Consider the following 133,092-nt stretch of genomic DNA (forward strand, 5'->3'; position numbering starts at 1 on the left):
ACTTCGGACTTGATCCAAGTGCTCCAGATGGGAATCTGGGAGCTGGCAGTGGTTTCTCAAACAGCTTGTTCATGCACCCATCTGTGTATGTGCATCGAGGGAAGGAGCGATGCAAGGATCCAGTGGGCCCTGTGAATCTGGCTCATTTCCCCATTTCCCTGCGCCTGTTTTGTACATAGGAGAAACAGGATGCCGTAAGAAAATGGAAAGGAGAAGTTAAAGCCGCAGTTATACCTCTACAGTGACCCTTCTTCTGCCCATCCCTTTCCTTTTATCTCCTCCACCCTGCTCCCTCCCTGAATAAACACAGGGCTTCTGCATCTGCAGCTATTCACGGTTGCCCTTCAAGGTATACCGAGTATGTGGGTGTAGATTGCGTAACAAAACAAGCAATTCCAAGCTTTAACTGGGCAGGAAATACAATCCGACAGCACTAAACGCTATCCTTGATATATGCAGCTCAGCCACCCGCTCCGTCTTATCAGCAGAATATCGATTGTCACATCTTACTACCGCAACAACAACAAAATGGCCTTTGTCGATGAAAGCAATGCAGACACCACCACCACCTGGCCAGATGGAGGAATGGGAGGGAAAAGTTAGCTAGCTGTAACCACTGCTTCTGAAATAACAAGACTGGTGGGTTCGTGGTGTTGCTTACTGCCTTCCTCACACAGTGGTGATACACAGTGGAGCAGACACTGCGTCTTAAGGTTTTTCCATCAGGGGACTGGAGCCTGTGTGGCTAAAATGTATATTTACACTTTGGAAGGGGACTGCTTGAGATTCGCAGGCAAAAAGAAGCAAGAGAGACAGATAAAGAATCACCAATTCTCCAGAGAGGGCTTTAGGCAAACTACCCAGCACTATGTGGTCCAAGGGTTTGTTTTGCTGTATGTTTCAAAATCAGGGCAAATGCATGCTCGCATTCTGCTCCAAGAAAAAGCAGCATTTATAAGCTGATCGCCAGAGAATTGATGCTTTTGAATCGTGTGCTGGAGGAGGCTCTTGAGAGTGCCATGGACGACTGCTCCTTGGGAGAAAGGCGATGGCAAACCTAGACAGCATCTTAAAAAGCAGAGACATCACTTTGCCAACAAAGGTCCGTATAGTTAAAGCCATGATTTTCCCAGTAGTGATGTATGGAAGTGAGAGCTGGACCATAAAGAAGGCTGATCGCCAAAGAATTGATGCTTTTGAATTATGGTGCTGGAGGAGACTCTTGAGAATCCCATGGACTGCAAGAAGATCAAACGTATCCATTCTTAAGGAAATCAGCCCTGAGTGCTCACTGGAAGGACAGATCGTGAAGCTGAGGCTCCAATACTTTGGCCACCTCATGAGAAGAGAAGACTCCCTGGAAAATACCCTGATGTTGGGAAAGATGGAGGGCACAAGGAGAAGGGGACGACAGAGAACGAGATGGTTGGACAGTGTTCTCGATGCTACCAGCATGAGTTTGACCAAACTGCGGGAGGCAGTGGAAGACAGGAGTGCCTGGCGTGCTCTGGTCCATGGGGTTACGAAGAGTCGGACACGACTAATCGACTAAAGAACAACAACAACATATACATTCTGGAGATGACCACAGAAGGGACAAGAGAACTGGCACAGCCACCCACCCATTTGCTCTTCCTTAGAAATCTGCTAGGAACAAAGTCAGACCATCTACAGTGATACCTCGGGTTACATACGCTTCAGGTTACATACGCTTCAGGTTACAGACTCCGCTAACCCAGAAATAGTGCTTCAGGTTTAGAACTTTGCTTCAGGATGAGAACAGAAATCGTGCTCCGGCGGTGCGGCAGCAGCGGGAGGCCCCATTAGCTAAAGTGGTGCTTCAGGATAAGAACAGTTTCAGGTTAAGAACAGACCTCCAGAACGAATTAAGTACTTAACCCGAGGTACCACTGTACTTCAATACTGCTCACGTTGACCGGCAGCAGTGTTTCAGCTTTTCAGACAGAGGTCCGGTCCATCCCAGTCCTGAAGATTGAACTGGGACATTCTGTGTGCTGCTGGGCCACTGGCCTTCCATGAAACTTCAGAGGGCTAAGGGCTGAAATCCACAACTTCATAACCTGTTGGTTTCTACTATGCTCTAGCATTAAAGGCTCTCAGAGCCAGGAAATTCTGGTGCAGGATGGGAACATCTCAAGGTAGTCCTACCTTGAGCAATGGTTTACCCCATCAAAGGGACACACACACACACACAGAGAGAGAGAGAGAGAGAGAGAGAGAGAGAGAGAGGAGAGAGTTTTAAATATGTGACCATCCGAGTGTCCCTATTTTCCAGGGACAGTCTGGATTTACAGAAGCCATCCCAGTTTCTGATTTGATCCTGGAATGTCTTGCTTTTCCTTAGGACAGTTGTTGGACTACAACTCCCATCACCCCTGAGCTCTGGCCTTGCTAGCTAGGGGTGATGGGAGTTGTAGTTCAACAACATCTGGGGACCCACAGGTTGAGAAAGGCAGCCTTAGGACGTCCCTATTTTCATTGCAGAAATGTAGGAGGGTACGAAGTTATGCGACCCCTGAGCCAAGGAGATAAGTAACTATACAACCTTTAGAAGACATCTGAAGGCAGCCCTGTATAGGGAAGTTTAATGTTTTGTTATGATTTTTTAATATGTTGGAAGCCACCCAGATTGGCTAGGGAAACCCAGTCAGATGGGCAGGGTATAAATAAAATTATTATTATTATTATTATTATTATTATTATTATTATTATTATTGAATAAGACATCCATATTTTTATCAGAGAAATGTTGGAGCGTATGATTAGGAACATAAAAGTTTTCAGAATAGGAAAAGTTCACTGTTAATAATTTTTCAAAAATGGAACATGTATGGTTTCTTGTCTGCTTTTTTAATCGGTGGTGGGTGGTGACTCCCCCTTCCTAAAAAATGTAGCACTGTACTTTGGCAAGATTGTTACTTGTCCCAAAACAGAAAGAAGCAGAAGTCCCAGTGTAAAGGAAGAATGCATACAAAAACTTATGGAATATGCAGAAATGCCAAAACTTACCGGAAGAATAAGAAATCAAGTTAACAATTTTTTTAAATAAAATAATGGAAATGGTTCATTGAATATTCACAGATAAATTATAAACAGGTGAAAACATTGGCAGGATTATTGTAACAACCTACTGTTTTACAAGAGTATATATTTTAAGAAGATGAACAAATGAGCAAATTAATGCAGAAGAAGAAATTAAAAATAAAATTTAAGGAACTGCTGAAAGAGGGGGATGGAAGCCAAGTTTTGAAATGTCAAAATGAATGTAAAATTAGTGAAATGTATAAAACTAGTGAAATGTACAAACTTGAAAAGTATGTATGTATGAATGAATGAATGAATATTCTAGCACTGCAAAGGTTACTTTCACAGCCTTGTTCTCATCTTCCGTCTTCCCTCGTCGCATCCAGGTAAGTTGCCTCTCTGGAGGATGGCTCTGTGGCATTACTCCTGAGGGAGAAGCGTGTGGGCTCCAAGTCATCTACCTGAACGCCATTGACTCTAACATGTAAGACCTGTAGTCCTCCATTGGTGGTGGGGATGGAGAAGGCCCTGCTCATAGTCCCCCCCAATGAGCCTGGCTTATGGGATAGTCATACCTGCAGCAGGACTTTGTGATGATTCTCCAATTGTCGAATTGACAGAGATCCAACTATTTCCCATGCTTTTTTCCCTCAGGCAACAAAAAAGGAATTTTGAGGCCTTTTTAAGTCTAATCATTTGCCATCTGCTGTCTTGTTATTGTTGTTCATTACCGTACTGTATTTTTTGGTGTTATATTTTATTGTTATTTTGCATTCCTTTTATTGCTGGATAATTGCTTGATAGCATGCAATCTTGATATGTGGCTTTAGTGTTTTAGGGTTGCCATACATCTGGGAAAACCAGGACATGTCCAGACACTGCGTCTTAAGGTTTTTCCATCAGGGGACTGGAGCCTGTGTGGCTAAAATGTATATTTACACTTTGGAAGGGGACTGCTTGAGATTCGCAGGCAAAAAGAAGCAAGAGAGACAGATAAAGAATCACCAATTCTCCAGAGAGGGCTTTAGGCAAACTACCCAGCACTATGTGGTCCAAGGGTTTGTTTTGCTGTATGTTTCAAAATCAGGGCAAATGCATGCTCGCATTCTGCTCCAAGAAAAAGCAGCATTTATAAGCTGATCGCCAGAGAATTGATGCTTTTGAATCGTGTGCTGGAGGAGGCTCTTGAGAGTGCCATGGACGACTGCTCCTTGGGAGAAAGGCGATGGCAAACCTAGACAGCATCTTAAAAAGCAGAGACATCACTTTGCCAACAAAGGTCCGTATAGTTAAAGCCATGATTTTCCCAGTAGTGATGTATGGAAGTGAGAGCTGGACCATAAAGAAGGCTGATCGCCAAAGAATTGATGCTTTTGAATTATGGTGCTGGAGGAGACTCTTGAGAATCCCATGGACTGCAAGAAGATCAAACGTATCCATTCTTAAGGAAATCAGCCCTGAGTGCTCACTGGAAGGACAGATCGTGAAGCTGAGGCTCCAATACTTTGGCCACCTCATGAGAAGAGAAGACTCCCTGGAAAATACCCTGATGTTGGGAAAGATGGAGGGCACAAGGAGAAGGGGACGACAGAGAACGAGATGGTTGGACAGTGTTCTCGATGCTACCAGCATGAGTTTGACCAAACTGCGGGAGGCAGTGGAAGACAGGAGTGCCTGGCGTGCTCTGGTCCATGGGGTTACGAAGAGTCGGACACGACTAATCGACTAAAGAACAACAACAACATATACATTCTGGAGATGACCACAGAAGGGACAAGAGAACTGGCACAGCCACCCACCCATTTGCTCTTCCTTAGAAATCTGCTAGGAACAAAGTCAGACCATCTACAGTGATACCTCGGGTTACATACGCTTCAGGTTACATACGCTTCAGGTTACAGACTCCGCTAACCCAGAAATAGTGCTTCAGGTTTAGAACTTTGCTTCAGGATGAGAACAGAAATCGTGCTCCGGCGGTGCGGCAGCAGCGGGAGGCCCCATTAGCTAAAGTGGTGCTTCAGGATAAGAACAGTTTCAGGTTAAGAACAGACCTCCAGAACGAATTAAGTACTTAACCCGAGGTACCACTGTACTTCAATACTGCTCACGTTGACCGGCAGCAGTGTTTCAGCTTTTCAGACAGAGGTCCGGTCCATCCCAGTCCTGAAGATTGAACTGGGACATTCTGTGTGCTGCTGGGCCACTGGCCTTCCATGAAACTTCAGAGGGCTAAGGGCTGAAATCCACAACTTCATAACCTGTTGGTTTCTACTATGCTCTAGCATTAAAGGCTCTCAGAGCCAGGAAATTCTGGTGCAGGATGGGAACATCTCAAGGTAGTCCTACCTTGAGCAATGGTTTACCCCATCAAAGGGACACACACACACACAGAGAGAGAGAGAGAGAGAGAGAGAGAGAGAGAGAGAGAGAGAGGAGAGAGTTTTAAATATGTGACCATCCGAGTGTCCCTATTTTCCAGGGACAGTCTGGATTTACAGAAGCCATCCCAGTTTCTGATTTGATCCTGGAATGTCTTGCTTTTCCTTAGGACAGTTGTTGGACTACAACTCCCATCACCCCTGAGCTCTGGCCTTGCTAGCTAGGGGTGATGGGAGTTGTAGTTCAACAACATCTGGGGACCCACAGGTTGAGAAAGGCAGCCTTAGGACGTCCCTATTTTCATTGCAGAAATGTAGGAGGGTACGAAGTTATGCGACCCCTGAGCCAAGGAGATAAGTAACTATACAACCTTTAGAAGACATCTGAAGGCAGCCCTGTATAGGGAAGTTTAATGTTTTGTTATGATTTTTTAATATGTTGGAAGCCACCCAGATTGGCTAGGGAAACCCAGTCAGATGGGCAGGGTATAAATAAAATTATTATTATTATTATTATTATTATTATTATTATTATTATTGAATAAGACATCCATATTTTTATCAGAGAAATGTTGGAGCGTATGATTAGGAACATAAAAGTTTTCAGAATAGGAAAAGTTCACTGTTAATAATTTTTCAAAAATGGAACATGTATGGTTTCTTGTCTGCTTTTTTAATCGGTGGTGGGTGGTGACTCCCCCTTCCTAAAAAATGTAGCACTGTACTTTGGCAAGATTGTTACTTGTCCCAAAACAGAAAGAAGCAGAAGTCCCAGTGTAAAGGAAGAATGCATACAAAAACTTATGGAATATGCAGAAATGCCAAAACTTACCGGAAGAATAAGAAATCAAGTTAACAATTTTTTTAAATAAAATAATGGAAATGGTTCATTGAATATTCACAGATAAATTATAAACAGGTGAAAACATTGGCAGGATTATTGTAACAACCTACTGTTTTACAAGAGTATATATTTTAAGAAGATGAACAAATGAGCAAATTAATGCAGAAGAAGAAATTAAAAATAAAATTTAAGGAACTGCTGAAAGAGGGGGATGGAAGCCAAGTTTTGAAATGTCAAAATGAATGTAAAATTAGTGAAATGTATAAAACTAGTGAAATGTACAAACTTGAAAAGTATGTATGTATGAATGAATGAATGAATATTCTAGCACTGCAAAGGTTACTTTCACAGCCTTGTTCTCATCTTCCGTCTTCCCTCGTCGCATCCAGGTAAGTTGCCTCTCTGGAGGATGGCTCTGTGGCATTACTCCTGAGGGAGAAGCGTGTGGGCTCCAAGTCATCTACCTGAACGCCATTGACTCTAACATGTAAGACCTGTAGTCCTCCATTGGTGGTGGGGATGGAGAAGGCCCTGCTCATAGTCCCCCCCAATGAGCCTGGCTTATGGGATAGTCATACCTGCAGCAGGACTTTGTGATGATTCTCCAATTGTCGAATTGACAGAGATCCAACTATTTCCCATGCTTTTTTCCCTCAGGCAACAAAAAAGGAATTTTGAGGCCTTTTTAAGTCTAATCATTTGCCATCTGCTGTCTTGTTATTGTTGTTCATTACCGTACTGTATTTTTTGGTGTTATATTTTATTGTTATTTTGCATTCCTTTTATTGCTGGATAATTACTTGATAGCATGCAATCTTGATATGTGGCTTTAGTGTTTTAGGGTTGCCATACATCTGGGAAAACCAGGACATGTCCTCTTTTGGGGGGCCAACATGCCTCTCGGGGGAGGATTCTTACATTTTAAAGGAAATGTCCAGGGTTGGTTTTGGGGGGGAGGGGGTTGGGGCTCAAGCTCGGGTTTTCCTCTTTTTCACTCTTCAAGATATGGCAACCCTAAATTACTTTCCCCCAATGTAATTTGTTTCTAATCTTTGTTTTTTATTGGTATTTTAATGTCTGTCTATTGTAAACCATTTAGAGGCCTTTGTTCTAGTAAGCGGCATATAAATGTTGATTTAATAAACATGCTGCTGATTTTATCTATGTGTAAAGGTGGGGTTTAAGTGCTAATAATAGCAACTAAAAAATATCAACTGTGGGAAAGTAAAGCATTTTGCATATTCTCAGAGGCACTCTTATCTTTTCCTGTTTGGCTTCTTTGTAAAATCTGTGTCGTATGAATTACCAACAAGGCTTTTCTGCATCACAACTTCCGCACGCAAATCATCACTTGACCTCCAAACCGGCAATGCCTAGGAGCCATGTCCTGAAAGAAAAGGTGCTATGCAGCATGAAACCAGGGTCAGCGCTGGCAAATTCTCCCTGAGTCAGGATTTGGAGCTTCTGCTGAGTCAGAACAATTTTATCAAATTAGGGATGGAGGATTTATAGATTCTGCCCGGTCTCTGTCAGATTTGGAGCACCTGTACTGCTATGTTTGGCTTTCTTTCTTTCTTTTTTAACATTATGCATATTGGATACCTGCACACACGCATAGACCAATTTGAGCTGCACTGCATCATGGACTTCGTAGTATACAGCTGTTCTGCATGGGTACAATGTAGCTCTCATGTGGACTAAATTAACTTGTAAATTAAAAAAATATTTCTCTGCCATGTAAATGGAATTAATTGATCTAGTCTGGGGAGGATCAGACACAGCTGGATTCAAGAATTCATTTGGATGTTTGTTCAAACAATGTGGAATGTGACAACCAAAATCTCATTTGTAGTCTCAGCAGCACAATTGCATTCAAATGTGTATTGTCAGCTCTAACCACTCCAAAAGTGTAATATGGATACGATTCTCCTCCCCTCTAGAACTTGTAACACGAAACAGTGTTTAAGGGTTTTTTTTAAATCCTTGCCAAGTACTCATGCAAGCGCTGGTTACGACTTAATGAATTAAGGTAACCGAATGCATCCAGATGTGAATGGCACAGCTTAAACAAATAGATTTGAGAGTGTCCCTTCTAGTTTTTAATCATTACCCACCAACATACAAAAAGACAAGCAAACATTGGATGACAACTGTTCAAAGAACGCCTAGCAATCAGGAAATTGATTTTACAAGCAAAAACAATAGAGATCTTTTGACCAACTTTGCATTTCCAGTATGGAAGAATTACCGTATTTTTCGCTCTATAGGACGCACCCGACCATAGGACACACCTTGTTTTAGAGGGGGAGAACAATAAAAAAAAATCTCCCCCTCTCTGCGCAGCGCCCCTTCAGAGAAGCGGCAGGAGAAACGGAGCCCCTTCCATTTCTCCTCCCACTTAGCTGAAGGGGCACCTACCCTTCAGCGAAAGGAACCCGAAGCCTCCGGAGCGCAGCGGGAGCTCCCGCTGTGCTCCAGAGGCTTCAGGCGGCTATCTTTGAAGCCTGGAGAGCGAGAGGGGTCGGTGCACACCGACTCCTCTCGCTCTCCAGACTTCAGTGAAAGCAAAGCGAAGCCTCCGGAGCACGGTGGGAGCGCTCACACTGCGCTTCAGAGGCTTAGCGTTGCTATCGCTGAAGCCAAGGAGCCTGCATTCGCTCCATAAGATGCACACACATTTCCCCTTAATTTTTGGAGGGGGAAATGTGCGTCTTATAGAGCGAAAAATACGGTATGGCTTTCAAGTATCAGAGGTGGCATGCCAGTCGCTGGGGAACAAAAGTGGGGTGAGTGCTCATCTGCTCATGTCCTGCTGGTGAACTTCACGCCAGTATTTGGTAGGCCATTGTGAGAATGCTGGGCTAGATAAGCTTTTGGTCTGGGAAAGGAAACAGGTAACATACACCAGGTAAACAGATGCCCCTCTCCTCTCTGGTGTGCACACCAGTGTGCAAATACAACTTGAAACGCACCAGGGAGAAGCACCCTCACTGCGTTTTAAGATGGTAATCTGCACATAACCTTAGATCAGGTTTAATCTTATCGTAGGGCTGGGAGAGGCCTCTGTCAGAAATCCCAGAAAGTCACTGTGTAGAGTTTGCCCGTTCGTTTGAAAATGTCTGTACAGGGGGAGAGAAAGAGTTAATAAGTAGACCAATAGAAAAGCCAGAGGCGGAGCCTATCTGTTTATAAAAGGGCTTAGCCTGAAGTTTGGGTTGGTTGGTTTTAGTGGGTTGGTTCGTTGGGAAAGGCAGTTGGGAAAGCAGTTGGCAGACAGTTGGAATTAGAGAGACAGTTAGTGCAGTTGGTTCTTGTGTGAGGGGAGGTAGAAGAGTTAGAGACAAGATAAAAATAAGAGTAAGAAGGTAAAGAGTAACAACGTTTTGAATGCAGTTAAAGTTTATTTGTGTCTGCAATAAACTACCCTCTTCTTTGTTAACTTAAGAACCTGACTGAGACTAAGTGATTTACTGGGGAGGACCTGGTTGGTGGCAGCGGATTAGTGGTGTACAGGTCAATAGTCCATGAGGCGACCAGGGGCTCCGTATGAACGCCACACACTGAAACTTGAGTGTTCATGTCAGGGGGCTGTCAGGGGGAACAGGTTCCTCAACAGATCAGAAGGGAGACTCGAAGTAAAGTTAGCTGTTCTATTTAGGAAATTAGTATACAACAGAGATCGCACAGGCACGGCTGCCTCCATGAAGACGTTGCCAAGACTAGCTCTGGGCACTTCCTCTCCTTGCTACTGCTTCTCTTCCGGATGTCTTCCCAGCAGACGCAAACTATGACAGGAAGGAGGGGGCTCCCCGCTTGGGTTTTTCTAGCTTTCCATTCAGCTACATGTAAAGTTCTGCATGACATGGGAGTCAAAGGGGAAGGGGAGCTCAATGCAGAGGGACCGGACAACTGCTGTGAGTTGTCGCAGTGTCTGGCCCCTCCCTGTCCTGAGATCCTGAGCTTGAAACGGTTCCCATTGCACCCAAGTCCTGTTCTTGGAGGGCTCCCTGCCTCTGTCTCTTCGTGTTCATTCAAGCCTCCTGTGTCTCCCACCTCCCAGCTTCCTCCCTCCTCTGATCTGTGTCCTGTGACCCATAACCACTGCCCTGGGTCTGAGCCTTTTTCCTCTGTGGCTTCCCTAAGAGCTTCCTCAGCTGGAGCATCTTACTACTCTTGGTCATCCAGTCATCCCCCTGACCGTGCACAATGAGCTGGATGGACTACTCTCATCATCCCCAGCTGTTGACCACGCTCCCTGGGGCTGATGGGAATTGGAGTCCAGCAACATCCTGAGGGCCACAGGATCCATAGGTCTAAGCTGCCTGGACCCTGCCCATTGAATGCCCATTGCAGTGCTGTGGCTTGAGATGTTCTAGGTACATTGCATCCCATCCTATCTGTATATGACAAGCAGAAGATGACGAAAAAAGGGGAAAACTGAAGTTGGGGGGATAGGGATAGGGTTACATGGCCACCTGGCAGGCTACATTTTTATTTTGTCTTCTTACTGGCTTATGTGTCACAGAAAGATGTGCCTCCTCTCTGCTCCCCCCCCCCCCACCGTTCGGCTGAGGAGGAGCCTCCGAGACGGATGGATTTCTTCATTTCCTCACACACCATCTGCCTGTTGTTTATTCGATCTCCATCTGTTACCTGAGATTTTGCTTCTGCATGTTTCTAAAGGCTTATTACTAAACACAAGCACGCTACAAACAGCAAAAAAAGAGAGAGGTCCATTTAGCAATGAGGTTCTTTTAGTCTCATCTTTATAACCTCCCTTTCTTGGACAAATGTTGTTGTTGTTGTTGTTGTTGTTGTTGTTGTTGTTGTTGTTGTTGTTCCCCCTCCCAAGCCCACTATCACTCCTCTTCAGCCATGATTATTTAAAGTCTGCCATGCAGCGTTCATCTATAATTTATTTATTTGTTTGAATATTTATGACCCTCATAACATATATCAAGGTGGCTTACAGAATAAATACTCATCAACAGGTATCTGCAAATTCTGGTTTTAAAACATCAGTAAAACAGCAAGAGACGTGTGTTGGCTAAATGGCAGGGGGGAATCAAATTTCGAAGGCGTGTCTAAAAAGTACCGTTTTTTAAGAGACATCTGAAAAAAGGCAGGGACGGTTCCTGCTGAACCTCTACTGGCAGGGAGTTCCATCATCATCATCATCATCATCATTTTATTTGTATGCCGCCTTTCCATAGTTAAAACAGTGCTCAAGGCAGCTTACAACATGGCAAGATTTACATAATTACCAACATAACAAAAGTCATAAGCAATAAATAAAACACATCGAAAAGTACGCAACCAAATGGAAAACAATTTCCACATAAATCATAAGATCTAAAACTAAGAATATTAATTAATTAACTAATATCAATTACAATTTAAAATTACATAAATAAAAGCAATTAAAAAAATAAAAATCGGAGCCCTCTCTGCCCAGTGGCGGCAGCAGCAGCAGTCTTTTATGAAGCCTGTCAGCCCCCCCCCCCACCAAGCCAGGTGGAGAGAAGCAGGGCAGGGCCCTCAGGTTCCCGGCAGGTCAGTCCTCAAAGGAGGCTTCCTTGCAGAGTATGAAATTTCTGATTCAGAACCTTATCAAGAAAGTTGAAGACCAAGAACAAAGATGCAGCCACCTCCTGGAACAAAATGAAAACCTTGAAAGCATTCAGATTAAAGAGAGCGAGCATTTCCAGGAAAGAGAAGCAATGTATACACAAAATGTCCGACCTGCACCCCTTAGGCACCTGCCACTCGGGTCTCACCGAGGGGGCGGTGAGCGCGTCACTCCCTGCCTGACTCTCTTCCTTCCCTCAGGTGAGTGCACTTCCCAGCATCCTCTGAGACAGAGAGACCAAGGTTAGCGAACAGAAGCTTTCTGTCACAGGCCCCGCCCACTTTGGGTTCTGGAACTCTAGGGAGGGAGGACCGTTGAAGAGGAGTCCAAGACCGTTGGATTACTCAGAGAGAGATGGTTGCCTGTTTAGATCAGGGGTTGTCAACCTGGTCCCTACCGCTCACTATTGGGCGTTTCAGGATTCTGGGTGGGCGGCATAAGCTGAATCCGCCTTCCATCGAGCACTGGTGGGCAGTAAGGAAATTTTACCATCAAGAAAGATACGTTAGTGGGCAGTAGGTATAAAAAGGTTGACTACCCCTAGACTAGCTCCTTTTTGAAACAGGCTGTTTCTTGTTGAGAGACTGAGACAGTGAGCAACTCCCCATCACCACCAATCCTTTTCTGTAGCTCTTCATTTTGGGGGGCAATCTATTTTTCTAGTTCCTCAACTTCCTTTTTAAGTACCAATATTTTTCCACGACTTGCAGCTCTTTTTTGCTTAGATATTCCTTCTTGGATTTCATCTCCCGATAATTGCTTTTTGAGTTCCTCTAACTGTGCTGTTAAGGATACTAATTTGGCTTTGTTTTGCAGCTTTAATTTGGAAATCTTGGTTTTCAGTTGCTTCTTTTTCTTTCTTTAATTGTTGTTCTTTAAGGCATAACTCATTATCCTTTTCCCTGACAAGTTCTTTGAGTCCTGCTACCAGCTGTTCATTTTGTACCAGCTTTTCTGTCAAATCGGTCACTGACATGCTTGCTGCTTGAAATGGGCCATGAGCTCCAGATTTAGTAGCTGAAACATCACCGCTGGCCCATTTCAGCATAGTTTTAAAAGCATAGTTCCAGAGGGCATGGCCTGCCACAAGAAAAACTCAGTCCCTAGTGAAGGCCAGCTGAACCTCAGGGGTTGTGGAAACCACCAGAAGTGCCCTGTGAGAGGATCTTGGTGATCAAGGTGGGAAATACAGGATCAGACTGTCCTCAAGAGATTGCTCCAAAAGCAATTATTCTCTTGGGATTGCATGTGAAACGTGGGAAAGGCCTCAGACCAGAAGGCTGGACCTTGGGACACCCTCTAGGCCAGTGATGGCCAAACTTGGCCCTCCAGCTGTTTTGGGACTACAATTCCCATCATCCTTGACCACTGGTCCTGTTAGCTAAGGATGATGGGAGTTGTAGTCCCAAAACAGCTGGAAGGCCAAGTTTGGCCATCACTGTTCTAGGCCATACACACTCCCCCGTCATGCACCAGGAGAACAGCAGCATGAAGGTGAAGTGACCTCCACCTGCACCTAGTCAGCCTTCAAGGACACAGAGGAGAAGGTGCTGATGAGAACCAGCTGGCTTCAGCCTTCTTAAGCAGAGCTCCCAGCAGCAGTCAGATGCTGGAAACAATGCCTGTGGTTCCCGGTTCTACCTTGTTGCTTCCTGCTCGCCATCTGGACCTTTGGCTTCATGATCATCGGATTCCCTGACCGCTGGATGGTCTGACTATGTGGACTGTTGTTTGCCCAACCCTTGGAACAGACTTAACATTGCATGCCGACTCCGCCAAGCCTATATCAGAGACTCTTCTGTTTGTTTGGCCTCACACACTGCCGAGTTCTGCACGCTGTTGCTCAAGCATATCTGGCGCTGTGGTGCAAAGATCCCTCCGGCGCCCCCCCCCACTCCAAAACAAGGGAGGGGTGGTGGTTGGCACTTGTCGCAGCTTCCAAATCAGGCACAAGAATAGCCCCACATGGAATGCATTACAGTACTCCAGGTGTGAAGTTACTAGTGTGTGGGCTGCTGTGGGAAGGCTATTCCTGCCCTGGACTGGCCATAGCTGGTGAACCAACCCAAGCCACTGGCTGGGAGTAATGGGTGCTCCAAGCCACTGATGTCATCATGTGGTACAGAAGATGCCTTTCCTGAAGGAAGAGTTTGGATTTGATAACTCGCTTTATCACTACCCTAAGGAGTCTCAAAGTGGCTAACAATCTCCTTTCCCTTCCTCCCCCACAACAAACACACTGTGAGGTGAGTGAGGCTGAGAGACTTCAGAGGAGTGTGACTAGCCCAAGGTCACCCAGCAGCTGCATGTGGAGGAGCAGGGATGCAAACCCGGTTCACCAGATTACGAGTCTTCCGCTCTTCACCATTATACCACACTGGCTCCCAGGAAGATGTGTTCAAGTGGATGCCCCCATACCACTGCTTCCTGGCTGTGAAGAAGTCTTCAGTCTAAAAGTTGGCAACCCCTGTTGTAGATAATACTGAGTCTATAAGAATAAAAGGAAATTATTATAAATTAGCTTGGAGATGGTATTTAACACCAGTCAGATTAAATCAAATAAACAAGGAATATTCGATGTTATGTTGGAGGGGATGCCAGGAAACCGGGAATTATGCTCACATGTGGTGGGGGTGTAAATATGTACAATTTTTCTGGCAAAGGGTGTTTAAGGAGATAACAGAAATCACTGGGTTAAAGCTGACCAAAAGTCCAGAGGTAGCATTATTATCAATTTACGACGGGGTGGAAGGTTCACAGGCTATGAAGGACTCACTCACAAATTTATTGAAAGCTGCATGAATTATGATAGTGGAAGGGGCAAGCAGAATATAAAATGGCAGAATGGTATAAAGAGGTGCGGGATATAGCTATTAATGGTAAATTAACATGTGTTATTAAGGTAAGATGGGGAATATGCAGGAGAAATGGCTTTGAGGAGATACGGAGGGTGTTTATAGAATTTGTACTGTTAAAACGGAAAGGGGTCAAACAATCACAAGAGGTGTTGAAGTTTTGGGAGGCTGGGTAGTTACAATGGAATGGTCTTGGTGGTGGGATGCACGTTTTTGTTTTTATTTATTTATTAGTCCTTTGTCGAAATAAAAAATAAAAACAAAAAATTGGGAGGGGGGGAGATAATACTGAGCTACATAGACCTAGCCTGAGATTTGGTATAAGGCAGCTTCCTAAGCACTGGCAAAGATTGCACAAAACCATGAATTTTCAGGGAAATGGTAAAGGGACGGTATCCGCAATATACAAAATACTACTCCAAAACCCCGCAAATCCCCTAGACGCAATCAAAAAACAATGGGAGAATGACATAGGCTATGAGATTAACCCCACTCAATGGACCAGAATGTGGTCTAAACCCCCCTTTAAATCCATATCAACGAAAAGAAAAGAATTCACACTGAAACTCACCTACAGGTGGTACCTAACACCAAGGAAACTAGCGCTAATACACCCAGGAACCTCACCAAAATGCTGGAGAGGGTGCACCTCCACAGGCACATACCTCCACATGTGGTGGGAGTGTCCCAAAATTCAACTATTCTGGACAACAGCCATACAAGAAATATGTAAAATAACTAAGCAAGTAATAGACATCACCCCAGAATTGGCCCTACTAAACATCTTCCAAGACAACAATGCCCATTTACACCACAAAGAACTCATAACCCACCTGCTCTCAGCAGCCAGAAACACCATAACCAGACACTGGAGAGACCTGTCAGGAGTAAGCATGGACCAATGGTACCAAATAGTATGGGAAACAGCCCTACTAGAAAAATTAACTAATAAACTGAAACTGACACGGGGACAAACAGAAGAAGACACCTTCACCCCGGTATGGCTCCCCTTTATCACATACACAACCCAACAGGATAATGACAATAATCCACCAACAGCATACAAATCAATATGGCTAACCTGATCCAAAACACCCATCCACCTCACTCACACACGAAAACAAAGATCACCACAGCCAATCACAAGCAAACAATCACACCCTAGGCCAACCCCAACCTCTCTCACCACCAAAGGAACACAAGTGAACAACAGAAGCAACGCTGACACCAAACTACATACATTAAACATAATAGAAACACCACCACCCGACCCCACCACCATCCATCTTCCCTCTCTCCACCCCCCCCTTTCTTTTTTCTTTCTTTTTTCTTCTCCCCCTAATGGCTCAACAAATGAAACGGATTTGTAAAAATGTTACATGGAAGAAGGAAAAAAAAATACGAGGCACTACACTTCTGTAAAACAAGAAAATCCTTAATAAAAAATATTTTTAAAAAACCCATGAATTTGCAAAAGAAGCACAATGGCATTCCATCCTCGTTCTTTGCTGAGGTTTGGGTGTGTGTCTGTGTGTTTTTATTTAAGATAATGCCTCGCTGCTAAACAACAATGGGAGGTGATAAATAAAGAGGGGAATCCTCTCTCTGATCATTTTCTGTCCACCTCTAACAAATATTTAACTGTTAACATAGCTCTCAGATTATGCCTCACATCTTCAGGAAATGTCAGCTCGCTAGTCACACAGCTGACCTCTCCAGCATTCCTGACATTGCTTCCGTCAAGCTTTCCTGGCCGAGATCCATAAACAGTCAATTTAGCTGACATGAAGAGGGTTCCTCTTGACACCTCAGGTTAGAATTCAGGCAAGGTTTTGCTAATCTAGGTCATAAAACATTTTCTTAGCTTGTTGTTCTTAAAAAGGTGCCCAGAGCGAGCTCCACTTCCCTCCTGACCTAATGATATCAGTCTGTCAGAGCTAAATGGGAAGAGGAGCAGCCCGGCTTTTCCCTCAAATTGCCCTCTGGTTGGTTTGTTTTTACAAATCCTCTGTTGTGATTGTGACAGACCAGTTTTTATCTGAACATCCAAGTGTCCCTATTTTCCAACAACATCCCTGATTTAGAGAAGCTGCTCTGGTTTCTGATTTGATCCTGGAATGTCCCGCTTTTCCTTAGGATGTCCCTATGTAGGTTATCTGAAGGCAATTCTGTACAGGGAAGTTTTTTTAAAGGTTTTATGTTATTATATATGTTGGAAGCTGCCCAGAGTGGCTGGGGCAACCCGGTAAGATGTGTGGGGTATAACTTGTAAAATTATCATTATGGAATGGGGTGTCCCTATTTTCGTTGAATAAATGTTGGAGGGTATGAAAAAATATTTTATTATTTGTATCCTACCTGTCTGACTGGGTTGCCCCAACCACTCTGGGCAGCTTCCAATAAAATATAAAAACACAGCAAGAAACTTAAACATTTAAAAGTTCCCTATACAGGGTTGCCTTCAGATGTCTTCTAAAACCCTGTGATAAGAATTTTAAGGTCTTAGATATGTAATAAATGTTCATAAATTTACCAAGCAAACACGTACATAAATATATAAACCACATGTCTGAAAACCCCACAGAAAAAAAGTCCTGAACAAACTTACCTCAATTATTTCTCTGCAAGGTCAAAGTGGGAAATCTCCCCATTGTCTTTTTCCTTCACAAATCCTGTCTTAAGGGCACATTTAAGGTATGAATAGGGTGTGAGCCTGTGACCTGGCTCAGGAACTAAGTATTTATCAATACAAAAGACTGGCCAGGCTCCCCAGGCGATCCAATCAAGTGACCATTAAACAGGTAACCTGGCAGACAGGAGGTAAACAAAGCACTCAGATTTCTGCTGTAGACCTCCCTTTCTGTGATGTAGGTATGATGTATCTGGGGGGGGGGTGTCTTGAGCTACACCCCTTCTGTGATGTATGTATGATGTTTCTGGGGGTGGTCTTGATCTACAGGGTGTCAATTTCAAAAGTCTATATAAGGGCTTTTACACCATTGTTCGGGGTTCCTCCTCCCTCCTGCGTGGGGTGAGCAGGGGACCCTGTTGCAACTGATCAATAAAGATCAGGCTTACTAGCTGCTTTGCTTCTCAATATTTTCTGGTTGGCCTCTGTTATTTTCTCCTACCAATAGGGAACCTACGTAAGGACTCTATATGGGCTCTTGGATACCCCATAAGGGAAAAAGGGCAGATTTTTTGTTTACAAGAACCCCAAGAACACTTCATGCAAATTAACTTTAATGGAGCCCATCAAATGATTCACCACTGTCTACGGAACTGTTTTATGCATAAAACATTTTTTTACAAAGAAATCTTCACATGCAAGGTGCAAATTGAAAGATGAACTTCAGGAGCAACATAGGCAAGCTAATACACATGTGAACTTGTTTTTCAGATATTTGGCAAGGAATCCTTAGTGGTTGCATGGCAGGCTGAAATTCAACCAGTGAAGCTGTTCTCTGCATATACAACTCCCCTATCAATGTGTTGTGATGGACTTCTGACTGCTATGCATAAAGAGTATAGACTAGAGAGCCTTTTCCTGGGAAGCAGGTAGCAAGTAGACTGCTCCATTAAAGGTAAAGGGGCCCCTGACCATTAGGTCCAGTCGTGACTGACTCTGGGGTTGCAGCGCTCATCTCGCTTTATTGGCCAAGGGAGCCGGCGTACAGCTTCCGGGTCATGCGGTCAGCATGACTAAGCCGCTTCTGGCGAACCAGAGCAGCACAAAAAAATGCCATTTACCTTGCCGCCAGAGTGGTACCTATTTATCTACTTGCACTCTGACGTGCTTTCGAACTGCTAGGTTGGCAGGAGCAGGGACCGAGCAACGGGAGCTCACCCCGTCGCGGGGATTCAAACCGCCGACCTTCTGATCAGCAAGTCCTAGGCTCTGTGGTTTAACCCACAGCGCCACCCTCGTCCCTAGACTGCTCCATTATCCTGTGCAAAAAACAAACAAACCGCTTGTGGAAAGTAACTTGGTGGGAGACAAAGCAGCCAAGAGAATTGGCCAAGAAGGTGACAATAGAGATCAAGACCACCAAGGGAGTCTGTGGTTGAGCTGCAATTTACACCCAGGTCAAAAGCCAACAATCTCTCTCTTCGCCCATCCTGGCTTTCTATAAATCATGTTCAGCAGACAATTTCACCCTAAGCAGAAAAACATGGATTTATTATTATTTGGGGTAGGGGGTGTGTGTAAAATGAATGCTACAGTAAATGAAAAAGGTCCTTATACATCTGTGAATTGCACCTCTTGTGTACGAGGGTCTCTCTGCCCAGTGCAGGAGCTGAGGTGGATCGCTACTTCGCAAAGTGCTGCTATTATCAAGCTGTTTTAAGGAAAACTGATAACTGGAGAACAAAAGGATGAATAAGATCCATCTTTCCTGGGAGGCGGCAAACCTCATGGCTTTGCTCTGAAAATAGAATGGGTTGCTAGGCAGAGAATTCTGTAATCAGAAAAGCTTCTGATAACTGAAGGAAGGGGGATACTTGGTATAGTTTTCGTTTTTTTAAAGATCCCTGCAGTGATCCCCCTAAACCAGGGGTGGCTAAACAGTGGGCCTTCAGACATAGTTGGACTATAACTCCCATCATCCTTGCTCATTTGCCAGGCTTGCTGGGGGTGATGGGGGCTGGAGCCCAGTGGCATCTGAACGACCACTTACTCGAAGCTTGTGTTGTCACGCTCAAACAAGCTAGAGAGGCAGAGAATCCCATCTCCTTGGAACTGCATACCTTCAGGTGCCTCATCGCTTCCTGATTCTGTTTACTGGCCTTACAATTTACTGTGACAGAATCTCAGAACCTTAAAAAGGAAGACAAAACCTGTGTACACACCATACATTTAAAGCCACCACTACCCCAAGAATCCTGGGAAATGTGGTTTGTTAAGGATACTGTGAATTATAGTTCAGTGAGGAGTAAACTACAGTTCCCATGATTATTTCGGTGTACAGACGAGGGAATGTGCTTTAAACGTATCGCCTCCCCCAAGGATCCTGGGAAATGTAGTTTGAGGGTACCATGAATTATAGTTTGCTAAGGAATAAACTACAGTTCCCAGGATTATTTCAGTGTTCAGGCAAGGGAATGTGCTTTAAACGTATGGCATTTATGCAGCCAGAGGGGGTATGATGTTAGCAATCTAAAACATCCATGAAATGGTTGAGCATCTTCTTTTGAACAACTTAATGCTCAACAAACATAAGAAAAGCTGTGTTTGCTTTCGGATTGCATTGGTGAGCTAGTAAGCGACACATAACCTCACCACGCCGTCGCAAAACAGCAGGTAAGAAAGCTTTCAAAAATGAAATGAAATTGGTAGTTTGAGGCATACAGGATACAGCGTTGACCGTATTGGTCCCTCGGGCGGGGCAAGGAACGATGCGTGTCAGTTGCCGCTTAGGAAAAATCCTGGGTTAAAATAATACAGGTGAAGAGGAAAAAACTCCACGGGTCACGGAGCCTGAACATGGCTTATGTTTCCAAGCCATCTTGGCTCTGCGCTTAACGGCACCTTTTGCTGTGTGTGTCTCTGGAACTTCAGAGCTGCTCCCTGTAGCCTCTCAGGAAGTTGTGTGAGGTTCTTTCACAGTCCATCTTTTAAATGACCCCATTGCTCTGGGTGCAAGAGGAAGACACAGGGAGAGACCACATGCCCCCAGCTGCCCTGTTGCTGATGGGGAAGAGATTAAGCCGAGAAACTGAGCATCTCTGTCTCCTTCTCTCTCTCTCTCTTTTTACAAAATTGCAGCAGTTAAAAGGAATGTTTTCCTTGACAACCCCCCTACTAAACTGGGATTAACTTCAAGGCTGCAAAGTGGCAACAGCTCTAGAGTGACCAGTAATCAAGACAATAGACAATGCTGCTTTCTTTAATCTCAGGCCTGTTGAAACAGCCCCTTGACAGGTGATGGATTAGCAGAAATACACAACTTCCTAATGTCTTCATAGAAACACTGTATGGTTTATCTCCAGGCACACTGAGGCCATTATTTTGCCTCTTGCAGGGCCTTCCTTCCTTAATCCTACTCTTTTCCTTTTGCTGTGGATTCCTTCTCCTTGGTTTACCCCCCCTCTCTCTCCCTCTTTCCAAGGCCGCTAGAATCCCCTTAATCAGCATCTAGCCGGCTGCTGTCACAGCAGGAAAATGGATAGGATCTGCATTGCAGATGAATCGCCAGAGAGCCAGATTAAAGCTGTTTCGACTGACTGAGGCTGGGGCTGGGGCATCCTCCTTTGCGAATGTTGTCGCTGGAGGCACTTTCCTTTGTCTTCAGCTCTGTGTGTGCAGTCTCTCTCTCTGTGTGTGTATGCAGTTTGATGCTTTCAGCTGTTGGTGCCAGCCAGTTATACTGCAGCGGACAGATGGTGCAGCCTTATCCCCACAGAGCAGCCACACAGCACCACCAAGCTAGATATCAATAAAAAAGTGGATGTTACTCTGGATGGGCGATCAGCATGCCTGCTGGACAAAGGGAGTCGAAAAGGCGAAGCTGTTCTCACCCAAAGCCAAGACAAGCGGTATCTGGCTAATGCAGGCTGCCTATAGGAGGAGAACCTTGTTGTAAACAAAATCTGTCCTTCTTCCCTTATGGGGTATCCAAGAGCCCGTATAGAGTCCTTAAGTGGGTTCGCTATCGGTAGGAGAAAATAACAGAGGCCAACCAGAGAATATTGAGAAGCAAAGCAGTTAGTAAGTCTGATCTTTATTAAAGCTGTTGCAACAGGGTGCTCCCCTTACGCGCAGGAGGACGGAGGAGGACCCAGAACAAAGGTGTGCCTGCCCTTATATAGACATTTTAAATTCCCTGCCCTGGAGCTCAAGACCACCCCTCCATACATCATACCTACATCACAGAAGGGGTGTAAACCCAAGACCACCCCCCACAAACATCATACCTACATCACAAAAGGCGGTCTACAACAGAAATTTGAATGTTGATGTTTTTCCTGTCTGCCAGGTTATCTGATAATGCCTTATCTGATTGCCTTTCCTGGTAGTCTGCCCATTCCTTTGAGATGGTGATTACCCAATTCCTAAGATAATGGGAAGGTCCCCTCACCCCCCCCTCCTTGCAGAGAAAACATTTGGTCAGTTTGGGAGTCAAAATGGTTTCAGGGTGGGTCTTCCTGTGCTGCTCCAGACATGTGGTCCACATATCTATATATGTGCTTGGTTGGTACATTTATGAACATTTATTATATATATATAAGACCTTAAATTTTTTATTACAACCTCCACATCTGGGTCTCCTTCTTTGGCGATCACTCGTAGCCAAGTAAGATTGTCTTCCATGAACAGTGAGTCTGTAAGTGACTGCGGAGGTCAATTCTGGATCCACGCATCCTTCCAGAGTGGGGGACATAGGTTTCCGGGAGGGAATTGATCACAGTGAGGGTTTGCCAAGCATGCCTTCCTCTTAGCACGTTTCTCCCTTTCATCCTGAGTTCAAGCATCTTCAAAGCCCATGACACCTTTGGTAAAGGCTGTTCTCCAACTGGAGCGCTCGCAGGCCAGTGTTTCCCATTTGTCAGTGCTTATCCTACATTTTTAAAGATTTGCCTTGACAACGTCTATACGTCTTTTGTCGACCACCAGCATTATGCTTTCCATTCTTAAGCTGGGAAAAGAGTAGTTGCTTTTGGAAGACGATAATCAGGCATCCAAACAACACAAGCAGTCCAACGAAGTTGGTGTTATGTTACAATATTTTTAAGGTCTCAGATATAGAATAAATATTCATAAATGCACACATATCTAAATATATAAACCATGTGGCTGAAATAGTACAGGAGAGCAATCCTGAAGCCATTTTGACTCTCCCAATGACCTCATATATTCCTGTGTAGTAAGGGTTTCTATATAAAAACAACTCGACAATTTTGCAGGCGTCAGGTATTTTACTTTCTGAAATATGGCACCCTATGATTACAAGAATGAGAAACAAATTTTAAATACAAAAATACTCAACTTGGGAATCTTAGGAGCAATTATTCAGGTTTTGCATCCTATACTGCCATCCGTGGAAGGAGCATAGCACTGAAGGCATTTTGAGTTCAGTGGCCATGCTGTGGGTTGTATTCAACATGGTGCCAAGTTGAATGTGCCGTCAGTGCAAGGTTTTCTCTTTGTGCAATGGAACATTCTCCCCCTCTTCTTCCATCCCTTCCCACTCCGAATCTGTTCTGGGATCCCCCCCCCCAACCTTCTGGAAGAGATTCGGGGGCAGTGCAGAGCAGGCAGAGGGAGAGGAGAGGGGGAAATCTCCCTGCACTAGCACATAAGATTAGTTTAAGGGTACCAGGTTTTTTTCAGTGAATCCAGGGACACTTTAAATAAATAAATAATACACATTTGGGACGTTGATGCTGCAGCGATGGAGGGGGCAGAGGGATGGTTGCTGCCTTGACCTCAACTGCCTCATTTCCCCTTCCTCCGAGACTTATATCTCCTTTCTCCATGAGCCTGGGCAGCCCCTGAGTTGTTGTTGGTTCTTCGGCGGTGGTGGAGGTGAGGAAGCGGTACGCAGTGGGTCAGGCATGGAAGGCGGAGAAGGAGGGCCGAGAGCGGTTGCGGCGGCAAGGCTCGGGGAGCGCTATGCCTTCCTTCCCATCGGAGCAGTCCCAATCCCATTCCTACTAGCATGCAAGCAGGAGGGTGTGGTGATCCCTCAGCTGGGAAGGGAGGCTTCCATTGCCTAACTGAGAGACCCCTGCCCCCTGCTGCTTGCACGCAAGCTCTGATAGGCAGCGTGAAGCCTCCCTTCACAGCTGAGAGATCCCCACCCCGTTCCTGCTTACACGCAAGTAGGAGTTGGGAGGTTGCTCAATAGGCAGCGTGAAGCCTCCCTTCACAGCTGAGAGATCCCCACCCCGTTCCTGCTTACACGCAAGTAGGAGTTGGGAGGTTGCTCAATAGGCAGCATGAAGCCTCCCTTCACAGCTGAGAGATCCCCACCCCGTTCCTGCTTACACGCAAGTAGGAGTTGGGAGGTTGCTCAATAGGCAGCATGAAGCCTCCCTTCACAGCTTAGTTGCTTGGGTCAGGGAAGGTGGAGGCAGCCCGGAAGCTGCATCTTGGAGCCCTTGCACCACCATCATATGGGGACTTCTGAGCAGCTCCTGAAGCCAGCCAGAGCCAACTGCTCTGGGCTGCTGAGACTGCTGCTGCTGTGTTTCCCAAGGACATTAGATGAAATCCAGGGACATTCCAGGGATAGAATTTGCCCGGGGACTTATTTGCAAATCTGGGGACTGTCCCCAGGAAACGGGGACATCTGGTAACCCTAGCTTAGTTGAATGCTACAACATACTTCCAGAAAATCAAAGTGGGATACCTTATGCTTTCAGAAGCATAGTAGTAGGGTTACTCATGCAGCCTTACTTCAAATTATATATTAGATAATATTAGTAGTACAGGAAGCTTGCAACTTAAGTGCACTTAACTTGTACACATTCAGCGCTTGGCAAAAAAAAGGGGGGGTGGAAAGGGGGCAGGTGTCCAGGGAAAAGGATTTTGGCACAATTCAAACAGGAAAGGGTTTAGGTGATTGCAAACAAGCCAGGTACTTACATGAGTATAAAGAGTAAGAGTAAAACAGGAATGAGACATTAAAATATTTGTACATTTATTTGTTATTAAAATTTAGCTACTGTTATTTTCCACGTCACTTTCAACTGGTTTTTTTAGCTGATTTTATTGCATTCTGCCCTGAGACATGTGTGATTGAATTAATTAATAATGCAAGATATTTTTAGGGATCTAGATCGATACTCTTGCAAGGAACTGGATAATGTACCACAAAAAGTGTCTCTCAGTATGAGCTAATCAGCTTTTATTACATCCCTCATATGCAGCTGAAAACTGAAAGCTTTATAGAACTTCATAGGCCGAAACAAACCACTTTTATTAATTTGCGTCTCATCCTATTTTTAACATTTTATGAGCGCTCTGGCCACGTTACAACCCGGAGAACTTTCCGAGCCTCGTTTCCTGCCACAAAGGAGAATGTGACCACACCCTCACCCCTACGCTTGCCCTTCTCACATTATTCTGGGAGTGGTGAGCTTTTCAGATGGGCCCATTAGGAATGTTGAGAAAGTGCTGCACGCACGAGTCAGAAAACGGGAGCTGTGGAAAAAAGGCATAACACTGTTATGGGAATTCTAAGCTTTACCTTCCTGCCGGAGCGATACCTATTTATCTACTTGCACTTTGATGTGCTTTCGAACTGCTAGGTTGGCAGGAGCAGGGACTGAGCAACAGGAGCTCACCCGGTCTCAGGGATTCGAACTGCAGACCTTCTGATCGGCAAGTCCTGGGCTCTGTGGTTTAACCAACAGCACCACCCGCGTCCTTGTAGGGGCTTATACCTCTCTGTAAATACAGTCTGGCAAGTATCTGTTGAGCTGAGGACACTATCTATAGGAGTAAGAGATTCAGAAACTATTTACCATCTCAAAGGAATGGCCAGGCTACCCAGAAAAGGCAAAGAGATAAGGTATTATCAGGTATCCTGGCAGACAGGAGAGAAGCAACACACTCAAATTTCTGCTGGGGACCACCTTTCTGTGATGTATGTTTGATGTTTTGGGGGGTGGTCTTCAGCTACAGGGAGACAATTTCAAAAGTTTATATAAAAGTTTGCACACCAATGTTCTGGGTTGTCCCCCTCCTCCCTGCGTGGGGTGAGCAGGGGACCCTGTTGCAACAGTTTAATAAAGATCAGGCTTACTAGCTGCTTTGCATCTCTCTCTCTTTTTTTAAACATTTTTATTGATTTTAACATACAAATTATAAAACATACCACACAATTTATCACTGATACAATCCTATTGGACTTCCAACAGCGCCTCTGATGATCCTCCGTCTTAACCACTTCTAATGCATTTCTTAACTTTATATTGCCTTTACATGTCTTAACGTATCATCCCCCCCTTTCCATTTTTACAATACTTCCAATAATACTCCTCACAAAACTTCTTGTAAACCTAAAAATGTCGTCTGGTCATCACATATACTTTTCAAATAGTCCATACATTTACTCCAGTCTTCGGTAAACTTCTGGTCCCGCCAGTTTCGAATCCTTCCTGTTAGTTTGTCTAATTCTGCGTAGTCCATTAACATCATCCTCCATTCTTCCATCGTCGGTAATTCTTCTTGCTTACATTTTTCGGCCAATAGTATTCTTGCTGCTGTTACCACATATAAAAAAAGCTTACATTCCTTTCTATTTATATCGCTTCCAACAATGCCTAGAATAAATGCTTCTGGTTTCTTTATGAATGTATATTTCAACATTTTTTTCAACTCATTATATACCATCTCACAGAAGCATTTCACCTTTTTACATTCCCACCACATGTGATAAAATGTTCCCTCTTTTTCTTTACATTTCCAACGTTTATTGCTAGTTTTGTACATTTTCGCCAAATTAACAGGAGTAATATACCATCTATACATCATTTTCATCACATTTTCTTTTAATGCATTACATGCAGTAAATTTTAAACCTTTCCATAATTTTACCCAGTCATTCAGCTATATATTATACCCAAAATCTTTGGCCCAATGAATCATAAAGCTGCTTTGCTTCTCAATACAGTGGTACCTCGGGTTAAGAACTTAATTCGTTCTGGAGGTGGGTTCTTAACCTGAAACTGTTCTTAACCTGAAGCACCACTTTAGATAATGGGGCCTCCTGCTGCCTCTGCTCTGCTGCTGCACAATTTCTGTTCTCATCCTGAAGCAAAGTTATTAACCCGAGGTACTATTTCTGGGTTAGCAGAGTCTGTAACCTGAAGCGTCTGTAACCTGAAGCGTCTGTAACCTGAGGTACCACTATACTCTCTGTTTGGCTCCTGTTATTTTCTCCTACTGATAGAGAACCTACATAAGGACTCTATACAGGCTCTTGGATACCCCATAAGGGATAAAGGAGCAGTTTTTTTATTATAACAAACAACATGGCTGCCACAGAAAAAGAGACAGGGCCACAAAAAAGTGGGGGGTGACCCCTATCTGCTCTCTCATCAATGAGAAAAGACTCCTATTTTAGTTACCAACCCACAAAGCTTTTTACACCTCTGTGTTGTTCAGAACAGAAGGGAGGGCGGGTGGGGTTTTTTGGCAGTTTTTCTTTTTTAAAAAGGTAGAAACTTTTATTTGTGTGTCCCCCCCCCAAATAGCTCAACAACTTTTGTGTCCGGATTTTCACTTTTTGAAATATGGCAACCCTGGTTTAAGGGGCACACTTAATGTAGACAAGGCTGAGCCCAGAGAAACAGGAACTGAGCATGAAGAACAAACAGTATCTCACATAAACTATATTTTTCAGGGGACATTTGTTAGTGTTTGCAACGTAATTTTGTTGGGAATATATTTCTCAAAGAATAGATGGTGTCGGGGAAAGGAGCTGACAGTTGGGAGTTGCTAGGATATTTCTGTGAGTTCTTTCTTAATACTTGTTCTTCAAGTAAAAAGATATTATTATTATTATTATTATTTACTATTATTATTATTCCACTCATATGACTGGGTTTCCCCAGCCACTCTGGGCAGCTCCCAACAGAATATTAAAAGCACCAAATGTGAAAAAACTTCCCTAAACAGGGTTGCCTTCTAAACAGTGCAATGACTTTTGTGATGCAAGAGCTGAAGTACCTGTGGGTGTTTTTTTCCAGCTCAGTGTGTTAGACACAGCAATGGATGAGTGGTACTCACAAATAATTCCCTCGAGTGCTTTTTAGAGCAGGAGTGTTAACACTTAAAACATGGCCGGAGTCCAAGCTCGGTAACTGTACCACATACACGCCCAAGTATAATTTCAGCTGCCATGAGAAATCGCCTTTGTATCCGCCAGAATTAAACCAGCAAGGCTTCGCTCAGGAGCAATACTGTGGCCATCAATCAAAGCACATCAAAATTAAATGATAGTAAGCTTACTTCTGATAAGGCAATGTTGTTGTTGTTTAGTCGTTTAGTCGTGTCCGACTCTTCGTGACCCCATGGACCAGAGAACGCCAGACAATAGCTCTTCATAAATAGGGTTGCCAGAATCTTATCAGGAAGGAGGCTCTATGCGCCTTTTAACTGATGACAAACACTTTCCCTCCAGTTTTGTGGTGGGGAAAGTTTCACCTGTCATTATTTCTGCCTGTTATGTCAATCTGGATTCTTTGACCATTTCTGCATTGTCTTTATCCTGAAGAGTGCTCTCGTTATTAAACAAGCCCTTGTAACATGGGAGGAACCGTGAACATGGAAGCTAGTGCTGGATTTAAAAGTGTAGAATTGGCTGGTTAAGGGAAATAGTTGACACAAACATTGAGATTTGAATTATCACTTCAAACATTCAGGGCTGCTGTTTTCATTCATATTAGAAGTGGGGAACTGATGACCCTCCTCATGTTGCTATTCAGCTGTTGTTGGACTACAACTCCCATCATCCCTAGCAAGGGATGATGGGAGTTGTAGTCCAACAACAGCTGGAGACCCAAGGTGGAGAAACACTGCTATACTACAGCTCCCATCATCCCTGACCATTGGCCATACAAGCTTGGGGCTGATGGGGTTTGAAGTCCAAAAGATATCTGGAGGGCCTGGGGTTGTCCTCTCTTGCTATCCAGATAAGCTTCATGTAGGGAAATTTGGAGGCTGCCATGGGTGGTTGCAGTTTCCAAACATATATCATTATGAAGAAGCAGAGCTGTGTGTGATTTTTTGGACTTATGGGTCTTCTTGGTAGTGGCACCTGCCCTGTGGAATGCCCTCCCACCAGATGTCAAAGAGAAAAATCACTACCAAACTTTTAGAAGACATATAAAGGCAGCCCTGTTTAGGGAAGCTTTTAATGTTTAATAGGTTATTGTATTTTAGTGTTTTGTTGGAAGCCACCCAGAGTGGCTGGGGGGAACCAGCCAGATGGGCAGGGTATAAATAATAAATTATTATTATTATTATCTAGACATCTAGGTCTAGACTTCAGGTCTATGCAGGTGAAGCGGATCTTCTTTGCTAAGGCAAGACACCAAGTGTTTTCATTCTTCTCCCTGTATTACAATATCGCCAACATGGATGTCAGCTTTCGCTGGGTGCCTTGGACAAAGAGAATGGGTCACACTGAACGTCCTCCAGAGAAGCCAGAAGCAACAAGTACCAGTCATTTAAACCATTGCTCTCATTTTCCAGTCAAATGTCGACAGCTGCAAGGACAGGTGAAGAGCATATCTGGTTTGCCAGCTAGCAGCTGATGCCGTTGGGCGGGAGCCAGACGATTACATTTTATGTGTGTGTTGGTCCATGCTTTCTTGGGCTCTCTGGGCCATTCCTATGCTAAGAGTGAGCAAGCTGACAGAATGCCTTTATTCTATTTGCATCTGTGAGTGCCCACACATTTTTTTCCCCCAGCGGGCAGAGGAGATGATCCCAAACAGCTGAAACTGCTAGCCTCAAAGAAGCTCAGTTTTGCTTAAGAGCTGTAAAATAGCCAGGGACAAGTACTGAATATACCACAGGCGGGCGGGGTGGGTGGGGGTGAGCAGAAAGTAGATTGGGATCTACCAGCAAATTTTGGGTGGTTTGCAGAAGATTGGCAACAGCCTCTGACTCCTCAGTTGTTCAGTGATGGCAACAACAACAATTAGGTATTGAAATTAGGTATTAGGTACAGTGGTACCTCTGGTTACGTACTTAATTCGTTCTGGAGGTCTGTTCTTAACCTGAAACTGTTCTTAACCTGAGGTACCACTTTAGTTAATGGGGTGCTGCCGCAGCACAATTTCTGTTCTCATCCTGAAGCAAAGTTCTTAACCCAAGGTAATATTTCTGGGTTAGCAGAGTCTGTAACCAGAAGCGTATGTAACCTGAAGCGTATGTAATCCGAGGTACCACTGTATTAGGTATTACAATTAGGTATTGAAATGAAGAAAGCTTGGCTTAACCAGAAGTGGAGTGTGTGACTTCACAAACAGCATTCTGGTATTGAGAACCAATCATAGTTAATTTTCCTGGCTTGGAGGGTACTCAGAGGCACTCTCTTTTTCCAGTTCTACCTGTGTCTTTTGCAACATGCCTTGGATGGTAGATCTTTGGGTTCCAGCAGTGTAATTTTTCTAGAAGAAGAGGTGCCGGAACTCACCATGAACACCTCCCTCGTTTTCTTAGAATGTCAATGGCACCTACCTGAGAGGTGCTGGAACTGAGTTCCAGTGAGTTCCGGCTTTAAAAAAGCCCTGGTTTCTAGTAAGAAAAAGCTCCCAATTAGATCCGCCAAGCCTGAAATTTGTCCACCCCTTCTCCATACCAAAAGCATTGCTTGTGGTATCCGACATCGGGGACTGTGAAATCCGTAGCGCGTAGGTGCCATTTGGTCAGAACAGTCTGGAATGCAAATTTGCTTCATTTACCTCCAAGCGTCCAAATCAGGTACATTTCCCGCTGCTGAAACTGCTGTTCCCGTTTCCCCATTCATCAAAGTAGCGGCAGATGGTGTCAGCGTTTATGAATTAAGCAGCCTTTCAAGCACAGCCAGACATTAAGGTGGAATATTTCCTGGACTGTCAAGCTTGCTATAAAATTTGTCACCTTCTTTGCCCTGTAGCTGTTAGCCGGGTTGTTTTGTTTTATGATAAAATCCCTGAACTCCTAAGTGAAAGCAGATTTGCTACAAAGGCCAGTAATTAAGCACATTAAAGCTAGCTACTGAGAGATACAAAATATGAGCACACCAATTCTGTTCTGAAAATGTGCTTCTGTGAAATGCAGCTCTTTGATTCTGCATAGTCCTGTTTTGTTATTTGTAGAAGGCTTAAAAGAGGGGGTTCGACACTGAGTACCACATCTATCAATTAGACATCACATGTGGGGCCTTCAACAAAATGTTGCAGTATATTCACACCCCCTGAGTGCTCCTGTTCAGGGTTCTAGCCAGGCAGGCCTTCCTCTGGGATACCTTTAAGCCCAGCATGGGTCCCCCACTGTTGTTGAACTAGAAATCCCACCATCCCTAGCTAGCAGGACCAGTGGTCAGGGATGAAGTGAGTTGTAGTTAAACAACAGCTAGGGACCCAAGTTTGAGAAATATTGTCGTAAGCTGTCAAAAGCTCAAGCAAGCAAATTTATTCTCTTTCCATTTCCCCCTTGGTGGTTTGTTTGGTTTTGTGTGTGTGTGTTTGGTACTTTTGCAAAACTGATACTCTGCTTCATTAGTGGTTCCATTTTGTTGCCATGTTTGTTGGTGCTTACTACCTGAACTTGCTATTGGTGGGAACAAGGAGCTGTGTGTAAGCTATCCAGAATTGGCCTCCACAGTTGCCTACAGACACATTATTGAGACGGTATTTGTGGAAGACAATATTACTCGGCTGCGAGTGATAGAAGAAGAAGAAGAAGAAGAAGAAGAAGAAGAAGAAGAAGAAGAAGAATCCACAGGAAGGCACTCGCAGTTTAGGCCACAAGCAATGAGCATCTCTCAAGAAATCCTTTGCATGTGCTCGTGCTGCTTCTGAGCATCAGTTGAGGGGGGGGGAACCCAAGGGATTTTGCACCAGGTCTTTGCCTCCAAGTCCTCCAAGTCTTTGGTTTTAGTACAGAGACCTGTAAAAGTAACCCTGTAAATATGCAGTGTCAATATATTTATCATTCACATAGCCTCAGCATGCAAAGCCGTGAACATGAAAGAACAGACAAGGTAGAGATAAGAGGTCAGGGACTGATTAATGAGTAGCCAAGAAAGGCTACGAAGAGAGAGAGAGAGAGGTGTAAACATTGGAGAAAGGAGCTAAGATAGGGCTAAGGTTCTTCAGGGAAGGTGTGATCTAGGAATTGAACAATGAGACGGCACAGAATGGACTTTTGAAGCAATGCAATAGCCGATCAGGTGACAAAATAAATTTTGTCAGCAGCATTATCCAAGCAGACAACTAGGGTGCAATAACGTCCACAAACCACAAGCAGTTTTGTTCCATTGTTGTTGCTAAAAAAAGAAGGGTGCACCAAGGGGTGAAGCAGGTGTAGCAACAGCAATGGGATCTCAGGAGAGATGATCAGAGGATTACAGTGTTCTGCCTACTGAAAACGATTCTAAGGGCTCTAATAATAAGAATAATAGTAATAATAATAATAATAGTTTATATGCCGCCCATCTGACTGGGTTGCCCCAGCCACTCTGGGCGGCTCCCAACAAAATATTAAAAACACAATAAAACATTAACCCTTAAAAACTTCCCTGAACAGGGCTGCCTTCAAGTGTCTTTTAGAAGTCAACCTTGACATTTCCTTGACAGTGCGGGCACCACTACCAAGAAGGCCCTCTGCCTGGTTCCCTGTAATTTCACTTCTTGCAGTGAGGGAACCGCCAGAAGGCCCTCAGAGGAGGACCTCAGTGTCCGGGCTGAACAATGAGGGTGGAGATGCTCCTTCAGGTATACTGGGCCAAGGCCATTTAGGGCTTTAAAAGGTCAGCACCAATACTTTGAATTGTGCTTGGAAAAGTACTGGGAGCCAGTGTAGATCCTTTAGGACCGGTGGCCAGATCTATTGTCTTTACCTTATGTGAAAGGGCGCCACAGAACATAGCCATTGCAACTCTCTGGAGTTGGTATTTTTTAAGAGGAGGTTGACTATAGCAGGCAGACTTGCTTTCTAGGGGAGCCCCCTGACTGCTACGACTGACCATCTTGTCAAGATTCCCATGTCTGCTTTCCCAAAACAGGTTCCAAAACACTTTTGACACAGCAATGTGTCCCAGCTGCATCAGACCCTAGAGGAATGAAAGATGGCTGTGACATCAAGGGAGAAGCATGTGGCTGTTCCAGACCTGCTCAAAGTTATGTAGGGAGAACTCGAGATAAATTCACTCCTGTATTTTCAGCAAAACCTTGAAAATAGTCCTGACGTACTTACCGGGGAAAATAAGAAATCAAGATAACAAACTTTTTATGAAAGAATGGAAATGGTTTCTTGAATATTTTACAAACAAACTGCAAACAGATAAGAACATTGGCAGGATTATTGTAATAACCCACAGCTTTATTTTTCTGAAATAATTTTTAATTTGATTTTACAAGTGTAGAGTTATAACAATACAAAACGCATATCCAAATTTAGAGATTTCTCCTAATCTCTAGACTTCCCATCTTCCCCTTCATTGGTCTCATTATAAACCTTTTCAACAGCATATTATTTCATCATCCAAATTTTATGTCTCTCCATTTTGTCCATAATATCTTCTATATTACAGGTATCTGAAGAAGTGTGCATGCACATGAAAGCTCATACCAATAACAAATTTAGTTGGTCTCTAAAGTGCTACTGGAAGGAATTTTTTATTTTGTTTTTTACAAGTTTTATTGTAATCCTGCAAATGTTCTCTTCTGCTTACAGTGGTCTCTCAAGTAAATTATAAATTTCCCCCCTTCTTTATTGAAGTTTTGGTCTTCTTGGTTCCTGAACTTTCTGGTTAGTTTTGCCATTTCGGCATTGTCCAACAGGTTAGATTGCCATTCTTCTCTGCTAGGGACTGTGTCTTCTTTCCATCTCTGATCTAGTGTAACCTGCAGCTTTATAAGAGTACACATTTAAAGTAGATCAACAAATGATTAAATTAATTTGGAATATGCAGGGTAGGGACTTTGTCTTCTTTCCATCTCTGGGCTAGTGTAACCTGCAGCTTTATAACAGTATACATTTAAAGTAGATCAATAAATGATTAAGTTAAGTTAATTTGGGATATGCAGAAAATATAAAAAAATAAATTTAAGGAACCACAGAAAGAGAGGGAAGGATGTTGAGTTTCGAAATGTTAAAATGATTGTAAAATTATTAAAACGTATAAAATTGAAAATCATAAATATTTTTTTTAATAAATAAATAAAATAGCCCTGACTTTCTTTTATTTCCTGTAAGTTGTCACCTTGTCCAAGGGTGGACTTTGGTAATCTTTCATAGTATGGCACCCTGTACAAGGCCAAAATTTGGTGCCCCAAAATGGTCTTCAATCAAGGATCTTCTCAATTTTGCACCCCCTTGGCTCAGCACCCTGTGCAGAGGAACCATCTGTGCCACCCTAAACCCGACACTAACTTGTCTCCTTCTTTACTGGAACAGCACCCTTTTTTGTCATTATTTGAACTTTTGATAATAGCTTACTCCCTGGTGCTACAGAACAGGGATGCAGAAGCTTTTTGCCCTCTAGATGTTGCTGGATTCAAAGTCCCATCAACCCCAGCCAGCACGGCCAATGGTCAGGGATGATGACAGGGGATGGAGTCCAAAAACATCTGGAGGCTCTAGAATGGCTACATTAAAAATAAAAAGGCACTGATGTAGACTTTAGCAAGAGCTGAAAATAGAAGACCCTTTATTTCTACACAGCACATAATACACTAAATTATTATGTCAAAGCAATATCACAGCAGCATGCCAGACAGTTTTGTTGGAACTCACAAAATAATGTTCCGTTGCTTTCCTTTCCTAGGTCACTCGTATTCCCATTTCACAGCCTGATTTTGCTGCATAAAGGGCAAGGAAGTTTGCCGAACAGAGAGACCTTAAGAGTCTACAATATCAAACAGAGAGATGACCTTAAAGGAAAACATATTCTTTCTTGGTTGGGGCAGCGGTGGGGCTGAGGGACGCACACAGGGAAAACTATCCCAAACAGAAGTATGGTTTCTTTGCCACCCTTGGTTATTTTACTCACCTATCTCTGCTTCTGCGGCAACACATGTTTCACATGAATCTATATTGAGATGAATTTTAACCTACAAATAACTAGATACAGCTACGCAGGAGGGAATTCCTCCAGGATGATGTCAAGTTTCTTAAGCAGTCAAATTAAAAATAGCACATAAAACCTGACCGGTCATCTTGGCTCTGAATCCAACCAACACATTTGGGAAACATTATCGGGCTTATCAGGGGGAAACATATCACAGTAAATCTGCTTCTGTTTAAACACCATTTTATTATTCATTTTTGACATTTTCCTTTTTTCTTCAACCAGTTCCTCCTTCGCCCCCAGCAGATAAACATTAAGCCTCAGTTGAAATGCAAAACAACAGTGAAAGATTTCCTCCATGATGCCCATACGCCCTCCCTCCCCCAAAAAAGTTCCACTTTGAAGTATATATGAATTGAAAAAGTTACCATTTAGATAGAAGCTCTAAGCTTCTAGGAAATGCAAAGCTGAAATGTTTTGAGGTGGACTACTACTCAACCGCTCCCCGATGTTTGATGGGAAATGGATAAAAGGGATTAAAAGTAACCCATGTTATGCATACAGTAAATTATGGAGTACAAATCGCTATAGCACGAGACAAGGATCCAATAGGATCTCGTGCTCTTCTGCGTCAACAGCAGATTTTTCTTAAAAGCGTGTATACTGCAAACTCTCAACCTACATGATAAAAGTGCATCAAGCCAACTACACAGACCAGACAAAATATTTATCGTAGCTACTATAGAAGGCTTACATTGTAAGAATTTTTCTGCAGGCAAATGTGGGCTGGTGAGAATGCAGCCATTTTCAGGGTAAACAGCCTTCCGTCCCCTATATTAAAAACCACTGATCTGTGCTAATTTCATGACAGCTGAAAATGTCCGTGCCTTGACACATGCCAGTTAGATAGTTAAGATAGTTTTACTGGGTCAAAATTTGTAGCTAGCAGCAAAAAATCCTAACTGGGTGTGTATGTTCAGGGGGTGGGAAAGCTGATAAAAATTGATGGGGAAATGAGACCACTGCATCAATATCTTACCACATCCTTTCACGATGCATGTCATGTGAAACCAGGACTGAATCTACACCTATATTTTTAAAAAACCGCTGTGAAAATGCTTTTTAAAAAAAGTTTTAATATATATATATAGAATTTGCCTTTAGCTCACCGTCACCATCTAGTGTCACATTTGTATAATGCACTTAAAGCACACTTAAAGGTAAAGGGACCCCTGACCATTAGGTCCAGCCGCGGACAACTCTGGGGTTGCGGCGCTCATCTTGCTTTATTGGCCGAGGGAGCCGGCGTACAGCTTCCTGGTCTAAGCCACTTCTGGCAAACCAGAGCAGCACACGGAAACACCGTTTACCTTCCCACCGGAGCAGTACCTATTTATCTACTTGCACTTAGATGTGCTTTTGAACTGATAGGTTGGCAGGAGCTGGGACCGAGCAACAGGAGCTCACCCCGTCACGGCGATTCGAACCGCCTACCTTCTGATCGGCAAGTCCTAGGCTCTGTGGTTTAACCTACAACGCTACCGATGTCCCTTAAAAACGCACTTAAAACGTTCTATTTGCAGCTGTATATCTGAGTCCCTGCTCCCAGATTATCTTCCTGTGCGGAGAGCCTTGCACTATGTAGTAAGGATCACACACCTAGACACTTCTGATATTGCGCACAATGAAAACAGGGTCTAGGTGTGCAGGAATCCCACACACCTACTGCCGAGAACCTTGCACTTCAGCACAGATTCTCTACCTTGGTGTTGCTCCCTGTTCACACTTCCCCGCTCTGAGTGTGCCAGTATTGCCAAGAGCAAGAAAACACAACAACAGTTGCTTCCACTCGCTTTGCCCTCGCGGGCAGTCTCAGCCTGAAGGCACAAGGCAAATGAACCTGCAATGGTGGCAGTGACAAGATGGTAGACCCCACAAAAGATCTGGAGCTTGCAGTGTGTGTGAAGGCCTATTCCAGAGGTTTGGGGGTCCACGGCTCCCTTGACCAACTGCATTCTTTCTGCGGCACTCCTGTGGGGCTCAGGAGCCCAGTTCTGTCATCCCTTGCCTGCAGACCTGGCAGCCTCTCACCCTTTTTCAGACTCCCTCCCTTGTGGAGTGTTCCCTCAACCTCCTCTCCTTTCCTTGGGAGTCCTCTGGGCAGCAGCTGCTGCTGCTGCCCCTGGTCTCTGAGCTGCCTTCCATGCCCCAAAGAGAGGTGCCTCAAGGGCCTGGGACTTGTCTGTCCATTCCCAACAGCAAGGGCTGGCTGGCTGGGCTCCCTTGTCCGCTTACTTGCTTATTCCGAGGCCACCTCAGCTCCTGGCAACCAGCACCCCCTGACCAGCCCCAGAGGTACCATTCGCTTGGAGCCAGGGCTGCTGCAACAAACAGCCACACAAGCCTTTGGGAGGCAGAGACGCAAGAGGGCATCAGAGGAGGGAGGGAAGAGGGGCAGAGGCCAGTGTTTCCTGCAGCACCCCTGACCATCATTCAAGGAACCCCAGGGTGCTGCGGCACTGTTGAAAACCACTGGCTTAATCTATGTAATCATTACCCCAAGAAAGTGGGGTCAATGGTCACCTGAAACAGACCTTTATGACTAGGTTCCTATTCCAATATGGCCTCTAACATGTCAATTATACACAAGCCAATCATAGGACACGTTTTGTAACACCACCATCGCAAATTCTATGCATGTATAGCTACAGATAAATAAGCAACACCACTGGATTTTAGTCATTGTATTTGAATTTGATCCAGAACAAATATGGATAACTTTGTGATGATTTCAGACCATTGGTTTACCTCTTAAAAATGTGGGGTTTTCCCCCACGCTCAGCCCAAAGCAGCAATTCACATGTGATCAAATCATGGAAAAAGCTTGATGTTACCATCTTGTATGAGAACCAATTCAACAGACCTTGATAATGCATTTCTTGAAGTTCTGAAATTTGAAAATAAACTTGCAGTGGCACAGCCAAGTGGGTACTTGATACCAACAAGCTTTAGATGAAAGTTCTTTTTTTCTCGGTACGTCATTTGTGTTTTATCCATCCATCGAATTATATATTATAAAGTAACATTCCAAATAGATAACTCTTCGTTAAGAAGCAATATAAGAGTCAGCTCAAACCTCTGAAATAAAATTGCAACCATCACACAATAGCTTTTTGAACTTTTTTTTTTATTACACAGAAGGCAAATAACTCTTCTTTTGGCTTTTATAAACAGAACTCCATTGTTAAAACATTAATTCCAAATACAGTTAAAATCAGTCCTCAACCATGAATAAAATTAAGGAAATCTGTCACATCTACTGCATGTGTCTAGAGCTGTGCACTGTCAATTTCCCCCCTGATAGGGAATATGTTACTTTGGGCATGTATGTACATTTGTATGTAATTTGAACAATGAACCTGCTTAGGATGTGCGCTGACCACATCTTGTCCTGGGTTGAGCAAAGGAAAAGAACAGGGATACACATTTGCAGCAGAGCCTGGCTGTGCACAAATGTGATTGGCTGGAACCAGTGATGACCCTTCGCCGCCTCAGAGCCATTTTCAACTTTTTAAAAATAGAAAGTTGGATGGTCTGCCTAAAATATAGGAAAAGGGGCAAGAGATTTGGTGACTTGAGTTTCCAGTTCACTGAGTGGTGCAACAGTTGCCTTTGAACGAGGCAGGAATTTGCCCTATAGGGGAGCAATGTGCCGCAATTTCTGTTTGTCTGTCTGTTTGTGTATGCACAAACTGTCTGTCTTTTATTATTATTATTATTATTATTAGTCTACTCTCACATATAAAATCAATCAAGAGGATTGGTTCCAAAACATTAGAGGTTGGATCAATGGGCATGAAGAACAGCCAAGACTTTTGAGTTCTGCACCCAAGCATTACCTGCACCCTACAGCATCAAATACGGACAGTAATTATTATTTAAAACAAACTTCAGATTCAAGCTGCATAGTGCTAAATCCTATCAAAGATATAAAAATAGAAAGCTATTCTTGCCCCTAAGCACCTAAAAAGGCCAGATCCCAAATAACTTAATGTGGTCAAACCAACTCCAGAAGATTTAGTTTCTGGATTTGTAGGAAGTAACTTATTATCCCAGAACATTTTCTGAACCCTTCCGGGCCAAAAATTTCCCTAAACTCATACACACTCTAGCCAGCATGCACAAACCTTGTCTAATTCAGACAAATAAAATACAAAACAATCGAACGAAAACAGAGACTCATTGCGGCACAAGCGGCACAGGGTCTAAATATATGAATACCATATTCCATATACACAAGCAAGGGATGTTATTTTTGAAATCTTATAAGCTAACCACCTCACAGCTGTTGCAGATCACTCAGAAGATGCAGTCAAAAGAGGAACTGGCAAAAGGTTTTCAGTATTCCTTGAGTTGGGACTCCAGTGGGAAATAAAACAAATGCAGCTCACAGTGAAGAATCTTTGTTTCTTGCAAGTGTCACACTGGGGAACTCTGGACAGCCAAGAAAAAATAACGTAAACTCTCAGGTTTCACACAGTGGCTAACAGCCGTAAAAGGAATTCAGTGGCATTTGTGTAAGCAACTGGGCTCTTTGCTTACAATGAAATCCTTGCTTTCTTCCCCTCTATTAATGTCTACGCACCTTCCACTTCAATGTGGTGAAACAGCACACAACAATGTGCAAACCCCAAGAAAGACAATGCTGTGCGATGAGTTTGGCTTACATAAGCTGGCCCTCATTTCCAAGTGTAAGAAAAACTGTATTTTGTCTGTAGTAAGTAGGTTCTCATGTCATTATAAATAGGTAATATGAAACATCCCCCAAAGATCCGGAATTATTAGCAACTAGACCCCACTTGCAACTGCTTTCTAAACTGTATACAACTTTGGGATTTGTAGAGTATGGCTTTTCACATGTGCAATCTGGGAGTATTTCCTTCCAGTCGGTTTCCCCCATCATGCAGAGTGTTGGCATGTGTGAATGGTAATCCCGTGTTTGTTAGGCACATACATACAATGGCAGGAAAGAGGCCTTCCTTGTTTGTTTAATAATATGTTTGAGTGTCAAATTCGTATTATGTTATCTCTGTGACACAGTTTCTGCCGGGAAAGGGATTCAAGTGAACATTATTTTCCCCCAAATTAGCTTTTTGTTGACAATGAGCTTTATGCCAAGGATTTAACCACAGCAGTTCAGGCTATGACAAAAAAGACCTCTGCTGATGTGGTCAATGCTTATTTTTCTAAAAATATGTTTATGGGTACTCTCATTTTGACTCAAGAAAAGATAGTTCAAATTGGGAAAAATAAATACAGTAAATGGACCAAAGTACAAAGATTCACAAAACGTTTAGGGGTATGCGTATCCCTGCGTACCCCCAGAAAAAAAGCACCGGATGTGGTCAGTACATCCTGCAAATTATATGGAGAACCAGTTCCTTGCAAGCTTCCTATGTGGTTCTACAACCATCCAGTTCCCTTTCTCGGCCAGCCATAAATTTACGCCATAAATATAAGTGGGACTTTACCTGCCAAATCCAAATGTTGTAGCGGAGAAAACAGAAAGCTGCTTATTATTTATTTTGCATTTATTTTCAGAAACTTTCCACATGGCTCAAACTGAACTGTAAGGGCAGCTGTGCAGCATTCAAAATGTACAAAACGATAACAAAGAGATTACTGATCTGGACTCATTCAAGTAGCTCAAAGTGAGCCTGAAATAATGTGACGTTCATGCAAGATAAATCCAAGAAACAGTGTCCAAAATAATAGCACCTAGCCGATCTCTTCCACTGGGGGTTATATCCCAGATGAGCAAACCCTTAACTTGTGCATATTTGTGGGGTGGGAGGGGGAAAGGACACAAATGCAAACCGCAACATTGGTGTGTTGCATTGTTAAAAGTGAGAGGCATCCCCCCATCACATGCATGATTCTCTGAGCAGCGGAGCAAATCCCTAAGAGAAAAGCAGGGAACCCTAAACACAACAAAGCCACTCTCAGTGCCATCGGTATGATACAGAGCATATAAAACTAGGCAAAGATATATATACAACAGCATTGCCTGTCTCTCATTGGTCCTGATTCCAGTGTACATCTCAGGTTATTAACCCGAGGGAAGCACAAGCTTTGTGCCCGAGCATTCCCATGTTTGCACTGGCCCTTCTTGCTTCTTGTGTGAAGTCGGTTTAAGATCCTAGCTTGTTCTGGTCCTGGTTTCGATGTAACAGGAAGCTAAAAATCCACGCAGGAAAAGTGTCGACAACTCTGGCATGCCAAGGAGGTGGGAGCGAAGAGGCCGGAGCACGCCAACATCCTTGTTCGATAAATTGAGATAAGTACACCCAAACGGCACCGTATAATTTACATTCCAACTATCTGCCCAAAGGCACACTGCAGACGCAACGCTACGTAAATTTTAAAACAGCTTAAAAAAATATTAAAAATTAAACGTGCATGCACAGGTTTCAGTGCAAACCCAGCGAAAACTCTGTCAGGAGTCTTTCTCTGCAAGAGGAAAGTGTCCATGGTTGGAACGTGTTAACCACTCCACAGTGCCTGCAATCAATTGCCCTGAAGATCTGGTTTGAAGGGAGAGCAGAAGAGCCTCCCAGAATCCTTGGCTATTGGCCATGGTGGCTGAGGATTCTGGGAGCTGGAGTCCAGTGGCATTCGCAGAGCCGCAGGTTCCTCAGCCCTGTTCTAGAAGCTTCCACAGCGAGATCTTCACTGGCACGTTTCCATGTGTGGAACGGTTCGAAGACGACAATACAGAATTACTGCATACATCCACAGACAAAAGCCAACCAATAAACACATAAAAAGCAAGGCACATAGACCCCTTTTTTGTCATTTATATATTCAAATTAAGGTACCTCTTTAAACTGCCAAGTGGTAAGACTAGCATATAAACGGGACGCTGTACCATATGGAGTCAGTCGGTCAGGTTATCGATACAAGTCCACAGACTGCATCAAGGAGAATAAAACCAGCCATTATGTTATGCAAAGTAGGCAGATGTATTAACACCACACACTATTAAATTATGTAAACAAACATATTTTCTTTCTAAATAATACAAAAGTCCATTTGTCAAAAGGAGGGGGCTACTGAAGCATAGCTCGAACTTGTTTCGAAGTAGACTCGTCGTTCAGATGTTTCGTGGTGAACCTGGAAGTTACAAAGACAGAGTCAAAAGACTATCCTGTGAATTTCAGGCTCCGTCATGCGCCTTGATAAAGCAGCAACTTTACAGAGCAATGCTTATGCACATAAACACACACACACACACACACAACCCCCCCCCCCCAGTCCCGTCGTATTCAGGATTGCAGCTCTGAACACGCAAAGTGCTTTAGATTATTCAAATTAATGCTCTCTGTGGTTGTCTTAGCAAGTTTGGTCCCAGAAGCTATGAAAGGCCCAACGACATTAAATAAAGGCAAGCGAAGTTAAATGAGTGCATTGATTAACAGCAACAATGAGGGAAACAGCATCCATCAAATTAAATGAATAAGGTAAATAGTATTAAATAAACAAATACAGGAAGACCCATGTATGAACATACCTGCATAAAAATACATAATATAAAATGGAATAATGGTATAAAAAGGTGTGGGATATAGCTATTAATGATAAATTGACACGTGCTATTAAGGTAAGATGGGGAATATGCCAGAGAAGTGATTTTGAGGAGATATCCAGTCCAGCAACTTTTATTATTTTGTTACACTTCCGGTGTGGTAAATCAAACACGATGGACAATCAGATGGTCAAATGAAGATAGGCAAACATAATGGGTACCTGAGAGCATTCAAAAGGCCTTCAACTGTGTCTGCTGGCTCTTCCCTTAAAACCTTTATGCAGCCTTTCATCTGCGAAGAAGAGAAGACATGGAAGAATAAGGGCTACTATTTGGATGCATGCATGAAATACCAAAAAAAGCGTAAGAGAACTGAACGGACCACTTTTAATCTACAGGTCAGAACGTGTGGACCTTCCTTGAATGTTGTTCCCCAAAAATGTGCTAGGTCACAGCAACACCTCCCCTGCTGGGAAAGAACAGATGGGAAAGTCCTACCCATAATATGCATAGAACCTGAACCTGGTGCCTTCAGAAGTCAAGATTTACCAGCCACTGTATTGTGCAAAGCCACTAAGTACACACAGTCATCCTTGAGATTTGGGAAGGGGAGGAACATTCAAGTTCTCCCAAGCCTGCTGATACCTTGCTCATGTGTGCAAATGACACTGTTTGGGTTACAACAAAATTCACGCTCACAGAATGAATTTGCTATTAGTATGCCTGATGGGACGGCACAGTCTTTCTCAAGGAGTGCATTTCAGCAGTTTCCAGGACAGGGACAACTTGATTGCCATTGTTCATGCATTGGTAATCGTGAGACTTAATTACTGCAGTGCGCTGCCTGCAGGGCTTGTTTTAGAAGATGAAGATGCAGAACGCAGCAGTTAGACTGATGGGATGGCTCCGTTGGCAGAGCACGAGACTCTTAATTTCAGAGTTGAAAGCCCCACACTGGGCAAAAGATTCCTGCATTGTAAGGGGTTGAGCTAGATGACCCTGATGGTCCCTTCCAAGGATTCAAACTGGAGTAACATGTTCACATCTGCAAGTTAACACCTGCACCAAGGGATCTGTGCTGGCTGTCAGTAACTACCTGGACAAACTGGACATTACGTTAGCTATGTAGCTATACCTTGAAGTGTAGTCACTCTTCGGTTTATCTAAGTTGTCAGTGTGGGCTCCCTGATCTGGATCAGGACCTTCCTTGGGGAAGCTGTGGGTGGAGCTTTAATCCTCTACTCTCAACTGCAGTCCTGATTCTGGTCAGCCCCCTGGGCCTGCAATTTGCACTGGGGGGGAAACCCTGTTTACTTCAATGGTTGTTTCCACCACCCAAGTGAAAATCATAAGCCCGAGACCCTCAATTTGAAACAGAAAAAAAGTTTATAGTCTTCCTATCCCTACACTAGCATCCTATCTGGATCAGGGGCAAATTGTGGGTGGTGGGGAGTATAGTTGAGCCTTTGGTGGAGACATGTATTCTATAGAAGTCATTTGTGGAAGAAGGCTGATGTTTTTAATTATTTGCGTGTTTGTGTGTTGGATTTCAATGCCACATTGGTACCTCTGGTTGTGCAGGTGCGCGGCGCAATTTGGCGCTTTTGTGCATGAACGAAGCGCAATTTAGCGCTTGTGCGCATGCGCGAGCGGCAAAACTCGGAAGTAACTCTTTCCAGTACTTCCAGGTCGCCGCGGGACACAACCTGAAAAAACGTAACATGAAGCAAACGTAACATGAGGTATGACTGTATTACGCTTTTATTCAATGTCGCAGGCTACATTGAAATTTGTGCGGGACCACGTGCCAAGCTCTCCATTGCAAGTTAAATTTGCATCCTGAAAAGCAAACGCGCAAAAAAAGTCATTTTCCAAAGGCTACAAGTATGGCTCATGTGACTGATGCCTCAAACCGCTAGCGAAGAAGACAACATGAATTGAAGTGCTTCCTTCAGAACACCCCACGAAGTTTTGCAGGGGATTGCAACACCTTGCCATTCATTATTCTTACATCAATCTTTGAGGCTTTGGAGAATGCTCCCACGGGATGGACGTGGTCGTAGAGAATGATGACGCCAACCATCACTCTCATGCAGAACATGAGGGTTTCTTCACTGGTGAACCTACTTCTGTATTCTCTGCGGAAGGGGAGAAAACACTGTTATTCTGCCTATATTCAAATTAAAACCTTCACTTTCAAAGCAGCACAGGAACCTCGAGACACAATCTAATAGAGTTAAAAGAAAACTGCCAATAAACACGGCTGACAGGGCAGACCATGGGCAAATCGACACGTCTACTGCCCCTGACCCCATGGTACGCTGGCACAGTTGTCCCACCAGCAGGGATGAGGGGTAGCTGTTGGAAGGGGGTGGGGGGTCTGGCCTTTCCATTCTAATACTTGCACCCCACCCCGTGGCTGTACAGAGACTTCCTCCATTGCTGGACCCTGGGTCCAACTGGCCGAGTCAGAGGTCTCAGCTTGCATGGTGGGCTTCCATCACCTTGTCCATCACTGTGCCTCTCAGAAACAGCCACTGCCAGCATAGAGGTGCCTGGAAGGGAGACAGGCCCATTGCCTCAGGGGATGCCAACATCAGGCTCCAGACTTGGCCAGCTTTTTTGGGACTGGGAACAGGGTAGCAGAAATCAGTGCCTTCCCTTTATTTCCCAACTGATAATGATGTCTCTGTTGTTCCACAGGTAATGACAAAGGGCGCCCGAGGATGCAATAAAAAGTCCACCTCTTAGGTGACCTTTTAAAGAAGAGATTCAAAGCATGGCTGAATCTCCAAAGATGGAGGTGGGGGAATCTATGTGTGCCTCTCTGAGTTTTCTTGTGCTCCCCACGTCCGGTGATTCCTGACAACTGGCCATGTTGGAAGCGGCAAATGGGAATTAAGAGTCCGGCAACCTCTAGATGGCCACAGGCTCCCCACCCCTCTGTCCTAAGATCAAAGGACTGTCCAAAAAATTACTTCTGCCACACATTCCAACTGAGGAGGCAGCAAAAGGCGCAATTAAAAATAAATTAAGAAAAAGATGATGATTGAATATGTTTGCATTGTCTATGTGTAACCATGTCAGCCTGGGTGATGAGTGCAAGGTTCATTAGGTTTCCCTGACAGAATGACCAATCTTCAAACATCAAAGCTTGTAAAAATACACAATTGACCAAAAGGGTAAGTCATGTGGAAAGTGACCTGTTTTAAAGATATTTGACCCCTCCCTTTTTTTTTTGGTCCTGCCATAACTTTTTTTCTTTTTTCTTTCCCTCTCCAACTTTAAATATTTATCAGAAGGACAAAGCCCTCAGAGAAAGCGGGGAAAAGAAAGACTTTCTTCTTCTTTTTCCAACAGTGCAAAAGCTTGTCTAAACCGGGATGGATTTGTATTTTAAAAAATAAACCATGACACATCATGGCACTATGACTATCCCTAGATATTACAAGGGAGAGAGAAGATGATGACCCGGAGCTGCTGCTTTTGGTTTAGCTCTACCACATATGCAACAGACATCATTACCAGCAGCGTGTAAAGATACACTCATTTCTTTTGTTCCACCATAGTCTCTGCTCAAACATGATACTAAAGTCGCGCAAAACCAGTTTACCGGAAACGACAATGGAGTAAAAGTACATGGAATGGTCTTTTTCATAATCTCCGAAATAATGGCTACCTGTCTCCAGCTTCCCCAAAGGTTATAAAAGTAGTATTCAATTACAAGCTTTCGTTGGATTTCTTTGAACTATTAAAACAAACAAACAAACAAACAAACAAAGCGACATTTATTTTCCCTGCTCATATCTAACTTACGGCGTTTCCAGCATGACTTTACATACACTGGCCATCGTACTTAGACAATCTGTCGTATTCTCGATTGGTAGGGTTTTGTTCTGCAGAGGTTAAACCAAACCAACAACAATAACAAACAAAAAAATTAGGTCAGTTATTCAATATTTCTCTGTAATATGCTATTGGTTTTTGGTTTTTTAAAGAAATATTAGATCGTCACTCACTTCTGCAACAAACTGTGTTGTGGCATTGCTCAGTGTTTTCAGCACTGGTGTAGCTTCTGCATAAAACAGGGACATTCTGTTAGCCATCTCGTTGTTCACTTCGCTCTCAATGCCGAGCTGATGAAAACACAAGGGAACACTGATTTTTTTAAGAAGAAGTTGCTGTGTGCGTTTGCACATAACGCTAAGCCCCAGCTTAGTAAACAAACCACGAGTTGTCTCCTTGATGAGCAAACAAGGCCCTCCTCTTTCTCAAAAGCTTTGGTTTGTTTTCCAGCTCCTCTTCTCTCTGTAGCTTGGAGGGGCCACACAAACCATGGGTCGTGCAAGACTGTTGGGTTCAGACGTGACACCAAATGATAGTTCAAACAAGCCACGGTTTCATGTCAACAACAAACCCATGGCTTCAAACTGTGGCTTGCTGCCAGAAAGCAAACAAACCATGCTTTGTCTGCTGGGCTAGGTTCAGAGGTTGACACCACTTTGCCTCAACCAACTGTGGCTTCGCCTTATGTGCAAACCACATGTGCCCAACCTGTTGCCCGAAACAAGGGATGTGCTGTTACCAAGTTCTTGTGCAAAAAAATGAAATCTGCCTTGATTGCAGATACAGCAAGTGAACAGGAAAACACATGGCATTGCAAAGTAAAATACATCATCATCATCCCTTCTATCTCCAGACAGAACAGAGAAAGACTCCTGTTGAAACCCTGGTGGGCCACTCATGCACCTGGTGGTGCAGAAAAACTGAGGTAGATGGACTGTATTTAGTATAAACCAGCTTCCCACATTGCCAGATTGTCTTCTAGTGAAGCAGCAGCCCCAAATGGAAACCAGGTTTTTGGCCATTAAATAATCTATGGCCTGCTGAATGTGGGGTGGGGTGGGGACTGTTATTATGATTGTTTTATTATTATGCTTTTGTGCAGTGCTTTTTATTACTATACTCCGTAAATTATGTACTGGGATCTTTGAATAAAGGGCGGTATAAAAACTGAATTAACAACAGCAAAGACGACGTTTCACTTACGTGCATATTGTTTATTCTGTTGCGATTCAACGTCCTCCTATAATAGCTGAAGTCATTCTGTATTGCGGGGTTTCTCATCTTGGTACGAAAATAAAAGGGGAAAATAAAATTTAAAAATCAAGAAAAATAAGCTTCCGGCGCTCTTAACCCAAAAAAGCCCCTTAAACATTTTATGTGTTAGCTGGCCATCCCGCCCTCGTCCTTACCTTGAGTTCGTCAAAGCGGAGAGTGAAATGCAAGATCTCTGCAAACTGCTTTGCTAGGGCTTGCTCTCGCTCTAAGTGCTGAGTTGGTGCATAGGGAGGGCAGGTCAAAGATTCCAGTAAACTCTGCAGCGCTTTCTCTGAAGACGAAGAAGGGAGGAAAGCAAAAACAAGTGAAATTGCAGATATATGTCTCGCATTTCTTTAAAAAGAGAGCATTTCAAACAAACATGCAAACCTATTTTTCTACTAGCACAAGACTCATGGATAAATATTTTTTACAAACGGAACTGTTTGGCCTTCCCTAAACTACGTAAATGTGCAAAATATCTTTTACACATGGGAAAACTTAATAAAAGTTACTTCTGGGTGAAGAAAGCCAATCATCTTAATTGAGGTGGATTGCTTGGATAGCTCAGTTGGCAGAGCACAATACTCTGAATTTCAGGGTTGTGGGTTTGAGCCCCACGGTGGGCACAGAAGGGGGTTAGGCTAGATGTCCCTCGGGGTCCCTTCCAACTCTACAATATGGAGACGTAACGAATAATTTTTTTTTTAAAAAAGTATGATATTGTTAGTGGAATGGGCATCTTTAATTGCTTTTTCTTCACCAAACGATGATTGAGAGGTATCAGTCTCTTGCTTACGGACGTCTGGCAATACAGCTCCATTACAAACAATATCAAAGGGGTTTTTAAGGTTAAAAATAAGCCTCTAAGGTCAGAGTTTCCCAAACTTGTTTTTGGACTACAATACCCATGATCCCCAACTCCTGGTCCTGCTAGCTAAGGATGATGGGAATTGTAGTCCAAAAGCAGCTGGAGACCAAGGTTTGGGAAACATTGCTTTAAATGAAGGGCAGGGGAATGCACAATTGCTTCGTTCTAAGTGCAAGACATACACCAAAGGGCGGAGGGAACCAAATACCACCATCGAAACAGCAGAGCAGAGGGTTGTTCAGCAACACACTAAACCAGGTTTTCTGACCTGTGGTCCCTCCAGAGATGTTGCTGGGACTACAGCTCCCATAATCCTTGGCCACTGGCCATCATCCTGGCTGGGGGCAGCATGTTGGGAAAGGCTGCACCCAAAACATCAGAGGTGAACAAATTCTATGGAAACAATAGGCAGATCCTCACCTAGCCGGAGAGAAAACTCATAGAACCGCTTCAACCTCACAACCAAAGGACACACAGAGTTCCAGGCTCTCTCCTGAAGTTGGATATCATTGGGGTTTTGTATTGCCTGGAAAACAACGATACCTTGATCAACATCAGGTGGCTGGCAAAGTACAAAAAAGAGGACTTGCTGCTTGCCTCTATATTTAAATATAAAATATCTCAAATTGATGTTTGTATAACAAGAGCGGAAAGTTAGGGGCAGGTGGGGCTTGTCAACTTCCTTCTAGCAGAAGGAAAACTCGGATCTGCTGTCTCGCAAGATATCTTTGCAAGAAGAAAAGGCTAAGGAGTGAACCCTACACAAATCCAGAGTCGAGGCCCTAAGACAGTTGGATGGTGCCTTGTACGTCTCATTCCGGCAACTCCTGCAGCCAAGATGGTGCCAAACGTATTGTTCTGCTTTCCTTTGGACCACATCAGGCCAAGAGGGGGGTCTTGTCAGTCTGGGAAGCACATGTCCCCTGTGCTCCAGGGAGGTCCCTTCGGGGTTTGACTTCAATCCCAGAGGTGCACTCTTATTCTCTCGAGACAGACAGATGTCAACAACTAAGTTAGAGGGACATAGTTCTGTGGAAGAGCATCAGTGTTGCATGCTTGATTCCTGACATTACCAGGTAGGGTTGGGAATGTCCCCTGCCTGAAATTCTCAAGAGCCATTGCTAGTTAGTATAGTCAAGATGGATCAATCACCCAACAGCTTCCTATGTTCCTGTAAGATATTCCAACCATTTCATCTGATTCAGCCCCATTTCTCCTTCCTTCCCCTCACCTCGATTGGGTCTACTGCCCCCAAAGAAGCTTGCAAGCTTGCTGGGGCAGGAACCTACTTAGAGGTTTATTTTCTGCACATGTTACTCCGTAACACTTCATGCACGGATGGCGTCGTATAAATTAAGAACAAAACTGTTCAAGAGGTTTTGTAAACGCGACACACAGACCAAAAGCCGAGCCGCTTTTAAGTCCATCTTTGACGTCGCACCATTTAGCACTGGAAAGCTTTCAGCCAACGTGTAGTCCTCAGACTCCATCATTCATCTTCGGGGTCATTAATAAAGAACAGCCTTCGCAAAAGCTCTTTGCAATCTTGTCTCGCCCGCATGCAGGGGTAAACATAATCCACACCACATGCATGCGGAGATACACATAATCGTGTGTTCTGTGTGCAGATATATGTGTGCACGGCACATCTAGAAAATCTGTTTTTAATTTGGAATCCTAAGGAGTGTTGCTACAAGTTTCAATGAGGTTCTTGACTTTGTTCAGTAGCCTGATTGCATTGATAACCGTTTGTCTCCAGAAGAGATTTGTTCAGTAGACAGGAAAATTCTTGTCATTTTTAGTTTTAATTTCACATAATTATAACCATTTAAAAAAAAGAGAGAAATATTGTATGTACAGTGATATCTCTGGTTGCGAATGGGAACCATTCAGGAGCCCTGTTTGCAATCTGAAAGGAACGCAACCTGCGTCTGCGCATGTGCATGACGTCATTTTGCGCGTCTGTGCATGTGCAAGTGGCAAAACCCGGAAGTAACACTTTCCTGTATTTCCAGGTCACTGCGGGACACAACCTGAAAAAACATATCTTGAAGCAAACGTAACAAGAGGTATGACTGTATTTGCTTGGGTATGAAAATAAATATTGCAGACTAGTGTTTAATTTTTCCTTCCTCAGTTTTTTTTTTGGTGGGGGTGCCATAGTATGGTTTAACGCACATCTCTAATTTCCTGTCCCGCTCCTTTGTAGGACTGCAGGTCTGAAAGCATGCTCTCCGAATCCTGTAAGACAGCATTGACTTGGTTCCATACTTCCCTCTCTCCATCTGTAGGCTGAGCATCTAGGTGAGATAAAAAGCAAATATTATTTTAAGAAATGTTGGCTGCAAATAGAGCTAGCATACACACTCCTGTGGTTTGCAGTACAACAGCCCTTTGATTCATATTTTATTATGTTGCAGACAATTCAGGCGGTGCTTCATTGATTTCCATATCTATGCCTTAGTATTTAGCTCCAATGTAACTAGGATTAAAACTGCTGCTCCCCACCCCCCATCAAAAATGCCTCATGCAAAATTTACTTACATTAAAATAAAACAACAAACCCCCAAACCAACTATATTGACTTCAGCAAATTCCATGTCAAAACGTATCATGGACTCCACTGAGACAAGATGAGTTGGATACATTTTTTAAAAAACCTGTGAAAAAAAAATCTTGCTGCAATCCTTCCCAGTTGGAATTTCTGAGTAAGAAAAAAATGAGGACAGCAATCCACAAAAGAGTTAGTCCTCTGTGCAGAAGAATAGCTTAGCAGAATGAAAAGCTGTTTTCATCCTCACCTGCTATATTAAAACCCATGAATGATCATGACTCTTTCCCCCTCTTTTCCAGTTTTAAAACACACCATAATTCTGTGTTTCTTCCCCCTTGGTCTATCTTAGACTTATATGTGAATCACTAGGAAAAGTTATCGCGGAAGATGGACCATTGCTAGAGACACTCAACCCCCTCTGTCTTTGACCTGCCGATGGACTCATCATTTCAGTTAAACGTTACAGCCACTTTTGCTTGGGTCCTCTTCAAAACCCTGTTCACAAGTGTCCAACTTAACAAAAGCACACACATTCTGCGCTTTATCGCTGCCCTGCCTTTCTTCGGGGAGATGTTAGACCCAGATCTGTTCCAACGATTCCACAAATATTCATGGATTCAGGGGGTCGTGTTCTAGCCTCTCAGTGAATAATATTGAAATCACTTTAAGTCGGTCTAGTCCAGTTATCTTCAACCTGCTGCAGTCTATCTTACCCAAGCCAGTGATGGAAGAAATGACAGCGTGTTTCAAAGCCTTTGAAATGACACTCACTATAACTGATGCTGACGCACTTCAGAAGTTTGTCGGAGCATCGTTCACTTGGGTTTGGATAAGAGGGGCTCCCTCTCCCTGCATGGGCCCAGGTCCCCCCCACACACACTATTTCCTATTTGTTTGCCTTTCACTCTGGGCCTAATCCAGGCATAGGCAAACTCAGCCCTCCAAATATTTTGGGACTACAAGTCCCATCATTCCTGACAACTGGTCCTGTTAGCTAGGGATGATGGGAGTTGTAGTCCCAAAACATCTGGAGGGCTGAGTTTGTCTATGCCTGGCCTAATCCATCTCTCCCCAGAAGAAAACAAAAAGGTATGTATATGTTGCTCCTCCTGACTCCTCTTACTGATCTCTTACTTCAAGGGGGAAGGTAAACTGGTAGAAAAAGTAAAGCAGGAAGTCCTGCTGGATAGCTCAGCTGGTTAGAGCGTGGTGCTGATAACGCCAGGGTTGCAGGTTCAATTCCCACAAGGGACAGCTGCATGTTCCTGCATTGCAGGGGGTTGGACTAGATGATCCTCAGGGTCGCTTCCAACTCTACAATTCTATGATATGACCTGAAGGGCCAGGAAGTTCCAGGGATTGGCAGCGGAGCATGGGGCCAACTGGAATAGATGTCTCAGGCGGTTATCTGGCAATGCCCGTCCCTGATGCTGTCCTGGTTATCCTACCAGCTGTTGGACTACTGCAATGCGCTCTACGTGGGGCTACCTTTGAAGGTGACTCAGAAACTACAACTAATCCAGAATGCGGCAGCTAGACTGGTGACTGGGAGTGGCCGTCAAAGGTCCAGCTCTGAGGGCCTTCTGGCAGTTCTCTCACTGTGAGAAGTGAGGTTACAAGGAACCAGGCAGAGGGGCCTTCTCAGTAGCGGTGCCCACCCTGTGGAACACCCTCCCATCAGATGTCAAGGAAATAAACAACTATCTGACTTTTAGAAGACATCTGAAGGCAACCCTGTATCTGGAAATTTTTCAGGTCTAATGTTTTACATTTTTTAATGTGCTGTAAGCCACCCAGAGTGGCTGGGAAAACCCAGCCAGATGGGCGGGGTATAAATAATAATATTATTTGTATTATGATTATGATTATAATTATTAAATTGTTCCAAGACATATTTATTTTGAGCAAGAGATGCATGGTCCAGAGAGGTATAGGAAGAGGTCAAAGTCCTGAGCGTGCTGCTGTGTAATGCTGCATTGACTTTTTAAGTCTCTACAGGAAGGCCTACCATATTATTAAAAGTCAGTAGAACAAATAACTGAGGAGACTGTGGGCAACATTCTGTTGAAGCTAAACAGAACTGGACAAAAGTGGGACTATTCTTAGAAACTGCAAGTTGTATGAGGAGAGGAAGGGTGGAATATTATCACCTATTATGAAAGGAAACCAAAGTTTTCAGTATGTTTCAGTATGTTGGCTGGTTCCACCAGCTGTACAAAAGACAGCCACCTTTCCTCTGTGTGTGCATGCGTGTGTGCATCAGGTGTTTTGAGGGTGTGTGCACACTATGCTCAGTCTGGGTACCCCCTTCCCTTTTAAACAGGAGATTAGTAGATCGGCATTGTTGTCCTCTGAAAGCAGTGACCACATCAGGCGTTTTTGAGCATGCACTCCCTGACAACATCCATCATTCTGTTACACTCTGGGTTCTCTAAATCAGGAATTAGAGGGCCTGTTAGCATTATAGACTAGAAGGGCTTCTCTTGCATACGATTTTCCTCTTGCTTCATACACATCAAATAAAAAGCGTCTAGTGCAGCCGTAAAATCTAGCAGGACACATTTTATGAGAAAAATGCCTGCTGTAAATGGCCCGAAGTGTTCAAAATTCAGCTCACTGGTTATTAATTTAGGCAGGTACAAGGCCTTAAAAAAGAAAGAAAGAAAGAAAGCCTACAGAGATCCTTAGTTTTAATAAGATGCATTGTGGTGAAATTCACTGCAGGTGCAAAGAAAAGCCTTCCTGCGAGAGGTGGGGGGGAGGGCAGGGAAACTGAGGCCTGCAGCACCCAAACTGAGCGAAGGTTTTGAACTCTCCTCATTTTAGCAACCCTGGATATCAGGATTTGTCTGGCAGAATGATGTGGCTTCTTAAATCTATTTTAAATATGCAGCCAGTGCTCAGATGCACAGCCTCTGCTTGCCACACATTCACATGTGATGTGTGTAAAATCCTCCCTGATATTTGTCACGATGAGAGAAATGGTCAAGCTACTCAGTGAGTCATCTGTTTGGGTGGAGAAGGAGGCCAAGAAACAGAAGCCACAGCTGACTTATGCAGAAGGGCACCGCTTGAACCTCAATGGCTGGGATCACCATGGACTGGGGAGTGTGCTTAGCTTCCCCCTGAACACTGTCCAAAAGTGGATCCCTTCTCTCCCCCACGTATAAAATCATACAGCTGCTGCTCATCCCTGCAGGGAAAGTTTGAGTGTGGCGCTTGGGAATTGCTGCTGCGGGAGAAAAACCTGGCCACTGCTCCTGACAACATGTGGGCCAGCCATTAGAGAGAAAAACGCCTTGTGGGAGGAACTATGGTGCTCCGCTTCCTTTGATTGGTGGGAAATTCAGCAACCCTCTTCCAACGCCTCAAGTTTGACAGGCCTTTAACACTATCGAATTAATGCAAAGCTTTAGTGCACAGTAATCCCAGAACGACTAATGTCTGAACTCTCAAGGCTATACATTCAATATAGCCTATGTAATTTTTCCCCCCATGGGGGAGGAGTTTCTGGTGTGAAGGGTGCTTTCAAAAAAATCCCCTTCACTCTAGTGGTACAGCAATAAATACTGCGGGCACATTTGCAAAGCTAAGCAGAATGTGGAATGGTTTCAAATTGGATGTGTTGAGATTCCTGTACTGAGCGGGTGGGGTTGGGCAAGATGGACCTTGTGTTGTTCCCTTGCAGCTCTACAATTCTATTATTCTCATGCGCATTCTGTAATGGGATCCTGCTTTGAGAGGACTCCACCATACGAGGCCTTGCACGCTTGGAAGTCATTCTACAACTTGTTTCCAGGGATGCAAAACTTCTTGCTCAATACGCAACTCTCCAGTTCCTCCCCATCTCTCCCTGCTAACTCTTTGGAGCAATGGTTGTGGGGGTTGTGGGGGGGGGGGAGTCCCTCAGCCAGAAGTATTCTATTAACTCATTCTGAGGTTATGCTTTTGCCTCACCTCCCAGCCACCTTTGTGGACCCTGCCATTTTCTTATCAACTTGAACGGTGCCCCTCAACATAAATGCTAATATGCAACATTTCACAGTTCTGCTGGCAATAGCGGTGTCTCTGCAGGTACGGTCCCTTGTGAAATGCTCTTCACCAGAACTTCTCAAGCCTTCTACCTCCAGGGCCCACTTGAAAGCGTTGTAAGTTACTGGGGCCCGCTAGTCACAAAATTATGCTGCGGGGCAGGACCAGTTTGTCGGTTTGGGAAATGCTGCTCTTCAACAATGTGCAGAAAAAGGGTTGTGCTCTTGAGAGATGCAACCAGAGTCTCTCACGCACCTTTTAAACACAAAATCATTCTAGAATGTGGCATAGATTGCGCAACTTCAGGAAATGCCTATTTCCATAATGACTCCCTCTTGATGCATGTTGTCCATGAACTTCAGGGAAATGCAGTTTTTGCTTACTGGGCCATTTTTCTTGCCTGCGATTCTGGTTGCAGGTTCGATTCCCATATGGGTCAGCTGCATTTTCCTGCACTGCAAGGGGTTGGGCCACATGATCCTCAGGTCCCTTCCAATTTTACAATTCTACGATTCTACCTCTTCAATTTCTTGACAGCTACCCCACTTTTTTTTGCAATGAAGTTAAGACATTCAGCAACAAACCTGGCTGACACAGAAAGGCCCTGAATGTTGAGCTAAATACCTGGAATCTAATGTAGGCATTCTTATGCATAATTATCAGGTAGCTTTGAGAAAATACAGATATTAAGAAAGACTTATAAAAGGAAGTAGAGGGACTGGGTTGAAATTGACACAGTGGCTTTCGGAACGTTTTCCCCATGGCGTATTAGTTATGAAACACAGCAAGCTGTGCCGAACAACAACATACACCTGTCTTGTCCGTGTTTAAAGTGCTATTATGAAGCAAGCAGAGCAGAAATGTATCTTTAGTGGATGAAGGGAGTTTTAATGCATTTTCTGATCACTTTTCAAAGAAATGCTCAGACAACATGCATTTAGCCTGTAAGCAGAAGGATTATATTAGCTGTAAGATGTGGTTAGAAAATTAATGTGTGAAGTAGATTACATTTCACCAGATGATAGATCCAAGGCTAAGGGGAATGCAATCGAGCGTTTACTTCAATTGCCATATTTTGTTTCTGCAATTAATGGAGGTAATCACATTAATTCAACAGTGAACAAAGGCAATTCCACACAGAACAAAGGCAAGAAAAGTGTCGTATTCACTATGAATTAGTGCTTTCCTTTAGAGTACAGATATATTCAAAATGTTTTAAGTCCTTCAGAAAGTTTTGAAGGGTCAATGGGTGCGTATCAGAAAACTTTAAATTTGCTTGTGCCCTTTGGAAACTACAATGGTACCTTGGTTCTCAAATGCCTTCCAAACGATTTGGAATCCAAACACCGCAAACCTGGAAGTGTTCTGATTCGCGAACATTTTTTTGGAAGCTGAAAGTGCTCTGTTTTGAGTGTTGTGCTTCCGATTTGAGTGCCACACTTTCGTATTGAGCATTACCCTGACGTCTGTCTCTTTTTGCTATTTATTTTGCATGTCTTTTTTTTTTTGGTGTGACTGTGTGGAACCCAGTTCAGCTACTGATTGATTGATTGACTGATTGATTGTGTGGCTGCAGTAAGTACATTGTTTATTGCTTTCATTTAATGGATCAATGGTCTCGTTAGATAGCAAAATTCATGTTCAATTGCTGTTTTAGGGGTTGTTTTTAAAAGTCTGGAATGGATTAATCCATTTTGCATTACTTTCTGTGGGAAAGCGCGCCTTGGTTTCGGAACAGATTTCTGAAATGGATTAAGTTTGAGAATCAAGGTACCACTATATAGGGAGAAAGAGATGTTTACTCCCATATGCAATGCTGAGACACTTTTCTGCCCAGTGGGCTTTTAAGAGTTTCACAGTGCTATGCTCCTACACATTTCTTTGAATACAGCACAAGCCACTTATAATGACCAACTTGTACAAAGCATGCAACCTTGAGGCTCACTCCTGCACTCTCCATAAGTATAACTCAAGGAAGAAATTTACGTCTGAACAGTGCCATGCTAGGATTCACTAAAACCTCTCTCAACGGGCCCTGTCCTTTGTCAATAAAATAAGCATACCTTCTAAAATGAAGGTTGTTTGACAGAGACTGTTTGACAGAAGGCATGGCAGTTCTTTTAGCCGAGCAATGCTAACATTTGCAAAATATATATATATACTGTTGGTGTTTTGGTTGAACCGAGCATCTGATTTTCAGAATGAAGCAGGAAAAGTATAAGTGCCATACACTGTACTAGTTGTATGGTAGATCAATACATGCAATTGATTACGATTTTATATATTAGAAGGAGAAAAGAATGCAAGCCAGGCAAGGAGTTTTGCTCACTTTCAAAGTCAAGGAAAAAATTTGGCCCTTGATCAAAGTCTGTGCAAGTGAGAACTTTTAAAAGATTTCCCATTTGGTTCCTGAAAAATAGAGAAAAAAAGGAACAGGAAAGTGGCTCAGAGAACAAATCCTGAAAGCATCGAATCAGATCATTTGCACTGCTTGAACATGTTTATCTGTCAAAGCAAATCAGGCTTAAACATTCCTTCTCAACCAGTTCCTAAGTCAGGGGGAAAGGATGTTCCAATCTTGAACTTACTTTCAAAATCCAGGAAAAAATGTGGGTAGTTTTCAATTTCCCTGGTAAGGACTTTAAGAAGATTACCCATCCCAGCAAACCTAGTGAATGCAACAAAATCATAAAGAGTTATATATGCAAAATTAGAATGTTGAAAAAGTAAGGGTTTGACATGCTCTGCTATTCTTATTTCAAATCGAAACAATGAAAACACAGTCTGTTTTCTAACGCTACATTGAAAGTAAGCGCCAAAGGGGAAGACTCATTGGGAGCAGTTCACACAGCAACCAGCGGCCAAACAGAGAGAACCCAAATATACAAAAGGAGATGCCAAAATCAACCTTCATTGCTGAGATTGAGGACAGATAATATTTCCATGAGTTTGAAGTGGGGCAATAGAGGCAGACTTGCATTGTCTCTGGTCAGAAAGCTTTTGCAGGTTTTTAGTGCGGTGCGAAAACCTGGAAAGTGTGACTGACCAGAGGCGTGAATGAAAAATGTACGTACAACATTATGACATATTTTCCTCCCTTTTTGTTTTTTGTTTCAGTGTTACTGTGTTGCATTTCATCCAAGAAAAGCAGAACTGTAAAACTGTTCCAAATTGTCCATACAAAATATATCCAAGCAGAGTTTTGTTTCTTTCTTAACCACCTTTCTATTCGGTGACACAAAACAGTTTGCCTTATTTCTAAATTCACTTTTGATTACTTGGGAGTGCAAATAATCAATAGCTTATTTACAACCAAAGAGAGTTGGCTGGCTTGTTAGGAGTTTTTTGCCCCTTTCAGGCTACTGGTATGTCATAAATGGCTTACATTAAATACCGGGCAGTCGATCTAGTAAAATTATTTCTGTGTGAGAATCCAGATGGGTGGGGTATAAATAATAAAATGATGAGATGATGATTCTCATCTGTCCAACTGATTTAACTGAAAATTAATTTACATGTAAGAATTTGTTATATGGTCTCCTAAATAATCAGATTTCAGTAATGAAATAATGGCCGAGAAGAATTCAATGCAGCACATTATAAACAAATGCCGTTATAATACAGACATACGTTGGAGATTTTGAGGGGTTTGGTTCCACATCACCGAAATAAAGCGAGTCACACAAATTTTGTTGGTTTCCCAGTGTGCATAAAAGTTAAATTTACACTATACTGTAGTGGCTGTACAGGGGAAGGAGGGGGGAAAAACTGGTGGGAGCATGGGTGTAACCAGGATTTTTGTTAGGGGGCGTCAGGCTTTTGTTAGGGGGGCAAACCTCCAATTTGTATTGATTTGTATTGATTTTTCTTGATTTGGGGGGGGCAGCTACCCCCCAACCCCAACTCCTTGGCTAGGCCCATGTCCATCCCTAGCCTGCTCCACTCCCCATAGCTGTCAACTTTTCCCTTTTCTTCCAAGGAATCCTATTCGGAATAAGGGAATTTCCCTTTATAAAAGGGAAATGTTGACAGCTATGCCACTCCCATGGCCAGAAGAGGGGCAGTGGTGGGGATGGGGGGGCTTCCTTCTCATGGAAGCAGCTGCACCCGCATCCTTGTAAGAAGCAATATCTGCACAGTGCAGTAAAACAAGGTATTATGTTTACAGATAGAAGCACAATTTTCCTGTATTTGTAGCAGCTCTGTTCATTGCTGAAAGGGTTGGGAATGATATGGGGCTTGACCAAACCTGCGGGTGAATTTAGCAGTTGGTCCAGCGCCTTACTGAGTCTTCTTAAAAACCAATTTACCACTTTCAATGTGTTTTTAGCTCAGCACGGCTTAAAACCAGCACCTGAAAACCTTGCTGGACGTACCGCATATTCCCTCTCTAACAGCAGGTATGTCAAACCCTTTCAGTTAGTGACATTTTGCATACAATGTATTAAAACATGCAAGACCACCATCACTTTAGGAAAGCATAACCGGTTTATATGAAAGTAAAGGGTTGGGAGGCAACAGAATCACATCTGCTTCTCAAATCGAAGTTTGCAATACGTTGCAACTAGGTTAAAATAAATCAGGATAAAAAATTAACCTTAAAAACACAACTACACCTCATTCAGTAAAAATATTTATATACTTTCAATACCATCAAAAGTATTCCATTATCACCAACCTTGTCATGCATGAGGGTGAGTACACAGAACACAACATTCATGCTAAATAATTTTGAAGGACATTTACTCTCATATTATAATGTAATGAGGGATTACATGCTTCCGACTTCAGTTAAAAAACAACTTACCTCATCATAAAAATGAAATCAGATTACAATCTCAAAATGTATTTTAGTTCCAAATGTATTTTAGTCTCCAATGTACTTTAGTAACCACCCTAGTTACTCTCAAGGCATAAAATTAGAAAAGGCAAGCAAGCTGATCCCATAAATCAGCATTTCCCAAACTTGGGTCTCTGGCTGTTTTTGAACTACAACTCCCATCATTCCACGCGAACAGGACCAGTGGTCAGGGATGATGGGAACTGTAGTTCAAAATCAACCGGAGACCCAAGTTTGGGGAACCCTTTCATGCCATATACCTGCAGGGATTCCTGTTCTCTACACCAACCAAGACAAATGCATCAGAGCTGAATGGCCCATGTTTCAAACAAAACTTGTACCACGAGGAAAAGCTGTAGTTCTCTTTCAAGTGCGCGCTTGATAGCAAACCCTGGATTAACTGCCATGTAATGTGCAAAAGGGGTGGCGCTGTGGGTTAAACCACAGAGCCTAGGGCTTGCCGATCAGAAGGTCAGCGGTTCAAATCCCCGCGAGGGGGTGAGCTCCCGTTGCTCGGTCCCTGCTCCTGCCCACCTAGCAGTTCGAAAGCACGTCAAAGTGCAAGTAGATAAATAGGTACCGCTCTGGCGGGAAGGTAAACGGCGTTTCCGTGCGCTGCTCTGGCTCGCCAGAAGCGGCTTAGTCATGCTGGCCACATGACCCGGAAGCTGTACGCAGGCTCCCTCGGCCAGTAAAGCGAGATGAGCGCCGCAACCCCAGAGTCGGCCACGACTGGACCTAATGGCCAGGGGTCCCTTTACCTTTACCTAATGTGCAAAAGGGCCTCAAGTTGCTCTTGAGTACTTAAGAAATACAGAAACAGGAAATGGGGGTGCCTCACACTTCCAGTTCCCTACATTTCTCAGTAACCTCTGCCCCCCCAAAAAAGCATTTATTTTTACATTTTGAAGAAAGAAGAAGAAATGTGCCAATGTTTATGCCAGGTTTGATGTTTTCTCGGAAATCTGCTAACAGCCCAAGGCAGCCTCTCCAGAAGGTGGAGCCGTGTTTTTGTGAAATGTATGAGACAGATCCTTGTGCTTCCACTGGGAACATACATTCCTCGCCCCCATCCTCTAAATCTGTGTGTCATGCCCAATTTATTTTCTTCGGCATTTAACGCACCAAGATAGCTTTATGACTCAGGGATTCAGAGCTCCCTTTCTTATCAAAGAGATTTCAGAGAGCGGTTGGGCTGATTGTTCAGCCGGGTTTTGAAAGAACCTGTTTTCCATATTTCCCCCATCTGTACCTTGGAAGTCAAACGGAATCCGTTCCGGAAGTCCGTCCAACTTCCTAAACATTCGGAAACCAAAGCACGGCTTCCGATTGGCTGCAGGAAGTTCTTACAGCCAATTGGAAGCCACGGAAGCCCTGTTGGATGTTCCACTTCCAAAAATAGTTGGCAAACTGGAACAGTCACTTCAGGGCTTGTGGTGTTCAGGAGCCAAAACATTCAAGAACTAAGCTGTTCAAAAACCAAGGTACAACTGTACATGCATATATATTCTGCATATATCTTTCAGTGCTCCACTATGTGACCTTTTGCAGTTCTGCCTGTACTTGGCGAGTTTGCGAACTGGGAGCCTGCCTTGTGAATGTAGGTTCTCTTACTGCAACCCTTGCCCGCTGGGAACAAGTTCTCCCTTCCTTGCTGTTCAGCCACCATCATGCTTAACAGAGTTATTCCACCTGGCCTTTGGCTTGGAATCAACTTGATCCCCTCTCCCTCTTTCCTTTTTCCTTTCTCCTTCTGTGATGGAACTCCTATTTGGGGACTTCCCTGGCTTTTTTCTGGTCCACGTAGGACCAGTCTGGATAGTTGGCCTTGGTGAAGACTTGACATTTTCATTTCCGCCCCCCACCCAAAAAAAGTGTTTGATTTGAGTTCCTACTGAAATGAGGCTGCATTTTAATATTGTATTTTAATCTTGTTCTTAAGTTGTATTTCAATCAATTGTTTTATACCTGGTGTTAGCTGCCCTGAGCCTGGTCTTGGCCGGGGAGGGTGGGGTATAAATAAATTATTATTATTATTATTATTATTATTATTATTATTATTATTATTATTATTATTAACAACCAGGTTTTCATAAGGGACATTGTCCTTCAGCCATGGTTTTGCATTAAGGAAAATCCTGGTTATCCTGAACCACAATTAATATTAGAGCAGATGAACTGCACCCATCAGAACATAACACCAAAGGGTCCATCTGGTCCAGCATTCTGTTTGCAACTATGTCCAGTCCAGTTTAAGGCCTCCGGGAAACCTATTGCCGGGGCACAAAAGCAACAGCCTTCCCCCACTGTCAATTGGTATTCAGGGGCATATACCATGGATTCCATCTCTTTAGCCCCACCTATATAGCTCAGTTGATTAGACCAGGGTGCCGATAAGGTTGCAGGTTCAATCCCCGTATGGGACAGCTGCATATCCCTGCATTGGACTAGAGATGGTCCTCTGGGTGCCTTCCAACTCTACAATTCTAGGGGGTGCAGCGCTCCTGTGCTTGAGCCCTGCCTGTGGGTTTCCCCACCTGCATCTTGTTCATTTGTAAGAGAAAATGCAGAGGTCTCCTGATTAGGCATTTTATGTCTCGTCTACTTAGGCCCACAGACTAATTATAAAGGACAGATCTTCCAAGACTTCCCTTCCCAGCTTCCACATGAATATAGATGGTTCCATTCACTGTGAGGACTGGAATAGCCCTGTTCTGTGTACAATGCTTCCAAAACAAAATGACCAAGGAAGTTCCATGTGTGCATTTGAGATCCCGCAGAGCAGGGAAGGGGAACTCCTCCATCTTCTGTGGGCTCCTAGGACATCCTGAATAACCCTGACATTTTCGTTTGCTCTGTTTAAATGTCCTCTCCACAGGCCCTCCAAACCACACATACTTTTTTTTTATGGTGAACAGATCACATAACACCTGGGCACATATTAATGAGCAAAAAGTATCACCTCTGCATTATGTCCCAGCTGAAACAGTAGAGATACTTGGGCAAGACATCAATCGGGTTTAACTACAGAAAGGCTTAAGATCAGCCAGTTCTGCTCAATCAATTTACAGGGCAAAAACTCTTATTGTGCCTTAGAACAAGGGCCTATTGCCCAGAAAAGCGAACGTAATGGCTAGTCTGCAATAAAAAAAGGCCAGCGGCTGATAAAAAACAAAAAAATGCTCTCAAATACAAGCAAGCACACATTCCAAGTTTTGAAAAAACTGTAAAATGTAAATAGTGGGCTTTTTAAAATTTGAAAAAGTGGTGCATTTAACAGTAAGCAAGTAGAAACTAATCTCGACCCAGCACTAAAACCCATACAGTAACATCTTGTTAAGACAATTAAGTTTATACAAAGTCCCACTTATACATTCAAGATCCAGTTTGTCCAAAAGCTGCTCGTTTTAAGCCATGACAAATCCACAGGATGATTAATCACACACAGAGACACCCTTTATGGCAAATATCATTTGCTCCTTTCATAATACTAGGTGCACGTGACTAAAGTGATCTATTATGCAAAGAAAACAGACATTGTTCAGCGATGTGAGCAAAGTTAAACATATGCACAGAAGTGGACATTGTGCAGTTGTTTGGACAACCCTGCAGTGCTACACAGTGGATTTCCTGTAAAGGAGACATTTAAAACTTGCAGACCAGTCTAGAGACATTTGCTCATTCAACATGGCTTCACATGAAGCAAGGGGTGGGGGAGAGAAACAGAAGCTCAGAATGGGTTTTATTAATCCCGCAGTGCCCTCTGCTGTTTGACACTACAACTTAAAGAGAAATGTCTCTCTCACACACACATACAAGAATGTGCATGCATGCGAGCGCGCACAGTGCTTTTCGTTAAGCATTCTGCATTTCAGCAAGAAATTATTTTTACATGTCATGCTTAGAAATCAAAAATGGAAAGGATTTCTGAGTAACTTCCACATCAGCAATGTGTAGCATGGGCAATTTCATAGAAAAATTCAAATCAACTAAGGTTGGAATTTGAACCAGATCACTAATGAAAATACAAAATTCGCACTATGGACAAATATGGAAAATGAATAACAATATATAAAATGGAAGTAAATAATGCGATAAAATTAGATGTGATATAAAAAACCATAAGAAGGAAGGAGGGAAGTCAGCTCTGAAGAGCAAGTATAAATGTAAAATGTAATACAACATGTGTATGTGGTGTATCTAATTGAAAAACTAATAAAGATTATTTGAAGAAGAAAAAAAGAAAAAAAATTGAACAAGTCTCATGTACCGTATTTTTCCGTGTGGTAGTCTAAAATTGGGAGTCATACACAGATGGTGAATGCACAGGGGCTCAAAGTTGTTCTGTTTGATGTTTAAAATATTGATTTATTTGGGGTTCAAAAAAATAGGGGTCATGTAAATGGGGGTGTCTTATACAGTGGTACCTCGGGTTAAGAACTTAATTCGTTCTGGAGATTCGTTCTTAACCTGAAACTGTTCTTAACCTGAAGCACCACTTTAGCTAATGGGGCCTCCTGCTGCCGCTGCGCCGTTGCTGTGCGATTTCTGTTCTCATCCTGAGGTAAAGTTCTTAACCCGAGGTACTATTTCTGGATTAGCGGAGTCTGTAACCTGAAGCGTATGTAACCCGAGGTACCACTGTACATGCGAAAATATGGTAATATCCATCAGGGAAAACATCAAGCTAAAAAAAAAAAGTGAGAGGGTGTGGGCTAATTGGCGCATCCATTTTAGAAAACTAGCCTACAGAATGAAAGGAATCATAGAACCACAGATTACTTGTAGAGTTGGAAAGGACCACACGGGCTACCTAGTCCGTCCCACTGTGATGCAGGAATCTCTCACCCAACATGGGGCTCAAACCCACAACCCTCAGATTAAGAGTCTAGTGCTCCACTTGTTGTTGAGGAAAGTTGTTCCCTGTTGTCTATTCACACCCACTTATTCTGTGCAGCGCTGATAGGTAGCAGCCCAACACAAGTCCTCTGTTTTGTTTACCACCCACCGCTGAAGGATTTCGGAAGCAGAATGCCACCAGTTGTACTGGCAAGGCTAAGAGACATCAGCCCGGTTGCAAAAAGGATGCTGCCAGGTCATCTCAGGCAGCTATGATCTTGCAAATAATGGGGCCTGAATGGCAGAACGTGGGTTCGAGAGAGGGGGGCGGAATTTACTAAACTACTGTTGAAATTTTCCTGTATTAATAGCTGTAGTAATAACGCCCAGCTCCCCAAGGGTGCGTAAAGAGCAAAACAACAGAAACAAACCGCCCAGTCAGTCTGACATCAATACCAGGGAAGATTCTGGAGCAGATCATTAAGCAAACAGTCTGTGAGCACCTGGAAAGGAATGCTGTGATCACCAATAGTCAGCATGGATTTCTGAAAAATAAGTCATGTCAGACTAACCTGATCTCGTTTTTTGACAGAATTACAAGCCTGGTAGATGAAGGGAACGCAGTGGATGTAGCCTACCTTGATTTCAGCAAGGCATTTGACAAGGTGCCCCATGATATTCTTGTAAAGAAGCTGGTAAAATGCGGTCTTGACTATGCTACCACTCAGTGGATTTGTAACTGGCTGACTGACCGAACCCAAAGGGTGCTCATCAATGGTTCCTCTTCATCCTGGAGAAGAGTGACTAGTGGGGTGCCACAGGGTTCTGTCTTGGGCCCAGTCTTATTCAACATCTTTATCAACGACTTGGATGATGGACTCAAGGGCATCCTGATCAAATTTGCAGATGACACCAAACTGGGAGGGGTGGCTAACACCCCAGAGGACAGGAACACACTTCAAAACGACCTTGACAGATTAGAGAACTGGGCCAAAACAAACAAGATGAATTTTAACAGGGAGAAATGTAAAGTATTGCACTTGGGCAAAAAAAATGAGAGGCACAAATACAAGATGGGTGACACCTGGCTTGAGAGCACTACATGTGAAAAGGATCTAGGAGTCTTGGTTGACCACAAACTTGACATGAGCCAACAGTGTGACGCGGCAGCTAAAAAAGCCAATGCAATTCTGGGCTGCATCAATAGGAGTATAGCATCTAGATCAAGGGAAGTAATAGTGCCACTGTATTCTGCTCTGGTCAGACCTCACCTGGAGTACTGTGTCCAGTTCTGGGCACCACAGTTCAAGAAGGACATTGACAAACTGGAACGTGTCCAGAGGAGGGCAACCAAAATGGTCAAAGGCCTGGAAACGATGCCTTATGAGGAACGGCTAAGGGAGCTGGGCATGTTTAGCCTGGAGAAGAGGAGGTTAAGGGGTGATATGATAGCCATGTTCAAATATATAAAAGGATGTCACATAGAGGAGGGAGAAAGGTTGTTTTCTGCTGCTCCAGAGAAGAGGACACGGAGCAATGGATCCAAACTACAAGAAAGAAGATTCCACCTAAACATTAGGAAGAACTTCCTGACAGTAAGAGCTGTTCGACAGTGGAATTTGCTGCCAAGGAGTGTGGTGGAGTCTCCTTCTTTGGAGGTCTTTAAGCAGAGGCTTGACAACCATATGTCAGGAGTGCTCTGATGGTGTTTCCTGCTTGGCAGGGGGTTGGACTCGATGGCCCTTGTGGTCTCTTCCAACTCTATGATTCTATGATTCTATGATTCTATGATTCTATGAAATGCTAGCCTATATATTCATGCATTCACCTGCATCTCATATGAACAGTGTTAGAAACTGAGATATGAAAGTTAGGAGCTACCAGTAAATGGCAGCTTAAAGCTTAGTTGTGGGTGCAACAACAGAATGTCTAGATGCACTTTTTAATGACAAAAATACAAAGCTGAAAATGAATGAACTGCAGCTAAAATATTGTGTTCATTTCCCACATGCTCTAGTCTTTCCCCTGCCCACCTCCCTAATATTCTTAAGAGGGTCTCTTTTCCCGTCTTTGAAAAGCAGCTGGAAGTGGGGAGGCAGAAAAAGGTCCTCCTTTCCTTCCGCTCTGCAGTTTTAATCTGAAATCTTAGGCGCAGTATTGCGTCCAGAGCTCAGAAACGGCTCATGCTAATGAAATTCCATGTCACAAAATGCGCCTAGAACAATGGGAGTTTTGAACGCTGCGTATGAAGTTACGTCTTGGGCTCTTGCTGTGCACTTGCTATCTTCCCACACCGGCAGGCTCCCCTGCAAACATCCACATATTGGCGTCAGGAGGCCCCTGCAGCAAAGGCAATGAAACCCTCAGATTTGCCTCCTGAAATTTGGTTTTGTATATAGTCTACGCTCTCAGGTGTCTAGAGATGGGAGCAGTGCATCTTAGATACTCACAGGAAAGTGATTTTAGAAGTGGTTTTCGTTGTCATTGCTTCCATCCCATTGGTCCCCATTCCTTCTATTACAGGAGTATTTTTCCCCTCTAGGTATATTCTTGGGGCTGTTGGGTGAAAGTGTGTAGGGTTGGGGTCTTTTTTTGTTACATTGCTACGGCTGAATCATGTTTACATGATTATTCTTTGAAACATTTCTTAATCTAATGATCTAATAAAATGTTAGTAAAAAGGCTCCTTAATCTTGATTTTTCTATATTTGATAAGGAATCCTTTTTCCTTCCCTGTTACACATTTATAGCTTTTTATACGACAGTGGTACCTTGGTTTGCAACCGTTTTGGATTACAACCACATCAAACCCGGAAGTGCGTGTCCCTTTTTTTGGATTACAACCCTTTTTCTTTTTTGGACGACCCATTGGCGAAAGCACGCCTTGAGTTACAACCTGTTTTGGTTTACAACCGGACCTCCAGAACGGATTATGGTTGTAAACCAAGGTACCACTGTATTGTTCTAATGTTGGACATGTCGTCAAGACATGCATGAGATTTAGTTGGGATTGCTGCATGGCAGGGCGTTGGACTAGATGAGGGACACAGGTGGCGCTGTGGTCTAAACCACTGAGCCTCTTGGGCTTGCCAATCAGAAGGTCGATGGTTCGAATCCCCATGGCGGGGTGAGCTCCCGTTGCTCTGTCCCAGCTCCTGCCAACCTAGCAGTTCGAAAGCATACCAGTGCAAGTAGATAAATAGGTACCGCTGCGGTAGGAAGGTAAACAGCGTTTCCGTGTGCTCTGGTTTCTGTCACAGTGTCCCACTGCACCAGAAGTGGCTTAGTCATGCTGGCCACATAACCTGGAAAGTGCTGGCTCCCTCGGCCTGAAAGTGAGATGAGCACTGCAAGCCCATAGTCGGTTTTGATTGGACTTAACCATCCAGGGGTCCTTGACCAACCTTTTACTAGATGGCCCTTGGTGGTCCTTTCCAACTCTATGATTCTATGAGTTTCTTTATAACCACATAGAAATTCAATATGGACATGTTGGGCAAAGTCTCCATTTAATTTAAGAACTTTGGCAACCAAGGCCAAACATGCCGATCATCAACAGGCTTTCCATTTATCTTTTGAAGATACTGCAGTTAGAGGAGTCATCCACTAAGTGGCAATATTTGCCTTCCAAAGAGCAAAACGGAAGCGGGGCAAAAAGCGCATTGCAGATACTTGCATTCTCAAAAATGTAGGTAGGCAGGATAGCCAATACTTCTCACTGTAGGTAGCGATCTATAGCAGGCTGTGTTTTGTACAAGGATCAGCAGGACTCAGCCACAGACTTCCGGAATTAATTCAGTTATGGCAAGGATAAAAATGTAGTGTCCATAATGCACAGCAACACAAAGGAAATTCCAGAGCTTTTTGACAAAGAGGAAGCAACTATGTTTTAAACCCAGGCCTTATGAGTGTAATTGGAAGGTTGAATAATAGCTGTGAAGACAGATGATAGAGATAGATAGATGATAGATAGATTAGATAGATAGATAGATAGATAGATAGATAGATAGATAGATAGATGATAGATGATAGATAGATAGATAGATAGATAGATAGATGATAGATAGATAGATAAATAGATAGATGATAGATAGATAGATAGATAGATAGATAGATAGATAGATAGATATAGATATAAGTAGATAGACAGACAGATAGACAGACAAACAGACAGATGATAGATGATATAGATGATAGATAGATAGATAGATAGATAGATGATAGATAGATAGATAGATAGATGATAGATAGATGATAGATAGAGATGATAGATAGATGATAGATGATGATAGATAGATGATAGATAGATAGATAGATAGATAGATAGATAGATAGATGATAGATAGATGATAGACAGATGATAGCTGATAGCTAAAATGATGGCAAGTCCACATGCATTTCTAGTTCTCATGTTTTATTCAATATTTTAAAAATTGATAAAATGTTAGTGCTGGGGTTCTTTTTACTACACAGCAAAATGAATCAATAATCTGTCGCTGTGAATCAAGGAGATATCAAGGTACAGTGGTGCCTCGCAAGATGAAAAGAATCCGTTCTGCGAGTCTCTTCGTCTAGCGGTTTTTTCGTCTTGCAAAGCAAGCCCACTGACGGATTAGCGGATTAGCGCTATTAGCGGCTTTTAGCGGCTTAGCGGCTTAGAAAAAGGGGGGGGGAGGGAAAAAACCCCGCAGGAACTCGCAAGACATTTTTGTCTTGCGAAGCAAGCCCATAGGAGATTCGTTTTGCGAAGCACCTCCAAAACGGAAAACTCTTTCGTCTAGCGAGTTTTCCATCTTGCGAGGCATTCGTCTTGCAGGGCACCACTGTATTAAGTGCACATCTCCCATGTTTACGTTATGAATGCAGGGATGCTGCCAATGACTGCCCTTGCCAATAATGGGGGAGCCCTTTTGATGCTTTGCTCAGGATTGCATCACAAGATGCCGCCCCCATTACTGTCAGGTGACACGACTCAAGAGTCAGTAAGCGGCAAATAGCTGGCGACCAAAGGGGAGAATGTTTGCCTCATGCCTGGTTCCTCCACACAAGTCACAAGCTTATTAAATCTGTGTGGCATTTGTTTTCAGGGCACACATTCAAGCTTTTAAGGCTGCAGTAGATGAATAGCCCCTCTTATCTGTTGCATTTCACACCAACTGGCAAACAAAAAAACCACAGTGCTAATGTCATGAACAGTTGGAGCTGACTATAAAAGCTTGGGCACCTCAAATCATAAATTCCTGAGATCATTTTTGATCTACAGAAGAAACTGGCAGCTTAAAAGAAATTAAGATCCGAGTGCTGGTCTTTATTGCCAGCATTAATCTGTAGTTCTGTCTAAAACCCTCTGAAGTACTTTTTGCTTCCATGTTTTTGGGCTTTATTAGATTTTTGAATTATGGAAAACTTTATTTATAAAGTTCTCACTGGTTTTCTTAATTTTTTCACTGCTGCCTATTAGTTCCAGCAGATAATTTGCTATCACTGTTGTCTGGCATTACATTTCTTGGCATTACATTTTCGCTCTTCCGCTCCCTCCACCCAAAAGTTTTGTTAGTTGTGTCACACACGCTTTGGAAATCCCAGTGCTAGGGTTCTTGGGTGGGTGGGAAACTATTTAAGTAGGGGTCTGGTGGCTATAGCTTTCTGAGGGAGGACCAAGGGCTTCAGAATACAGAGTTATTTTATTGTACTGTGACAGTTCAGGTTTTTAACAACTGTGATGATGATGGCAACTGCTTCTACTAATAGTTACAGGAAATGGAGATCAATTAAATTTCTGCTTTTCACCTTCTTAATTATCACTGCTATTTAGCAAAAGGCTTTCAGAGCTCACCTAAAATGCTCACAAACTAAAAACCCAGAGATGTCTCCAGTGCAAATGGAACAGTATACAGCCAGAAAAAAAAAAAACACCCTAAAAATTGTTTACTGTTATGCATGGGGGCGGGGGGGATTCACAGAAGGAAAAGTCATTTTTTTCACTAGCTAAATGTCTGAGTGACATTTTATAACTGCGGTATTCAAAAGAGTCCACTACCCTACTGAGTAGCCTTTAAGAGAGCCTTTATAAAAATACCACAGTGGACATTTATCTACTTATAAGCAAAACTGTTCTCCATCCCCCTGAAAGAAGCATCAGGTCTATGCTATTTCCAGATGCTGTTCGCACACTACGGAACAGCATCCTGTTTTTTAACTTTGCCTGGGTGTGGCTCCAAGTCCATTTCTGGCAACATGTCCTGCAATAGTAAGCATCCAGATTTGTTCCTGCTACACAGGAAAAACAGACCGGTCTTTGGCTCATCTGCTTCTTTTAATGTACCATATAGGCTAGTTCTCCACCAGTCTACAAGCAAAATGCTTCCCTGCAGACAGAACCCTTTGCCTGAGGGTCTCCAATGTGCATCACTGCAGTGGTACTCAAACAATGAGCATTGCCAAATCAAAATGTCAACAAATAAGGGTCCATTTGAAGCTGCGCTGTCCGAGATAAAGGCAGCCATTATACAATATGGAAATGAGAGGCACCCATAATATCCGAGAAGACTGGTGCTCTGAAAATAAAGGGATATCTTTTGAAAATAAGGATAAATGGGACTACCTATTTTTTATGGATGGCACAGCATGATAATACTGTTATCTCATTGGAGACAAATGTCCAGTTACTGGTCTTACAATTATGTCTATTTCTCCATTATATCTGAATCAGGAGTGGCCATATAAGTTCTGGACCAGGGTCCAGATGAATGAGGGCCAATAAACTTAATTCTAGCAAGATAAAGGCCCTGTGTTGCTAAGTCTAGGATATACATCCATCGCCTGTTCTGGATGGGTTTTCACACCAGTTTCATAGTTCGAGGATATTCCTAGATGCAACTCTCATCTCTAGAAGGCCAAGGGCCTCAGAGGCTGAAAGTGTCTTTCTACTAGTTTTTTGCTGCTTCACCAGCTACAACTTTCCCCGGGCCAAGATAACCTGCTCAAAACGGCCCTATAAGAACACTGAATAGGCTATGCGTTATGTAAATGTACATTCTCCTCCTAACTTAAAAATGAATTTTGGGTGGTTCTGAGGAGCACCCAAGGCTCCAACAAACTGAAAGGGTACTGGCATTCCCTTTGGTTGAAGTCATAATTATGTAGCGCTCCTCGTGTGGTTAGGTCCCTACAGAACTTTAGCTCATGGACAAGTGTATTTATATATAAATGAAACACACAATGCTAGATTTACAAAACAGACCTAAAAATATTAATCGGTATGCTACGTAAGAAAGCATTTGATACACCGAGTAATTTCTTACCTGGAAATGTGTTTGTCTTGAATCTGGTTCGGTAATCTGCAACAATGGAATCAGGGAGTCAGTAATCATCTTATGCGATACTTGAGGTTTACATATACACAAACCCTGCTCAAGCAACTTCTCCTTTAGCGTCACAGTTTAGGCTTTCTTCTTTGTTCTTAAAATCCCAACTGCTAACAGTCAATGAAAAGGGACTGCAATTTCAACATTCATTGAACGTATGGAAGTATAACATATATGGGTAGAGAGAGAAAGGCACAGAAGAACCTTCTCACATTTAACACCAAATAGGGCAGGGTGATGGGATGCGGGTGGCGCTGTGGTTTAAACCATTGTGCCGCTTGGACTTGCCGATTGGAAGGTCGGCGGTTCGAGGCCCCACGGCAGGGTGAGCTCCCGTTGTTCGGTCCCAGCTCCTGCCCACCTAGCAGTTCAAAAGCACACAGTGCAAGCAGATAAATAGGTACCACTCCGGTGGGAAGGTAAACGGCGTTTCCATGTGCTGCTCTGGCTTCGCCAGAAGCGGCTTAGTCATGCTGGCCACATGACCCGGAAAAACTGTCTGTGGAAGCGGACAAACGCCGGCTCCCTCGGCCTGTAAAGCAAGATGAGCGCCGCAACCCCAGAGTCATTTGCGACTAGACTTAACTGTCAGGGGTCCTTTTACCTTTACCTAGGGCAGGGCAATATAGCGATATATTGTCCCAAACCAGTTTGAAGTCCATATCGTGATATAGGCGACACAGTTTTTGATCTGGCAATATATTGTGAATCATGATGTGCCTGAGTGCTATGCAAAAAACTCACAACGTGGGAAAAAACATGAAGCCAGCCAATGCCTCTACAGAGCTCCATCCTTATTTCAGACATTGTGATATATCGGTATATCACGATGTTTAGCTGGTGATATACTGAGATGTTGATATCGCCCAGCCCAAATACAATGTTGGCTTAGAGAGAGGCCAAGGCACAGAACACCAAACCTAAATCTCATATCACAATATCTCACCTATATTCCTAGCCACTTGAAACAAGCAAACAAACAAAACCAATTACATTAACAATGTAAAGAGCACCAGAATCAATGCAACTTACTCACAGGTAACAATGTTTAGTGACTCGCAGTCACTATGCCCCTTAGTACCTACTTCCCCGACATTATGTAGGTTTTAGTATTATTTCTATCTAACCAAGTACAGTGGTACCTCGGGTTAAGTACTTAATTCATTCCGGAGGTCCGTTCTTAACCTGAAACTGTTCTTAACCTGAAGCACCACTTTAGCTAATGGGGCCTCCTGCTGCTGCCGTGCCACCAGAGCACGATTTCTGTTCTCATCCTGAAGCAAAGTTCTTAACCTGAGGTACTATTTCTGGGTTAGCGGAGTGTGTAACCTGAAGCGTATGTAACCCGAGGTACCACTGTACATATCCATCTTTGGAACTCCCGTCAATTAAATTAGAGCTGCACATTTAAAGCAGCAAATACAGCCTACCAACAGTAGGCATGTCCCATTTAATCAGAAACCAAAGTACAGTGATACTTTTAAAGTGACACCTCATTTCAACTTGTCTTAGCCATCCTCTTATGGCATCCATCTGCAGATGCCTGTGTTATTTTGCTCTAAAAATCAGAACACATGATTGTTACATGATTCTGAGCACTTTAAGGTCTGGGGTTGAAAAGAGGGTTTAAATTTGCCATGTAACCTGCCTTCTGTTTGAGTGACCTCAGGGACATCAAAAATTTTATATGAGGTAAATATATTGTGCATATAACTCTGAGTGACCAGCATTTTTTAAGGCTGCTCCTCATCTGCGTGTAAGTGGGTGTGAAAAGCAATCATAAAAAGCCATTTCCACAACTTTTCCGAAGGCCGGGCCAAACCATTCAGCCTATAATTCAGATACTCTGCATGTCAGATGCCTCACAGACCAACAGATTCAGACACTACTCAGCCTTCCCTTGGGAGCAGAATAAACTCAGTGCTGTAGTTAGGGTAGTACGATGAATGTTGCGGTTATATTATTTATTTAGTTCGTTTCGGGACATTTCAGCCTCTTCTTTCAGCCCCCGAGGCAGTTCCCATATTTAAAACACACACACAAAAACCAACAAAAATAAATGAGTGGGGAAATTCAATGCATCAATGAAGGCTCCAGGTCTTAACTGAGCAAAGCATCCTCGAACTCAGTGGGAATTACATGCCTCGGACTGCAGTGCAGATCATTAAGATAGCAGTTTGGGTGAGGCATAAAATAACCATGTCAGCTTCAAAATACACGATCAAAGCAGGAGGTCGAAACGGATTCACTGTGCGATCCTATGCATGCATTCTCAAAAAAGAAGCACCACTGAAGTCAATGAGCCCACCTCCAGCTAAGCGAGTACAGGATTTTAACCTAACAGCACAGTGGAATAAACAAAGTCTTCACCGCCTCTCCTAAAACTGAAGAGAGAGGGCGCCAACCAAACCTCTTTCAGGAAAGTTTTCCACATTCTGGGTGCCACTACAGAGAAGGCACTCAATGCTCCCCGCTTTCCCTTGCAGAACGCTAATGGCGCACTAACCTCAGACTTACAATTTGATTTGATTTGACTGATGGTATCGCTATGCTGCTTTCAGAGCTGGGAGATATGTTGCTTAAATGGCATTCAGATCGCGATACTGTTTCAGACCACTTGAGTGGGCAATACATTGCGCCAGGTCAAATTGCCTGCAGATGGAGTCTGCGAAGGTTCTGGGTGTGCACCTTTCAGGCTCCGCCTGCCTGCCTTTGAGGGAGCCGCCCACCCCTCCAGCTTACATGAGCCAGAGCGGTATGGGGGCTCACTCAGCTGAGGGGCAGGAGGCTTCTCGCCCCCCCCCCAGCTGAAGAGTACAACAAAAACCCCAATGCCCCTCAGGCTTGCACATCAACCGGAGAGGTATCAGGGCTTGCTCACTATAGGGCTGGGCGATGTATCTCGGCTGCTTCTTCCTCCTCTACGGCAAAGGAAGCGGCCAGGATACATTTCAGACATCGTGATATATCAGCATTTCAAGGTATTTAGCTACTGATATATATCACGATGCAGAAAGCCAGATATCGCCCAGCCCTTAGCTGCTTTTCATTCAAATGACTCCCAAAGCGGCTTACAAGCAATAAATAACAAATACTTAACAGAACATCACAATTGCAGCACAAATCATATGAAATAATCAACAAATAATCATCAATAAAACAATTACTTTATATAAAACACCATTTAAGAGGCACAGACTGATCTTCCTACAACAGGGATGAGGAATCTCCAGCCCGCAGGTGCAATTAGCTTCACTAGATCTGCCCCAAGCCACGCCCATCTGCCTTACACCTGGCGTCATCTAGGATGTCAGGTGTGGGGCAGGTAAGGGTGGGGCTTGGATGAAAGGGGCTTTTCAGATGCTGCTGAGCGGCTGCCCCTTGAGCAGAACTTCCAGAACTGCCAGCTATCAGCTGACAGAGGTGGAAAAGCACTGTCCCTAGGGCTTCCCCAGCGCGGAGAATCGGTCAATCGCCAGCGCTCGCAAAGCGCTGCACACACTTTTCAGTCTATACAGTTTGACTGCAAACCAAGCAGGTGAAAGAAAACCTGACATCACTGCAACATCAGATGATTGACAGCACTGGCCCACAGGAGGGGGGTGGAGATACGGATTGGGCCCACCAGCCAGATCCCTTTCCCCACTCCGGTTTTGCAAGGCGTCCAATGAAAGGACAGTTCCAACTGTGCGCATGATGAACCATGCACATGGTATGCTATTTTGCAATTATCAAAGGATTCTACGTCCCCTCAGGTTACCAAAAGTCATCAGCCTCTGCTGTGGAAACGTCTTCCCAAGGCATGTGGCAAGTGATGCCCTTAGTAAGCCGCTGACTACGATGCGAATTTTAAGGATGACTTCACTGTACGTTATTTTTTTTCTCCCACTTCTCAAAAATGAAGCAGTTTCCCCCTCCTGCCAGAAAGAGGAAGGGTGAATTTCTTTATGACTGCTACCCCAGTTTGAGCCTGCCCATCAGCATTCCCTATGAAGCGAGTCGCAATGGAATCTGTGAAAGTAGCTGGAAGCAAAGCATGAGAAATAGAGAACTGGGGTGAGTAGGGGAGCAAGAAATCAAAGTTTTCACGTCTTTGTGCACTTTCAAAGTTCCCAGAGCAGGGATTCCAAAATAGTGATGACTAACTATTCTAGTTAAAACAAGTGGTGGAGGTCAAAAGCTTTCTAGGTACTGAAGTAAGCAACCAACAAAAATAGATAGATGATGATAGATTAGACAGATGATAGATAGATATAGACAGACAGACAAACAGATGACAGATGTGATCTTACCTCTTCAGGAATTCTCCAAAGTCTCCTAGAGATCTAAGCGAAGAGCGAAACCTGCCAATTTTAAATCCAGAACATTGTTATTAAATAATTGCACTGTAAGTGGAATGCAGCTCAAATAACCTGTCATGTACTACTACTACTACTTATAATAATAATAATAATTTATTATTTATACCCCACCCATCTGGCTGAGTTTCCCCAACCACTCTAGGCGGCACCCAATCAAGTGTTAAAAACAATACAGCATTAAATATTAAAAACTTCCCTAAACAGGGCTGCCTTCAGATGTCTTTTAAAGATAAGATAGCTGCTTATTTCCTTCACATCTGATGGGAGAGCGTTCCACAGGGCAGGCGCCACTACCAAGAAGGCCCTCTGTCTGGTTCCCTGTAACCTCACTTCTCGCAATGAGGGAACTGCCAGGAGGCCCTCGGCTCTGGATCTCAGTGTCTGGGCTGAACGATGGGGGTGGAGACACTCCTTCAGGTATACAGGACCGAGGCCATTTAGGGCTTTAAAGGTCAGCACTAACACTTTGAATTGTGCTCAGAAACGTTTGTTTGACGTTTCTGTTTTTCCATGCAAAGGTGGACTAACGAAGAGGCCAGAACGCCCTATGGCGGTCCCTCTCATGCAAACTGTCTGCTGTGTCTCTTTTCATCATGAACCATGGTACACATTTGCACCTGCACCAAGATTAATGCTCTTCGTAGTTAGCTTTAAACCACAGTTTGAAGACAAGGCTGCAAGGCAGTTTGCAATCCTTGGTTCAAGTTACAGACAGCCCACCCTCTTTTCCTCAGCTGAGGAGAAATGGCTGCCCCCTCTCTGCTCCTCAAATGATTGATATGTATCCTGATCAGGGAACCTCAGCACGGCTGGGCCCAGCCACTAGACAGGGTGAAGCCACTGCCTCGGGCAGCACCACTTCCCCCTTAGAGGGGTACCAGTGCTTCAGCTGCGACCGCAAATGGGTTGTCACCTTTCATATCCACATAGCTGAATTGAAACAACCAGGTTCCTCCTTTGTCCTGCTTGGTTACATTCTTGATCAGCCTTTCTCAAGCTTGGGTCCCAATATGTTGTTGAACTACAACTCCCATCATCCCTAGCTAGCAAGGCCAGAGCTCAGGGATGATGTGAGTTGTTGTCCAACAACATCTGGGGACCCAAGGTTGAGAAACACTGTTCTTGAGAGATGGTGCACCCCCTCCATCAATGCCACACCTATAAGAGCCATGGATGAACCAAAGCATGCCCAATAGGTTCAGAAACGGGATATTTTTGAATACTGTCTCTTTTGCAAAACAGCCTGGCTTAAAACCCAAATTGAACACAGCCACGTTGAAGTCCACAGCCTCTGAAAACTGAATCTGTTCAAAAACATGAAGTAAAAGGTTTCTCCTCAGAAGGACGCTTTCTCGTGAGGAAAGTTATCTGACCTTTGGGGTCAGCCATGGCATGAAGCACGCACACCATGGGCACACAGGATTTTCCATTGCAGCAGGAAAAACTTGATGTATGTATTGTTTTAAAGTAGAAGTGATAAAGCCAGATTAAACTGGGGTGGGGAGATCTGGGATGGCATTTTGAAGAGGACAACATCGTGGAGAAGCTGTGAAAAAGCTGCAGGCCTGAGCAGCATGGATTCCACAATAAACTCCCATGTGGAAGCTCCCAAAGATCACTCACAGAAGCCACCTAGATAGTCTTGGACTCACGTTTTCATCGTCTACATACAGCCTGCTGAATATGTATTACTTCCAGGCCAAGAAGACAGACCTTTGTTTTCCATCTCATGGAGGAATACCATGTCCCCCTGCCGCTCTTGCTTTTGAAAGATTCTGTCCATACAGCCTTCAACTACATTTAGAGTTTTGTTTACCATCCTCATAACTGATGTGTGGGATGCAGGTGGCGCTGTGGGTTAAACTACAGAGCCTAGGACTTGCCGATCAGAAGGTTGGCGGTTCCAATCCCCGCAATGGGGTGAGCTCCCGTTGCTCGGTCCCTGCTCCTGCCAACCTAGCAGTTCGAAAGCAAGTCAAAGTGCAAGTAGATAAATAGGTACCGCTCCGGCGGGAAGGTAAACGGCGTTTCCATACACTGCCCTGGTTCACCAGAAGCGGCTTAGTCATGCTGGCCACATGACCCGGAAGCTGTACGCCGGCTCCCTCGGCCAATAAAGCGAGATGAGTGCCGCAACCCCAGAGTCGGTCACGACTGGACCTAATGGTCAGGGGTCCCTTTACCTTTACCTTTTTACCCAAACATGTACTTTAGTCATGCCCAGCAATTTATTTATTTTTTTAAAAAAACTTTTTTCAATGAATAGCAGGTCCCCATGCCACATTACAAATTGCTTTTGAAATTCCCTAGGATTTCAAAATTGTTTGGCAGTGTAATAAGAGAGAGAGAGAGAGAGAGGATTGGTGCTGAGAAATGCACAGCCCCTCTCAGATGCATAGCTTTTGGTTCCTAGTCAATATATTCCAGTAAAGCAAAGAGAATTATATACGTTACAGTTTAGGAGCCATCAAACAAAATTGTTTTAGCCATAGATAAAGCACACTTCTTCTTTTTAAGGAAGCTAGTTCAGTACCTATAACTCAACTGCCCAACTGTATGTTCTGGGAGAGAAGCTTATCACACATGCCAAGTTTGAGCAATCGCACTTTACAGTCAGTTTAACTTAAGGCAATACACAGCTGCTTGCTTTGGAAGTTTCCTGCTGAGGAAGAAATAATGAAGGCCATATGATCAGTCTTCCAGCTTGCATTAAAAATTAAGTCATGGGAGTGGGAAGAACTGCGTAACAGCATGGTTAAAAACAACATCGACCACGGACCAGCAAGATAAAAGGCTCCAGTGACTTTTCTTTTTTAAAAAAATCCGGTCCTCCGCTATTCTACTCTTTAATTGTTATGATGACATGCTGAACGGTGGAAGGCAGAACATAATTGTCCTGCAAATGGGTCTTCCAAACGTACTGACCACTGCTCACGTCTCATGAGGAAATTGCAACACTGGCTGCACAGAGGAGAAGCATCCGGGAACCTTTAGCTGACACTGGAGGCCCACGTGGTCTAGCAATTACAGTGTTGGGACTTGGGTGATTTGCAAAATGTTATGCAAGATCACCCTGTAGAACTCTGAGCCGTGCTTCTTCAGACTGCAGGTGAGTAGGCACTTTTCGTTCCTGAAGGCAATCCACAGAAAATACAGTGGTACCTCAGGTTAAGTACTTAATTTGTTCCGGAGGTCCGTTCTTAACCTGAAACTGTTCTTAACCTGAAGCACCACTTTAGCTAATGAGGCCTCCCTCTACTGCCGCGCCGCCAGAGCACGATTTCTGTTCTCATCCTGAAGCGAAGTTCTTAACCCGAGGTATTATTTCTGGGTTAGTGGAGTCTGTAACCTGAAGCATATGTAACCTGAAGCGTATGTACCCCCAGGTACCACTGTACTCATAGACTGCATACCATAGATTGAAAGCACTTGGCTTTCCCCAAAGAATTCTGGAAACTGCACTTTGTTAAAATTAATGGTGAAGGATGAAGGGAGATCTACAGACCTAGATCATAGAATAGTAGAGTTGGAAGGGACCCTGATGATCATCTAGTCCAACCCCCTGCAACGCAGGAACATGCAGCTGTCCCATAACGGGATCGAACCTGCAACCTTGGCATTATCAGCACCTCTCTCTAAGCAACTGAGCTACCCAGCTGACAACGAATAAATTATACAAATAATAAATACATACACACACACACACACACACACACAGCAGTCTGTTGTTTTTGTATGGAAGTGAGAACTGGACCATAAAGATGGCTGAACACGGAAGAATTGATGCTTTTGAATTACGGTGCTGGAGGAGACTCTTGAGAGTCCCATGGACTGCAAGAAGATCAAACCTATCCATTCTTAAGGAAATCAGCCCTGAGTGCTCACTGGAAGGACAGATCCTGAAGCTGAGGCTCCAATACTTTGGCCACCTCACGAGAAGAGAAGACTTTCTGGAAAAGACCCTGATGTTGGGAAAGATGGAGGGCACAAGGAGAAGGGGATGACAGAGGACGAGATGGTGGGACAGTGTTCTCAAAGTCACCAACACGAGTTTGATCAAACTGTGGGAGGCAGTGGAAGACAAGAGTGCCTGGCATGCTCTGGTCCATGGGGTCACAAAGAGTCGGACACGACTAGACGACTAAACAACAACAAACACACAGCAGCAGATGGCATGGTAGGCTGCCACCACTCACCTGACCTCCGGCCTGTTGCATAGTTGCTGCTTACTGGGAGGGAGAGGGGCAAATGCATCAACAGAACCAATCTGGCGTTTCTGTCAATGTGTTTGAACCACATCAACCTCGCCAAGCCATCCACCACTGCATTATAGGCTGAAGATCCCTTGCAATGTTTCAAAGTAGAAGACCTGGAAGAATGACTGACACCTCCTTGGGAGTTTCTGTGTCATCATGAAATTTAAAAAATGAAGTGAAATGTCTTGAAGCGAAGGTCTCAGATGAAATTATCTTCCTGAATTTCTGCCAATAGTATAGAATCACAGAATTGTGGCATTGGAAGAACCATGAGAGTAATCTAGCAATGCAGGACTCTTTTGCCCAACATGTGGCTCCAACCCACAACTCAGAGATTAAAGAGTCTCATGCTCTACCGACTCCACTATCACAGTAATTCACTAGTGGTCCAAAACAATCTCAGCAGTCATCCCAATCGTAATTCCAGGAGGAACGTATCCCAAGTAAAAAAGAAAAGAAAAGGTTTGACTTTGCCTCGTCCCCCTGCACCCTAAACTACTCCCTAAATCTGAACACCTCCTAGGCAGCATTCGAAACTCCCCTTGTTCTAGGTGCATCTTGCAACAGGGAATTTCATAATTAGCACAAGCAGTTTCTGAGCTCACCTAAGATTTCAGATTAAAACTGCAAGGTGGAAGGAAAGGAGGACCTTTTTCTGCCTCCCCACTTCCAGCTACTCTCCGAAGACTGGTGAAGAGACCCTCTTAAGAATATTAGGGGACTGGGCGGGGGAAGGACTAGAGCATGTGAAAAAGGAACATAAGGTTTTAGCTGTAGTTCATTCATTTTCAGCTTTGTATTCTTGTCACAAAAAAACTCACCAAGACATTCTGTTGTTGCGCCCATAACCTCGGTTTAAGGTGCTGTTTAGCGCCTAGCTTTCATATCTCAGTTTCTAACCCTGCTCCTAGGCTATAGCTCAGTGGTAGAGATTCTGCGTGGCATACAGAAAGCCTCAGTTCAATCCTCGCCATCTACACAGAGAGGGTGGTTTAAAACCCAGAGATGTCTGTCTAAAACCAATGGCAGCTAGATGGACCAATGGTCTGATTCGGCATAGAACACGGTCTAATTTTTGCATGCAGCAGATATTTGCCTGGACTCAGGATAAGTAACAAAACCCAATTTGGCCAATTGGTGCCAAAGAAGGATAGAACTTTTTTTATGTACGCTACAGCAGCAGCAAGAATACTCATTGCAAAGCATTGGAAGACACAAGAACTACCCACCTTGGAAGAATGGCAGATGCAAGTAATCGACTATATGGAAATGGCTGAGATGACTGGCAGAATCCGAGACCAGGGAGAAGAGTTGGTGGAAGAAGATTGGAGGAAATTTAAAATTTATTTACAGAAGCAGTGTAAAATGTATGAATGCTGATGACATTGAAATGAAATGAAGGGGTTTTAGTGACGAGAGTAAAAGTTTGAAATTATAAATTTGGGAGGTAGGATACTTAAGGACAAAGTGGTAGGATATGAATTTGCTGAACCAACTGTCAAAAAGGGATACAAAAAAAGGGAGACGTGAGGAAGTCAGGAAAATAAGTTAATCAATGTTGAATAATTAGAAAAGAGTGATTTGTGTTTTTTCTTATTTTACTTTTGTGTGTTGACTGGTGTGTTTTTTTTTCTTTTTTTCTTTTTTAGGTTAAATGTTTGTATTTTATGTAATTTATGTATTGTGAAATCTTGGTTTTGTGCTTTTATTGTCCTTTGTTTGGTGATGTCTTTCCTTATTGTTAAACTTAATAAAATATTATTATAAAAAAAAAACCTGCTTGCAAATTAGCTGACTAGACCTACCAAATCGGGCCAGCTTGCCCCTGTGACTTAAATACCCATGCAAGCAGGCTAAATAAAGGGTCCCACCCTCACCCACCAGTGGTCTTAAATCATTCCAGAAACACGAAATTATTTCATTATGCTTCCTCATCAAGATGCCTTTCCCAGAACTGAAGGTTACTCAGGACTGTTGGTTATTATGGCAATTCAGTGGAGCCCTCTGCTACAGTACCAATAAAATATTACATCAAAACAGTCAGAGCAAAACCATCGCTTATGGTAGAAACAGAAAAGCCGTGTGAGGAAGGCTAACAAAGCTGGAGAAACATCTCCGAGTGACAACATACCCTCAGAGACTAGCACAAAAACCAAGAGCAACAGCTCCTAAACGCCAGCATCAATGCATTCTGAAATAAGACAGGGTTTTGATCTTGTGACTTTTTTTTCTTCTTCCACGCACTCTGCAAGTCACATGGTGCTGCTTTTCTCCTTTTATGGGCAAAAAAAGCAGAAGAAAGCCAGTGCAGTTCAGTTGGGGGGGGGGGGGTTGGAGGCTCACTTCACTTTTAGCCGCATGAATTAGAAACACGGCAAGTTGTAATGCAAGTCACCCTTTCGCACCTCGGTGTGAAAACACACACACACACATCCTGAAACGAAAAGCAAACTCCTTTGCTTCTCTTCTCAAATGTGAGCAAGCTACAAATCGATATTCATCATCTGAAGCGTAAAAGAGGTTTTCTTTAAAAACAAAACAACCCACAAGTGACACATTCGGTGCTGATATATGCATGTGCCTTCTTTTAAATTCATTGTTGAGCAAATGTGATGATCACTGCTTATATCACTGGCCTCGCTTCCCCCCACCCTGCCGACTGTCACAGAGCAGCAACAAAAAAACTCATGCTTGCATAATATGACATTTCCATCGGTTTTCTACATATGTCCTAATTTTCAGCATCTGTCTCCTACTACTGGTTGGTTAAATTTTGTTTTCCTGCTTTTTTAAAAAAGAAAAAGGAGCTCAGCGCAACTGGATAATAGCTGGACAGCTTGCTAAAAAGCTACCATTCTTCCAAGCTGTCCAAGGATATGTATTTTAGACTGGCTGGGATTTTATTTTTTTAAAAAAAGATTTGTGTACTGCTGTATCAAAAAGGTATCTATTACAGTGGGTTTACAACAACATTAAAAAAACACAAAAACAAACAACAAAATCATAAAATGTTAAAAACAAGTGAAACGCAAAAAAGAAATTAAAAACAACAACGATGTAAGAATGACCTTGGTAAGTTTGTGATGTATAATCCACACCATCTTATTATGATCCTAAGCTTTCATTACATACACAGGAAAACCTCAGTCGTCGAACGTAATCTGTTCCAGAAGCCCATTCGCCTTCCGAAATTTCGGCAACCGAGGCACGGCTCCCAATTGGCTGCAAGAACTTCCTGCACTCAAGCAGAAGCCACGTCAGATGTTTGGCTTCCAAAAAATGTTCGGAAACCGGAGCATTTACTTCCAGGTTTTCAGCGTTCAGGAGCTGAAATGTTCCAAAACAGAGCCATTCGGGAACCAAGGTTTGGCTTGCAGAAAAATTAATCTCAATAAAAGATAGCAAAAATCCCTATGCAGCCCATAGCACAAGACAATTTACTCAAAAGGAAGTTTCTTACTGATTTGGCATTTTTTTAAAAACACAAACATCACACCCACATAAGTAGCTTGTTCCCATTCCTTCTAGTCTCCTAGTTAACCCAAGGAGGACTTTTTATTTATTTTTAAATGTGAACGGTGCGTGACAGAATTGAAAGTATTATGTTCATTGGATGGCAAGACGGTGACTTTGCAGGTTGCTGCATTTGCCTGGTGACTGAATACTGTGATGTTGGATTTGATCACGCAAGGTTCAGTGGCACCAAAGGACCATTCATTTTGGAGCAGACAGCAATGATTTATTTCTAAAGAGTTTGCTTTACCCACTTCAAATGTTGCTGGATTCGACCATCGCTTCTCTCCGTAGAGTCATAAATTAAGGACTCCGCTACATTAGGAATAAAACAGCAATTTGAATGCACTATCAACATGTCACACTAGATGGTGTCAGAGAGCAGGAAATTTTTATAAGCGATTTTCCATAGGGATTTTTTTCTTTCATTATAACCATCTAATTTCTGACTTATTTATAGCGTTTTTCCCCTGTGTGTAGATCCACCCTAAGTCTCAAAAACTTGCATGCTTGCAGATCACCTAGAGTAAGATGGAGGCAGCTCTTCAAGACTCTCTGAGGACAAAAGGTGCTGGATGAAGGACAAAGAAGAACTGCTCCATGCAATATATCAATTCCTGTCAGATGTCCCTGGAAACCGTCCAATAGCACTCATGCAGCTGAATCTGCTGCTCCTGCCCACACAGGTAATGGAGAAGGATAGCCTATGTCTCTACAACAGTGGTTCTTAACATTTTGGGGGGTCACAAACCCCTCTGAGAATCTGCTGAAATCTTTGGACCCCATTCCCAGTATTTTCTCCCTTCACAAATATACATTTCAAAGCAACAGGAAGGAAACTGAATGAGGGGGGAAATCACATTTTTTTTGCACCTGGTTCACCCCCTGAAACCCATCCTAGGGGGTGTCTCAGTACTTCGGGTCAAGAACCCCTGGTCTGTAGGGACCCCTGTACTAGTAGCCTAGCTAAAAAAAAGGGGGGAAATCCAGCTAAGGCAGCCTATAAATATACTTATTAACCAACTCATTTACATGCAGGGCTTTTTTCAGCTGGAACTTGCCAGAGCTCAGTCCTGGCACCTCTCAGGTGGGCACCATTGCCATTATAAGACAACAAGGGAGGCGTTCATGGTGAGTTCCGGTACTTTTCCGCCTACAAAAATAGGAATGCATTACATCACACACAAAAATCAATGTAAACATATAAGGAACACCTGGGTGGAATCTTGTTGTTTAGTCATTTAGTCGTGTCCAACTCTTCGTGACCCCATGGACCAGAGCACGCCAGGCACTCCTGTCTTCCACTGCCTCCCGCAGTGGAATCTACACACATATAAAAACCCTTCTGAAAATGCTTTTTTAAAAAGCGTTTTTAAAAATACATCGAATTTTCCATAAGGCTCGCCATCTAGTGTCACATTGCATATTGCACTTAAGACACACTTTAAATGTTTTATTTGCAACTGCATAGCTGAGACGCTGAACATTTAATAGTATCCGCTATATGGACACAAAGCATAGGAATGGAAAACTAAACAATTCCCTTCTCTCTCTTTCTCTCTCTATATATATATTTATAAAATGGATGACAAAAAGCCACTTGAAGATGAAAGGGAGTCTTTAATCAAACCATTCAATGATTCTACGACTCCTGGAGTTTCCATAAAGGCTGTGACTTTGCCTTTCAAAGCCCACCTACACAAGTTTGTGCAGCACATTAGCTACCTGCGGTCCAAAACAAAAGAAACACCCTTTTTTGTTGTTGCAAAGCTCCCCTGCCTTGTTGCTTGAAAGTAATCCCTGCTCACCAAAGGTAAGAATCCTCTCCAAATCCTCTGGTATTAAGCAGTTCTCCTTTTCAGAGGGCCTGCCTCTAGCTCTCCAAGCCTGTTCAGCAGCTGAATAGCTAAGTGAGGAATAATTTCAACTAATGACTCACTCAGTGTTATTATTCGTGCAGTTGGTGTTCTGCAGTGCTTCAATCGAGGGCTGACTTACACAAAACTTCATTATTCTCCATGTCGGAAGGAGCATGCTCTTAACGCTTAAACTGGTGGCAAAAGAGACTTTTTGGTGCAAGCTTCAAAATCCGCATCGTGCTGGGGGACCCGAAAGGCGGAGGAAAAGGATGAGGCAGGCTCTCTAAGCCAAGTGGAAAAATAGGACACAGTTTTGTCGCTTATAGCTTTCTCACTAATTTGGCATAAAATAAGTTGGGACGCTGCAACGCTGCCGCCGCCAGCCTGCCTAGAGGCAGGAGAGACTGATCCAGCTCATCCGCTGCGTAAAGCTGACAGGGGAACAGATGATATGAGCAGCTCAGGTACCTGTAGCCAACAGCCAAATATGTGGCTGGAAGCCAGTCCTCAAATGGTGGCAAAAGATACAAGCTACACCTCCTGAAATAATTCATAGTAACATAGAATTGGAAGGGACCATGAAGGTCATCTTCCTGCAATGCAGGAATATTTTGCCCAATGCAGGGCTTGAACCCACGACCCTGAAATTAAGAGGCTTGTGCTCTACCAACTGGGCTCTTTATCTCATTCCTCTTCTATACAGTGGTACCTCGGGTTAAGTACTTAATTCGTTCTTGAGGTCCGTTCTTAACCTGAAACTGTTCTTAACCTGAAGCACCACTTTAGCTAATGGGGCCTCCTGCTGCCACCGCGCCGCCGGAGCACGATTTCTGTTCTCATCCTGAAGCAAAGTTCTTAACCTGAGGTAATATTTCTGGTTTAGCGGAGTCTGTAACCTGAAGTGTCTGTATCCTGAAGCGTATGTAACCCGAGGCACCACTGTACAACTTTTAAAGGTATACACTGTCCTAAGTACCCATGTTAGATTAGCTTATGGTAGGGCTGCCATACATTTCAAAGGTGGAATTGACGTTCGAGGCGGCGCTTTGTCTTGGATCTTAGACAAGTCAGCCGAACAATTTTTTCTTTAAACAAAAGCTTAATAATTTTGGTGTCTTCCTATTAAAAGCTTAACAACTTTCGGGGTACAGTTGTACCTTGGATCTCAAACACCTTGGCTCCCGAACAAATCAGCACCTGAATGATCAAAGTGAGTGTTCCAGTTTTCGAACGATTTTTGGAAGCCAAACTTCCAGTGCCTTGACTTTCGAATGGTTTTGTGAGTTGAATGGACTCCCAGAACACATTCTGTTTGAGAACAAAGGTACAAATGTAACCTGGTTTTTACCTTTTGAAATATGGCAACCCTAGCTTATAGCATCCAAACCCAGCATTCTTTTAAGGGACTCTCCCATAGGGTTTCTAAAGCATCAGTTCATACAGCGTGAGTCCTTTAAAAGAGGCCCTTGAAAAGACTCACCCTGTACATAAAGGTAAAGGGACCCCTGACCATTAGTTCCAGTCGCAGACGACTCTGGGGTTGTGGCACTCATCTCGCATTACTGGCTGAGGGAGCCGGAGTACAGCTTCCGGGTCATGTGGCCAGCATGACTAAGCTGCTTCTGGCGAACCAGAGCAGCGCACGGAAATACAGGACACCCTGTACATACATAATTTTATTAGTATGCTGCCTTTCCACAGTTCAAACCATGCTCAAGGCAGCTCGCAACATGGAAAAATACGTAACTGCAGCATAACAAAAGCAGTTGTGAGCAATAAATAAAATATTTTTTTAAAAAATGCACAACCAAACTGAACAATTTTCACATAAAGCAGAACAAGAGCTATAGTAAAGATACAAAAACAAAAAACACAAAAATCCAACAGGAGCAGCAACCGCCCCTCAACAGCACCCCAGCCCAGAAGTCTGTTCAGCAGCTGGAGTCAGTCAGGGCCCTGCCCTCCCAGGCCAGGTGGAAAAAGACCTGCAAGACAGGGAGCAGGTCTTCCAGGACTCAAAGCCTCCTCCATGAACCCCCACAACAACCCTGTGAGGTAGGCCAAGAGATATTGACTGGCCCAAGGTCAGCCAGTGAGCTTCATGGCTGAATGAGCTTCAAACTCTGGCCTCCTAGAAGTTTTAGTCCAGCACTGTAATCATGACACCATACCAGCTTATGAACATTATGGTATCACGAAGAGTCCAGCAGCATGCGGTGAAATTCTTCATAGGGAAACAGTTAGAGTCACAGTCACCAGCTTGCGAGGGGGGCAACATCGCACCTGTGATATTGCATCATCCTGATGTTGTGCGCATAAGCATCATGCTTCCCTCCCTAAGCCAAGCAGAAGCTTCCTAGGCTTTGGGAAGGAGGCACCGGGCTCCCAATTTATTGGGAACATTTAGGGGACTAGCCTAGCCCACTGGCAGCACAACACTGAAAAAGTAAAACAGCATAATAACTTCAACCCCCTTTAAGAAAAGCCGCTTTGCTATGAAGAAGGCAAGAACTCTAAGCCTGATTGTGCTAGTCTGAAGGCTTGATAAAACTTCATCCTAGCTCCATTAACTGATAACCAAAGAACTCAGCAAAGAAAGAGACGCACTCTTACTAAACCGGAAGTAAAGAGTGAGTGGGTAGTTAGGTTAGCCAAAACACATCAGGGACAAACAGATAAGTCTATTTCTGGTTTGTGGCAGATCCAAGCATGTTCATTCACAAGTTTGCTCACTTCTGTTTCTATTCACTTTGCTTTAAAAAAAAGAAGAAGAAAAAGTGCATTATTTTTAATGTCTTTTTTCACCGAAATATGAAATTTACTTCAAGATGCATCTGTAGACATTTTTACCCTAAAAAGGCACTTTTAATATGCATTTGGGCACGTTTATTAAGCCAAGAACAGTAAATGTGCAGAACTGCAAAAACTGAAGGATCTGTGATGTTTTGATCCGCATATTCGTTCAGGTAGGGCGAATCAGGTTGGTTTGCGCAGACTCAATGAAACCCATAAGAATCCCTAAAACATATACAGTCTGTCTGCCTAGATCGGTCCCTTTTGTCATTTTAACTGGCGGCATGGAATGATGGGGGACAGTATCCAATCTGGGTCACCCTGTTAGTCCCATTCCCACCCCCGCAGAGCTAAAATGGCACTGCTGGCTCAGCTGCCAATAAGCCCACAGCCAAGATGCCATGGTCTGCACTGTAATTTTCATGTCACACACTGCACCCACAATTTCCACCTGTTGCAAGAATGACAACACAAAACAGCAGTCTGGTAAGTGGGCTGCTAACCATGCTTCTTGCATGGTACAATTCAGATGTTACGAAACCCAGGACCAAAGGCACATGCTCTGAGGAACTGCAGAAAAATCGGCGGACGAGGAGATGACAGCAACATGGGGGTGGAGAAACACACATATGGTGCCTAATGGATTGCGGTTGAATCCCAACAAGACAGAAGTACTTTTTAGGTTGGGGCGACAGGGGGCTGGTGGGGTTGGGGGATTCCCTGGCCCCGAATGGAGTAACTGTGCCCCTGAAGGACTAGGTGCACAGCCAGTAAGTCATTTGGGACTCACAGCTGTCCATAGAGGCGCAGGTCAATTCTGTGTCCAGGGCAGCTGTTTACCAGCTCCATCTGGTATGCCAGCTGAGCAGTGTTGAAACTCCAATTGTTCCAGGTGCATTTTGCAATAGGGGATTTCCTTAGCGTGAGCAGTTTCTGAGCTCAGATTAAAACTGCAGAGTGGAAGGAAAGGAGGACCTTTTTCTGCCTCCCCACTTCCAGCTACTCTCCGAAAACTGGAGAAGAGACCCTCTTAAGAATATTAGGGGGAGTGGGCAGGGGAAGGACTAGACCCTGTGAAAAATGAACATAATATTTTAGCTGTTCATTCTTTTTCAGCTTTGTATTCCTGTTATTAAAAAAGTGTGCCTAGACATTATGTTGCTGCGTCCAGAACCTAGGTTTAAGGTGCCATTTAGCTCCTCGCTTTCATATTTCATATTTCTTTTTAATTTAACTTCCTGGTTTTCAAATGACTGAAGATGTTGACAGATTCCCCCCCAACAACAACCGTTGTTGAGACATTTCATTCCGAATCTGCTTGACAGAACTATGCAGAGGATGACAATGGGGAGGTCCTGCCCTCCCAACATAAATCCTGGCTACATCCATGCATACCCACCATCAGTTGGGAGCCCACAACCACTTCTCCCTGAGCAAATACAGCCCTCAAGGAGCAAAAGGTTCTGCACCATGTATTCACTCCAAAAATATGTGATTTTCTTCTCATCTTCCTCCCATCCCCCAGCTCTCTGGTCCTCAACCATCCACAAGTAAGATCCATCCCTTTGAAAAATCAATCCATTTCTTTAAAAGGTAACATGTAAAAATGCACATGTCTTAAAATATACAATGCTAAAAGAGGCCCCCAGCATGGTTGCCCTTAAAGAGGGGAAGAGAGGGGGGAAACAGTTCACTCTGCAGCAAGGTCACAGGAGTCTTGCCATTTTCTTGCCTCCTTATTTTAAAATGTTTCGTTCCCAGGGGCAGACGTGCTACTGGATCATCTTGCTCACAATGCATCACAGGCCACAACCATTTAAGTGTCTATTTACTACAGCGATAATGCCAGCTTAAATGTCTACACATGCTAACATGCTGAGCAAGATGAAAGGGGATGGGAACATTTAAGCCCACATTATTACTTGAGTCACCGGCTAATTTAAATGATGACCCATCCTTTTAAGCTCAAGGCAGCTTCACAACCTAAGGACAACATGCTTGGGATGCTGCAAGATGACCAGTCCCCTCTCTGGTCCTCAGCACTGATTCACCCAGGGATGTGCTACCCTCTTCATCTCATATTTGGATGACTTAACCGCTGAATACATTTACTATCTTGAGCCAAACGCAGCTGCTACAAGGTCTGCCTACAGTGTTCAAGATGAGAAGCTTTGTTCACACTTGCGAGTCATCTTTCTCGCGACCCTGCAGTCATCTACTCATGAACACGAAGAACTATGGGTGGATTGACAGAACATGTTCATGACTAGATCCCTGCAGCATCCCGAGAGATGACTTGCATGTGTGAATGAACTCTCATTTGACAGATAATGCTTACAAGGGACATTTTGGCCCATAACTTTCTCTCTAGAAGGGTGTGTGTGTGTGTGTGTGTGTGTGTGTGTAATGAAAGCTCAGAGCACCTGCTCAGGGGCACCACTGGAAGCTGTGATGGGAGAAGTGGTGCCCATGGGCACCAGGTTGGTGAGCCCAGCTGTAGCTGATAGCATATGTTGGATTAAAATAGCATTCAATTAACAAAAAAACCTTTTGCTTTAACATGTTGTATTAAGGGATGTCCAGTTCACTCAGGCTCCAAAATGCTCGGAAGTTAAGCTAAGGGCAACTCTTTTAACAGATGCATTATTTAGGTATGGTGTCTAACCCTGTGTTAGTTCCAGCTTCACCAAAATCTTGGAGCTGCATGGCTGTTGCAGTGGACATAAGTCCTAGATTTTCTGTTAAGTGGAATAAACACATGGAGTCTATGCAACTGAAGCTACCATTCAATATTATCAAAGTGGCAACCGATAGCATCCTCATAGAATGATGGGTGGCTCAACAAATCAGGATTCAGTTCTTGACCACAGCTTCCTGTGGCATGCCAACCCGGGGGGGGGATTAAACCCTTGTCAAGTTGGCTATTAATCCATATTAATTTTTTGGCTATTAAACTTTTGGTTAAAGTTTGGTTAAAGTTATTACTCAGCAAAGAGTTCCAAAAAAACAACAACACCCCAGGTCTCCTGGAAGTTGTCTTTTTATGGTTAGGAAGCAGAATTTTTGCTGCCTGCTAATTGCAGGAAGTCTTGTATCCAGTTTTCTGAGCTTGGTATGGTATATGCTTTCCAATGTGCTTGCTTGTTTGTTTGTAGAATTTGTAAGCCACTTGATAAAATGAAACTTTCCCAATGGATAAAACGTTGCAGATTTGTCAGTTTCACTGCTAGCATGGCTCAATGGAACCATCCTGTAACAGTCTATGTATGTCCTAGGATGCTCAAACGTCCCCCCCCCCCCAAAGAAAATATTTCATTTTTCACCAACCACATTTAGTTATTTTCAAGGGTTGGGGGATAATGCCTCTGCTCTTCCCAAATCAGAAATTCTCACCACTGTTTAATCCAGGAGCAAGCAACAGGCACACGGGGCTCTGCATGTAGAGCTCTGGGTGATTTGTGGTAGACCGGGGGTTTGACACCCAACTTTTTGCACCTAAATTGGGCTGCTGCAAAGAAGGAAGCTAACCAGAAGAGGACTTTTGTGCAAAGGCCCTGTGGGCTCAATTCAGTTCTGGATCTGAAATTCCTAGGTTCTGAATGTGCTTCAAGGCACCCCATTCTTTAATTTTAATTGGATGTCTTTTCCACTTGGCTCTGAACAATAGATTTGGGGGTTTTAGTGAAAAATATAGCAGATACGTCAAGAAGTAAGTCTGCCTAACATATTCAACATCCTTTCCATTCCACATAATGAAGACTTCGCTACTGAGGACTAAGCCATCATACTCCTATAAGGCCAGTTCTGCGGTCTGACCCCACCGGCTGCTGCTGCTAGCAGATTGCCATCTCTTTCATGACTGCATGAATAGATGCACAAACTCGCTTCTAAGGAGAAATATTATTGCAAAGATATTGCTGGTCTGAACCGATGTTCACTGGAAAGCACTTGGCGAGACATTAAAAGCTGAGGAACTATAACCGCAGGTACTCTTCAGAAAGTACAAAGGGAGCTTCAGCAGTCGAGGAATTCTGAACTAATTAAAACATGGTTTCAATGTGCTGAAGCAAGGATGAATCCCACCGCAATCTATCTCTCAGCATACTACGATTAGTACTGCTGGGATATTCAAGCTACAAGATTTGGCTTGTATCTGTGCATTAAAAAATAAATAAATCCTAATCTGTTTCTGAGCTGTTCTGTACTTTCTTCACTTCCATCTGTAATCTGGGTTCCAAGCTGCTCAGTATAAAATGGATAAAATGTGCTTCCTTTTCACTATATTGGGAAATCTAAAAAAAGGACTGTAACTTTTTTCTCTTTTAGCTAAAGCAGATTAAATTTACAGGCACATGAGCCCCGCCCACCTGTGGATTATCCTGCTAGTATCCTGCAAACTAACAGGTCCAGGGGCTTTTTGTGGGAGAAATAAAATAATCCTTTACAGGGAAGGGAGGAGGGACTCCTCTCTTGCTCTTTCTCACCTTAAAATAAACAAGAGGCAGCAAGTGGTGTGTATTTTTGACTACCCATTTTTATAGCCTTTCCAGTGGTCGTTTGTGTTCTCAGAATTAGACCTTACAGGCCTCAAATAAGTCCTTAAAATATGAGACTGTCTAGAACTCTGCCTGCGAAGTTCTGAAGAGATCTGGGTTTTGTGTTTTTATTAAAGCAGAGCAACACAGAAAGTTTTTTTAAAAAACACACACACAAACAAACACAACTAAGCTTTTAACATGTTAGAAAGCCATTTGCTGCTGTGGTCGAACAATGAACAAATTGACAGCTCTTGCAGCGTTCCCCAGCAACATTTTGGGTAGCCTTATCTCTTGGAAAGCACCTGAAGCCAGAGAAAAGTAGAAATATAGGAGAAACAGAGCTACACAGTGCTCACAATTACAGAAACAAGAGAGTGCCACAAGGCTTTGTGGAGGCCCTAAACTGACTTGTCTGGGTGTGAGTGTGGGTGACCTTGCAGTCTCCAAATAATCTCCAAATAACCCTTAGTATATTCACATTATCAACGATGCTTGATAGGGGGAACCTTAGAAATGGCCTTAGCACTCAGCCATACGGACCATGCGACCACAGTTTTAGAAAACAGAGCCTGTCAGAAGAGGTTGGCTTCAGTGAAGTGTAAGCTCAGAAACCGCAGAAATGAACAGCAACCAAGCAACAACCCAGAGCATTCATTAGAGAGATGGTTCCCTCTCCTCACGGCCCACCCTCTTTAAAAGCTTTTGATTAATCTGACATGCTGGACTACATTTTTGACTGCTGGCAAAATGGAAGCGGTGGCAAAACAATTAGTCCGTACTTACCAGTCCATTAGTGAGAAGACTTCCCCCCCCACACACACACACAAATTACCACAGTTACAGATGCTTCAGAGCAAAAGGAGCAGTAGCTAGCATGACTCTCAACTCTCTCATGTTTAATGATCACTCTTGTACCATGAATATCCAATGACCTAAAAGTCTCCATGAACAAAGACAGTGTATAAAATTATTGTAGTCTTTTGGGGGGATGAAAAGTGAGGTAGACATTTTATAGCATGATACATAAATATACTGTAATTAAAAAACACTATAAAGATATCTGCAAATGTGACATGGAGACTGGTAACATCAACCCCACCATGTGGGAATCCCTTGCAGATGACTGCAGTGCCTGGAGACAGTCAGGTTGTACCAGCAGTCACCAGAGGAGAAATACCTGCTGGGAGGAGCACAAACAGAAGAAACGTCGTGGTGCATCTGTAACAAAGAAACCGGATGCCTTCATCTGCCCCAGCTGCAATAAAGCATGTCTCTCCTGTACTGGTCTCTACAGGTACAGCAGGTGCTGTAACTCTCCAACAGTTTGCCTTTAACCCTGATGGCGCATTTCCCCATGTCTCAAGAGAGTGATAGATGCCAACTAATGAATACGCCTAAAAGTTTACGGTTCCATAACATGAGCCACCACGCTTGGAACAAAAAGTAACTTTGAGCAAAGCAGGTTAACTCTCTGAGAAAATTCTCAAGGAAAATATTGTGGTTTTCTAAAGATTACCTCTCATGACTAAAGTTAACTTCAAAACAAAACCAGAGCAAAGCCTAGCATACACACACACACACACACACACAGAGAGAGAGAGAGAGAGAGAGAGAGACAGACCTTGTTTTCACGTTCACATATATTTAAAATCAATAGCACCACATACCATCAAATATACCTCAATGATAACGTACGGTAAATACAATAAAGGGCAATATTTTTTAAGATTATAAATCTAACCATTAAGCATAATAATAGCTCGATTCTGAAATAATTTTACAGTGAATATCTAATCCATATATATTCCTCTTAAAGTTTATCAATCATGTCATTGTCATAAAGTCCATTTTCCCCCCGCCATCCCATAACTGAATGAACTCTGTAACCTTTGCCATTTTTACAATACTCTGTTCAGATTTTAAGCAGCCACAGCTCCAGCATACCCTGTCCCCTCCAAATTGTAGCCATGAACTTTTCTGGCGACAATCATAGTTTCCATACTAGCTTGTAAGCAGAGTACAACCTAGTTAGAACACTCGCTGCATTAAGGAATACAGGGAAATAATTACTATGACCCTGTAAGTGTTGCTATGGACCCATCACCATTAACTTCAAACTGATGCAATTTCCAATCGTTAAAGCATTTCTAAGGCAACCTGCTTCCAGAGAAAAACAAGAGAGCCAATACAGCCCTAAAGCTATACACGTCATAGAAGGCAAGATTTCACTAGAATTCACTTCTATTTATCAGCTCAATACTTTTCCATTGGAAAGCTTAGAGGTGCATCAGTCATCTGAGCTCAGTTTGCTTAAGTGTAGCACCAGTGTGCTACGGATGCTAGGCTAGGCAGTCTGAAGATGTGCATAGCAAAAGGAGGGAAATGTGTTAAAAAGAAAATGTGTGTCCTGACTTTTGGGGCAGCTTCATGTTTTTATACAGAGATCATTGTCCACATGGCCTGTGATGAGGCTGCATTTTAATGTTTTAATGTTGTATTTTAATCTTGTTTTTAAGTTGTATTCATTCAACTTGTTTTTATTATTGCTTGTTAGCCGCCCTGAGCCCAACCTTGGCTGGGGAGGGCGGGGTATAAATAAAATTTACTATTATTATTATTATTATTATTATTATTATTATTATTATTATTGCTGGAAATGTATAGAATGCAAAGTTTAAAGTGCCGTTGCCTATTGCGATATTGACATTGGAAAAGCATTGGAAAAGCACACCAGATGCATTCTAAGCAGCCACCACAAGGTAAAAACAGTCTTGTGATTCAACCTTTTTTCCCCTTTATGGCGTCAGCTGATGTTGCCCTCTTACAATCAAAACCGCATCTCAGTTCCACAATGATTATTACTATGCTAGCACAGTGTTGTCTAAAGTTCAAGGGTGCAACAGCAATAACTGTGGCACTGCACAAGCTCACAGAAAAGCTGCCCTACCTCAAATTCAAAGACTAGAGTCTTAAGTATGCTATTAAAAAAATGCAGAAACAAACTCTATTTATTTCCAAGTCACCATTTGTGTTGGACCCTGAGGGCAACTTGCTTTGATTCACAGAAGCTGAGAGAAAGGTGGATCCCCAATGCTATTTAATTTTATAACAAACAGCCCATCCCAGATTTATAACTTGTCTTTCAAGCTTTATACACACATGGATTTGCCCTTCTATTCTTACATTACACAGTAGTTAATTGTAACCCAGGCATTTTAATATGCTTTCTACATTTGCCGTAGAACAGGTATGGGGAGGCTTTGACCCTCCAGTTGTTGCTGAACTACAACTCCCATCAGCACCAGCAAATTTGGCCAATGGCCATAATTCGTTTGAACCTATACTCTTATTAATAAGAGGGGTGCAACATCCAACAGTTAGGGACGCAGGTGGCGCTGTGGGTTAAACCACAGAGCCTAGGACTTGCTGATCAGAAGGTCGGCGGTTCGAATCCCCGCGACAAGGGTGAGCTCCCGTTGCTCGGTCTCAGCTCCTGCCAACCTAGCAGTTCGAAAGCACGTCAAAGTGCAAGTAGATAAATAGGTACCGCTTCAGCGGGAAGGGAAACGGCGTTTCCGTGCGCTGCTCTGGTTTGCCAGAAGCGGCTTAGTCATGCTGGCCACATGACCAGGAAAAACTATTTGCAGACAAATGTTGGCTCCCTTGGCCAGTAAAGCGAGATGAGCGCCGCAACCCCAGAGTCGGTCACGACTGGACCTAATGGTCAGGGGTCCCTTTACCGTTAACATCCAACAGTTATACCAAGTATGATAAATGTAATGGCCCTAAGTTCATCAGAGGGAGTGGAAATCATGGAAGAAATTGGGTCACATTAAAAGAGGCACTGATAACTTTGATCAGCAAGATGGCAAGCACGCAAATGCCTGCAAGAGAGAAACCAAAGCAAGGGAAACCAAAAGATGTGAAAAAGGAAACTGATTATCTGTATGTATCAGTACGAAGAATTGGTTTTTGCGGTGTTGATTTTTTCATCCAGAGTTTCCAAAAGAATCACTTGCCTTCAACTATCCATTATTTGCCTCAACAATGGCAGCTGAATATTTAGATGCGAATGCAGCTTGTGATGGATAAAAAGAGCTACTCTTCTCAGGCTAGTTGTTCATCCGCACCTTAAAAAAACAAGCACAATATTAAGATGCAGGGAAAACCACGTTTATGGACTGTGTAGCCTGGTTCTCTGAATATTTATTTTTAGCAACCACTTTGCATAACATTTGGGTAACAGAACATATGGTTTTGCAAGCATGCAAATTTGGAGAAAATATATTTTGAGCACAGAGCCTGGCAGCAAGAAAGCCAAGTTTTAGGTGCATCTTGTCCCTCTGAACACACCTCAATCCATCCTAGCTCAGCTACTGCATTAATAACCTTTGGGTAAGCCCAATAAGGGGACGCGGGTGGCGCTGTGGGTTAAACCACAGAGCCTAGGACTTGCCGATCAGAAGGTCGGCGGTTCGAATCCCCGCAACGGGGTGAGCTCCCGGTGCTCAGTCCCTGCTCCTGCCAACCTAGCAGTTCGAAAGCACGTCAAAGTGCAAGTAGATAAATAGGTACCACTCCGGCGGGAAGGTAAACGGTGTTTCCGTGCACTGCTCTGGTTCGCCAGAAGCGGCTTAGTCATGCTGGCCACATGACCCGGAAGCTGTACACCGGCTCCCTTGGCCAATAAAGCGAGATGAGCGCCGCAACCCCAGAGTCGGTCATGACTGGACCTAATGGTCAGGGGGTCCCTTTACCGTTACCTTTTAAGCCAGATAGTTCTCTTCAAACAGGGCTCCAAATAATTCTTATATTCTACCATAAGTAGGCAAATTCAAGCAAGTGGCACAGAAATGTGATTTACAAAAGGCAGATGGGAAAGAAGGAGCAAAAGCGGCGAAAGTCTCAGTAAAAATTACAACATGGATATTTTTTTCACACACAACTGACCACAAGTTTGGAGGATAAATTTGTTCCATGGAAGTCAAAAACCAAACCCTCCATCATTTTGTTTTTAATATTCAGGGTTTCAGTGACCAGCTGCACCCACCCAGTGCCATGATGTCATAATGAGGCATTGGCAAGGCTTAAAAAGACCAAATGGTGCCTGCCTGTGTGAGAAGCCTTCAAGGGCGGAGTTCACACAGCAGAGGTCCTCTCCTACAAGAGATGCTAGGAGACTTCGTACCAGCTCAGCAACTGCAAATGAGTATGATCACTGCAAGTCAGATTCAGCGCAAATATTTAAAGCACACCTATTATGTAAACCGCATGGACAGTGTGACACAGCAGCAAATGAAGCTAAGGCTATTCTAGGCTGCATCAACAGGATTCTAGTGTCCAGATCAAGGGAAGTAACTCAATTCTGCCTTGGTCAGACCACACTTGGAGTGCTGTGTCCAATTCTGGGCACCACAGTTTAAGAAGGGCGTTGACAAGCTGGAACGCATGCAGAGGAGGGTGACCAAGAGGATCAAGTGTCTGGAAACCAAGCCTTATGAGGAACAGTTGAGGGAATTTCCTATGTTCAGCCTGGTAAAGAGGAGACTGAGAGGAGAGATGATAGCCATCTTCAAATATCTCAAGGGCTGTCACAGGGAAGATGGAGCAAGCTTGTTTTCTTCTGCTCCAGAGGGTCACACTCAAACCAATGGCTTCAAGTTACAAGAAAGAAGATTCCGACTAAACATCAGGGAAAACTTTCCGACAGTAAGAGCTGATGGTCAGTGGAACGCTCTCCCTCAGGAGGTGTGGACTCTCCTTCCTGGGAGGTTTCTAAGCAGAGGTTGGATGGCCACCTGTCATGGATGCTTTAGCTGAGATTCCTGCATTACAGGTGTTTGGACCAGATGACTCTTGGAGTACCTTCCAACTCTACAAATGATATGTTCCTATGAAAAACACAGCGAATACTACCAGGACTGGCAGGACTTGCCCACAATTGCCTATGGAGCGGTTTGTGCCCATGAGCCTCTGCTTTCACATGGTCAACAATTAACATAGACAGCCGCACCTGTCATTATCTGAATGGCAGTGCAAGTGAGCAAAACAATTGGGTAATTCTGAAACTGTGTGCATGTCATGCATGCACAAAAGTGAAAATAGAGCCCAAAGAACAGGAAAAATGTGGCTTTCTAAAAATTACTTTTTAACCTTGAAGGATACAGTTCTTAATGTTAGGCCCAGTTTACAAACCTCGATTTACTTCAGCTAAACAAGAATCACAGGGTAAACACATGAGAGAAATTTTATTTTGACCTGACCTATTTTTATACTTCAGAGACACAAGTGTAGCCCATCACGAAAGGAAACACAAAATGGAATTTCATAGTAACACAGGGAAGGAGAGTATGAGGTTAACAAGTTCATGAGGGGGTTTGTCTTTTTCCTGCTGTGACACCAAAGGTGTATGTAAAAAGAGACAAGCTGGTGTGAAAAGTATTAACAGCTTTTTTTTCTGCAGCAGGTGGGAGGGGTTTACCACCAACTGAGGAAGAAGGTGGGAGCATGTGAAAAAGGGGAAAGGGGCAGGGAGCGACACAAAAAAGGAGACCCCAAAATAGGAAATGCTTATTTTATTTTTTTACATGTGACTCCACGCAGAGGTGATTTTTTGCACTCACACTTATTCTCACTGTACAACAAGGGGGGGGGACAGAAAAGCACTCTCTTAACAACATGGGAATGGGATGCGTAAAACTAACTTGGGCAATTAAAAAAACAATGCTAAAAGTCAACTTCAAGTATGACGAGAGTCCAATATAAAATATACAAATGTACGGGCAGGAAAATGGGGTACTAGCGGAACAGAGCTAATATTATAGGGAAGCTCCCACAATGTGAAAGGTTATCACTTATGGCAGGAATGGGCAGGTTTGCAGGGCTTACTTTGCCTTTACCATCTCTCCCCACCTAAACCATCCTGGGCTCTGCGTTCATCATCTGAGGCCCTTTTTTGTGTGCCTCCTTCACATGAGGTGCAGAGGGTGGCAATACAAGAACAGTCCTTCTCTGTAGTGGCTCCCTGTTTGTGGAATATATATTTTAGGCGCCAGGTGAAAACATTCCTCTTCAACCAGGCCTTTGGCTGATTGATATTCTACAGATGTTTAAACATGCCTGTAGGAAGCGAGTAAGGGATGCGGGTGGCACTGTGGGTTAAACCACAGAGCCTAGGACTTGCCGATCAGAAGGTCGGCAGTTCAAATCCCCGTGACGGGGTGAGCTCCCGTTGCTCGGTCCCTGCTCCTGCCAACCTAGCAGTTCGAAAGCACATCAAAGTGCAAGTAGATAAATAGATACCGCTCTGGCAGGAAAGTAAACGGCGTTTCTGTGCACTGCTCTGGTTCACCAGAAGCGGCTTAGTCTTGCTGGTCACATGACCCGGAAGCTGTACGCCGGCTCCCTCGGCCAATAAAGCAAGATGAGCGCCACAACCCCAAAGTCGGTCAAGACTGGACCTAATGGTCAGGGGTCCCTTTACCTTTTACCTTAGGAAGAGAGTGGCTATTGTTTTGCTGTTCTGTTTTAATGATTTACTGCTTTTTATCCTGTGTTTTTATTCCACGAACCTCCCTAAGACCTTACGATGAAAGGCAGTACATAAATCTAACAAACAAATAAAATAAAAATAAATAAAATAAAATAAGCCCTCCTTGTGGAACAACTAGAGCCAGGTACAAATGGCAGATGCTTACAAATAATGAAAATTCTGAGCACATGCATTGGTTTTGAGTACAGCAGACCCACAACCTACACGTATTTAACTTGTGCGCATTCAGCTCTACACGCTTGGCAAATTAAAAAGAAAAACAGAAAGGGGTCGGGTGTCCAGGAAAAAGGCTTTGACAATTCTACTGGCCATTGCACCCAATGTGTTTTGACTATATGGGATTTTAGCTTTATGCGCTATCCCTGGAACATAAACTGAGAGTCTCTTGTACCCAAACAAATAGAGCCTACGGTCCTTTTACACAAAAAACCAGTCCTGCTACCCCAAGCTTTCAGCAGTATAATTTCAGGAGGTGAAATCACATGTATACGTGCCATTTTGTTGCTGCTCTTGCTAAACAGCTGGAAGTCAAGATTCCTTCCTGTACTGTGAATCGCTGCCCACCGTTGCGCTTCAGGACAAGGAGAGGTTGGTTTGTGGCCACAGCTAAATTCTAACAGCTGCCCAAAGAGAGAGAAGGGGCCCCAGCAGTCAGACTAAGATACAGCTGTACATTTTAAAAGAAAAAATGGGTATAGTACACAGCCAGTGAGATTTCTCCTCCTTCCAGGAGGAAAGTGAAACATAGCAAAAATACTGAAATCTTACTGAAGCACACGAGATCCATATAACATGAACAGGATCCATATACATGAAGAAAACTGAAAGTCGACACACCCAACAAGAGTTTGGGTTCTCCTGTTGAGGACACAAGAGGAGAGAAGACCCAATGCTTGAAGCCGGCAATGGCTCTCTTTTAAAGCGAAGCAATTCTAATTGTGCAGGATTTGATTGCATTGCTCAACCATTCTCTGTTTGCCTTGTCCCTCTAGCATGGCCTGGCACAAGACAGTAAGCTGTCTGGGAAATGGATTTTTCCATCTCTTTGCCATTATATTAATGAAGATCCTGGAACACAAGAGCCCTTGTTGGCACCGCAAGGCAATACCATGACCCAAATAAATAGCAACCATTAGGAAGGATCCCAGCCACATTACCAGCTCATGACACCCCTTCCTTGGGGGGGCGGGGGGAACCTCTTTTTGTATTTGAAAACTTCTGTGAAGTCTTAACTGCCGAATGAAACCTTGTTTTGAAAGCTAAGGCGATTTTAACCCTCATGACTAAAGGGGAGAATGCAGGTTATATGGAGGCAGAATTAACTCTGCCAGCTCCTGTCTTTCTAAATATAATTTTCAGAAAACGCTTTTAAATCCGTCGGAGCTTCTAAAACATAGCCATAATTTGGAGTAATACTGTAATTAGTGGCAATTTGCTCCATACAGTGAGCAAGAGGAATGGGGAATGTGTCGTGCAGACAAGCCTACACAGTAGTTTCAGATGCTTCTGAAATTTTTGCTACAGCCTTAGTGAAATGACAGCCATACACTGCTCTTATCCAAAACCTGACCACCACTTTGAATGGAGGACAGAACCACTGAAAGTTAACACAAATTGCTATGTACACAAACACGCCCTTTCCGAATTCGACCGGCAAGCTCAAGAAACCATATACTGTGCGCAGCTTAATTTCACGTGCAAAACATCCGAATTCCAAAACTGAGAATGGGGAGGGCACAAAACGTACAGCAAGAGCAAATATTCAACTTATAGCTAGATCAGGCATTCTCAACTTTCGGCCCTCCAGATGTTTTGGAATACAATTCCCATCATCCCTGACCACTGGTCCTGTTAGCAAGGGATCATGGGAGTTGTAGGCAAAAACATCTGGAGGGCCACAGGTTGGGGATGCCTGACCTATATCTTTCCATATGCATTAAAAATGTCATGTGAAGCAGGCCCAATCACAGTATCCAATCTTGCAGTTGAGTTGGAGCAGTGCTGTTGGGACAGAATACAAGGCGTTCCAACCAGCTCTGGGCGGGGAAAGGTTTGGATGACGGAAACAAAACGTCGCCTCCTCGCCAGCTACCACCGTCCAAACTGAACTTGCATGCACACACCCCTGCAGCTGCTTTAAAGTAGAAACAAAAATGTATCCGGAATCATGGATTTACCACATGTGGTCTTTTGGATGCGGTTGGACTAAGACTTGGAACACCTCTGGCCACTAGGCATGCTGGCTGGTGCTGATGTGAGCTGCAAGCCCCTTGCCCCGGATGCAAGGTGCACTTTTGACCACTTTCAAACTGCTATCCATTTTTTAACCTGAAACTGTTCTTAACCTGAAGCACCACTTTAGTTAATGGGGCCTCCCGCTGCCGCCGCGCCGCCAGAGCACAATTTCTGTTCTCAACCTGAAGCAAAGTTCTTAATCCAAGGCACTATTTCTGGGTTAGCGGAGTCTGTAACCTGAAGCGTATGTAACCTGAAGCGTATGTAACCCGAGGTACCACTGTACTTTTATTTGTGTTAATGCTTAAGCTGTATATCTTTTTCCAATGAGTGTTTCATTCCGGCAGATGGCAGGTCTGTCATCAGAATACAGATGGAACATCTTTCTGAAAGGACTGCACCATGTACTCATTCTGAGAGGACTGCACCATGCGCCCTTCCTAAATACAAGTACTGGTTCTTCTTCCCCAAGCTTTGTACATCCATTCCTTTCGTGTTACTTTGGCATTCCCTCTTACCTACTGCCCCTCACCATATTGCTTTAGGCACCTGCTGATGAACACTTTGCTGTTCGGGAAGCAGGTTCAGGAACACATGGTTTCAGCTTTTTCCATTGATTTGCTATTTGTTTCTTCACGATGATGGTTTTACATATATTTGTTTACATAATTTATAAGCAAAGACATTTATGAACACCCACGCAATCCACCCCTTTTCCCTGGTAGGTCCTCCCCAGAGTTTGGTGGCATCATTACGCGGGGTTATCACAGGAGCCACATGGCTGCCGCTCAAAAGAGTGCTATTCAACTGACTGCACACAGAAAGAGGCGCATTAGGCGGCCAACAACCATAGCTTGATTGCAATGATATGGACGCAGTTTAAAATGTATGCCGTTTATTTATTTTTTTGCCAGGCCTGAAATATCGCCACAAAGAACATCAGCAGGGTCAAAGCAGCTGGATACCACTGGTCCACACAATCAGATGCTGGCAAAAAACCTATCCAACCAATATATGACCTCCTTATATCGCAGAGAGAAGGATAACAAAAATGAGAATCTATACCAGCAAGAGGGCATCCTATGCTGCACATGAGGGGAGAAAACCAGGCAGAACCGAAACCAAATTTTAACCGATAAAAGGCCAATCCACCCTCAACAGGGTGGGGGGTGGTAAGGAAGGAGTATCAGAGGCAAAACAGCAAAAGTCCGCCTTCCCCAAGATCCACAACAGGCATGGACCATCAGTCCCATATCATAGAATCATAGAATCCTAGAGCTGGAAGAGCCCCATGGCTCACCTAGTCCAACCCCACGCAAGGCAGGAACTTGGCTTAAAACTAGGAGCGGGTGGGTTGCCGGAAAGGCACGTGAGAAGGCATCGCCATCTCTTTAATCCCTTTAGCAAGCCTTCAGTCCAAATCACAGTTCAAGCCGAGGTCACGGAGGAAGGAAGGAGACGCGGCAGCAGGTGCCTTTCGCCACCCGGGCTCAGCAACCCCCACCGCCCTGCGCGCGTTTCGTTTTGGAGGAACGCAGTGGGGGCTTACTCGCGAGTAAACGCGGCCGCGCTTGGGATTCACGGGCGGGGCGCGGGGCAACCAAATAATCCCCGGGGTGCCAACGTGAATAAAATGTGGAAGGAAACATCGCGCCATCGGTCACATGACAGGGCGCACCACCCACACCATTTGGGGACCCAAATTTTATGGGGGTGGGGAGGGCAAAGGGCCCTCGGCCCCTAGGAGTTAGTTCCTACGATCCCAGGGAAGGAACGAGCAAGGCGAAAAAGGATAGAAACAAAAACAGGCCCGGGAGGAAAGGGAGAGACGTTGGGAGATGCCCAAACCCCGCTCGAGGCAAGAGCTACCCTGCTGGCCGGTGGCACCCCAGCGCGCGCTCCCCTCAGCCCGCCTTCCAGCGCAGCTCCGCCGCAGGCCGGGCCCCTTCCTTCCTCCCTCCCTCCCTTTCTTCCTCCCTTCCTTCCATCCAACGCAGCGCTTGATTCCCAGTCCGGAAAGCGGTGGCTCCGGGTGCGCCTCCCCGCGCCAGACCTCGCTGCGCTGTGCGCCCCGCGCGCCCTCACCGGCTCCTGGCGCGCTCCGCGCTCCTCCACGACACCGCAGCAGTCAGCGGAGCACTCAGCAGCCGTGCCCAGCCAGGCTCCTCGGAAAGAGGAGCCCACCCAGCTCCGCCAGGGAGAAAAGGGAAGAGGAGGCGGCCGAAAGAGGGAGGAGAGGCGGGCGGGACACTCCCCGCGAGCCGCTTCTCCTCGTCCTCCGGCGCGCTCGTCGGCGAGGGGAGGCGCTCCGGATTGCCTGTCAGCGATGGAGCGCCGCCGCAGCCCGTTGCCAAGGCAGAGTGGGCTTCTCCTCCTCGGCAGGCGATGTTTCCGTTCTCTCACTCTCACTCCCTCACACACAAATACGGACAGCTAACACCCCCTCCCCCACCTGGTGTCCGGGTTTCTTGGCAACAGAAAGGCGCAAGGCGGCAAACTCCATGGGATTAATTTAATTAACATTCAATTTATTAAATGTGTAGGTAGGTAAAGGTAAAGGACCCCCGGATTAAGTCCAGTCAAAGGTGCAGCGCTCAGCCAGTGTTTGTTCACAGACAGCTTTCCGGGTCATGTGGACAGCACGACTAAACCGCTTCTGGTGTGACGGGATACCTGAGGAGTGCCAGAGTGCACGGAAACGCCAGTTACCTTCCTGCCACAGTGGTACCTATTTGTCTACTTGTGCTGGTGTGCTTTTGAACTGCTAGGTTGGCAGGAGCTGGGACAAAGCAATGGGAGCTCACCACCGCCACAGGGGATTCGACCCGCTGACCTATCCATCAGCAAGCCCAAGAGGCTCAGTGGTTTAGACCACAGCGTGCCCCACATTAAATTTGTATACCGCCCTATACCCGTGGGGCTCAGGACGGTTCACCACACAAAGCAGGGCCAAAACTAGGCTTTATTTCACCCAGGACAAAGACCCAGTTTGGCACCACCCATGTGCGCATTTTATACCCTCCAACATTTCTCTGATGCAAATAGGGAGTCCTATTCAATAATAATAATAATAATAATACCCCACCCATCTGGCTGGGTTGCCCCAACCACTCTGGGCGACTTCCAACATATATAAAACATACTAAAACTTAGGGTTGCAAATGTCAGGAATTTAATGGAGATGCTGAAGCTGCAAGCAGCACCTGGGCAAAAATCTTCAAAAACAGCTCAAAAACGTTCGGTTTTGCAAAAAAAAAAAAAACTTTTCTGTCCAGATTTTCAGTTTTTGAAATATGGCAACCCTAATTAAACATAAAAACCCCTTCACTATACAGGGCTGCCTTCAGATGGCTCGGGGGGGCCACATGACGTCTAGTCAACATTTCAGTGAAAGGGAAGATGTGACCAGTGAATAGAATGCTGATTGTCAATATTGACCCCCTTAGATTGTCATATAGTTCTGGCAGCCCATGGTTGAAAGCAAGTCTGACAGCTGTTTACAAACCCCCTCACTACATGGTTTCGCTGGGAAGGACTAGGCAGATATATGCCGGCTTGTAATATGTCAGATAAGAGGGGCAGCCTCCAGCATACAATGGGCCCAGAGCCAAATGCCATCTAGCTCGGAGATGATTACGCAGCTCAACATAATCTCCTTATACAGCCTAAGATCAGAAGAGGAATGGGGCAGAAGAAGCGCAACTCGGCTGATTTGGGATGTGGGATTGGTGTGCTGCATTAGGAGCAGGAGCCGGGAACCAGCAAATGAGTGTGTGAACATCACCAGCCTTTTCTCCTCAATTATATTTTGTTAAGTTTCAACCCTGGGCGTAGCAGCTGCCCCCCCTCCCTGATCAAGTAAACAAATAAAAATACTTAACAAACCAGTTCTGTGTTGTCTATTATTTTACCTGTGCATTCTTCTTTGGTTGGAACTTCTTATTCTTATTCTTATTCCTCCCATTTCTGTGCATATAGAATCCTAGCTGGTGCTGTTACATACATAAACAACTTTTGATTTTAAATAAATAAATAAATTCCGCCCCTATAATCCCTAACAGAAGTACTTCGGGCCCTTTTGATATACAGTGGTACCTCGGGTTAAGTACTTAATTCGTTCGGGAGGTCCGTTCTTAACCTGAAACTGTTCTTAACCTGAAGCACCACTTTAGCTAATGGGGCCTCCCGCTGCTGCCGTGCCGCCGGAACACGATTTCTGTTCTCATCCTGAAGCAAAGTTCTTAACCTGAAGCACTATTTCTGGGTTAGCGGAGTCTGTAACCTGAAGCGTATGTAACCTGAGGTACCACTGTACTCATTTTAAACATCTTTCTTTCTTTTCTTTTTTTGGTCTCGTCATGTATCATTTCTAAAAATACCCTTGCTTTCTTGCAAGTCCACCACAAGGGGGGGGGACACCTCCCTCAGCCTGTTTGCAGAACATCAGCAGCCTAAGAGGCCTAAAGAAGTGAGGCAAGTGGCGGGTGCTTGCAGAAACGTTTTCCCTGCATTAATCACCCGTGAAAGGAAGTTCCAGTTCTCCACACATCAGCAAAGTTTTCCTCATTTGGTTCTGGGGGTTTCTCCCGGGTTTCTCAGCCTGTATTCTTCTTTGCCTGGTGTGGATTTCCCCTGGATTTCCTTGGCCAGGAACTCCGTATACAGCATCACGATTCCCATACATTTGGCCCTTTGGCAAGTCTTGCATGCCTGCGGTTCTGGCTGATCCGCTCTCCCCTATTAACATGTCAGAAGTGAGCTCTCTGTAAACTTCACAGAGTAGTCAAAGGCAACTCTTTATTAGAAAAAACAACAACAACCCCAGGATCTGCTCAGATAACCAGGTCTAACAAACACAGCAACTCTCTTTGGTAGGTCTTGCCCCGGTGAGGCAGTTGCAGAGACTTCCCACAAATGCCTAAAACTCCTCCTCTCCAGGGTTTTCCCCAAGCAATCTGAGACTGTGCCAGCATGCCTACCTGCCTGTGCTCCTCTCCCTTCATTCCTCTGGGAGAGGGGAGGGGAGCTTGTCGTAGCAGAAGGGGGAGACCCCCCCCCTGTGCTTCTTCATCAGCCTCTGGGCATCCCTTCTCTCCCGCTTCTGTTTCTGATTCTGGACTTCTCTCTAGCACAGACTCTCCCTGCTCACTAAACCCTGTCACCTCTTCAGCTTCAGATACCTCCCCCTCTCAGTCTTCTCCCTCTGACCATTCATTGTCGTCCCACCCCCTGGGCTCCGAGCCTTCTACCTTTGGGGTTTCCCCAGCTGATGCCTTCAACCATTCCTCTGCGTCCAACCAGTCCATGACGTAACATTTCCCAGCCATCAGCACAGTAGGTTGCACACTTGCAGCAGATAGCTGTTGGCAACAGCGTTTGTTTAAGCATCTCGTCTCCCACACAAAACCATTACCATGCACCATGAAGTGATCACAGCAAACCTGTTTGCAGAAATATAACATCAAACCCCACAGATGCCATGGAACGTACCTATGGGAAATAACAGAGACTAAAACAAGATGCCTTCACAAACAAACAGAGAAGGAGCTAAAAATATTGCCTATCGGAACCTTCCACATTGGAACCACGGGAAATAATTGTGCCCTACGAAGGGCTATTTCTATATATCCCACATTAAGCAATGACAGAATCTCTATTGTATAAGTAAAGTGCACTTGACCAAAAATACAGTTATGCAATGCAATGATAAGGACAGCCGTCCTGGGCATTTTGACATTTCACAAAATATATTTGGTTACAGGTAAAAGAGATTTCACAAAAACTGGGCAACAACCTTCACATTCTTAATACGATCACCAGTTGGCGAGATCTCATATTTACTCAGATCCTGTTAATATTACTAGGCTACCAAAATGATTTCAGCTTCTTGGTGGAAACGCATTTTCAGTTGCATGGTAACCTTGGCAACAGTATTATATTTTTGGATCCCTAACAATGTATTCTGTTTATTGTAATCAAGTGATTTCAAGATGCTAGCTCTGGGCCACAAATATAAGATCAGAGATTTGAGCTCATGGCTAAAATTTACTTTAGACATATGAATATTTTTAATGGGATTTGTTTGTGTGCATTCCTGAACACATATATACATATCTTACATACCCATTAAAAATCAGGTCACTTTAACAAGTTCTTCTCTATTTGAGCAGGAATAAATGTGAATATTTAGTGCTTACCGTACCTTTTTTTCAAATACGGGACACCCAAGCAACAGATAATTTAGATCCCATCTAGCAACCCATCCAAATGGGCAGGGGATCATCATCATCACAATTTATTTATTATTATTCATATTGTTACACTGGTAGTTGCAAAAAAGCGTGTCAGTGCTTTATTCAGAGAACCATCTGTAGAATTAATAGAAGTATAAAATTAGTATGTGAGCATGCAGATCGTTTTCTTAACCTATGGAAGTTTGAAAATGTATGCCTTTGTTAGAATCACAATGTGACCACAACATCAGAGCCATGCATATTCCAGCTGATAGCCAACACTGCAGTAGAATGATCGTCTGCCGTCTTGCACTGGGGGAAGAGGAGCATTGATTTAGGGTGTGCTGATCTGACATCACACCACAATGCCACAATGAAACAATGGCAGGGAGAAGAGCAGCACCTTTTGAAAAGTAGCTGCCCAAAATGATTTAATAATAGCTTGGCTACCTTGCCTTACAACGACAGATAATTTATACGCCATGTGTGCTTTTGAAAGAAGAACTCTGTGTCTATTTCTGATTCCATTTTATATTTTTAAAGGAACATTTTGCATGCTTTTAATCCTAGCACAATAGATTAAAAGGGTTTGCTGGAACGATGTTTTCTACCTTTGAGAGATCTACAGACAGAAAAGACATACTTGACGGAAAACATTAGCCAAAGATGGAGAATTTCGGAAAGTTTGAGTTATGCAGTAACATAACTTGTTCTTTTGATGTTGCAACAACAAAGTAATTTGAGTTTTGCCTCCTTGCAGGCAATCAACCTACAGCCTTCTCACAGGTAGCAAAGTGAGGTTCAATCACTGGTGAACGTTCATAAGTTACCAAGCAAACGAGGGAAAAGGCAGAAAATAGCTCTATTATTTTTCTGAGCACCTGCCTGGTGTCAGCTTCAATGGAAAAGACCCTTTCAGTAACGGATACCCTAACTGAGACAGGTGGTAGCAGCTTCTGGTCGTGCAATTGATACAGGTGCTGTCAAGAACTGCACTGCAATGTTTATTCAAGTACCATGGAATTGGCAGGGTAGCACATCTTCTGATGCAGCTGGGGACTCATATATAGGCCATATGTTGTTCTTCCGTCAAGCTGGGTCAGGGCCAGAATTTCCACATGGATTGCAAACATCTGCGCCACTTATAGCAGCTCAAAACCTCCACATTGCAATGCCTGAATTCACTTCAGTGTAACTGATATCAGCAGAGGACCTGGAGAATTTGATGGTAGGAAACATGGCCGTAACGTGGCTATATCTATCATAGCAAAAAACCCGAAAATGTCTGGGAAGGTAGGGTAAAATGTTTGCCGAAATTTTAGGATGTTTATTCCAAGGATGAGTACAAAACCTATGTATGTTCTGGCTTGGTTCTTTAACTGCAGCTTACCTCCCCTGGCCTGTAAACACACAGATACACAAAACAGGAAAGGAAAGAATAAACTTCCACTCCCAGAGTATATATATATATAAAATTCTCCCATACTTTCTGACATCATCTCTCACGCCCATGAATAGAAGTACCTCAAAGTAAACCAGACAGATTTTCAGCCTGTGGTGTAGTGGTTAAGAGCGGTAGACTCGTAATCTGGTGAACCAGGTTCACTTCCCTGCTCCTCCACATGCAGCTGCTGGGTGACCTTGGGCAGTCACACTTCTTTGAAGTCTCTCAGCCCCACTCACCTCACAGAGTGTTTCTTGTGGGGGAGGAAGGGAAAGGAGAATGTGAGCCGCTTTGAGACTCCTTAGGTTAGTGATAAAGTGGGACATCAAATCCAAACTCCTCCTCCTCCTCCTCCTCCTCCTCCTCCTCCTCCTCCTCCTCTTCTTCTTCTTCTTCTTCTTCTTCTTCTTCTTCTTCTTCTTCTTCTTTTCTCATAATTATGATTTCTGGCATGGTGTCCTTGCAGACCCTCCAAGTATCCGTATTTTCCAGGGATGTCCTTGATTTAGAGAAGCTGTCCTGGTTTCTGATGTGATCTTGGAATGTCCCGCTTTTCCTTAGGATGTCCCTATTTTCATTCGAGAAATGTTGGAGAGTATGGAATTATCTGCCCCCCAAGCTGTCTGAAGGCAATCCTGTATTGGGAAGGGTTTTTAAAAAAAAAAAGTTTAATGTTTTATTATGCTTTTATATATGTTGGAAGCTGCCCAGAGCAGCTGGGGCAACCTAGTAAGATGTGTGGGGATATAAATAGAGAAATTACCATTACGGAATGGGATGTCCCTATTTACATTGGAGAAATGTTAGAGGCTATGTTCTTGGTGGTGCTAACTTGCAGATACCATGTTTTGAGACTGAAGCCAGGGGAAGAATTTTGAGCAAACTGTTGTGGGTTGCTGTTGATTTTGCATGCTATTTTGCATGCTATGTGCTGCAAGACCCCTGCCGCTTTTAAAGCATTTGCAGCGACATTCTTGAGGAGTTCTGTGTGCATCGTTATCAGCTTTCACACAACTACAATTGCCTTCAAACATGGTAAAGGTAAAGGTAAAGGGACCCCTGACCATTAAGTCCAGTCATGGCCGACTCTGGGGTTGCAGCGCTCATCTCGCTTTATTGGCCGAGGGAGCCAGCGTACAGCTTCCAGGTCATGTGGCCAGCATGACTAAGCCGCTTCTGGCGAACCAGAGCAGCGCACGGAAATGCCGTTTACCTTCCCGCCAGAGTGGTACCTATTTATCTACTTGCACTTTGATGTGCTTTCAAACTGCTAGGTTGGCAGGAGCAGGGACTGAGCAACGGGAGCTCACCCCGTCCCAGGGATTCGAACTGCCGACCTTCTGATTGGCAAGTCCTAGGCTTTGTGGTTTAACCCACAGCGCCACCCGCGTCCCTCAAACATGGTAGTATATGTAAATTTGGATATCCCACCAGAAAGGGTTCATCAGATCATTCTGTAAGAAAACAATGTAAAACTGCGAACATCGCAGCAGATGCAGTAGGTGCTAAGTTTTGGACTAAGAGGGCAAGAACTATGGCAAAAGATGTCCTGATTAATCTCTTTATCTTCCATTTAGTGTTATAGGTCTAAAAACACCCTTTTCAAAAACATTTCCTTTCTTTTTTAATTTCCCCTTTAATTAAGCGTTAGTTCCGATTAAGAAAGGTACAAAGGGCTGATGGCTGCCAGCTGCTGATCCTGTAGGTTCACCATGGACTCAGCTACACAGCTGCAAATAAAGCGTTTTAAATGTGTTGTAAAAATGCAACATACAAATGTGACACTAGATGGTGGCAGTGAGCTATGCGAAATTCAATGCCTTTTTAAAAACGGGGGTTTTTTAAAGCATTTTCACGGTGTTTTTTAAATTTCTACCCATATCTGTACTTAAAAACAGGAAAAATAAAATTACAATATAATGAAATAATTATCGCGGTTATCATCAGAAGCTTAAAAAAAATTCTTTTTTGCTTATTCAATCATAACATATAGTTCAATGACATATTGAAATACAAATAAAGGGGAAACAATACTGCAGAAAAATGAAAATTAATTATACACACACAAGATACAAATAACAAATAATATAGTTTTGCTCAGGAAAAAAAAATTATGCTATGTTATATTCTTTCACAGGCCAGAACTTTTAGACCCAATTCCAAGAAAAAGCTGATAATAACATTTTTTTTAGTGATATCACTTCAGACTGTTGGTGAGGATTCAAAGGCTTGAATGTTCCCACACACATTTCCCCCCACCCCAAATCCCAGTGCATAGAAAATAGGATGACACTAGATTTCTAGGTGAGCTGTGTTTTTTTAATTTTCTTTGGACGAGCATCCAGTCAGGTAAAATCGCACCTGTTGGGATTTCATTCCTCCCGTTGCAGGATGTGTGATTGTTTTCACATGTCTGTGTTGACATTCCATAGTGTTGGAGTCATGAGAACGGAAGTTCAGTTACACTGTTCCGTTATGTTGTACTTTTGCTTTTCTGCTCTCTCGGAGATGAAGGAGAGAAGAGCCATGATTTCCTTTGCTCTGTTTTGTACATAATAAAGTAGCTTAGAAATCCACACCTCCAATGCCTAGCTTCTGCTTGGACTCTGCTTTTGTATTGCGGATATGTGTCGCAGAAGCGCGTCGGGAAAGAAGAGTGATGAATCATCCCAAGGGTCGCTTGTGGGGGAGAACACTCCTGCCTGGCATTCTCTAGATGGTGCAAGAAGCCCAGCGAGGTCTTTCTCCATGTACCCAGGCACCAACAGCAGCTGCAGTTTGAAGTGGTACAGAGCAATTATAGGTAGGTTATAATTAAGCTACCATGACTGCAATCACTGAGTTGCATTGGACATAGTTGAAGGAGATCATTCCATCAGTGCAAAGCCTTTCTACTTGCCTGATGGAATCACCTCCCCTTTCCTCCTCTCTGGCACCACCTTGCTATTTAGAAGGTTTCCCCCACCATCTCGAGCAGATTTGGAGAGGGCATGTGAGCCAGGAGCAGAGGGGGAAATCCAGTTGTGCTAGGAGGAATTCTGGCACTGATCTCTGCTGGGAATAAGTCTCATTGAACTCAGCGGGACTTGTTTCTAAGTCAAGAAGAGACATGAGACTCTTAATCTAACGGTCATGGGTTCAAGTTCCGCTCTGGGTGAAAGATTCCTCCATTGGAGGGGGCTGGACTGGATGAGTCTCGAGGTCCCTTCCAGCTGTACAAGTCTATGATTGCACTCAGTGGTAAGAGTTGGTTGCTGGGTGTCTTCCAAGGTAAATCTAATCACAGCTGCGTCTTCCTTTTTGCTTTCCTTTCTCAAACTTTCTACTTCCTGCGTTAGGGTTCCTATATCGCCTGATTTGCTGTGGTCGATCGCTGAAATGGTCCGAGTCTATCAAACAGGAGTGAGAGTACAATAAGAATAGGATACCCCTTTACTGGAATGAACTTCCTCCTACACAATCATTACATTTGTCATGCTAACGTTCCATATCCTGACTGTGTGAACCTCACCTCAACCAGGAAACACATGTGCCTGTGCTCTTGTCATCCTAACAAAACAAAAATAATTAAACCAGCCAACTTTTGTGTGTATTGTGTTTTTTGACAAGATGATGCATCCACGAATCACAGAGAGAGGCTGAGGAGAGAGAGAGATGCACATTCAGTGACACATTTTTTCACAGTGGAAGCTTCTGATTTTCTTGCACAGCATTTATTCTGATTTTCTTGTGGTACACATCTTCCTGGTAGCCATTCATTCGCCCCCAATTTATCTGTGCCCTTTCCGTCTCACTCTCCTAGCTGCAAAAAGTCTGGTGTGTGCGTTTTGTAAGTGGATTTGTCGAGCTGTAGTCACAGAGTCCCTTGATCCACTTTGCACAAAACCTAATGTTCTGGTGCGCGATTGAATCACTCCCACAAAGTCCTGACAGTCTGGAGGCGCTGAGAGACAGCAGTCCTATACAAAGTATAAATATAGGCTGAAGCTCTCTTCACATGCAAACTGTGAATCTGGATGCACTAGATGTGCACATTTTAACCCACACCAAAAAAGAAAAAGGGGGGGAAAGGAACATGCAAAATATGCCTGAATTTTCTCTCTCTTTCTCTCTTCAAGTCTAATACTAAAGCAAGCAAGCTCTGATGCTAATTGGCCTCTTACCATAGAGGCATTCTTATTCACATTGCATAGATACGGGCAAATTGTTCAGACTCCTCTATGACCTTTAGAAAAGGCAGCAGCAAGGTAGCAATCATCTTGTTTCATCCAAAATTAGGGTTAAATTTAGGTGCATGGCAAATAGCGCCATCTGGTGGAAATGATAGGATTTGTAAAACACTTTGCCCTTTTTTAAACTTCATTAACTAGGCTTTTTTGTTTTGTTTTGTTTTTGGTCAGGCACCAAAGTGTTTTCAGATGCAAGCGATGCAAAAGAGAAGATTTAAAAGTCACATGCTGATAACCTGGCACAAAATAAACTTCCCTGCTTATTTCACCGTGACTCAGATTTGGGTGGTGGTTGGTGCAGTAAAATGACTAAAATGCAACTTCAAGATTGAAGAGATGTTGCTTTTTTGCTCAGTTGCTATTGTCGCTTTCCAAAAAAAGAAGAAGTTCAATTTAAATAAACGCAACATCATTTCAAGTAAAGGTGGTTAGGGCAGGGTGATATGGTAAAAATATTTAGCAGCATATACCATATAAAAATGCTCTTTTTTTCTTATTAACTATCCTCTGAAAAACAACAACTGGTGAATGCTTGTAACACATTGGGTGATGTTCAATGCCCTTCTTCCATTAGCACAACATTTTGCTCTTTGTTACAGCCCAGTCAGGCTAGAAATGTCCGGAGTGAAGAATTAACTCTTTATAGTCAGAAGTGCACTTACGAGTTAGGGCACGTTCATCAATCCTACATCTCTCAGCTATTCCTAGAGGTGCACCCATTGAGGCAGTGGCCGCAACAGGGAGGCTCCACCCCTAACCTCAGATTATTTATCTCCCCCACCCAAGCTGTGTGCAAGCAGGTGAAGACTGTGCCTGCGTGTCACCTGCTTCTGCTCCTCCCTCTTCAGTCCTCTCCTGGTCCTGGGAGAGAGTGTAGCAGGAGAGGTGTAGCAGGAAAACTGCTCATACACATGCTTTCTAGCAGAGCCATAGCTATGGGAGGGCTATCCAGGTTTTTTGGCCTGGGTGAAAGCTCCAGAGGGACACCACTGAGGCTCCCAGCCTGTGTGTGTGTGTGTGTGTGTGTGTGTGTGTACACAAATGCGTGCAAGGGGATGCCAACTGGGTCTTTGACCCAGTTGAAATAAAGCCTAGTTTTGCCCCTGTTTTCTCGGCATGGAGAAAGCTGAAATGTGAAAGAGCTCCTAGATGCTCTGCCACTGAGCTGAAATATATTTTTTAAAAAAATGAAAAAAAAAATGTCCAGGAGCACCTTAAAGGTAAAGGTAAAGGGACCCCTGACCATTAGGTCCAGTCGTGACCGACTCTGAGGTTGCAGTGCTCATCTCGCTTTACTGGCCGAGGGAGCCGGTGTACAGCTTCTGGGTCATGTGGCCAGCATGACTAAGCCGCTTCTGGTGAACCAGAGCAGCGCACAGAAATGCTGTTTACCTTCCTGCCGGAGTGGTACCTATTTATCTACTTGCACTTTGACGTGCTTTTGAACTGCTAGGTTGGCAGGAGCAGGGACCGAGCAACGGGAGCTCACCCCGCCACAGGGATTTGAACCGCCGACCTTCTGATCAGCAAGTCCTAGGCTCTGTGGTTTAACCCACAGTGCCACCCGCGTCCCTTAGGAGCACCTTAGAGACGAGCAAAAATCTTTCTCACACACGCAAACACTTTGAAGTACCATTTCATACCCTCCAACATTTCTCCAGTGAAAATAGGGATGTCCAATTCAATAATGATAATTTTACTATTTATACCCCATACATCTTACTGGGTTGCCCCAGCCACTCTGGGCAGCTTCCAATAGGGTTGCCATATATCCCCTTTTTCCAGAACACGTCCTCTTTTTTATAATGAGAGTAGTCATAGAGATCCATAGTTAAAAGTAGAAATTTTCAAATATGTCCTCTTTTTTGCTCTTCAAAATATAGCAACACTACATATATAAAAAAATAATAAAACATTAAGCATTAAAAAAACCTTCCCTATACAGGATTGTGTTTTGGACGGTTCAGGGGTCAGATAACTCCATACCCTCCAACATTTCTCCAATGAAAATAGGGACATCCTAAGGAAAAGCAGGACATTTCAGGATCAAATCAGAAACCAGGACAGCTTCTCTAAATCAGGGACATCCTTGGAAAATAGGTACATGTGGAGGGTCTGTCGTTTCTGTCATGCTGTTGCTAGGATATTTTAGCTTGGCATCAACTGTTATCTCAAGGTTACTGCTTGTGAACTGCTTCCATTATTTGGCCAAGTTTTCAATCTAACCAACATTTTCAAAATGAAAGTATAAGCCAGAATAAGGAGAAAGACCATGGTATATAGTGTAAAAGCTTTATTGATCACTTCTTTGAATGTTCTCAATCCCAGAGCTGGGATCAAAGTAATAAAAAACAAATAAAGAGGGGGGGGGAATACAAAAATTACAGAATCATAGAAACGGGACCAATAAACTAAATGATTTGATCCTGAGGTAAACAAGAATAAAGAATGAATACATCATTGTCATATATGTCACTAGCAAGCATTGAGTCACTATGCTGCCGAAAGCAGAAATTGGCCATTGCTAAATGGGATCTTGACTTACAGCATGAATATGAGCAGCATGCTTTTGTGGAAATTAAACTGTGGAGACAGAGGGAAATGCCAGTTTGGACTAAAATAGCAGACGTATTGCATACAAGTGAAGTCTGTTTTTCTTTCAGCCTGACAGGTAAGATCCAGAAGATGGCAGTCACTCCACATAAAATATATAAAGAGATGTTCAGGAGACAAAGTACCATATTTTTCGCTCTATAAGACGTAAGGGAAAATGTGTGTGTGTGTGTGTTATGGAGCGAATGCAGGCTGCGCGGCTAAGCCAGAAGCCAGAACAGGGAGAGGGAGCGCTGTGCAGTGCTCCGTCTCACTGTGCAGCGCTCCGTCTCGCTGTTCTAGCTTCTGGCTTAGCTGCACAAAGCCTCCGCAGGGCAGCGGGATGAAGGCACCCTGCTGCCCTCCAGAGGCTTCATGGGCTGCCCCAGAAGCCTCCACAGGACACGGGAATGAAGGCTCCCTGTGCCCTGCGGAGGCTTTGTGCAAAGCTAGACCAGCTATCCCAGCGGCTATCGCAGAAGCCAGATCCCTCTTGCTGTTCTGGCTTCTGGGATTCAGAATTCCCCCCCCTTATTTCCTCCCCCTCAAACTATGTGTGTCCTATAGCATGAAAAATACGGTAACCAACTCTTCCTCTCTTTTTAACTGATAATTACTTTGATGTCATCATCTAAAAATCTTATCTCCCTGTAGCTAGCTGAAACTGCAGTCTAGCAACATCTGGAGGGCCACGGGATGCTTCCAGCTCTTACACATGCTCATATCCATCAAGGAAATTAAGTGTTTGGCTGTTTTGAAAATCCAACTTCCTCTCCATTTCCTCTTTTCCGGGCAAAACATACGCAACTCCCTCAACCATTCCTAATAAAGCTCGGTGTCCAGACCCTTGATCCTCCTGGTCGTCCTCCTCTGCAAACATTCCAGCTTGTGAACATCCTTCCTAAATTGTGGACACAGTATTCCAGGTGTGGTCTGACCAAGGCAGAATAGAAAGGGAAAGGGAAAAGACCCGTGACAGTTAAGTCCAGTTGCAGACGACTCTGAGGTTGCGGCACTCATCTCGCTTTATGGGCCAAGGGAGCCGGCGTTTGTCCACAGACAGTTTTTCCAGGTCATGTGGCCAGCATGACTAAGCCGCTTCTGGCGCAATGGAACACCGAAACAAGAGCAGTGCATGGAAACGCCATTTACCGCTGGAGTGGTACCTATTAATCTACTTGCACTTTCTTGCATGCTTTCAAACTGCTAGGTTGGCAGGAGCTGGGACCGAGCAATGGAAGCTCACCCCATCGCAGGGATTCAAACCGCCGACCTTCTGATCGGCAAGCCCAAGAGGCTCAGTGGTTTAGACCACAACGCCACCTGCATGAATAGAGCAGAATGGAGTGGGACTGTTACTTCCCTTGATCTGGACACTGTACTTCTGTTGATGCAGCCTTAGAATAGCATTCTCTTCCTTTGCTGCTGCATCACCCTGTGGACTCGTATTAAGCTTGTGGTCCACTCAGATCCCTAGATCCTTTTCACATGTACTACTAGCAAGCCAGGTGTGTGTGTCCCCCCCCCCCACTGGCAACCCATGCTGTGCCCTTGCATAGCTCTATGCAGTGCCTGATTTACATATAAGCTAAACAAGCTATAGCTTAGGGCCCCACTCTCTTGGGGGCCCTCCAAAAAAATAAAGGGGAAAAAATGGGTGTACATTTCTAAAATATAAGATAAAAAAACAAATAAAATAAAACCTCCATACAGCAACAGGGTTTTGTGTTGTGTAGGCTCCTATGATGTAAGTAATGGGCCCTGCCTGCTAGCCTGCTCCCTAAAATATCACTGGTTTGATCATTTATATATATATAGGGTGCCTACTTTCTGCATGGACTTTGCATTCTACATGGACTTTTCAACAATTACTTTGATAAAATACATCTTTTGCTATGTGCAAATGGCTTTAGATACCTATTAGGCCCATAAATTACCACACCGTGGTACCTTGGGTTAAGAACTTAATTCGTTTTGGAGGTCCATTCTTAACCTGAAACTGTTCTTAACCTGAGGTACCACTTTAGCTAATGGGGCCTCCTGCTGCCGCCGGAGCACGATTTCTGTTCTCAGCCTGAAGCAAAGTTCTTAACCCGAGGTACTATTTCTGGGTTAGCAGAGTCTGTAACCTGAAGCGTCTGTAACCTGAAGCGTCTATAACCCGAGGTACCACTGTATAGCATATATTCAAAGCAAAAAACAGCGGCAATTTGTTGTTGACAGAGGACAGCTGGACATATAAAGGGCCCCATTACCTTCAGTAGCTTCGGGCCTCATCAAACCTAAATCCGGTCCTGTATCTATGTCCCTTACATTGCAGGCAGGCTCAGCTAAACTCCTGTAATATTTATCTGCATACTGCCAGAAGCGTCACCTCCTAATTTCTGCAGATCACGGCACTGTTAAAGGCACAAGAGTACAGCCTTGCTGGGGTTTTTCCTAGTCTGTCAGCAATGCTGGTGGTGAATGATTGTGTTCGACCAAAAAGATGTTTAGGAGAAGGGATGGAGCTGGGAGCTAGAATAGAGAGGAGAAGGGGGGTATCAGTATAATTTACATCACTGTTGCTCTTCCTCTTTTGCTTTGCTAATATGTCTTCCACGGTTTCCCCTGAAAGACACTTAGTGCCTTTAACAGCTGCATGAAAGGCAGCAATTCAGCAGATAAGACTGTCCCTTGCCATGGAGCTGAAAGGGAAACTGTATCTTCTGAATGTTCTGTTTGCTGTGCAAGCAAAAATATAAATGAATGAATGGGTGCTCTGCCAGGCCCTATCTAGCCTGTGTACGTTAGTTAGTTATTATTATTTTTTATCAAACTGTTCTTTTTTATTTTTAAAAAAGTTGCAAAACCCATTGCACAAACTAATTATCAACTTTTCTGACCTTGGAGATACTATGAGTACAACTCAGCAGATCTTAACCGTTGGTTTAACATTTAAGCTGTTCACCACTCTTTTTTTTTTTTTTTTTTTTGCTGCTTCTGGACATTAATCTGGGAAAGAGAACTCAGATCTGCTGGCTGCTATGAATGGCTCCCTGGGTCATAAGGCCAGTACTTTTTTCTGGGGGGGGGAGAGACTCAGGGGTATGCATACCCCTAAACATGTTGTGAATCTAAGTTTGGCCTCATTGAGGGGCAGTATTTCAAGATGAGTAGGAAAATGAGAGTACCCCTAAACATTTGGGGGGGGGAAGCACTGCGTAAGGCCACCAGAAACCTATCAAAACCATTTACATTTTTTTTGGAGGGGAGGGTATCATGAATTTATAGAGAAGTGTGTAAAAATAGTTTTTTCCCATGGCTGTTGTCCTATAACCCTTATCATGGAGTACTATCCATTTTTTATTGTTGTTATTATAATAATTGAGTCTCCCGCAATCTTCTAAACAGCCATCTAAAGGCAATTTACACATAAGATTATTATAAATAGTTAAAACACATATACAGTATCTCAAATGCATTTAGGATTGGGGAAAAAGCAAATGCTCATGGTAAAAAAAGAGGCCCGTTTATCTACATGGGAAATCCTGTCAGTAAAAAGAAATGCGCAGATAGAGAGCACTTGTCGGGTTTCGACAGGAATGCTATTTCACAGCACAGAGGCAGCCACACTCAAAACCCCGCTCTGAGTTATTGTAGAGGCAGCTTATGAGATCCTTGCAGGAGAAACTGTCCCGTGGACTGCAGTGATCTCTTGTGTGTACAGTGGTACCTCGAGTTAAGTACTTAAATCATTCCGGAGGTCCGTTCTTAACCTGAAACTGTTCTTAACCTGAAGCACCACTTTAGCTAATGGGGCCTCCTGCTGCCGCCGCGCCGCCACTGCCGCACAATTTCTTTTCTTATCCTGAAGCAAAGTTCTTAACCCAAGGTACTATTTCTGGGTTAGCGGAGTCTGTAACCTGAAGCGTATGTAACCTGAAGTGTATGTAACCCGAGGTATCACTGTATAAGCAATAAGGCAGTCTCTCGAGTTGCCTGGTCGTGAGCTGCATAGGGCCTTATATAATCTGAAGGACATTCCCTTCCGCTGGGGGATTTCAAATTTATTTTTTAGGGCAAGTGGGGAAAATGGCACGTCTGTTTCCCAGTGGCTCCTTCTGTGTCGCTGAGGGGAGGGAAGCTTCTAGAAACGGTGGGTGCTCCCCATGGCAGTGGAGTCCCTTATGGCCATTAGCAAGCAATCCCTGCCACTTGCCCCCTCCAGTGTCTCCTCTTTTGCTCTTGGTTGCCAACTCTCTCCCTGCCCCCCACCCAAATCATTGTTCTTGTGGCTTCAATAGAAGTTTCATCAGGCAAAGCTTCCCCACAACTGAAAAAACCAAATGTATGGGAGAAGGAAGCCCAACTTTATTAAATGTGGGGAAAGGGTGGCAGCCTCAGTCTTTGGGTAGGGGTCACCTCGTTAATTCCTGCTTGTTATGTATCCATTTGGGTTAGTGTTTAGCTGCCAAATTGTCAAATTTGGCTTCGTTTATGCAAAGTACCAGGGACATGGGTGGCGCTGTGGGTTAAACCACAGAGCCTAGGACCTGCCGATCAGAAGGTCGGTGGTTCGAATCCCCATTACGGGGTGAGCTCCCGTTGCTCGGTCCCTTCTCCTGCCAACCTAGCAGTTTGAAAGTACATCAAAGTGCAAGTAGATAAATAGGTACCTTCCAGCGGGAAGGTAAACGGCGTTTCCTTGCGCTGCTCTGGTTCGCCAGAAGTGGCTTAGTAATGCTGGCCACATGACCCGGAAGCTGTACGCCGGCTCCCTCGGCCAATAAAGCGAGATGAGCGCCGCAACCCCAGAGTCGGCCATGACTGGACCTAATGGTCAGGGGTCCCTTTACCTTTACCTTTATGCAAAGCACCAGCAGGAACTAGTGGTGGTTGGACAGACATGTTATTGGCTACTCAAGAAAAACATTGCACAAAAGTATAAAAGCTGTAGAATGTTTTATTACATTTCAGGGTAGCACCACACAATATTACCATCTTTTACTCTTGTTGTTCTCACTGTAGCTTTGTGAATTTACACCCCAATTTGTGCCCAGTGTAGTTGTAGCTACCTACAACTGAGGTGAAATAATTTTGCTTTGTTTCAGTTTATCCGTAGAAAATCTTCATGATCCCTGGCACATCCTTAACTTCCATTGGTGGTTTTCTTGGACTCCCGGGCTGCAGAAATTTCTTAACTGTAGGGATGCTGCTGATTCTTACTTTAAAAGCCTGAAAAGAGAAACAGCAAAACATTTAGAAGAGAAAAGGAGAAGTCTTATAGCAAAAATGGTGGCATTCCTGAAGAATCATCTCTCACCATGATGGTAGTACAACTTGATCATCAATACTGAAACTATTTATGAGAAACTTTATTATCTACAAAGCACAGTTATTTCAAGGTTGCTCCTTTGAAGATGGAAGCCACTATTTGCAGGCTTGTGAGTTGCTTTTAAGAGTCATAGAATCATAGAATAGAATCATAGAATCATAGAATCATAGAGTTGGAAGAGACCACAAGGGCCATCGAGTCCAACCCCCTGCCAAGCAGGAAACACCATCAGAGCACTCCTGACATATGGTTGTCAAGCCTCTGCTTAAAGACCTCCAAAGAAGGAGACTCCACCACACTCCTTGGCAGCAAATTCCACTGTCGAACAGCTCTTACTGTCAGGAAGTTCTTCCTAATGTTTAGGTGGAATCTTCTTTCTTGTAGTTTGTATCCATTGCTCCGTGTCCGCTTCTCTGGAGCAGCAGAAAACAACCTTTCTCCCTCCTCTATGTGACATCCTTTTATATATTTGAACATGGCTATCATATCACCCCTTAACCTCCTCTTCTCCAGGCTAAACATGCCCAGCTCCCTTAGCCGTTCCTCATAAGGCATCGTTTCCAGGCCTTTGACCATTTTGGTTGCCCTCCTCTGGACACGTTCCAGTTTGTCAATGTCCTTCTTGAACTGTGGTGCCCAGAACTGGACACAGTACTCCAGGTGAGGTCTGACCAGAGCAGAATACAGTGGCACTATTACTTCCCTTGATCTAGATGCTATACTCCTATTGATGCAGCCCAGAATTGCATTGGCTTTTTTAGCTGCCGCGTCACACTGTTGGCTCATGTCAAGTTTGTGGTCAACCAAGACTCCTAGATCCTTTTCACATGTAGTGCTCTCAAGCCAGGTGTCACCCATCTTGTATTTGTGCCTCTCATTTTTTTTGCCCAAGTGCAATACTTTACATTTCTCCCTGTTAAAATTCATCTTGTTTGTTTTGGCCCAGTTCTCTAATCTGTCAAGGTCGTTTTGAAGTGTGTTCCTGTCCTCTGGGGTGTTAGCCACCCCTCCCAGTTTGGTGTCATCTGCAAATTTGATCAGGATGCCCTTGAGTCCATCATCCAAGTCGTTGATAAAGATGTTGAATAAGACCGGGCCCAAGACAGAACCCTGTGGCACCCCACTAGTCACTCTTCTCCAGGATGAAGAGGAACCATTGATGAGCACCCTTTGGGTTCGGTCAGTCAGCCAGTTACAAATCCACTGAGTGGTAGCATAGTCAAGACCGCATTTTACCAGCTTCTTTACAAGAATATCATGGGGCACCTTGTCAAATGCCTTGCTGAAATCAAGGTAGGCTACATCCACTGCGTTCCCTTCATCTACCAGGCTTGTAATTCTGTCAAAAAACGAGATCAGGTTAGTCTGACATGACTTATTTTTCAGAAATCCATGCTGACTATTGGTGATCACAGCATTCCTTTCCAGGTGCTCACAGACTGTTTGCTTAATGATCTGCTCCAGAATCTTCCCTGGTATTGATGTCAGACTGACTGGGCGGTAATTATTTGGGTCCTCTCTTTTCCCCTTTTTGAAAATAGGGACAACATTTGCCCTCCTCCAGTCTGCCGGGACTTCGCCTGTTCTCCAGGAATTCTCAAAGATGACAGCCAGTGGTTCTGAAATCACATCTGCCAGTTCTTTTAATACTCTTGGATGCAGTTCATCTGGCCCTGGAGACTTGAATACATCTAGACTAGCCAAGTATTCTTGTACTATCTCCTTAGTTATTCTGGGCTGTGTTTCCTCTGCTGAATCATTTGCTCCAAATTCTTCAGGTCGGGCATTGTTTTCTTTATCGGAGAAGACTGAGGCAAAGAAGGCATTGAGGAGTTCAGCCCTTTCTGTGTCCCCTGTTTGCATTTCACCATCTTCTCCTCTGAGTGACCCCACTGTTTCTTTGTTCTTCCTTTTGCTACGAACATACCCATAAAAGCCTTTTTTGTTGCTTTTAACCTCTCTAGCAAGCCTGAGTTCATTCTGTGCTTTAGCTTTTCTGACTTTGTGTCTACACGTGCTGGCTATTTGTTTGAATTCCTCTTTGGTGGTTTCCCCCCTTTTCCATTTTTTGTACACATCCTTTTTTAATCTTAACTCAGTTAAAAGTTCTTTAGATAGCCACCCTGGCTTCTTTAGGCACCTTCCATGTTTCCGTCTCATTGGTATTGCCTGAAGTTGTGCTTTTACTATCTCCCTCTTAACAAACTCCCAGCCATCATGAACTCCCTTTCCTTTTAGTATTACTGTCCATGGGATCTCACCCAGCACTTCCCTAAGTTTTATGAAGTCGGCTTTCTTAAAGTCGAGAAATTGAGTCCTAGTATGCTTGGCTGCTCCTTTCCGCTGTATAGTAAACTTCAGAAGAGCATGATCACTCGCGCCTAATGATCCTTCCACTTCTACCCCACTAACCAGGTCATCAACATTGGTTAGGACCAGATCTAAAATGGCTGTTCCTCTTGTAGCTTCTCCCACTTTCTGGACAATGAAGTTGTCTGCAAGGCCAGTGAGTCCACGGTTAATTCACAAATGAATATGGGCCTTATTTGTGTGATGGAAATCCAAGTCACGTTTCAGAGACGATGGTGTTTTAGATATGCAAAGGGGCATAAAAGCTCCATACTAGAGCTCGGCTTATGCTTCAGTAAGCATACTGAGCTCTCATCTGTGAGGCCTGTCACTTTCCTTTATATGAAGGCTGAAGAGATCCAGAAAGGGGTGCAAGTATAGATCTACTAGTTTGGTTAAATTAATGGCACCACACTTATGAGCTCCAGAGCTGCTCTTCCCATCAAACTACTAAGTCCTAGTTTAGGATGTGTGCCTGTTGCCATGTGATGCTACATGCTCAATCACCAAAACACACATGCACACATATACACTATATGCGTACAGACATTTTTAAAGCCTGGGAACCTGCCTGTTGTATACCAGCAAAGGTCCCCAGAGAATTACAGTGCTGTACCAAGTATACCTTGGAAAACAGAATATGGAGTCTCACTTTGGGGCGGTTTGACTTGAATGGCAATTGCAATTAGTAGACATATTGTTCCCTATGGTGTGTCGCTGCTTCCAACCCCCTTGCTATTCTGCTACTCTTGTATGGATAGTGTGCTCTAGCACACAGGTGGGGAACCTATGACCTTTCCATTATGGATGGCCTACATTTCCCATCAGCCCCAGCCAGCATGGCCAGAGATTGGGGTGGATGGGAGCTGCAGTGCAGCAAGATCTGGAGGGTTTCACAGCTAATGAGAACTTGCAAGAGCCAGGGAACCTGTACCTATTTCGGGAAGTTTTTAATGTTTGATGTTTTATCGTGTTTTTAATATTCTGTTGGGAGCCAGCCAGAGGGGCTGGGGAAACCCAGCCAGATGGGCAGGGTGTGTATAAATCAATCAATCAATCAATCAATCAATCAATCAATCAATACAACAACAACAACACCTGTTCATCCTCTATCTTTTATAATAAGTTGTGAAATTGTGTTGCTTACCTTTAAAAGAGGGAATTGGGAGAGAATATCAGCCTTCAGCTCTTCTGCCATTAAAATGGCTTCAAGCAGTTGAATATCTGCTTTGCTGAGCTGATTTCCCACCAGGAAATTTTGCCTGTGATCTTTGAGGACCTACAGAGCGGGAAATGTTTTAAGAGTACTTCAGGTACATAAACAAAATGGAGAATATATATTTGGGCAACTTTTGTAAACCACGCACCCAGATAATATTGCATCATGACATGAAGAGGATTTGGATCAGTACTGAGGTAAGGAGTGCCAAACCCCCCCCCCACTTCATCTGAAAAGCCACTGCACCAAAAATGAGAAGCTGGGGTATTAACACGCTGTGTGCCATGCTTACTCTTCTCTCACACCACTAAAATGTTTCCTTTTAGCTCAGGACATGGTCTAAAATTTACTGTTGCCGTTTGGAAAATGAAGAATTAAGAAAATGATTTCTGACAGACCAGACAGTCCTGTCAACATTACCAGCTGCCAACTACAGTTGAGCATAGGTGACTCTGTTCTCTCAAAAGGGGTTGTAAGTTCCGTTCCTTCTTTGCCTCATACCTTTTCGAAGGCTGGGAAGTATCTGGTGGTGGCTTTTTCGACAATGTTTGCAAACTCCTTCTCCCTCGTGTCAGCTGGCCTGATGGGAAGCATCAGCATCAGTTCATACAGATCCATAGTACCTTCACAATACATATCAATCCTGAGGGAAAGAAAATGTTGTTGTGACTGGATCGCCAGGGACCATGGGACTTGGTGTGGTACATTGAAAATCGCGGACACCAATAAAGCTCGTGCGTCAATAGTGGGAAAGTGTTTCTCCCTCTCAGATAATAATAACATCAGGAATAATATTTTTGGATATAGAAAGACGGCAGCGAGGAACTTGAACCTCAATTTGCTTATTTCCTCCTCATACCTGATTCATGTTCCTTTCATGTCATTTCTTTTCAGATGAGAAGCTTGAGGTGTGTGGGGGGGGGGGTCTTTTCAAAGTGATTTTTAAGCTGCTCCAGGAATGTTTTTTGGCTGAAGGGTGTGCTTTTAAAAACAACTCAAATAACTCAATAATAAAATCATACAGATATCCCTGTGTGCTAGACCTGTTGCCCCTCTGTAGCAGGGATAGAGAAGCTGTTTACCTCCAGAAGTTTCTTCGGTTCCTACTTCCATCACCCCTGACCTTAGGCCATGCTGGCTGGGGCTAATGGAAGCAGGAGTAAAACCACAAATGTAGGACAGAGTGGGATTGTGAAAATTAATAATAATAACAACAACAACAACAACAACAACAACAACAACAACAACAACAACTGTAAGACAAACAGAACCAACACAAGAGGGAGAGTGGGAAATTGTGTCATCTCGGTAGAAAAACAGGGACAATGCTTCTATATTTTGGAGAAGGTATATTTCTTCCTTTGAAAGAGCCCTTTTCACTCTCAATGTCTCTCAGTCTCAGTCTCTCTCTCTTACACCTTAATAAAAGTGCTTTCTGGGTAATACCACTTGTCTGATAGAAAAAACACATTGGCAGGAAGTGCCCCTATTTTCATGGAAATAAATATGCACAATGAACAAAAAACTGTATGATTTGCTGATCAGTCCTAGAGACCTTCTTCAGTTACACTTTTTTTAAGCAAATCATATTAAAAATCAGAATTATATAAGTGAAAAGGGGGGGGAGGTGTATTGACATCCAGTGATCCAATCTATTGAGATTAAATGAATGTCTAGGGCATGAACTTTGGAGAAACCACCTTGATTTCAAATGAACCAGTCCACGTGAACTAGTTGGGAAACTGAGAGGTTATATTAGCTCACATTGCTCAATCTTGAACCTTTTTTGTTTTAGTTGGCAGTCACAGGGAGTTGAAATGCGCTGACTCATAGCTTGTCAGCAGATTATATCACAGACTAGATATTTCTTCTTGGATCATGCATTAATAACAAAACTTATAGAAATGTTACAGTACAATGCTCTCTGCTTCACATCCTTCCCATAGAGATTGTATTTGGATGCAATGTAGTTGAGAATAGCTCGCGTCTGCACCATCTTCATCCCATCAATTTCCACCATGGGCGCTTGTTGAAAGAGCAGGACTCCATCTTTTCAAAGGAAGATGAAAAGTGTCATTTCATTCTCCCAATTAATTACAAGGACATGTGAATTTTCAGGAACATCTGACATGCTTTGAATCTGAGTACTGTATTTAGGTACTTCTCCATTGTTCCTTTCTGATCATAAAGTTTGCCTCTGCTTTTTTTCGTATAGTGAAGAATGCTTTTGCAGAAATGTGCTAAACCTGTACAGCAAACACACAGTGGAAAACTAGTTTTGTGTGTATATGCTAAATCTGCTCTCTAGCTAAAAACAATCCCTGCAAAATGCAGTGTTGAATATCATGTGTCGAAGGTTGCTGTCTATTGCTAGGAAACTCTCTTCTCTTTCAAAGGACAGAGTTAAAGGCAATACAACCAGATAACAACTGTGAATTCACACATATTCTTGCCGAAAATCGTGCACAGGTAACTGAGATTAAGGGCACAATGAAGAACTGGAGAACTTTGAAAACACCTATGATTAAGACTGGAAGATAGTCCCACTGAATTCAATGTGGCCCACATGTGAGGAGGTATATGTAGAATTGCAGTGACTCTTCAGAGTAGATTGTCTATTCTTCATATTGTACAGGGAATCCATCTAGACTATAAACTTGCTCATTTAACTTCCGTGTAATCTTGGAGTCTGTGTGATTATCCTCTAAAGTATCCTGAGATATTCAGATGTCATACTCACCCTTCCTTAACTTTTCCAGATCTTCGTTTGACTCAATAAACTGTTCTTCAAACTAGAAAATAAAAGAGGCAGAAGATTTCAAGGGTCTCATGAAATAATTTCAGCTGCAATAAATGGCAGCTGGTTTATCCCCACAGAGCTACAATTCTCAACACCCTCATTTATGTATGCACATAACAGCCTTGAACAAGCTACATTTCCTCATATTCTTTTTCTTGTGGGTCCGGAGAGAGATGTCCGTCAAATATGCAGTTATATTTACAGCCTTAAATAAATGGTGGGTTTTAGATAAATTCTGAAGACAAACCTCGACCCCAGCTGCAGCCAACAGCCACCTTATGGTTTCCATCCGGCCTCTTCCATTGATGTAGTAAAGCTTTGGTTTCCCAGCCATGTTTCTAAGTGCTTACTTTTCTGTTGTGATAACAGAGAGATAGAGAGATGGTGTTTAGTAGAGAAACAACCACCACTAGAGAAGGACAACTTTTTAAAATGCTGGTTGGTGATTGCTTGTAGCAGGATTTCAGATTGAAGAAGAAGAAGAAGAAGAAGAAGAAGAAGAAGAGGAGGAGGAGGAGGAAGAGTTTGGATTTGATATCCCGCTTTATCACTACCCGAAGGAGTCTCAAAGCGGCTAACAATCTCCTTTCCCTTCCTCCCCCACAACAAACACTCTGTGAGGTGAGTGGGGCAGAGAGACTTCAGAGAAGTGTGACTAGCCCAAGGTCACCCAGCAGCTGCATGTGGAGGAGCGGAGACGCGAACCCGGTTCACCAGATTACGAGTCTATCGCTCTCAACCACTACACCACACTGGCTCTCTTGTCTAACAGCTTCTTGTCTGTTTTTTTTTAAGAAAAACCAGTTTCATAATCATGATGCACAAGCAGATATGGCATATCATAGTACAGATAAAATTGAAAATGAGTTTTTAAAAATAATGAATGTTTAACCCTCATTAGATGGCCATGGTCCTTGTTCACAGAGGCACGAAATAGTAAATTCCCCCCTCATTCCTGCGCTGTTGCCATTGTCACTATCTTCCTTGTATCTCCTAAAACAGCTCTGGAAACCTGCCTCTCCAGCATGGCTAGCTATCGGGGATGATGGGATTTTATAGTGATGGATCACAACTGGAGCCCACCTCCATCCTAAAACTATTTCAGATTTCCTCACAGAGACACTCCCTTCTCTCAACCAATTTGCCCCAGTCTCCACCATCTGTAAATTGCCAATTTAACGAAAAGCAAAAGATTTGCCTTGCCTTCCTTGCCCCCTCTTCTTGAGGTTTTGAATCCTGTTTGGTGCTTGCCTTTGTATCTATGCCATGGCACCATTTGGACAACAGCAGGTGCTGCAGAATGGACCCATAAAACTCACTCTTTAGCTACTTAGGTGGCAATTCACACTAGAACTTTGCAAGGCAATAAGCCAAAGTCAGCCTTCCCTGTTGGAGAACTGAGTTCGCAGGATGCTGGTATAGGAACCTCGCTCCCCAAAATGTAATGGATCTCTTTCTCTGGAAAACTACATGGTACATTGTTTTCACTAATAAATGCATTTATATGCACACTTTGTGCATTTTTATGCACTATTTGTCTGGAGGTATTTGTCAGGTATTTGCAAATCTCAAACGAGAGCTATGTTTCATATTATTTCAGAAAATGCAGATTTGGCACGTTAAAATGCAAACTGAATCAAATTTCTCTCAATTTCTTGAAATCAAGAATAAGTAATCAAGATAACAAACTTTTTATAAAAGAATGGAAATGGTTTATTGAATATTTGCAGATAAATTGCAAACAGATATAAACACTGGCAGGATTATTGTAATAATCTGCAGATTCATAGGAGTATATATTTAAAGTCGATAATTAAATGAGCAAATTAAATGAATTTGGATATGCAGAAGATATAAAAAAAATAAATTTAAGGAACCGCAGAAAGAGGGGAAAGGAAGACAGACTTTGAAATGTCAAAATGATTGTAAAATTAATGAATATTTGAAAAGTATAAATAATTTTTTTTGGGGGGGGAATCAAATTTCTCTCCCAACTCTACCCAACACTCTTTTGAGGTGCCACCAAGACCCTCAACCCACCCCCATTTGATTTTTAGAGCTCTGCCACTCCCCAGCTTCTGCCTTTGGTCTATCCAGACAGAAAAACTTCTTTCACAAGATTACAGGTCTCCAGAAAATCCTACCACCACCTTTTAATGTTCTGTTGGGAGCCACCCACAGTGGCTGGGTAAAAGAAGAAAATCTTTGGGCAGAGGTGAGGTCTTTGGTAATTGTCCCTGCACCACTCCTCTGTCAACGGTGTCACTCTTGAGTTATGACTCTCCAAAGGAATTGCCTACCTTTGAATACTAACCTGCTGGAAGTCCTGCTGGGCAAGTGAAACTTCTTATGAGACAGAGCAAAGACTGAACTTGTGTGCATCAAGTTTATAAAAAAGCTCAGAAGCTCCACCTTCCAGCTCTGCCTTTTGTGAGACTTTTCACCTAGGGTCAAATCAGTTGCACAAAGTTAATCCACAATGGGAAAGGTTCTCTCACAGGTACATAACGTGATGCAACTCAGTTTAGTATAAATCTGTGCAGCTGCATTGAGGGCAAACGTTAATGTCCTTATCATAATTAACCCAAACTCCTGTATCACTGGGCAGGAGGCCACCGCAATCTTTGGCTGCAGCTGCTGGCTAGGAAATATGGACAAAGGTCATCTACAAAGGACTTCCCTGCTGGTGGCACTCACCTTTTGAGGGGTTTGGGGTATTTAGATGGCTGTGATTAATTTACACTGGTGTGCAAAACAGTGAGAACTGCTTTTGGTCAAGCAGTCGGGACGCCTGTGTCAGCTGCTTCTCTTTGAAGAGTAAATTCTTATTGAAAGGCTTTTTTCCATAAGGTGCAATACATTCCATACCACAATATCCAGTAGACTTGAAGGAGCGTCTCCACCCTCATTGTTCAGCCCAGACACTGAGGTCCGGCTCCGAGGGCATTCTGGCAATTCTTTCCCTGCAAGAAGGGAGGTTACAGGGAACCAGGCAGAGGGCCTTCTTGGTAGTGGCACCTGCCCTGTGGAACGCCCTCCCATCAGATATCAAGGAAATAAACAACTATCTGACTTTTAGAAGACATCTGAAGGCAACCCTGTTTAGGGAAGCTTTTAATGTTTGATGGTTTATCGTGTTTTTAATATTCTGTTGGGAGCTGCCCAGAGTGTCTGGGGAAACCCAGCCAGATGGGCGGGGTATAAATAAATAAATAAATAAATTATTATTATTATTATTATTATTATTATTATTATTATTATTAAAGAAGCCAGAAATGTTTCTGCATATTAGACCAGAGTAGATTATTCCCATCTAATACAGTGGTACCTCGAGTTACAAACGCCTCAGGTTACAAACGCTTCAGGTTACAAACTCCGCTAACCTGGAAGAGTTACCTCGAGTTGAGAACTTTGCCCCAGGATGAGAATGGAAATCGTGTGCCGGTGGCACAGCAGCAGCAAGAGGCCCCATTAGCGAAAGGTTAAGAACAGACCTCTGGAATGAATTAAGTTCATAACTAGAGGTACCACTGTACTGGGGTTTATCCATCTAACCCATTTCAATTTTTTTGAAGACTCACTGTACTTCCTCCTCCATTATCCACTATTCTATATATCTATATGGACATGTGACTACTTTTTATCTACAGCTTTCTCTAAAACAAAAAAAGGCACTATACTCACTTGTGATGGAGAGCTAGTAGAATAGTAGAAACCTATAAAACATCTCTAAAAGTGAGATTAATGTCATTAGTAGTGAAAAGGGAACTGTCGTCTGTCACAATATGACAGGGTGCCATGCCAACTTGAATAAAATATGGGGGGCAGGTAAGCCCCACCTCGCATAATTGATCACAACATGTAGCACATGCACACCATTTGAATGGCAATGCCCATCAGCTTTGTGGGGGCCCGGTCCCCTCAAATATTTTATGGGGGGGCAAAGGGACCTCGGCCCCTAGGAAATGGCTCCTAAGCAACATGGCCTATATGGTTTTGTTCCAACTGGGCCTTAAAGGCTCTCGCTATCATTTTAGAGCATTTATTTTCAAGCTCATAATATACACTGTTACTTTTTGCATGGAGGTGCTTATATACTCAGCATCTAGTGCTTAGAAGTTCACTGT

General features: G+C 43.7%; 2 protein-coding genes across 9 annotated transcripts; both read right to left on the reverse strand.

The window, feature by feature from the left end:
- Nucleotides 1-41,564: 41,564 nt before the first annotated feature.
- On the reverse strand, nucleotides 41,565-105,128 carry CYRIA (CYFIP related Rac1 interactor A). 6 transcript variants are annotated; one of them, XM_053381038.1, is made up of 13 exons: nucleotides 104,868-105,127; nucleotides 75,968-76,018; nucleotides 71,613-71,648; nucleotides 57,218-57,297; nucleotides 50,222-50,343; nucleotides 48,464-48,569; nucleotides 47,328-47,464; nucleotides 47,122-47,199; nucleotides 46,092-46,208; nucleotides 45,889-45,968; nucleotides 44,084-44,210; nucleotides 42,294-42,364; nucleotides 41,565-41,660 (listed from the first exon to the last, which is right to left on the reverse strand). In XM_053381038.1, exons 4-13 carry the CDS (start codon nucleotides 57,285-57,287, stop codon nucleotides 41,597-41,599), a joined length of 972 nt encoding a protein of 323 aa, XP_053237013.1. In that variant the 5' UTR covers nucleotides 57,288-57,297; nucleotides 71,613-71,648; nucleotides 75,968-76,018; nucleotides 104,868-105,127; the 3' UTR covers nucleotides 41,565-41,596. The 6 variants fall into 6 exon arrangements, with proteins under 6 accessions (XP_053237013.1, XP_053237014.1, XP_053237011.1 ...); XM_053381039.1 differs by lacking the exon at nucleotides 75,968-76,018 and having other exon boundaries at nucleotides 104,868-105,128; XM_053381036.1 differs by lacking the exon at nucleotides 57,218-57,297 and having other exon boundaries at nucleotides 104,868-104,888.
- Nucleotides 105,129-122,207: 17,079 nt separating this feature from the next.
- On the reverse strand, nucleotides 122,208-131,400 carry LOC128410194 (glutathione S-transferase-like). 3 transcript variants are annotated; one of them, XM_053381040.1, is made up of 7 exons: nucleotides 131,280-131,400; nucleotides 129,213-129,319; nucleotides 128,906-128,957; nucleotides 128,082-128,214; nucleotides 126,667-126,808; nucleotides 126,094-126,225; nucleotides 122,208-122,497 (listed from the first exon to the last, which is right to left on the reverse strand). In XM_053381040.1, exons 2-7 carry the CDS (start codon nucleotides 129,297-129,299, stop codon nucleotides 122,375-122,377), a joined length of 669 nt encoding a protein of 222 aa, XP_053237015.1. In that variant the 5' UTR covers nucleotides 129,300-129,319; nucleotides 131,280-131,400; the 3' UTR covers nucleotides 122,208-122,374. The 3 variants fall into 3 exon arrangements, with proteins under 3 accessions (XP_053237015.1, XP_053237017.1, XP_053237018.1); XM_053381042.1 differs by having other exon boundaries at nucleotides 131,266-131,370; XM_053381043.1 differs by lacking the exon at nucleotides 129,213-129,319 and having other exon boundaries at nucleotides 131,280-131,325.
- Between the last annotated feature and the right edge of the window lie 1,692 nt (nucleotides 131,401-133,092).

This window comes from Podarcis raffonei, chromosome 3, assembly GCF_027172205.1.
Source record: "Podarcis raffonei isolate rPodRaf1 chromosome 3, rPodRaf1.pri, whole genome shotgun sequence".
Taxonomy (NCBI): Eukaryota; Metazoa; Chordata; class Lepidosauria; order Squamata; family Lacertidae; genus Podarcis; species Podarcis raffonei.

Excerpts from the sequence above, each read along its gene's own strand:
- CYRIA (XM_053381034.1), bottom strand. The coding sequence starts at position 57,031 with ATGGGAAATCTTTTAAAAGTTCTCACTTGCACAGACTTTGATCAAGGG. Across the intron at positions 46,209-47,121 it reads ACAGAATAAACAATATGCAC|CTCGGCATTGAGAGCGAAGT; the intron begins GTAAGTGAAACG and ends TGTTTTCATCAG. Across the intron at positions 42,365-44,083 it reads CCAAAGCCTCAAAGATTGAT|ATGAAAGGCTGCATAAAGGT; the intron begins GTAAGAATAATG and ends TCTTCTTCGCAG.
- LOC128410194 (XM_053381040.1), bottom strand. The coding sequence starts at position 129,299 with ATGGCTGGGAAACCAAAGCTTTACTACATCAATGGAAGAGGCCGGATG. Across the intron at positions 126,809-128,081 it reads GATGTGAAGCAGAGAGCATT|GATTGATATGTATTGTGAAG; the intron begins GTACTGTAACAT and ends TCTTTCCCTCAG. Across the intron at positions 126,226-126,666 it reads ACTTCCCAGCCTTCGAAAAG|GTCCTCAAAGATCACAGGCA; the intron begins GTATGAGGCAAA and ends CCCGCTCTGTAG.